At 39.5% G+C, this 102,173-nt stretch overlaps 6 protein-coding genes, 1 long non-coding RNA gene and 1 pseudogene across 7 annotated transcripts; 6 read left to right on the top strand and 2 right to left on the bottom strand.

Annotated features, from left to right (window-relative positions):
* Nucleotides 1-2,925: 2,925 nt before the first annotated feature.
* Nucleotides 2,926-3,582, bottom strand: LOC122643229. The gene has a single exon (XM_043836873.1). It carries the CDS (start codon nt 3,580-3,582, stop codon nt 2,926-2,928), a length of 657 nt encoding a protein of 218 aa, XP_043692808.1.
* A 2,886-nt stretch (nt 3,583-6,468) lies between these two features.
* On the bottom strand, nt 6,469-7,677 carry LOC122643230. The gene has a single exon (XM_043836874.1). The coding sequence runs from the start codon at nt 7,675-7,677 to the stop codon at nt 6,469-6,471; it is 1,209 nt and encodes a 402-aa protein (XP_043692809.1).
* A 1,656-nt stretch (nt 7,678-9,333) lies between these two features.
* On the top strand, nt 9,334-10,005 carry LOC122643232 (agamous-like MADS-box protein AGL62). Its single transcript, XM_043836875.1, has one exon. The coding sequence runs from the start codon at nt 9,334-9,336 to the stop codon at nt 10,003-10,005; it is 672 nt and encodes a 223-aa protein (XP_043692810.1).
* An 8,391-nt stretch (nt 10,006-18,396) lies between these two features.
* On the top strand, nt 18,397-18,897 carry LOC122643233 (probable calcium-binding protein CML41). The gene has a single exon (XM_043836876.1). It carries the CDS (start codon nt 18,397-18,399, stop codon nt 18,895-18,897), a length of 501 nt encoding a protein of 166 aa, XP_043692811.1.
* Nucleotides 18,898-32,679: 13,782 nt separating this feature from the next.
* Nucleotides 32,680-33,034, top strand: LOC122643154 (probable calcium-binding protein CML41). Its single transcript, XM_043836798.1, has one exon. The coding sequence runs from the start codon at nt 32,705-32,707 to the stop codon at nt 33,011-33,013; it is 309 nt and encodes a 102-aa protein (XP_043692733.1). The 5' UTR covers nt 32,680-32,704; the 3' UTR covers nt 33,014-33,034.
* Nucleotides 33,035-49,057: 16,023 nt separating this feature from the next.
* Nucleotides 49,058-58,863, top strand: LOC122643234 (annotated as a pseudogene).
* A 4,001-nt stretch (nt 58,864-62,864) lies between these two features.
* LOC122641831 lies at nt 62,865-83,746 on the top strand. The gene is made up of 3 exons (XR_006329969.1): nt 62,865-62,874; nt 76,560-76,569; nt 83,485-83,746. It is a non-coding gene; the product is annotated as an uncharacterized LOC122641831 (long non-coding RNA).
* A 15,498-nt stretch (nt 83,747-99,244) lies between these two features.
* Nucleotides 99,245-99,745, top strand: LOC122643235 (probable calcium-binding protein CML41). Its single transcript, XM_043836878.1, has one exon. It carries the CDS (start codon nt 99,245-99,247, stop codon nt 99,743-99,745), a length of 501 nt encoding a protein of 166 aa, XP_043692813.1.
* The last annotated feature ends 2,428 nt before the right edge of the window (nt 99,746-102,173 follow it).

Consider the following 102,173-nt stretch of genomic DNA (forward strand, 5'->3'; position numbering starts at 1 on the left):
CTAGGGCCACGACCATTACCGCGACCACACGGAAGGAGTGGGCAACCATGACCACTGTGTTGAGTCACATTAGTGGAAGCATGTGTAGAGGGATCTATCATAGCACGACGTGACTGAAGCAAATGCTTATGACTTACAAGTAGACCATGAAGTTCGGTGAAGGATATCAGATCAGAACGAGCCATCATAGTAGGAACCAGTGATTAATATTCATCACGTAGGGCGCGAAAGATGTGAATATTAAGATCTTCAGTGGGCAAGGGCTTGCCGGCAGCAACTAGTTCATCTGATAGAGACTTTGCACATTGGAGAAATTGGACAATGCTTTTATCATGTTTGTGTATGACGTTTTGCAGTGCAACATTGAGAGATAAAATTCAGGTAGTAAAAGCCAAGCTGTAGGCAGCATGACAGGCGTCCCATAACTCCTTGTTGGTGTTGTGACCAACTAAGGGTGGCCGTTAGGCTGCCCGTCTGACCCTTTCAACACCTTGTCAACCCATTTACACGTTACGGTCTTTAGATCTTTAGGACAGAGAAGGAGTTCCCACATCTCATTCTTGTTCAAGGCACTCCTCGCGCTTTTTCTCTAAGCTTATGTCAGGGGGCACTCAAGAAGACTAGGTTAGGTATGCAGCTTTTTCTCTTTTCCTGAACCCCTGACTGCTGCCCTGATCTTAGCAAATCCGAGAGCGCCCTTAGGTGAACTCTGCTCCTCTCACGAGAAGAGGGCTAAGGCTGAGGTACTCTTCAAGGGATATAGTATCCTCAGAAAGAGATGCGATCAAGAGACTCTTCACAAAGGCATCATGTTCACACCAGGTGGCGCCAAGAGTTGGATCTTAAGGGCGCGGCTTGTGACCAATTACATAATCATAGAGTCGTTGCCCAATGAGATAGGGCTCAATTTGAGTGTGCCAATAAACATAATTCTTAGATGATAATTTGAGGTGCAAAAAATGAGAGGCACCTGAGAGAGTGACGGGAGGAGCAGGAATGGCAGAAGCCGTGGGCATGGAGGAAGGAGGATCGGCCATGGACAGACGAGAGAGAGAGAGAGAGAGAGAGAGAGAGAGAGAGGAGAAAATAAAAATAAAAAAAATATTTTAGATGTGCTCATTGGAGCGTGTAGCTCTTTATACCATATTGAATGAATAACTTCTCTTATTCAATGGTAATCCGATTACATCAAGTATATATTGATAGGGTAGAGTTTTACAAGTAGAAGAGTCCTTGAGTACATAGAGTGTTATCACATGTGATATCAAGAGTCCTAAGTCAAATAGGTTGTTATCACATGTGATATGAAGATTATCGACAACTATCTTGTAGAAGGTCATCATCATCCCATCTTATCGTTGTCGATAGAGTTCCACTTTGAGTAGGAATGAATTAGGTGAGTGAATGTAGGAGATCGGCTAGATGTGGATAAGCACGGTTGATAAGAAGGTAGTTGAGCTGTTCCCACTGATGGCAATGGCGTAGATGGGTTAGTTCTCATTTTCTTTTGTTTCTCTGTATTCGTCTTGGTATGCCTAGACGTTAAATACTTGTTTAATCTTTTTCTTCTTAATATATCTTTGCTGACATTTAACAAAAAATACCTCAGCGTGCATGTGTACAATTCCGAACACAATTGTAACCACTAACTTTCTGCTAGTTGAGGGAAGGCCATTCATATTTGTGGAGAAAACAGTTTACAAAGAATTTTAAATACTACAGCTCCCTTGGCTCCGTTTGGTTGCAAGGGGAATCAGAGGAAAGAAAGTGAACATTTTTAAACCTAAAAATAGGACTTTGGTAATCATTATCCAAAATGATTGTATAAATTACTTAAAGGGAAAAAGAATGCAGCTCGGTTGTGTGGCCCCTGCGCTAGACACAGGAGCGCCCTAAATTACCACCCGCCCCCTATGAAACCAAAAATCCTATCTATGTTGATGCTCCTGTGTGGAGTCTCATTGGTCCCCACGCAGGTGCAAGAGTCATGCGACCTTGCAATGATCCCTTGCCGATTACTTAAATATCGATCTTATCATATTTCATAACGGTATTTTTTTAATGAAATTTTTATTTTAATTTTCAAATTCAAGGAATTCAAGGGATTGCGATTCAAAGTAAAGTGAGTTTTTATAACTAAATATGGAATGATTTGAAGTTAGTAATATAATCATGTGGGATTTTTTTTTTTTGCTAAAGATCAGCAATGTGTATTAAATATAGAAGAAAAACTTACAAGGATTGACTGAAAACTTCAAAAAAGATAATCCAGAGAACTAACGTGAACCCTTCGGCCTAGCCCTTAGGTAAACGTTAGAGCCAGGCGATCAAGTCAGTTACAAATTAGGTGAATCTATAGAAAGGCCGTTCAAGCGCTTCCCAATAGACAATCTGCCAGATAAATTACGGTGGAGCAGGCCAACAAGAGGTGTTTTTCCTTTTCGCCGCGTAGGTGGCAAGAGCATCCGCAGCCAAATTTGCTTCTCTATAGCAATGGGTCATACGCCACTGGATGGAGCCAAGAAAGTTAGAGGCTTTCCACCACTTATACATTAGGTTCCAAGGAATCTTATTAGAGAGAATTGAAGAGACAACTGCTTCCGAGTCGCACTCAATCCAAAGATTTCTTGCGCCCATTTCTCTAGCGGGGTCAACTCCTGTAAAGAAAGCCCCCAGTTCAGCCATGTAATTCGATCCCACACCCTGGTGCTCAGAGAAGCATCTTAACACAGCTCCCAAGTGATCATGAAGTACCCCTCCTCCTCCTATCGATCTAGGATTACCCAAGGAAGAGCCATCAATGTTCAATTTCCACCACCCAAGTGGTGGTTGCCTCCATCGCACTTCTACCATCCTTCTAACAGGTGGCCTTGAAATTGTCACCTTCAGCATACGTGCCAAGGTAAGATCATTCACTGTTTGCACCTACACCCCTTTCAGCCTTATGCAGTCCCCAACTTCCCCATAGCATAGCTTTGCCACTTCAGTAGGACTCAAGTTGTCATGGCATCGTCTATTGCGCTCCCACCAAATATTTTTGCAACAGATAATCAGTATAGCATCCCATGCCTTAGGTAGGGGAACAGTCTTGGCCTTTCTGTGCCACCATGAAAACAATAATTCAATGGTTGGGAAACCACTCCAGCTCTGATTGAAGACATATAGCACCGCCATCCAGATTTGACGTGAGAAGGCATAGTCAAGAAATAGATGCTTGATCGTTTCGCAGTCCATGTAGCATAGATCGCACCTTGAAGCTAGAGGAACTGCTTTGTGACATACCATGTGGTCGGTGGGAAGTACTCCATGCGCAGGCCTCCATCTGAATACAGCAGCGCGTGGATGAAGGTCACGGTTCCAAACAGTCGATACCCACTCAGGTGAGGGTGCCTTTATGCGCAGGGTCTCCCAAGCAGTCTTGACCGTGAAGCGGCCAGTGGTTGCAAGCTCCCAAAATCTCATATCCAGTCTGTTGTGACAAGTAATTCCACTGCCTTGAATCACCGTGAAGGCCCTTTGGAGTTCAGGTTCTTGGACTGCCGGCATATCCCAGCTACCTTCTTTCCAAAAGTCCGTCACCATTGCCGATAAATTGCGTGGAATGTGTAGGGGATAGACGAGGTCCTCAATGCTTTGGTTGTGAACCGACTTGTCATACCAAAAACTTACTGAATTTCCATTTCCAATCACCCATCTCTCTGCAAATCAAATAAAATCCCAAACTCTTCTTAGCCTAGGTAGAAGCGTGGAGGTATCAGCAGTCTTCTTGAGTGACCCATCTGCCTTCACTAGTCGACCTCTCAAAAAAGCTGCCAGGGTAGACTGATTTGTGTATATAGTCCAGGAGAGTTTAGCAATCAGGGCCAAATTTAAATCTCATAATCGAAGAATTCCGAGTCCACCTTCCTTCTTGGGCTTACACAGCCTATCCCATCAAATAGTGATGGCCCTAGAGCTGTCAGCCTCCCTTGACCAAATAAAGTAACGTATCCATCTCTCCATAACCTCTATAGTGCCCAATGGCCAGAGATATACAAAGAAGTTGTGGACTGGGATACTACCCATGATAGTACGAACCAGCTCAATCCTTCCGGCCATGGCAGAAGGCGTCCCTTCCAAGACGCAAGTCTTAGCTTGAACTGATCTACTAGAGGCTTAATCATGTCGCGTTTCACCCTGCCCTTCATCAATATAACTCCTAGGTACCTTGTTAGGAAGGTACACACTGGGATTTGGAGCACTGATAAAATTCTCCATCTTCTAGCAGCTGAGACACGACCAAAATAGACCTTGCTTTTAGCGAGGTTGATCACATGTCCTGAATAATCTCCATAGGCCTCCAGAAAGTGCTTGACACTCCTAACATTAGCCAGCTCTGCCTTCATAAAGATAAACAGGTCATCAGCATAAAAAAGGTGGGAGGGGGTTATCACCTGGCGTGGTCCTGCAAGAGCATTATGCCATCCTCTATGTCGCATGTCCTTCAACCCTCTGCATAGTACCTCTTCAGAGAGAATAAAGAGGAGAGGGGACAGTGGGTCACCTTGTCTCAATCCTCATTCCATCCCAAAAAAGCCGACCAGTCCACCATTAATCAAAATTGAGATCCGAGTTGATTGGAGTATTTGGTGCACCCAATGAATCCACAATTGTGAGAAACCAAAGGCACTGAGCACATCGAACAGAAAACTCCACTCAAGCGTGTCAAAAGCCTTTTGTATGTCCAGCTTCATACCCATTCCACCTCCCCTACATTTAACTTCCATTAGGTTTGTAAGCTCTGAAGCCACCCCAATATTTTCATAAATAACTCGGCCTTTCTGGAAAGCCCCTTACTCTGGAGATATCAGCTTGTGCAATATGGAGGGTAATCTAGTTGACATAATTTTAGGGATAATTTTAAAAAAGAAATTCCCCATGCAGAGAGGGCGGAACTGCCCACCCTTTTGGCGTTCTCAACCTTAGGGATCAAGCAGAGAAAGTTACAGTTCACCCCTTTAGTCACAATGCCTTCGCTAAAGAAACTCTGAATGCCTCGACACACGTCCCTACAAATGATGTCCCGACACACCCTAAAGAACGTACTAGGGTAACCATCCGGTCCAGGGGCATTAGCTGGGTCCAAGTCAAAAATAGCAGTTCTGATTTCGTCTTGCGAAGGGATCTAGACAGCATGACATTATCTTGATCTGTTACCAGGGTAGGGATCGCTGTCAGAAGAGCTGCATCTCTAATCCTCCCCCCACTCTTGAAGAAGCTCTCATAGTGAGCTACTAAATGATCATCAATCTCCTTAGGATCAATCAAGGCCGAGCCATCATCCCTTAATATTTCTCGAATGGTGTTCTTGGTGCACCTCATTCTAGTTGAGAGATGGAAATATTTAGAGCAGCGATCACCAAATTTCAACCATTTTTCTCTTGATTTTTCACCCCAAAGCCTCTCTTGTAGCTCAAGAGCTTGGTTATAATCAGGACGAGCCTGCACCTTTCTCTCAAATAATGCTTCAAAGAACCCTTCCGCATCTAATAGACCGTGTACCTGGTCAAGTTCAGCCTTAGAGCGGCTGATTTCATGATCAACGTGGGGGAAAGTCTCCCTAGCCCACTCCCTCAATGGTCCTTTAAGTCTTTTTAGTTTGGTATGAACCACAAAAATTGGAGAGCCCAATACCAGTTCCACCTGAGCTCTGCACCACTCTACAAAAATCCCCATGATCTACCCAAAACCTTTGCATGCGGAAAGGGATATTATTAGGCCGCGACACCGCTTCACTTCACACCACTAGAGGTGCATGATCAGAGGATCCACGAACTAAAACTCACTGAACCTACCTTGCATAGTGCAGATCCCAAATATCATTACAGAAACTTCGGTCAAGCACTACTTGCACATTCCCCACCCTCCTATTATTTATCCATGTGTACTTGTTGCCTATTGAGTGAATCAGAATCAGAGCTGCCGCCTCTAACATGGCTGCCAACTCCTCTACAGAGCCTATGTTGAAAATACCCGGGCCTCTTTTATCTCCTGCATAAAGGTAAGCATTGAAATCACCAATAACTAGCCAAGGGCAAGCCATACCTGCAATCGATGCCAGGTCAACCCATAGCTGGCTTCTAGCTGCCCTAAAACAGCTCGCATGAACCACTAAGATAATATTACTCAACCCATTTAATTCTACTCTCATGGAGATATGTTGCTCAGATTTCTTGATCACCACTGGCCGATGCAGTCCCATCTTCCATAGGCACCAAATATTGCCAGGGTCCTCTTCACGTTCATTTGAAATAAGGTCCGAGTACATCCCCAACGAAGTGATAAAACGACGAGGAAATCTCTCAGCACCAATCTTAGGCTCAGCCAAGCATAAAAAATCCGGATTATGTTCCTTCACTAAAGCTCGCAGATGTGCTCTAGCTTTACTGTTACCCGCCCCCCTGATGTTCCAAAAGAGGCAACGCATGTTCAGAACTCTTTAGAATTTTCCTGGCTCTGAGATACAACAGAGTTGGCTTCAAGTGCACCTTTCCCTCTACGTCGTGCGCCTATGATGATATTGCCCTGTTCAATATGTCTTTCCCTTACTTGGCACCTGCGTGGGGCCTCCAAGAAAAGTTCTGTTCCTTCACTTTTATCCTCTTGTGAATGATCTACATGAACTACCACAGCTGTCCTACCATTGTCGCGACATTCAATTTGAATAGGAGTGGGCCGGTTCACATCATGTGAAGCCTTAGCCTGGTCCAAAGAACTAGATCGGGGAGTAGAATCTACTCTCAAACTAATCCCATCTGAACCACCATGCACATCTGAACCACCATGCACGGTGGTCTCAACTACCACCGTGTTTGAACGTGATGCCGAAGTAGGCATGCTAGGTTGAACTCCCTGAAAATTCTCCTTCCCAGCTGCCAAAACCACAACAGTTTGCACCAAATCCGTAGCCTGCATCATTGTTTCCTTATTAGAGTCCAAAACCAACTTTGCTTCCCCCACCGCCCTGACCCCTGCCGGCGAGCTCCCTGAAACACCCTCGACTGCCGCCGATGATTCTCTAGGACGCCACTCCTGTTGGTGTGAAATGCACTGGCCTTGCCTCTCGTCATTAATGGCATCAGGCATGCCATCATCATGCTCCATCTCGCGGCTTCTGCAATGTTCCTCTCGATCCCCATACCGATGACATCGATGACATCGAGTTGACGGATCCTCAAACACAACTTTCTGCTTGAAGACATACATCTCCATGGACCCCTCCTGTTCCCGTTCAACATAAACTTCCTCGACCTGAGGCACAGAGTCATCTACATCCACACACACTCTCGCATAATGCCCAAAGTGCAAATTCTTAGTTCTTCTGTCAATGGCGATCGGCCTCCCCACCGCCTTTGCGATCAATAGAATAATATCCTCATGCCAGTATTCTTGCGGCAAGCCTGGAAAACGAATCCAGGTTAATCTGTTTGTGATAGCCTGATCATCAACCATGAAGTCTTTTCTCCACTGCTGGAACCTCAGGGTTTGTCCATCCACGCGAATAGGACTTCTTCTCCAGATGCATGTCATGTCCTCTGCGTTGTGAAATCTGAAGATAATGAATCCCTTGCTTAACGACTTCATTGAAACTCCTTCTTTCAAACCCCAGTTCCTCACTACATCTCGAACCTTGTCCATCGTGGTAAACCTAAAGTTCAGCCTTCCCAGGTGCGCGAACTTAAGCATGTTCAACTGTTCCACGTACGCAGCTTGGGGAATCTTGATCCTCGTGAGTAACCCATCTAGAACTGGGGCCGGCAGACTCTCAATCTCAGGTAGCAAAGGTCGTGTCACATTCGCATAAGACCTTGCAATCACCTATGCAACCTTAGGCTGATGCAGGAAAGTAGGAAAACCTAGGAAGCCCCCAATGTCAAACACAGCTGGTCCTGGGCATCCCCCAATCTCTCTCTGCCTGTCATGCAAAATGCTCCACCAATTGCAGCCATCCAAAAATTTCCCCCTTCAATCACGTCAATCATGTGGGGTAATGATTACAAAAATTCCTTTTTTAAGCTTAAAATTTCTCTTCCATTCCTATCTTGGCTAGGAGGGGTTTGAAATAGTAATATGATACCTGGAGAACTATGAGTTTTTGCAAGAATGAAATGTATAAACAAGTTTCGAGGAAACTGAATTAGCAACCAGATCGTCCTCAGCCAATTCCAGCCAAAATCAATCAATTTTTTGAATCGGGAAGTGAATCCAGCCGATTCCAATCCAATTCGACCGAAATCGGAGATAATCCAATTCCTCAAACAATGTGTGTACACATTGCACCAAATCAAAACTTCATCCTAAGGGTGTCAATTCAGTACCGAAACCATTTACGAAACCAGTACCGTACCATATTACCCCACCCTACGATATAGAATACAATTCGGTATGGTTTTGGTATGAGAAAATGGTATCGTACTCAGCACAAGATTGGCATGGAGGTTGATACCGGCGGTACATACCGATATCGTACCGAATTATGTAATACCGGTACCGTACCATATTATCGGCATATATTCTTATATATATACTAATTTATGTATAATAAATAATATATATAAGTATATAAGTATTAAATATATAAAACAGTTGCCAACCCAGAAGTCATATATCTATTAAAATAAATATAAGATAAAATCAAAAGTAAAAAACGTAAGAAAATCAAAGACTAAGAATAGTAGAAGAAAGGATTGTTGTTGAACTCTCAAGTCTCAACCCTAACCCTCATCAACAAAATGGTAAAAAAGTCAACGGATAGTCAAAAATTCGTATTCGATCCGCGTTTATATCCATTTAAGAGAACCCATATTTAAAAAGTCACTATCCGAAAAATATCTGAATCCGACCGAAAACTAATAGGATATCATCCGAATATGTCCAAATATAATCAGATACGAATGTGATAATGTCACTATCCAACCGAATTCGATCTGTTTACATCCTTAACAACAAATACTATTCCTCTTATTTTTCATAACACCACATCATATAAAAGGAAATTAATTTGAGCTTGGCTTTCGGATTTCAAGTCGACAATGGAGATCAAACTGGAGAAATAACATTGCACCCAGAAATCTAGATCTCATAAGATATTTGAATCTAAATTTTCCTAATTAGTGGCTAAAGCTTCAAAGATGGAAATAAGAGGATATAGAGGCAAGAATTTTAAATATTTGGATAGATTAAATGAAATTGGAGGAAAGAAAGGCCTATAAATCCACCTTCTTTAACCTCAATTCTGTGTCAATTGAGTCCAAAGAAGAACAGTTTCTCAATTTCTCTTATTTTTTCAGTGAGATGGCAGGGAAACGAAGCTTGGGTCGTCAGAAGATTGAGATCAAGAGGATCAATTGTGAGGCTTCTCGACAGGTTACCTTCTCCAAACGCCGGGCAGGCCTTTTCAAAAAAGCGAGTGAGCTCTGTACTCTGTGTGCTGCCGAGATAGCCATAATTGTCTTTTCTCTTGCAGGGAAGGTGTATTCCTTTGGCCACCCAAATGTGGGGTCCATCATTGAAAGGTTCCTCACTGTAAACAATCCGCCACAGGAAGCCGTTGTGTTGCCTCTTGTGGTTGCTCACCGTGCAGCCAGTGTTCGAGAGCTCAACCGAAAGTATACAGAGGTGCTCAACCGAAAGGAAACAGAGACGAAGCGAGCCGAGGCATTCAACCGATCGACCGCAGAAGCGAAGCAGAGCGAACCATGGTGGGAAGCACCCATTGAAAATATGAGATTGCTTGAGCTGCATCAGTTGCAAATTTGTATTGAGGAAATTAACCAGACTATGACGAAACGGGTTGAAGAGCTTTTGGCCAAAGCTGCTGTTACCTCCCCTTTCTTATCTATCAATCCAATGGGAATGGTGGATCATTTTCCAGCAACAAGAGCTACCCCAAATCCAAATAATGCTTCTTTAATCATCCCTCATGGACATGGTTATCGTCTTAGTCTTGGACGTGGTCTTTTCTGAACTACTCTTCTTCTTCTTCTTCTTATTCTTCTCTCTCTTTCTGTCTATCTGTATAGTTCCCTTATAGGTCATCTATGTAAACAAAGGATCGACTTATGAATAATATTGCATGGATTTTTAATCTCGAATCCTGATATATATGGACTCTTATCTCCAATGGCATGAGGACATGCATAACAAGGTTAGACCAGAGAGTGGTCTAAGAAGTAAGAACCCTCAATCCGGTCGGACCCTCGGCTGTAGCCTCATGCTAGAATCATGCCTAAGGAACTTTGTGTTGGCTTTATGTGTCCATCAAACCCGGTTTGGTACGGTTCAATCTGGTTTATTTTGTATTGAACTTTTATACATTTTGGTTTAATATCATCACATGCGATATAAACTTTTTTGAGTGTTATGTGTCCTTAAGTTTTACTTAAAATGGTAGTCACGACTAGGATTTGGGCTGGGCACCCTTATCATATGATGGTCACATTGGGTATGCCTAAACTTTTTGATGTCAGGGTACGAATGTGAGTGCACATAATGTTGTGCATTGGAGAAGAATCTACTTTGCCAATTACCTCATGTATTACTGCAAGATGTAGGATGGGATAGACATGTGATAGACATGTGTCACCGAGGCCCTGTACCTGAGAGGACCTTGTCACTGCGAAAAGTGACTGCATTCTTTGGATCATCAATGACTAAGATGCAACAGAGTCAAAGCCAATGTTCTGGGAATGCATGAGCATTTCGTGAGTGAGAGTGTTACTCAACATGGTCACCACTGTCCAATTGGGGAACAATATCAAAATAGAGATTGTCTGTGGATGGTCGGATCAGAATCTGGATCCAATGCCATTTTAGAAATGGTTCTTGTAAAACCTATTTTAGGCTAAAAGGTCGCAGTACGTACGCAAAAATAATTTGACAGTTCGTTCTTCCATTGATAACCATTGATTTAACTTATCCAATCACAGGCGTTGAACTATTTACCTGAAACCGGCTACAACCTGATCTCTCCCTCCTTCCCCAAAGATGACAGCCCAATTCCTACAGTCCCCTTCCCCACCTCCCTCTTCATCTCTCTCTCTCTCTCTCTCTCTCTCTCTCTCTCTCTCTCTCTCTCGTTTCTTACAGTGAACAACAAGGAAGCATTATGACTCTTCAGTGACATGAAAAGGAAGCAGATATCTTCTTCTATCTATACCTATAGATCGTTGATTTGTAATTTAAGAGAGTTGGGAAGTTGGGGTTGGCACAGATTTCTCTGTCTTTGCCAAGTTGCATAGCTTGAGGGAACCGAGAACAAATTGATTTCATGAGAAATGGTGCGAAAAGGAGACGATTTCTCATGAAATCAATCTATTGTGGTGACCTTCGGGCTACTACTCCTCCAAAAAAGTGATGTGATATTTTGAGCTTGTGCTCCGAAGCAGAGGTAGGTGGATGAAATGCAACTGAGTTCAGAGGCTACTGGCTCCTATCCTCTCCCATCCTACTATCAATCCATTAGTTATCTTTGGTTCAATTGAGAGTACAAGGACATCTTCTTCTTCACCCTTTATTGAGCAGCCCCAAGGCATACATCTACGAATCACAAACATTAATTTTAGAAAATTCAATCGAATGATAAATTGTTTTATTTGAAGGCTCTCTCAAAGTTCATCTGCCTCTTATTTGGCCAACCCCCCTTGTTAATGAGAAGGGGCAAATCAATCACTAGCTGTTGCTTTGTTGTCTGGTAGATAGCAATTAACATCTTCCCCTGTTTTCTCCTTTTCATCTATAAAACATCTTTACCCTAGTTAGATCATTATTGTGAAATGTAATGTGTTTCTCTGTTCAGTTTGGTTGTTCGATTTGATTTCAGGAACTCCGAATCGACAACGCTACCATCTATTGCAAGCAAGAATAGAATGCCATCTTTCCATCTTACTAAAATGGAAAAGAATCGACCAGCCACTTGAATTTGCCTGGGAGAGATGCAAATAAGTGGGATGGGAGGGGATGCAAAAGCATAAGGTGGGAGGGAATGCTGAGGCACAGAGCGGGCAGAGAGGTGTTTCTGGCTTTCTGCAAGGTTCATGGCTAAGGTAAGGAGGGAGATGTAGAGAGCTAGGGTTGGGAAGGGGGAGAGACAAAGAGAGAAGGCTGGGAGAGAGATGCAAATAGGTCGATGGGAGGAGAAGGGTTGCACACAGAGAGAGAGAGAGAGAGAGAGAGAGCACGAGGCTCTCACTGTAAGAGCCAAGAACCTGTCACTAAGTGAAACTTCATGAACGGTTGAGATCAACTTTATACCTAATCTATGATTACAGTATAAGAACGCAAGAATTAGTTGGCAGAATGTACGTACTGCCACCGGTCACCCTAAATTATATGTAGTTTTATTTGAAAATATTTTATCGTGTTTTGCGAGATCTGATAACGTACACAAATGCTCCCATATGGACATGTTCTATGGAATTGGGTTTGGCAGGACATGTGAACATGCCGTAGATTCCATAATGATGATGTTGATTAGTGGTGGGTTGGTACATAATAATTTATTATTATGTGAGGGTATAATTGGAATTTGCTAATTAATTAATTAATTATTTAATTTAGTTGATGTGGTGCTAATTATTATTTATCTATTAAATATAAAATAAATAATTAATTAAATATTTCCTATTAGATTCTGCTTCTTCACCAATTAGAAGCCCATCAGGTTTAAACAGGTTCAAGTCAATGTGGAGAGAGAGTGTCACTCTCACTGGGATTTCAAAGATAGGGTTTTGGAAACCCATATTATAAAAACACACCAAAAGGGGGGGGGGGAGGGGGCGAAAAAGGCTTGTACGTTTCTGGCTCCCTTCCCCCTTGGATGGTTTTGGCTCCCTTTCTCTCTCTCCTTCTTCTTGCTCTCTAGCTTTTGAGAGTTAGGGTTTTGGAAACCCATATCGATGCTTGAAGATTTGAAGAAGAAGATTTTGGATTGACTTGGAGAACCTTGGCCGCACCATTGGAGGTTCAAGTTTGTTTACCTAGTGTGCTCATTAGAGGAAGAACCACTATCTATTGGAGGAGCAACACTTGAGGCTCAACAGGTTAGTAAGTTCTTGTTAATTTCTCTTGTTTTTAATTATATGATAATCTAGGATGTGAAAGAAACCTGAATCAATCTCTTTATGTTGCGCATTCGGGTATGGGATGGATCCCTCTTTTCATGGGATGGAAAAGAGATGAGTTTTCTCTCTCTTATGGATCCCATAATTTTATGGGACAAGAAAGAGAAGGATTGGGTATTGGTTTTTCATACCAAACCCTAAATGGGTTACACCAGGGTTCCCATGGGCAACCGTGGGCAACCCTAAAATTTAATAGGCACCTGCGACCATGGGTTAACCCAGGAGGTATAAAACCCTAATTGTTTTATAATTGGTTTCCCAGGGAAATTAGGAGATGATCCCATGGACTGCTATTTGACTAACACTTTGCATGTGGTATGCCAAGAGCACAATCACTGACATTACTGACAAATTCGGTTAACAGTTCCCTTAGGATCTCCCGCCTAATGTAAGGAATACGCAACCCTAAAGGAGGGGAAGGACAAAGTAGCATAAGTAGAAGAAACGAAGGAGAAAGAAAAGGTCTTTGATTACTATTCTATAGGTTAAGATGCTGAAGCTTTAGAGCCAAGCTTTCCGGCCTAGTTAACTTCTGTTTTGCTCTGAGATCTAACTTAGGCATCAGAGAGTCCCCCCTAGAACCCATTCTAAGGCACTCACCTGCTCTGTCTTCTGGTTCTATTTGTGTAGGACGGAGCTGAATCATGAAGGGAAGATTTCAACAGCAACAGATTGGCACCTACTGTGGGGCTAGAAATTGGCTACGGAGCAATATTACCATCAAGTAGAAACGAAGGAAGGAAAACAATATTAACATCAAGGAATGTAGATCCTAGTTTGACGACCATCGACTTGCAACTGAATGCTCTGCCATCCGCAATCTCCCCCAACCACAGTGATAGTCGCCGTGAACATCCAAGAGAGGCACTTCCTCGCAATGAGGGAGTAGATCCCAATGCTCCGATCACCCAAAGTCAATTTGCTGCCATGGGAGAGAGACTGGAACTATTAATGAGGATAATGCTATAGAATGGTGAACAACAGAGACACAAGACTCACGATCCTCAACACCATCGCGACCAACTTCAAGTGGAGGGAAACAACAACTCAAATTCCAGCAGATATGGTGGAAACCAGTAAACCACCACCCCTCCCGCATGAGCAACCACATCTAGGAAATCAATCGGATCGAGCCAAGCATCTTCAACAACATCCTCATCCACAAGAACTACCTAGGAACAATCAACAACCGGGCAACCAAAAAGAGATCCTCCAACGTAGAATTCCAGGGATAGGAAATCAACACAACTTCGCTGAAAAAATAGAAGAACTACAAAAACAAATGAAAAGATCCGAAGGGACCAAGATCCCCAACCGAAGGGAGCTACTAATCTAAATTTCTCCAATGAGACAACACTCTCCGACAAAATAATGAGGGCTCCCCTTCCTCGAGGGTTCAAGATGGCCTCGATCGGAAGTTATGACAGAACCTTAGATCTAATGGAACACCTCAAAAATTTCAAGACCATGATGCTGCTCCATGGCACTCGAGAGATAATGCTAACCGAACCTTTAAGCTTTGATACCATGTTAAGTTTATGATATTAGACATAAACAATAGAAGAGAGTAAAGGAAGAAGAAGATCACAAGTTTTACATGGTTCAGGCCATAAGCCCTACATCCACGGATCCAAGGCCTACACAGCCATATATTTCATTATGATCGAATGAATTTTACATCAATTGGCACCCAAATATATAGAGGGTGAATGCACAATTACAGGAGGTAAGTATAGTAGGATATTTTAGGATATCACCAACAATTTTGGTGATCAAATCAGGAAACATATTTCGTAGAATATCTTAGATATAGGAGATAATTAGGGAAGCTTTATCACCAACGAATCTTGGTGGCCCGGTCATAGACCCGGTCCACCCTTATCTTCAATATACACGTTAACATCCCCCCGCAAGCGAAACTGGGGATCGTCCTCAGTGAGCTTGACCCGGAAAACTTCAAAACGTGAAACAACAATATGCTTGGTGCGGTGGTGACAGTTTTGCATTGAACCAGCGTTGCACAAAGCTGATGAGGAACATCAGTATTGCATAGAACCAACGTGTTTGGAGGCCATGATGAAGCCCTCAACCTGAGGCACGCCCCAATAAGGGACCTCAACTCAGGGCACGACTCAAGGACGGTAGGAACAAAACAGAAAGAGAGGGATAAAGTGAATAAGTTTCGTTTTGTGGCCCAAATGGGAACCAAAGAGAAGAAGATATGGTTAGGAGTGCTACAGTAGCACATCAATGAGCCAGGAATATGGGTACGGGTGAGATGGGAAAAGAAAATTAAAAAAAAAAAAAAAGAAGAGAGTAAAGTCCGTTTCAAACGTTGGGTTGGGTATCCGCGAGAGAGAGAGAGAGAGAGAGAGAGAGAGAGAGAGAGAGATATGTTGGATGGATTTTAGACTGGGATTAGAGGGAATTTAGGGGGGAAAAAAAAGAAAGAAAAAGAATTAAAGTCAATTTGGGTGGGATGGGCGGTTTCAGTGGGAGGGATTTTAGAGAAAAAAGACATAAATATATGTGAAAAGCAAAAAAAGGAAAAGGAGAAGAATGGCTAGATGGGTTGAGGAAACTAAAAGATAGAAAAAAATAAAAAACGTTGAACGTGGGTGGGGGATTAGAAAAGGAATAATGGAATTAAATAGGGAAGGGAAATTGAAATGGAATTTGCGGTGGGACTGACCGGGGTATTTGGGTAGGAGCAATTTGCGAACAATTGCAGTGGTGCGATGAAGACAGCGGCGACTGCAAAGGCAGAGGGCTGCAATTACAACCTCAGGCAAGATAGTGCGATCAAGACCAGAAACCAGCAGCAACAAGTGGAAGACAAAGATCGAAGAGGACCAAACCTTTAAGCTTTGATACCATGTTAAGTTTATGATATTAGACATAAACAATAGAAGAGAATAAAGGAAGAAGAAGAACACAAGTTTTACATGGTTCAGGCCATAAGCCCTACATCCACGGATCCAAGGCCTACACAGCCATATATTTCATTATGATCGAATGAATTTTACATCAATTGGCACCCAAATATATAGAGGGTGAATGCACAATTACAGGAGGTAAGTATAGTAGGATATTTTAGGATATCACCAACAATTTTGGTGATCAAATCAGGAAACATATTTCGTAGAATATCTTAGATATAGGAGATAATTAGGGAAGCTTTATCACCAACGAATCTTGGTGGCCCGGTTATAGACCCGGTCCACCCTTATCTTCAATATACACGTTAACATATACATATATTTATGTATTTAATAATTAAATAGACATGGTCTATATTGAATTAAGAACTGATGAAGAAGAATAAGATGCATCATGCCAGAACTCAGGAGGTTATGAAAGTGAGGTATCCTTTGATTTGCTCTACTATAATTTTAGCATATGCGTATCCATCGCCGTTCACCAGTGCAGTGATCGTTGGCGTCAACATCTGGTCCTTAACAACTGACACTAGCAGCCAACACCTCTGCATTTTGCTCTTCAGATACCTTGAAGATTCGAATTGGAACTGAGTTTAAACCCTACTCAAGCAATGGTAGGGGTATCGCCACCGGGGATTTCACGCCTCAAAGGTTGAAGATGAAGCTTGGAGATGGAAGATAGGGCAAGTCATTCTCCCTTTCCCTTGTTATTTTGGCTTTTTATCAAAAGGGTAAATGGGTCATCTCACAATGGTCAAGGGTTAATTTGGGTATTATAAAAAATCTAACTACGCCATGTCAGCACATAACAGACAGATGCTAACGGCAGGGGAGGAATTAGTAATTTTTCGAAAACTATAGGGGAATCGAATGTAAGGTGGGAAAAACAAGGGGAGGAATGTGTAATTAGGGCAAAGTATAGGGGAGGGGGACATAATTTTCCCTTTTTCTTATATCTAAGGTTGCTATTTGGTTTTGCAATATAGAGAGAATGACCAACTAACCATAGATACGTATCTAAAGCTTCTTTTCAATTCTTATAAACTTGATTGATTGATTAAAAAAAAATTCACTGTAATAATGGATCGAAGAAAGATTTGCCCAACAACAGCTGCAATAGATACATTGTGGATGGGAAGGCCAAAGTGACAGTGTGATTTTGACTATCTCTTCGTGAGTCTTATTTTTTTTCCCTTAATTTTTCATGTTGAACACGTAGTGCACATGGTAGTGTCTATGTGTTGGTTATCATTGTTGTCAACACAGTGCATGTGTGTTGTTTTTGTGAACACAGTGCATCTTGTTTTAGTACAGTGATAGTGGCAGTCCATGGTAGTTACAAAGGTCAGTCAATTACAGGCAACACTCTAGATGAGTTGTCAGACATCTAGCAGTGACTAGAAAGTGTTCCTAGCGTTCCTAGCAGCTCTGACTGTATTTACAATGGCAGTGACACCAATTACAGGAAACTGTAAAGTTTGGGCCGATTCTAAAGTCATTTAGCTAGTGAAACCCTACCAAGGGAAATTTTGTCATTTTAGGGTAGTTTGTCCGAATCTCTCCGGGTATAGGTTCCACTTTGTTAGGTTCAAGGTTGGGAGAGGCTCTCCAATCAAAATCAGGCCTCACACACCACCACACACCATTTCAAAATAAAGTATCATCCTCGTAGACTAAGCTAGCTCAAGTATGTCTATTCACAAATTCCTTTAAATTTCCTTAGACTCATAGGTATATATACTGCCACTGTCACGGCAGAAACAGTGGTTTATGCTTCTCTCCTAAGAATGGATGCAGTTAATTCTTCCATGTTTAGCGAGTAAATTTGGCATATAATGTTCTTTATTAATTAGTTTATGTTACAATGTTACCTATAATCAAAATTTTAGGAATGTGGATGCAAGAATGTTCATCATCACTCAAATCTGGGACCCAACCCATGCATACACCTTTGGGATTGTTGGGCGAATATGACAATAATTTGGGAACTTTTTTCAACAACCAGTCCTTTTTTAAGCTATGGATACTTATTCTTTCTCACACTAAAAATGATTTGTCTTTAAGCAACACTCCAATGAATGTTTATCTAGGCAAATATTCCAACAATTCAATAATATGGGAACTTTTAACCTAGACCAGTCCTTTTTAAGCACTAGAATCTGATTCTTTCTTTGGTACTTACCGTGAAGTCTCTATATAAGTCTCTTTGCATGTTCTTCCATTTCCATCACAGCAAAGAGCAAGAGGCAACAAGAAGCAACAAATACTACTCTCGACGTTCAATCCTAGCTACTCTAATGGCAACAGCTGTTGTTTCCAAGGCCACATTATCCAAATGCTTCTCCAACAAGAGCTTTGTGCTAAGTGTCCATCGCCTTCAGAATTCCAAAAAACAATCAAGAAATGATGAACTCCAACAAATATTTCGTTACTTGGATACTAATGGTAATGGGAAAATTGAAGGATCTGAACTCAGATCCTACCTGGCCTCCAAAAAGGAGTTCATGTCACCTGAGGAGGCTCAAGCTGTGACCAATGAACTCGTTGCAGCAGGCGGTGACAGTTTGACACTCAGCTTTGATGATTTTGCAATGTTGATGGAGCGTCAAGGTGGGGATGATGATCTGAAAAGAGGCTTTCAGATGTTCGCTGGGAAGACGTCTGGGTCCATTACATCAGAGGATTTGCAGAGGATATTCAAAATGTCAAATGAAGAGTGCAAGAGCATCATAAAGGCATTCGACCTCAACGGCGATGGTGTGATTGATTTCCCTGAGTTCCAGCAGATGATGGCTTAATCCGGTAACAGTGTTTGGACCTGTTCTATGTGCGTGTGTGTGTGGCAAATAAGCAGTTTACTAAAATAAAAATAATGGCCCTTCCCCTGTTTAGTTGTTTTGAAAGATGCAATGCAAGTGGGGGTTAGGCACTAGGACTGTAAGACCGGTGTGTACCACATAATTAATAATTATGAACAGGTTTGCTATGCACTGAGTATGAAGTTCAAGCTTGGTTATGTTCTTTTTTTTTTTTTTTTGTTTTAATTTATCGATATATCAAATTTACTGAGCAAGAAAAAGAATAATTACAACCAAAGGACAGCAGCCCTAGAGCATCTCAAGGGTATTCCTGAGACAAGAAGGGCACCCCTACCGAAGTCACAAATGGTTGTTGGAATTTGGAACATCCAATCCAACCAAGAATAGGAGTGTGGCTCTAACTAATAGCGGCATATTAAGAATAGGATTAGTCAATTCCCATGTGATGGATAATCCCCTTATGTAATTGAATCCTTGATTCCAGGTCGATTGGCGCAGACGTGAGTGTGGCTCGGTGGGCTTTTATCCATCGGACCATCCCTGACAATAGTGACGTGGTGTGACATCATGGGGTGGCTATATTTAGGTATATCAAAATTAAATCACAAAATTTACCTCCATTGAAAGAAAAAAAAAAAGAAAAAAAGGCACGTTATACGAAAAATGCCAAAAAAATGTAAAGTAATAAAATTATTTGACAGAAATGTCAATAAGAAAATCTTTCTTTTTTTCTTTGCCTTCTTGAAAAAGAAGATTTCAAGAAGAAAAAAAATAAAAAAATACAAGATATAATTTTGTATTTCGAGTTCCCTTTGCTTTTTTATTTTTCCAATCCACACTCAAATTTGCTTCTCCATCTTTGTCCAACTCATTGTTCCTCCCATAAATTTTTTTTTTAAAAAAAAAAGTGTAATCCAAAATCATTGAACAAGATTACACATGCCCGGACGAGTGGGCACCCCTTCTCAAGGGTATTCCTGAGAGAAGAACAAACACGTTTCTAACGGCACCCAGTTTGTAATTTCTTGTTATCCCTACAGACCTAGACTCCCTCTGGTTGGTTTGGCACTGCTCGCTTGAAAGCATGCCCGATGCTTGGTCAGTAGATCAAGTACTCATCATTGCATCGGTGCTTGATATGCACCTTCCACCCCTTCCATCCCCAACCAATGTACTCTCCTCCACATCAAAGGCTGACCCCCTTGGTGCCCATCCCTTGGCTGCCTAGTAGCGGGTCCCACTGAACCAAAAAAAAAAAATCTTCTTATACTTAAAGGTCGCTATTTGGTTTTGCAATATATAGATAATGATTAAGGGCCTGCATGATAACACGTTTGTTTCTCTATTTCTCTTTTTTTTTTTTTTTTTTTGGGAACAGAAAAATAAGAGAAATCTGTTTCTTAAGACCGGTTCATTTTTTGGTTCCTGGAAATGAACCGGAACAAAAAAGTTGCTAAGAAATAGGAAAAGAAAAAAGAAACTCCAATTTGTAGCTTCTCTGTCCCAAAAATAATAGGAATGATTCAACAATTGTAATTATTGTTGCTAATAGTTTTTTTGGATGAATACAAACTGTTAATAAAGAAAGCAAAGAAGATACAACAACTCAAATGGATCAAGAGGCCAAGCCTCAAACAAAAAACAACAAAGCAGCAAAAGGTTTAATAGAGCCTGATCTGAAGACCCCAAGAAATAGCAATATGATGATTCTTGAAGCAATCTAAGTCCGAAGCATGAAGATTGATCTTAGTTCTGACATCAAACTCAATGGCACTCTGAATCTACATATGAGACCGAGAAAAGGAGGTCCGTCTACGTTGATGATAAATAGTAGCACAAAAAATCATCTTTACAGCCCTATAACATATCGACTTTCCTTTAAACTCTTGTCTAATCCAACTCCACTCTCTGGCAAAGGAAGAGAGGGGCACATGAGAAGGGCAACACTTGCGAATAACTCCAGCCCAAATAGCCTTGGAATAAGGGCAATTAAAGAACAAAAGATCAATATTCTCCATATCATTCCAACAGAGACAACAATTGGGGATAGAGATGTTCCTGTGGGAAAGGAACTCCTGAGTGGGGAGGGAACTAGTGAGGGCACACCATGTAATGAAGCTATGTCTGGGGATGTGGTGAGTCAACCAAATCAAGTTCCACCAAGAAACAATGGTTCCTTTAGATCTAATAAGCTCCCACGCCGACGCTGAAGGGAACATCTTATTGGTAGAGGGGTTCCATTTAACAATATCACCGTTGCCGGAGGCCTTCTACCAATATGCTGAAGTTGCTCCAAGACAAATTAAAGATCTGAAGAAATTAAAGGACTGGGTCTCCAAGACCCATTATAGATGATCGAAGAGACAAGTGCCATCCTTTTAGCGCCGGTCATACTTAATTCTATCTCCAAACACTGAGAGAAGGACTCCACATGGGTGCCAATTGTCTAACCAAAGTCTTGTGGACATTCCATCATCAATCTTGAAAATTAACTATGTGATCTTGAACCAAATGTCTCAACTTTAGAATCTTTTTCCAAACCCAAAAAGCATCAGAACCGCATTTGACTGTCCAAATAGAGTCTTTCTTGAAGTATTTAAAATAAATCCACTGAGTTCATAAACCTTCTCTCTTTTTAACAATTTTCCAAAGAAGCGTAAGAAGACCCGCTTTATTTACATCTTTCACTCTCTTTAGACCTAGTCCTCCCTCCTTCTTTGGAAGGAAAACTGACGTCCAGCTGATGGTGTGAAGGAATTTATTATTGTCACTTCCCTTCCACAACAAGGCACACATGATGGACTCAATCATCCAAATCACATAGCCGGGAAGGCCATATATTCTAGTCCAATAAAGATATGAAGCCTGCATCATAGCTCGAACTATATCCAAACGGCCTGTGAATGAACGGGCTTTGCTCTTCCACAACTGAAGCCTTTTCTTGAGCCTATCCAAAATAGGAGAACAATGATGGAGAGAAAGCCTGGAATAAATCAAAGAGAGTTCAAGATAATGTTGCAAATAGTTTGTAAATAGAAATGGTTAAACTTTACCATTGCTAAATGCAACTATGACAGTCAGATTCAGAAATTGTCGAGATTAAAGTCATAGTTGAAAAACCGGGTTTTGATTTGGCCGAGTTTCCTGAGTCGAGTCAAAATTTTGGAAAACTTGGTCAACAGTCGAGTAAACTATGTTAGGGTAAAAAATGATGAGACTCAGTCATAAGTTATCAGACTCAGTATTTTTACCCGAGTCATGATAGACTTTGCGATTTTAGTCATTTAAAAAAAAAAGCCATAAAGCCGATTCACTTAGAAATTGAGTTGAGTAAAATAGTAAATTTGTGTTGTAAAACAGTAAAAAACCCTTAGCTCCTCGTCTCCCTTCTATTGTTCAATGGAATAAACTCAAAATGCATTGATATGTGATTACTTTTTTTTCCATAATTTTTCTATGTTTTTGTAATTTTTATTAATTTATTCATATTTATTGCATAAAAAATAAGAAAAAAAAAAAGTGAGTCACCATGATTGGGTTTGACAAGGCCGAGTCACCAAGGTTTTTTGAAAGGCGAGTTGAGTCAGAAAACCTGGTTTTCCAACTATGGATTAAACAGCCACAACACATTTCGAATGCACAAGTGAGGTGCACCGTCCAATGCACTTTAACAGTGCATTGGGTAGTGCAATGCACTTGAGAGGATAACAATGGTTCCTTTAGAAATATATATATATATATATATAAGGTGATGTTCTCTGCCTGGGAGTGTACGGGGGAGCAGGTTGCGCCGATACACATGGGGTGGGATACAACACCATTTCGATCATTCAGAGGCGAGGCGGTCATTTTGGTCCCCATGTGTCTTGGCACATCTTGCGTCCCAGCAGAGAAATATATATATATATATATATATATATATATATATATATATATATATATATATATATATATATATATATATATATATATGTGTGTGTGTGTGTGTGTGTGTGTGTGATACCCTAAAAATATTTTGAAAACTTATCAATGGAACATGCTAAGGTAAAAACAATTTATATTCTGAGGTGCATGTATGCGAGATTAGGTGATTTATGATTCTAGTTGGTTCACACAAAAGAACTTAAATGGTTTGAGCTTGAGTGATTCTATATGGATAAATGTCGAATGGTTGAGGACCAAGTCAATTATGGGTCAATTTATTGGTCAGTCTAACTCAAGTGTGAGTGGTTCAGCTATAGCAAAGTTTATTTTGGACCTTTGATATAGACTATGATTGAATAAATAAAGATATAGAGATAATGTCCAGGAAGTTTAAAGACTTATTTGGCCAGGTTTGCATATTACATCAGTAGTGCAAGAATAATAAGATTGATTTTGGTTTAGTTTAGTGATACAACGTTTTAACCAAGAACCAAGTTTTTTTTTTGCTAGAAGATCCTTGTGTTAAAGAAAAGGCAAAAGAGTCACAACTCCAAAAACAAGAAGAAACCGAAAGCAAAACACAAACACAGACTGGACCAGCCAGCCAGCTCCCCTAAATCATAACAAATCTATATCTAGGCAAGCCCATAGCATCACGAGCCAAATGATCTACAATATGACTAGGAAAGAGCAAGTTAGTAGAAGACACTCCGTTAATCGCCGCATGCTTTGCCAAATAGTCTGCGATAGTATTTGCTTCCCTAAAGCAATGCGAGATTTTCCAATTGCAGGAGTCAAGGAAAGGCTTGAGAGCCTACCATCTTTGGAGCGCAAACCACGGAATGTTTGAGTGTTGAATGGCCAACACCAAAGCTGCCGAATCATATTCAATCCAAAGGTCCATGAAGCCACTCTTCCAAGCAATTAAAAGCCCGTCTAACAGAGCCTCAAACTCCGCCACAAAGCTATTCGAAACCCGCAGGTATCTGCAGTAGGAATGCATGACTTGGGCTTGATGATTTTGAAACACACCCCCCACGCCTGCCCTTCCTGGGTTCCCGATCGAGCTGCCATCGATGTTGAGCTTGATCCACTGCCTAACCGGCCTATACCAAAAAACCTCCAAGACATCATGAGATTTGAACCAAGAACCAAGTTACCATGTTGGATATTATTTATATTGGTCAATAGATTTAGTTTGATCAAAGTTGAATTTTTGGAGTCTGATTTAGTAAATTGGTTAAATTTCTAAACATATTATCTTGACCAATAATTGATGGGCAGTCAGAGAGAGTGACTCAGATTTCGAGAAAACACCTATTTGCTTTGGATCACAAAGGGCAAGTCCTATATAACCATACTAATTCAATTGTGACGATTCTCTGGAGGAATCATGATATTCAAATGATTGTGGGAGAAAGAAGATGACATGCGATCCAAGTATCCGCAACTGTTTAGAGATCTTGATATGTAAATTTCGAGGACAAAATTTCTTTAAGGGGGATGGACTGTAATATCCCGCATTTATTCAGCGATCCAGGTAAGTTTAAATTTTGAGGACGAAATTTTGTTAAGGGGTGGAGAATTGTAATACCCTAATTTTGGACTAGGGGTAATTTGGTCTTTTTACTTAATATAGGATTGACGCAAGTTGAAGTGTAGGATCTTGGACTTGCTAGGGTGCACACATGATGGTAAGTAGTGTGCCCTAGTGTAACACCCTTAATTTGAATTATTCCTTACCTAAGTATAGAATTAGGGTTTTATTTATAACATATATAATTTGTTTTGGAAAATAGTTCATAGTTAGTAACCTAGCCTAGTGCTCAAACATTTAATTTAATTTGTTAGAGGTCTAAAGTTCTATTCTTTAGAAGTGCAATTAAACATTTTATTTCTTATAATTTTATAGGGCTTAAAAAGGGACTTCCACGATTTCTAGCCTGGGAGGTCTTTGAATTTTGTAAGAATTTAGTTAGGGAAAGTATTATGGATTGATAAGGAAAGGTGAGGTGGCAATTTCCAATTGGCTGAAAAACTCAATCTTGGAAAAAGAAAGTCTTTATAAAATAAAATCTCAACAAAAAAGGAATTTAGCTAAAATTAAACTACCTAATCTAAAATTTTAATTTAAAAAATCTTAAGTCAAGATTCCTTTTAAAATATTTTCATTAGAGGAAAAGTAAAGAGATCTACTTAGAGACTAAATAGAATTCTTCTCATCTCTTTCTTTTTTGTTAGGATTAAATCCCAATAACCAAATCTCAAACCCCATTCCCTTTATCATAAATTTGAGAGAGAAAGAGAGAGCAAGAGAGGAAAATTCGTGGACTATAGAGAGGAAGAGAAGAAGAAGAAGAGAAGAAGAAGAAGAAGAAGAAGAAGGAAGGAGAAGAAGAAGGAGAAGAAAAAGAAGGAAAGAGAAGAAGGAGATTCAGATTATATAGAATCAGCCATTTGACGTCCAATTTCGACCCTTTTGGAGTCAAATTGAGAAAATCTTATTTCACAATAAAACGTAGCCTCATTTCTTATTTTAGAAACCCAACTTGAATCAGCCCAAACGAATATCTAAGAAGAGAGATATCGCTGATTTATTGAAGGTAGGTCATTCTGTCAAAAAATCTGTGTTTCCCAAATCCTTGTTTAAGCAATACCTTGAAATTGATTTCATCATTACCTTACTCATGGGACTCCATTAAAGGGATTCTGAACTAGAAAAAGGTAGATTAACATCATTGAAGCATTGATTTGAGGTCACCTATAGAAACCCTAGTCGCTTCACACAATGTGAGTAGATCTTCAACCATTATACTTGATATTTTCCTTACATATAAAATTTATTTTGATACATTGTTTTAAATCTGAAATTTAGTTTTAGATTGAGATTTATCATGCCAAAAACATATTTCATTCATGTTTTTACTCAATTAAATTGTTCACACATGATTGCTTGCAAGGAATGATGATATCCTTATGATTTAATTCACATATGTGTGTGCAGAATTTTTAATAATGTCATGTTTATAGACTAATGAATCCAATGCTTATTTGTTGATAGTATGATGAAGGTCTTTGAATGATTCTTCATGATTATAACCTAATGCATGATGTTTGTGGATGATGCATAAAAATCTGATTTTGTTTTGGGTTTATCTTTTAATTTTCATTGATGTTATTGTTGGATATGTGATTGCGAAGATTTTGCCCAATCTTCCCTATTATTGTTCTTCACTTTATGCATTAATATGTTGATGAAAGTTACTGTTTTTAAACTTTATTTTCATTCTTTTCAATAATATGTGTTAGGGTGGAATTAGGGAGTCATGACCCTAAGTTTCGAACTTGGATGTATAGCCCTAAATTATAAGTAAATCCACGATTGTTATTTTGTTGTTTATCTTACCGACATTGGTGAATATGTTGGGGTAAAGATAAGTTGGCGAGTTTTTGAGCTACGGGTTTACCCTTATTGGAGCTATATGGACACTACTAGAAAGAGGGAGATGATAAAAAACTCTCCAGGAGGGCATTGCTGGTAAAACCTTAAGGGGCTTTGATTCGGTCTGGGGCAAGTTTGGTCACTAGTTTCTCTATTAGTTTCTTGATGTTGAGAGGGAACAGTGGTGTTGTAGTTGATCATAGCTGGAGTTCATACGCCGCTATCATGAGGGCCTTGACCAGTGTATGGTAACTAGTTCACACTAGTCCATTAGGGAGTGATGTGTTTGTTATTTTACATTCTTTGAAACTATCTTTTGTTGATTGTTGTCATATATACTTTTCATTATGGTAGTGGTGATAAGCAAATACGGTTATGATCATTTTATTTTGTTTTTTTTTTTCGGATCTAGATACACATATTATTGTATGTCTTTACATTTTGTATTACTTGTGCATGTTTTCACACCTGTATAGTTGTTGTGGATTTATTTGCTAATATTTTTCCGAAGCTTACCCTCACCGTTTTTCAGATGAACAACTTTATGAATGCGAACCTGGATGTGAGGATGTACTAGAGGAGGAGGTCCAAGAGGATGAAGCGTTTGGATTAGAAAAGGACGACTACTATTAGACACTTGACACTTCCTTTAAATTTTAGAAGAACTCATAGTTTGTTTGAGTTTAATTTAATTTTGGAGATTGTAACCTTTATTTAAGATTTTTAAGTTTAATTTAAAAGTTGTAATAACTTAGTTTGACTACCCTACTTTAGTTGAAGCCTTAATCTATACATTTTAGACTTATGTTTGTATTTTTGTTCTACTCCGGTTCATATCTCCTTAACATAAATGATCTTGTGGACCGTCAATGTCCCTAAACCGCTTGGGTGGTTTTGGAGGCGTTACAATGTGTGTGTCTGAGAGAGAGAGAGAGAGAGAGAGAGAGAGAGAGAGTAGAAGGGACGTAAGAGGAAGTCATGGGGAAGGAAAATAGCAACTGATAAATATTTGTTCATCCTGACAGTTTATTCAACAAGGCCTACTAAAATATATATGTTGAATCAAGATTCAGCCTAACTAAGTATATATAACACATAAACATGTTTTTGTGCATATTTCTTTCTAAAATTCAATTAAAACAAATTTATCATTACCATGTTCAGATCAAGAAAATAAGAACCAGTGAAATGCTATTTATCTTGTTGAAGATAAACAAATCAGATCATTCTTTAAATACTCCCATGTTACTTTTTGAGTATGGAATTTATAACTACTTTATATGTTTAAATAAAATTTCTGTGCAAGTTAATACAAGAACTTAGAAGCTACTAGTACAAGCATAACTAGATCTGTTTAAGAGAAGAAGAAGACAAATGTTTATACATATTCAATAGATGGGATTGATAGGGCTACAAAAATGGTAGACTACTATTATTTCCTCAACGGTGATAATTACTGCCCCTGTGTAGCATTAGTTTTGTAGTGCCATTTGATATGATTATCGTGACCCAATCACTATCCACTCACATATGCTTTTACATGACCATGATATTGTGTATTAAGAGTATCTCTTAGGTACCAGGGCAACTAGGTGTGGCAATAGGTCATGTCAGGACATCTTCGTGTTGTGTTGGAATCTCTTCACCCCTAATGAACAGGATATGATAAATGAGTCATGTTTGTGTCAACAAACAACAATATACTATATTCGTATGATCTTAATTTTTGGTAAATAGTTTGTCTTAGATCACATTAAATTCATCTCATACAAGCCATTTTGGGTAAAATTGAATTAAGATATCCTTACAAAATGACAAAAATAGTCTCTTTCGAGCCCAATGCACAAAAATAAATAAATTGAAACACCAAGTTATAACTTCATCCATGTTTAGGTATCATATAGCATATATACATAACTTCTTTAATTTTCTAGTTCTTTTATATTCAGAAGTTATAATACCCAACAAGTACAACACCACGTATCCTTAACCGTGTTGTGTCATGTATGTAGTTTGGCTATTCATATTTGAATTGACACCCAAGAGGCACTGAATCATATACTTCACTTGTACAATTTTGTTTGGTAGAGAAGAAGATTAGATTAGTTATTATTTGTTAATTTCCTCCCAAAACTTGTTTATTTGTAAATTAAGGATTTAACATACTTGTTTTTTGAGGTTCCACCCCATTGTAAGTCGATGTATAAACTAAACCTTGTATTTGTATGACTTTTGAATGTGGAATCAAGAATGCTCATCATCACTCAAATCTGGGACCCAATCCATGCATACACTTTTTACAACAACCAGTCCTTTTTAAGCTCTAGATACTTATTCTTTCTCACACTGAAAATGATTTGTCTTTAAGCAACACTCCCATGAATGTTTATATAGGCAAATATTCCAACAATTCAATATTGAGGAACTTTTAACCTAGACCAGTCCTTTTTAAACTCTAGAATCTGATTCTTTCTTTTTTACTTACCATGAAGTCTCCATCCTATCAAAGTCTCTATATAAGTCTCTTTGCATGCTCTTTCATTTCCATCACAGCAAAGAGCAACAGGCAACAAGAAAAGAAATACTACTCAACGTTCCTAGCTACTCTAATGGCAACTGCTATTGTTTCCAAGACAACATTATCCAAATGGTTCTCCAACAAGAGCTTCATGCTAAGTGTCCATCGCCTTCAGCATTCCAAAAAACAATCAAGAAATGATGAACTCCAACAAATATTTCGTCACTTGGATGCTGATGGTAAGAGAAACTATACAAAGAATACAAAAAACAAGAGAAGAAACAACTAAAGAAGTCTCACACGGACAGACCCATGAAAGGGAGACAAAGCCAACCAGACAACTACTCACTTAAGGATAAACAAACACAAATCTCATAGTGGATCGAGAAAGAAAGAACCAAAAAGATCTCATCAATGGTTCGACCATGAGACAACAATACCCTAATTTTGAACCAAGAAGCAATTTTTCCCAGAGTCGGTGGAGTATTGATACAGCTCACAGGGGTATTTTGGATATTTGGCACCTGTTCGATGTGTGCGTGGCAAATAAGTTTGCAAAAATAAAAATAATGAGGTTAGGCACTAGGAATGTAAGTCAAGTGTGAACCACATAATTAATAATTAAGAACAGGTTTGCTATGTACTAACTTTGAATCTCAAGCTTGGTAATGTCTTTTCTAATATCGGTAAATCTAATTTAATTATTGAGAAAGAAAAAGAGATCGATTTATTACAACCAAAGGACAGCAGCCCTATAACATCTCATGGGCATTCCCGAGAGAAGAAAGGCACCTCCAACACTAAAACGAACATACACGCTCCAAACATCGCCCAATTTGCTAATTAGTTGTTATCCCTTTAGACCAAGACTTGCTCTGGCAGTCTGGCATAGCTTGCTTAAAAGCATGCATGTGGCTTGTTCCGTGAATCAAGTATTCCTCATTGCATTGGTGTTTGGTATGCACCTTCCACGCTTTCCAACCCCACCCAATGTATTATTTGTTAGGATTTAAACACCAATCTGGTTAACCGAATGGGCAGCGGAATCAGATTGGATATTTACCTTTGCATTCAAGTTTGAGATCTCTTCTCATAACAAAAATTAAGCGGGACACATAGGATACCTGAGAACCATAAATGTAGTTCCTGCTTCAGATAATAGCTCTTCCATACTCGAGCAACAATGGGGTTGAAAGTTTTATTTTTCAAGCTTCAATCCAAAGCAAAACCAACATGAACGTTCAGTTGATATTCCCCAATTAAGGATAGTGGATTTCATATTGAGCATCTCTTTCGTTCACGATGCGATATCACGAATCCAACACACCAATATAGTCCACATGACATCAACCATTAGTGTACGAAAACCCATAATGAAACACCATAATGATACGATCTCTCAGGTCAAAGGACTGGTGATGGGTACGCATCTCTCCTTAATATGGCAGGTAGTAACACATGTGAGAATTTGTATTAGATTTTTTCTATATATAGAAATAATGTGTGGTTACATTTATGCTCTGAAAACAACTTTTCTAGTGACATACAATCTAACGACCATATGAACGGGATGTCCAGTCCTATTCTTAGTAGAGAACTATTTTGGGTGAAAACCCATGGAACAAACATATAAGTCCGTAAATAAATTCATGCAATAATTAATATTAAATTTATTTTTTTCAAAATAATCCAGGTTTGATGGACACACTCCAACATTCTCCCCCACGTCGGGCTTCTCCCTCGGTTTCCACCTGGCCCCTGGTTGTCCTCAAAGCATGACCACCAGAACCCCCTATAAAAAAAGTCGTCTTATCCCCAACAGTTACTATTTGCTTTTGTAATACAGAGAGAATGACCAACTAACCATACATATGTATCTCATGCAAGAAGCTAGTTTTATTCCATCTACCGATTTTTTATTTTATACATACATACATACATATTTATAAGAACAAAGTTTCTCGGCCGGGAGTGTAGCCTTTGCGCTAGCGCCATAGTGTCTTGTCTCTCTCCTCCTCCCTATAAATGACCTCCCTACTAAATAAAAATAAATTAAAATCCCCTTGTCAAATTATCCCGCCAAATAATTGGGTTGCCCGCCCATTGCTAAATGACTTAAATTGTAGCAATAATAAAAACTATTGCTATGTATACCTTTTCAGTGGGTTTTTTTATTACCATTGATATATTCTATTTTTTATTGAGAAAAAATTGTTTCAAACATTACTGCTATTACTTCTAATATTTTGATACTATTTATAGTCTTTATAATTATATCATAATTTTGGTTGTATTTTTTGCAATATTTGTCACAAATAATTAACTTGAACTCAATTTGTACTATTTACTGGATTTTTTATGTTTTAATTTTATTTTTTCTGATTGATTCAGGATCGATATTTAAGTTGATACCAAAAATATATATTTTTTCAATTTTATTATTTAAGGGATATTTTCTTTTCTTTTTTTTATTTTGAATGTTAATTCTGAACACATGGATGGGTACGTATACATATATTTAATAATTAAATAGACATGGTCTATATTACAAAAGTTATAGAAAACTGTTGCTTTATATGTTTTATTTTTTATTATTTTATAATCATCGCTTCACCATTATTATTGGTATAATAATTACTAATAATAAATTTTATTTCTTGGATTTCTATAGTATAGGCTGATCTTCCCAAATCTATCTGATTCCTACTAAATTGAGAAGTGTTTACCAAATTCATATATTACCGTGTATGACAGCTTTCGCCAAAAAAAATTTTGAATATTTATTTTAATTAAAAGTAATTGGTTGATTTACACATTTAGTTTCGATTACTATTACAAGTTTAGGGTTTAGGGTTTAGAGTACTAGTTAATAAGGTTATAGGCAGTCAATAATTTTTTTTTCTTTAAACTGCTTATAAGTTTCTTGCTCCTCTTACTCCTCCAACAGTTCACTCCACCTCCTCATGGCTCTTGTTTTACAAAAGCACACTAACCTTTATTGCCTCCATTTGTGCAATATTCACCGATCAATGGTGAATTATTTAGTTCTAGCTAACTAATTTATTACTTTTTTTTTATAAATTTGTTTACATTTTGAGGATTTTTTTTGGACATTTACTGTTTTTTACATATATAATGCAAGAAATATATCATTTTATGCAATAGTTTAAAAAAATTTACATTTTTATTTCCAATGTATATTTTTATATTGGTTTGGATTTTATTGTATTTTTATAAATTTATTATAATTTTGATTGCAATTTTTGTAATATTTCAGACAAAAATGTTTAATTATAGTACCTACCGCCACTAATTGTAGTACGTTTGGAATTTTTTATTGATAACAAAGGTTATTCAACAATGTAATTATTGTTGCTAATAGTTTGTAAATAGAAGCGATTAAACTTTACCATTGCTAAATACAACTATGATGGTCAGATTAAACAATTATCAGGGTTAAACAACCGCAAAATATTTTGTGGTAGATTTCCAAAATATTTTTCTTTTGGAAAATTACGTTCCACTCCCCTGTACTTTGCCCTAATTACACATTCCTCCCCTTGGTTTTTTCACCTTACATTTTGACCCCTTATGGCTAACAGTGTTAGGGTGCTGTTAGTTAATGGTTTGAAAAGATAATATTACCCTTTACTAACAAATTAAAACTGCATTTCCAATTCTACCCTTTCATCATCTGTAAAATTGTTTAGGGCTTCCAAGCTTCTCCAACGACAGCCACCTCCAAGCTTCTTCGGCGACAGCAACCTTCAAGCATCTCCGGCGACAGTCAACCTTCAAGAAATGATGAACTCCAACGAATATTTCGTTACTTGGATGCTGATGGTAATGGGAAAATCTCAGGATCTAAACTCAGATCCTACCTTGCCTCTAAAAGGGAGTTCATGTCACCTGAGGAAGCTCAAGGTGTGACCAATGAACTCGATGCAGCTAGCGGCGACAGTTTGATACTCAGCTTTGATGATTTTGCAATGTTGATGGAGCGTGAAGGTGGGGATGATGATCTGAAAAGAGGCTTTCAGATGTTCGCTGCGAAGAGTTCTGGGTCCATTACATTAGAGGGCTTGCAGAGGATATTTGGTCGCCTTGGAAACAAAATGTCGTATGAAGAGTGCAAGAGCATCATACAGGCATTCGACTGCAACGGCAATGGTGTGATTGATTTTGCCGAGTTCCAGCAGATGATGGCTTAATCGTATCAATGTTTGCACCTGTTCTATTGTTTGCAAAAATAAAAATAATGACGTTAGGCACTAGGACTGTAAGTCAGGTGTGAACCACATAATTAATAATTAAGAACAGGTTTGCTATTTAATGACTTTGAATCTCAAGCTCGGTAATGTCTTTTCTAATATCGGTAAATCTAATTTATTGAGAAAGAAAAAGAGATTGATTTATTACAAACAAAGGACAGCAGCCCTAGAACATCTCATGGGCATTCCCGAGAGAAGAAGGGCACCTCCAACACTAAAAAGAACATATGCGCTCCAAACAGTACACAATCTGCTAATTTGTTGTTATCCCTGCAGACCAAGACTTGCTCACATGTTTGTGGCTTGTTCAGTGAATCAAGTACTCCTCATTGCATTGGTGTTTGGCATGCACCTTCCACGCTTTCCAACCACACCCCATGTATTATTTGTTGGGATTTAAACACCAATCTGGTTACCTGAATGTGCAGCGGAATCGAATTGGATATTTACCCTTGCATTCAAGTTTGAGATCTCTTCTCATAACAAAAATCAAACGGGAAACATAGGATACCTGAGAACCATAAATGTAGTTCCTCCTTCGGATAATAGTTCTTCCATACTCGAGCAACAATGGGGATTGAAAGTTTTTTATTCTTCAAGCTTCAATCGAAAGCAAAGCCAACATGAACGTTCACTAACGAATTAGGGTTTCTAAAATCTTAACCGCACACCATCACTCAAAGGGAGCAAGAGAGAGGAGAGAGAAAAAGTTTGCCAAGGGGGATGCCAGAGAAATTCAACCAAGCCAGTGAGTGCCCCCGCCCCCTTTGTGGTGTGTTGTTATAACTCTCAACACCTTAGGATTGGGGTGGATTCCCTTATTCACTTTCCTAATGTGAAAAGGAAACTTGACTAGCTACCCAACTTGCTTCTAAAGAGGGAAGATGTAGAATCTAAAAGGGATTTTGTGTTCTCTTTAATTAGTCAATATTTTATTTAATAAAATACTATAATTAAATGGCCAACAACCTCTTTTATTTTTCCAATTAAATGGCATGCATAATTAAACTCTTTAATCTGCATATAAGATCCTCCACTAAACAATATCTCATGATGGACTATAGAGTATTTAATTAAATATTGTCAAACCCCAATCCATCATACAAGTCTTTAATTAGAGATCCTGTGTTCACAGTAGGATGACCAAAAATGCGTTTAAACATTGTTTAAAATAATATACTGATATACTTAATAAATTGAAAATAAATTTTGTAAACAATTTATAAGAATGCCACTGGATCTGCATTCCAGTCCAATTGATCATAGACATTCTTTCTACTTGATATTCCTCAATCAAAGGTAGTGGATTTCATATTGAGCATCTCTTTCATTCACGATGCGACATCACGAATCCAACACACCAATATATAGTCCACATGACATCAATCATTGGTGTACTAAAATCCGTAATGTAACACCGTAACGATACAATCTCTCGTGTCAAAGGACTGGTGATGGGTACGCATCTCTCCTTAATACGACAGCAAGAACACATGTGAGAATTTGTACCAAATTCTTTTCTATACGCACAAATAATGTGTGGTTACATTTATGCTCTGAAAACAACTTTTCTAGTGACATAAAATGTAACGACCATATGAACAAGATGTCCGGTCCTATTCCTAGTCGAGAACTATTTTGGGTGAAAATCCATGGAACAAACATACAAGTCCGTAAATAAATTCACGCAATAATCAATATTAAATTTATTTTTTCCAAAATAATCCAGGTTTGATGGACACACTCCAACATTCTTCCCAACGTTGGGCTTCTCCCTCAGTGTCCACCCCTGGCTGTCCCCGAAGCATGACCACCAGAACCCCCTATAAGAAAAGTCTTCTTACCCCAACAGTTACTATTTGCTTTTGTAATACTGAGAGAATGACCAACTAACCATACATATGTATCTCATGCGAGGAGCTAGTTTGATTCCATCTACCGATTTTTTATTTTATACATACATACATATCTATAGGAAGAAAGTTTCTCGACAGGGAGTGTAGCATTTGCGCCACCGCCATAGTGTCTTGTCTCTCTCCTCCTCCCTATAAATGACCTCCCTACTAAATAAAAATAAATTAAAATCCCCCCTGTCAAATTATCCCGCCAAATAATTGGGTTACCCTCTCATTGCTAAATGACTTAAATTATAGCAATAATAAAAACTACTGCTATGTATACCTTTTCGGTGGGTTTTTTTATTACCATTGATATATTCTATTTTTTATTGAGAAAATATTGTTTCAAACATTACTGCTATTACTTCTAATATTTTGATATTATTTATAGCCTTTTTACAATTATATCATAATTTTGGTTGTATTTTTTGCAATATTTGTCACAAATGATTATCTTTAACTTCACATGCTAAGTTTCATCCCTATCAAAGTAGTTCATGTGGCGAAATAGAAGTTTGAAAACCCAAGTTTTTTAACTGCACAATAGTGCTCAAAGGAACATATACGTATATGGAAATACATAGGGATGTGTTCCAATACATGAGACGAATATTTGATTGATTAAGCTAAAAAATTTGATAAATAGTAATATAAACCATGATCTATCTATCCAACGGTTAAAATAGCTACACCATCAATCCATGAAACAACATTTAAAAGGTTCCTACCGTGGGTTTGTAGGAACTATTTTCTCATTGAGTTGGACCACCAAAGTGTAGAGTTCCTTGTCCAAGTAATCCAATCAAGCATTTGGTAGATCTCACATCTTTCTCCAAGTGCATAAAACCCGTGCCCTCGTTTGGCCATAACATCTCTCCCAAAGCATTAAAAATTTCTATTACTCCCTTGCACTTGCACCTTATTTACTTAAACTCCCTTATCAGAAGTTTCACCTTTGATTCCCCCTAAAAAGTGAACTTTTACCTCTTTTTCTCTCCAGCTATATTCAAATGACTAAATTACCCCTCCTATCAACCTATTAATCAGTTCTCATCACCTGTCTTTCTCCCTCTTTATTTTAAATTTTTTTTCTTCTTCTCCTACCTCGTCCAAGAATGCAGCCACTCATCCAGATGGTTCAACCCCCTACTCCCAAGCGATACGGCTCTTTCTAATGAGATCATGAAGGCACCTCTGTTAGAATTTTAGTTCTAATAAAACTCTATATGGACATAATTAAATCCCTAAACCAGGCTAATTAGGGTTTTGGTCTAATAAAGTGGGGTCATTAAGTTATATTAGAAGTCTAATGTGGACTGGCTTAGTGTGGGCTAGATAGATTCCTATTGGGACTATGATGAGTCAGACCCTATAGGGATTACTGTATAAGGAGAGCTAGGTCCCCCCTCTACCCATCACAACTTATTATTCTCAATTACTATTGAGGAGTGCATTCTTGAAAGAGAGGGAGATATTCAGTGTTCGTCGTCCTTGCGCATTCGGTATTCTCATCAGGCCAGTTACTTTGGGAATAGAGGGGAAGCACCTAGATCTTTGTTCTTTATTTTCCGCTGCAATCATCATCACTATGGATGCGAAACAAGGTCAGTGGTTCTATCCCTATTTTCTGTTATTTATTTGATTGTGTTCTTGAACGCCCTATGGAGATCCTGGCTTTTGGGATTTTGTCCCTATTCGGATCAATTTAATCTAACATGTGGTATCAAAGCCTCCATAGATCTGTTCTTGAACCTATATGGATTCAAAATAATAGAACATAATAAGGGAATCAAAAATTTTTCGATCCGAATCAAGGTTTTTAGGGTTTTTTCCAGTTTTCCAAAAACCCGTACGGATACTGGCATTCTGCCGATTTCTTTAGCCGGCGAAAATAGAATCTGATCACATGGGGGCGGAGAACTCGAAAAATCAGAATTTTCGGTGGGTGGATCACCGTCGACGGCTGCCGGACGAGCTCCCACGCACCGGCGGCAGCCGCGGGTGATCTTCACTCGCCGGCAGAAGTTAAAAAAAATAAAAAAAAAAAGAATCTGGGTTTTGCTATCGTGCGCCTGATGCTATTTATAGGCGATGCTAACGTGTGCATCTCGGGTCCGGTCGACCCGGGTTCTAATCCGAAAACCCGACCCGCAAACCCGGTTACTGACCCATTTTGGGTTGACCCGAACCCAGTTGGACTGGGTCTGAACCGGTTCACTCGAACCGGGGGCTGAACCAAATTGATTTTGTTTGACTTTTTGGACCGGTTTGACCAGTACAGTCAATCAAATTTGGACCTAAACTTTGACCGGGCTTTCTGGGGGCTACAGGACTCTGTTTGGGGTCCCGTTTTTTGCGTTGGCTCTGTTTTTCTGTGCTCTACACAGTGGTGCCCTCTGTTTTGATCAGATATGAATATTTTAAATATTCTTGGTATTCTTTTAATGCATGCCCTTTATGTAATTTATCGATTCGTTCTATTGGGAACCGAACCAATTTCTGAATTGCTGGAATACCTACCTTGATGAACAATATTATTATTATTTTTGTGTTAATTTTAAGACAGTTAAAGCCCCTTGTCATAAAGTATAAAATAACACAATTTGCTTAAGGATGTAAGTAATTTTGGAATATCCCAAGAGAGGGTTCCATGGGTTCGACAGGATGCAGCCGCCAAAGCGACCTTCCTTGTTGGATTTGTGAAACACCGGTCTCATACAGCTGTGGGGTGTCCTTCAACTCTAATGTGTGGTCATACACCCAAAAGTGGTGGTCATGTATTGGTACTTGAAGGGGTACATATACAGTATGCATGTGAATAGGTTGACCCTAGAATTCTGCACACCCAAAGGTGGTGGATTTTGAAAGTTGAGCTGTATTCCCATGGCCACTGGTATGTGTAGGGATTTTTACAATTGCATATTGAGAATTCAGCCCAAAGGTGTTTTCACAATGATGTGTGTAAAATTCTCATTAGCTTATAAAGTTTTCAAGCTGTACTTGCATCATTTTAATTATTATACTGTTCATTGTTTAAAATTTCAGTCACCTTCTCTGTCAATAATAACATGGTTACTATTGAGCTCCTCACTGGGTCAAACTTTAAGAAGTGGAAAGAGGACATTATGTTTGCTATGGAAATGGCAGATGTGAACACGTCCCTTGTTATGGATACACCAATGGAACTAACTGCTGATAGTACTGAGGATGAAAAGTCTGTGCATGTTGCATGGAAAAAGAGTAATCGACTCAGTATACTTTCCATAAAGAGGTCGATACCGGAATACCTAAAAAGTGGTCTGCCTGAGAAATGTACTGCCAGGGAATTACTAGATGCAATGTCCAAGAGATACAAAGCTTCATCGAATGCTGAGATTGGGACACTTCTGCAAGGGTTATTTAATATGGAGTATGATGGTTCTGGGGGTGTTAGGGATTACATTATTAGGATGGTTGATTACCAAACTAAACTCAAGGCCTTAGAGATTCCTCTTCCAGATGCCCTAATTGTCCATCAAGCCTTAAATACCCTACCTTCTGAATTTGGCATCATAAAAACCAACTACATTTCCCAAGATGGAGTCTGGAGCATTAATGACCTAATTTCTAGGGTTGTGTCTGAGGAAGAGAAACTGAAGAAAGAGAAAAAGCCTACTGCCCTGTTTACTTCCAAAGCCCATAAGAGTAAAAAGTCTAAAAATCATACTCATAAGTCTGCCAATAAATAGTCCGATCAGACTAACAATTTGGGACCCAAGAAAGACTCTTTGAAGAAAGAGAGTGATCGCTGCTTCTTTTGCAAGAAGAAGGGTCACATGAAGAAGGACTGCGACAAATACAAGGCTTGGTTACTCAAGCCCAAGCAGCCATCAGGTAATGATTCTTTGGCTTTTGTTTGTGAATCCAATCTATCAGAAGCCCCATCCAGTTCTTGGTGGCTAGATAGCGGTGCAACTAACCATGTTGCTTTTACTATACAAGGGTTCATAAACAGGAGGAGGCCAAACAAGGATGAATCAAGGCTGGTCGTAGGAAATGATGGACATTCTGACGTAGAGTTCGTGGGAGATGTCATTTTATTATTAGATTCTGGTTTTAAATTGACATTAAAGGACACTTTTTATATACTGTCCTTTAGGCGGAATTTAATTTTGGTTTCAGTTTTGGACATTAGTGGTTTCTATTTTGAAATAAAAAATACTATGGTTAATTTATTTTTTAATTCAACTAAAGTTGGTTCCTGCTTTATGTCCAACGGATTGTACAGATTGTGTTTGTCTCCCACTGATATCTACGTCTCCTGTAATGTTGAAAGTGTTGTTTCTAAAAGACCCTTACCTAAAGAACGGTCTTTCACATTGTGGCATAAGAGGCTAGGTCATATTTCTAAGGCAAGAGTGGAAAGGCTGATAAAGTCTGACATCCTGCCTACTCTCGAAAGTGATCTAGAAACTTGTGTAGACTGTTGTAAGGGAAAGATGACCAAAATAAAGAAGAAAACTGCAGTCCGTAGTTCTGACCTGTTAGAGGTCATTCACACTGACATCAGTGGTCCCTATTCAGCCACATTGTGTAAAAAATTTTATTTCATCACTTTTACAGACGACTATTCCCGATATGGATACCTGTACTTAATTAAAGAAAAGTCTGAATCTCTTGACAAGTTCAAGATTTTTAGGACTGAAGTTGAGAAACAGTTAGGGAAAGTTATTAAAATTGTTAGATCTGATCGTGGGGGTGAGTATTATGGCAGACATGGCGATGCTGGACAGCTTAAGGGCTCGTTTGCCAAATACCTTGAGGACTCTGGAATAGTTAGTCAGTTTACTATGCCAGGAAGTCCTGAACAAAATAGGGTCGCTGAAAGGCGTAACCGTACCCTTATGGACATGGTGAGAAGTATGGTTAGTAGGACAAATTTACCTAAGTTCTTATGGGGTGAAGCCTTGAAAACTGCTCTTTACATGTTTAACCGTGTACCTACTAAAGCCGCTCCTCTTACACCTTTTGAGTTGTGGACCGGCCGTAAACCCAGTTTAAACCATCTTAGAGTTTGGGGGTGCCCTGCAGAAGTGAAGTTGTATAATCCGATTTTAAACAAGTTGGATCCCAAGACTACTCGTTGCTACTTTGTCAGCTACCCAGATCATTCGAAGGGATATAAATTTTATAATCCCTGCGGAGGCACTAGGATTGTGGAGTCACAGACAGCGAAGTTTCTGGAATTTGATGTGGCCGAAAAGAATGACTGTTCTCAAACTGTTCAAGATAGTCACATGGTTGGTACATCGGTACCTATTCTTCTACCTATTCAGACTGATGTGGGGCATACTGTGCCATTGATTACACCTGCTGGAGTTCAGGAGCCTGATATTGATACCGTCCCCGACATTCATGTAGCACCTGATGAGATTCCTCTTATTCAGGATGTGGTTGAGGATCCTATCATTGATACAATTCCAGCTGAGATTCCTCAGATTTAGGTTGAGGCAGTAGTGGCACCATTACGGAGATCCACTAGGGAGAGAAGGTCAGCTATATCACCTATCTATGAGGTCTATTTGGGAGAACATGACTATGACATTGGTTGTGTGGTCGATCCAGTTACTTATTCAGGCACTGTTTCTAGTCCTCAGTCAGATTTGTGGATAGATGCGATGAGAGATGAAATGCAATCGATGAAACATAATGATGTTTGGGAGCTTGTTGATTTACCTAAAGGTTGTAAGCCCATTGGTTGCAAATGGGTGTATAAAACCAAAAGAGATTCCAAAGGAAAAGTTGAGAGGTTTAAAGCCAGACTGGTAGCCAAGGGATTCACTCAGAGAGAGGGAGTAGACTACAATGGGACCTTTTCTCCAGTCTCCTCGAAGGATTCCTTCAGGGTGATCATGGCATTGGTAGCTCATTTTGATATGGAGCTGCGTCAAATGGATGTTAAAACCGCCTTTCTCAATGGCAATCTTGATGAGGAAGTATATATGGTTTAGCCTGAGGGTTTTGCAGTGGATGATTCAGATCATCTTGTGTGTAGACTCAAGAAGTCTATCTACGGTCTCAAACAAGCTTCTAGGCAGTGGTATCTAAAATTTGACAGTGTTGTGACTTCGTTTGGTTTTATGGAAAACAAAGTGGATCAGTGTATATATCACAAGGTCAGTGGGAGCAAATTCTATTTTCTCATTCTGTATGTGGATGACATCCTGTTTGCAAGTAGTGACCTAGGGATGTTGCATAATACAAAGCAACTTTTATCTAGGGAATTTGACATGAAGGACCTTGGTGAGGCCTCTTCTGTTCTTGGGATTGAGATCCATAGGGATCGTTCTCGCCGTTTATTAAGTCTTTCTCAGAGGGCTTATGTTGATCGTGTTCTGGAGAGGTTCAGTATGCTGGATTGCAAACCTGGGAATGTTCCTATTCTCAAGGGTGACAAACTGAGTTCGACACAGTGCCCGAAAAATAAAGCTGAGAGGGATGAAATGAAGAAGGTGTCTTATGCTAGCGCACTTGGTAGTATCATGTATGCTCAGGTCTATACCAGATCGGATATTGCTTTTGTAACGGGACTTCTTGGCAGGTATCAGTCAAATCCTGGTCTTGGTCACTGGGTTGCTACCAAGAAAGTATTGAGGTACTTGAAGGGGACAAGAGATTATATGCTGACTTACAGACACGTTCCTGAACTCAAGCTAGTGGGGTATACAGACTCTGACTTTGCTGGCTGTGAGGATGACAGGAAATCCATATCAGGTTATGTTTTCTTGATGGCAGGAGGGGCAGTATCATGGAAGAGTAAAAAGCAGACATTGGTGACCACTTTGACTATGCAGGCAGAGTTTGTAGCATGCTATGGGGCTGCTACTCAGGCTATTTGGCTCAGAACTCATAAAGGAGTTGACTATTGTAGATTTTGTAGATAGACCCATCCAGATATACTGTGATAACAGCTCTGCTGTGTTAGTTATAAACAACAATAAAGGACTTAGAGGGTCTAAACACATGGAGGTCAAGTATTTGACCATAAAAGAGAGAGTAAAGGAAGGTGACATTATAGTGAAGCATATTAGTACAGATGATATGGTTGCAGATCCCCTAACCAAAGGTCTTCACCCTTGTGTTTTTGAGAGACATGTCATGGGCATGGGCTTAGTTGCATCATGGGATGTGGTTGGTTAGTGGGAGTTTGTTTTATTTTGCTTCATTGTAATTTAAAGTTTCTTTTCATCTGTATTTTTACCTTATGGTAAACTTTGATTTATATATATATCAGGTGTCATTGCATGCAGTTTCTTTTAAACACATGAGTGTTTTATTTATTGACATGATGTATATATTTCTGATTTTAAAGTCTTAAGGAATGTGTTAACCTTAAGCAAGGCTGGGGCATTAAGTTGTTAGCCTAAAGGTATGTCTTGTAACACATAAAGTATAACTCGAGTTATTTCTGATGAGACATACAGATTCGTTAGAATCACAAAGTTTATTTCTCTAGTGAGCCTGTGCCACTTAAAGAAGAGAAATTTTGGACTGATAAACGAATAATACATAAGGAATCACTACTTGAGTATTATCTCGTTGTCACACTATCACCTTGTATCTATGCTAGTAGAGTTGAGGGCTCTCGTGACCATGGAAGGCTCTGTGTCGCTTGATTATAGATGCAGTTACCGCCATGATTCGGTGTCTAAAACTCTATGGGATAGGATTGACTTTCTAATATAACCTCTAGACTAATTTATTTTAAAAATTGTGCACATAAAGTTTTCTTAAAGAGTTGTTAGCCTGTGATTTGTTTTGGTCAAAACTATTTTTAAATCCTTTTAAAAATAAGGAATTTAATGTAAGTCCAAGTGGGAGAATGTTAGAATTTTAGTTCTAATAAAACTCTATATGGACATAATTAAATCCCTAAACCAGGCTAATTAGGGTTTTGGTCTAATAAAGTGGGGTCATTAAGTTATATTAGAAGTCTAATGTGGACTGGCTTAGTGTGGGCCAGATAGATTCCTATTGGGACTGTGATGAGTCAGACCCTATAGGGATTACTATATAAGGAGAGCTAGGTCCCCCCTCTACCCATCACAACTTATTATTCTCAATTACTATTTAAGGAGTGCATTCTTGAAAGAGAGGGAGATATTCAGTGTTCGTCGTCCCTGCGCATTCGGTATTCTCATCAGGCCAGTTACTTTGGGAATAGAGGGGAAGCACCTAGATCTTTGTTCTTTATTTTCCACTGCAATCATCATCACTATGGATGCGAAACAAGGTCAGTGGTTCTATCCCTATTTTCTGTTATTTATGTGATTGTGTTCTTGAACGCCCTATGGAGATCCTGGCTTTTGGGATTTTGTCCCTATTCGGATCAATTTAATCTAACAACTTCTTCCCCACACATTTAAGATGCTGACCTTTGAAAAGTATGACGACACCACGGACCCTCTGCATCACTTGGAGAGCTTCAAGTCCATGATGATTCTCTATGGGGCCCATGACGCCATCATGTGTCGAGAATTCTCAGCTACTTTGAAGAAAGGCAAGAGAGTTTGGTTCTCCTGCCTCAAGTTGAAATTTATCAAAAACCTCCAGGAACTCAGTGAGTCCTTCGTCAACAACTTCCTGAGCAACAAAAGTCATAGGAAAACTTCGGTTAACCTGATGACCATAAAGCAGTGCAACAGCAAGCCTCTCCTTGGTGGTATCGATGATGAAAACTCTTGTTCTTCCTATTAAAGAAGCCGCCCTACAACCTCCCTGACCTACTAGCTATCAGTGAGAAATACATCAATGCGTTTGAGACTGGCTGCACAAAAATATATCGAAGGAAGTGAACCGGACAAGAACAAATCTAGACTAGAGAAATCCGAGCTGGTTTGAGCAAAAAACAATGCTCTGACCGAAGCTCAGGTTGGTTGAAAAGCCCTGCCAAGGTGTTTGACAAGTACACTTCCTTCACCAACAAAAGATTTGACATATTGATGTAGATCAAGAACAAGGACTATGTCAAGTGGCCAAGCAAGATGGGCTCACACTTGGGGAGACAAGATCAGAGAAAGTACTACTGGTTCCACTGGGATCACATGCATGACACTAACGACTACAAGCACCTCAAGGGAGATATTTTTTTGGTGCAACCTCAAGGTTCAAGGGAGAGCTTGATCCAAAGAGGTTACCTTGACCCATACATTGACAAAGACATTCAGGATGCGATTAGGGATGTAAATTAATAGTCGAAATCCATTTCCGTATCCGTGTTCATATCCGTTTAGTACTATCCAAATCCGTCCGAAAGCTAAATGGATACAGATACGGATAGGCTATAGCTATCCAAAATGCTATATTTACATATAAACGTATAAAATATTTGATTTGTATTCGTATCCGTATCCATATCTGTTTAACACTATCCCAATCCGTCCAAAAGTTAATCGGTTCCGAATGTGAATATAACACTATCCGAATCGAATTCGATCCGTTTACATCCCTAGATGCGACCTGATCTGAGCGACGTGCGGAAAGAGAACATAATTGAAGAAGAGACTGAGGTCCAGAAAGAAATGTCCTGACCCACAGAAAAGGACACAATGGCCATGCAGATTGTGATACTCCAACTGGGGTGATTGCCACAATTAGAGGTGGACCAACCGCTAGGGCAACTCTTCCTCCTCTAGGAAAGGCTACACTCGAAGTTTCAATAGCACGGAATGGCCAAGCAAAAAAGCCAAGACGGGATAGGTGATATCCTTCTCCAATGAAGACCTCAAGGACAACAATGTGCCACACGATGATGCTATCATCATAGCATTAAAGATCACAAACTTCGAGGTGGAAAGGATGGTCGACAATGGGAGCTTGGCCACCACTCTCTTCTGCGATGTGTATGAGAAAACGAAGCTGGGAAAAGATAGGTTAAAAGAGCTGGATTCGCCGCTGTATGGGTTCATGGGAACACTAGTCAATGTCGAAGGGTTAAAAGAACTGCCCGTAACTGCAGGAATTGAACCATGTCAATCCATGATCATGGTCGTCAACATCTCTTGCACATATGACACAATCTTAGGCAGGGCAGTGTGAGGACAAATGACGTCATGGCGGGGGATCGTCATGTGTCCTCCACCTCATTTTTTTATGGGGAAAAAAATGAGGTGAATTGAATGTAGGAGTCGCCACCTGGAGGAGGGTTCAGGACCCATAATTTAAATTGACTCTCTTGCAATGCCCATAGGGGACTGATCGGTCCATTGGTTTGGGTACATGTCATATTACGGTATGGCGAAAGTGGAGTCTAGAATGCAAGGAAAGGTAAGCAAACATACTTGAAAGCTTAGCTGCATGGTAAGGGTTAGTATACAGGGAAGTAAAACAATGAAATAAAGACAAAGAAAAGCCTAAATGCATGACAAGCATGTGGTGAGATTTATGACAAGTAGAGATGGATGGAGATACTAGCATGTACATGTGCATGTTGAAATTGTGGAGGAAGATGCATGAATGGTAGAAAGGGGGGGGGGGGGAATGAGGACATTAGCGAAGGAGGAAACATGGTGTAGAATATTTGACAAGAAAATATAGTATATGAAAAGCATGTAAGCATACCATAGGCTGAGAAAATACAACAAATATTATAATGAGAGAAATTAGGATGAGTCTTAGTCTACAGGGGACGGGGATCATACATTAAAGGTAAAGGAAGAAACAACAACAAGAGTGTAAGTGATCACCATCTGGAGAGATGGGATCACATGCCTCTAAAGATGCAAAATAAGTATGAAAACGATGAAATCAACAAAACATACGTACAAGAGAAAATGGTCTTACCTATTTGGAAGATGTTCTAACTAAAAGAGATGGAGGCTTCCCTTTGTGACTCAGGAGGTTGATATGTAGAGATAGTATCACCAGTGGTTGGATTTTCTTGTCTCTTTTTGGACAACACTTCATCCCCAAGCACCAAAATCACTAAGTACTGTTGACTCTAAGCTATGAACTTGAATCTTGAGATCCAATGACCAAGTAGGGACTCAAGAGCAATGGCAATTGAGCAACGGGGTGAGGATCAAGCAAGGACCAAAGACCAATTGTTCGTGCACTCAAAAATTCATGCAAGGATCATAGATTTGATCTGGATCATTGGTGAAGTATGGAGAGAGGTGTCTTTGCATTGACGATGAGTATTTGGTTAAAGTTATGACCAATAGAGTATGGGCAAGTTGTTTATTGCCAAAGTTGAGGTTTCTTAGAGCCTAAGACAACCAATATTTGGATCCAAGTTGCAAAAATTGAGCTTGGTCGCGAATGGAAATGAAATCGGAGCTAAACATGCTAAATTTGGGTGTCTATGATTTTCATAGGATCAACATTGAAGTTGGGTCAAGTCGACATCGTGGAGGGGTATGGCCGACATCAAGCTGATATCGACGAACAGAGATCGACATCGAGCTGATATCGATGAACAAGGGTTGACATCAATGAAGGTATGGTTGAGTGTTGGTAAGAAATGTCTGAATGTCGAGGGTATATATATATTCAAAGAGTTCAGTTCGACATTCACATGGGTGAGGTCGATGTCAACTCAGGGCTTTTAAGTGTCGACCTTGGGTTCGAATGTCTATTTTGGATGTTTGGGCTAGTTTTGTGCTTGGTCAGGTTGGTTCCAAAGAGGACTGGGTCAGGTCTAGCCCTTCAGGGATGATTTGGAGTATCCAGGGGCTCTTGTTTTGGCTCTGAAGAAAGTTTATGGGGTTTTCCCTCTTAGGGATATTGTGAGTGAACGTTCTGTGAACGAATTGGGGAAGTTCACACTTGCGCTACATCTATAGATACGTTAACTCTACGCCTTGAAGGATGCTCATCTTCATCTCGAGAAGCCTCTGGATGGAATGACAAAATGAGGTGTCTATAGAATGCCCCTCTTTGATTAAGATTATGAAACAATTGAAGGTCAAAGAAGTGATTCCTGAATACTTCGAATCATCAAGAGTTTGAATGAAATCTTACAAGTTCTTTGCTCAGGGGCACTAGAGCGCGAGGGGTGATGGAAACATTCCTACATAACGGCTCCAATAGATGAACATAGGGATGCCAGGGCAGCCATTTTGTTGGCTATGCTAGCTAGTGTGGATACCGAGACCTGTGGATGCGGGTCTTCATCCACCTTGCAAGCGGGATCCGCTTGATTCGGGGTCCCTTAGTGACATGGGGTTTGGGATCATGATATATACATAGTAAAAATAAATGGAGTTGCCACCTAGGATTCGGGCCTAGGACCCAATGGGGTAGCCCCATCCAGGATGAATGGATAGGGCTATATGATTCCATATGGTTTGGTCAGAGAGTCTAGGTAAGTGGACAAATAATGAGAGTAGGAAGGTATTAGCACACCCCATCTCGCCCAGTCAAACCAGTCTTTCTACTAGATGCTTGATTTTATATATTTTTCCATAATGATATTTCTTATACCAACATGTGAGACTAATTTATGATGCATCAAATATGTAAAAATGAACTAAATATGATACTTGTCAAAAATGGTAATGCGCATGTTAAAATAATTTAAGTTACTTTAATCTATGGAAATGAGATAAAGTACTTTATAGAAAATAAAACAAAACATTGCTTTTTGTAAATAAGGCTTACTATTTACACTAATGCAAGCTACTTTAATTGTCTATATCATGCCAACATGATAAAAATGAGAAAGACATAAACCTCATGTGAAATTAACTAAGTAAAAAGAAACACTACAAATATGAAATATGATGATGTCGCACGGATCAAGTGGAGACGGAAGACTGGCTTGCCTCTCTTTCGTTAAATAGAGTAACAACTATGTAAGATAGCTGTGGGTTACTCGGACTTCAGGCAAAGTGACAGCTGTTATCACTCAAATCTCGGGCAGAGTAATGGCGTCTCTGGGGATTTCTCAAGACTATCGCTTGTTACTCGGACAGAGTGATGATGCTACATGACCATAATAAGGATACCATGGGGAATGTAATGAAAGAGGGTGAAAAAATGAGAGGTGAAATAGGAGGGAGGCTCAAATATCAAAGTAGGACATGGGATATAGATGGGAGGGTCGCTATAAAGCATGCACACACACACACACACATTCAAAAAATGGTCATTTTTTGGGGGGGGTTTTATTTTGTAAATCCAACTACCAACTACAGGTGAGGGATCTAGTATTCGACCGTGTCCAATTGTCATCATCATTGTGGATGGCTGGCAATTTTCAGCGTCTACACTAATATATACAAGGATGCTTAAAGAGGTCCCAATATTGCAGGTTTCTTAGGAGCGAAGCCAGCTCCATTCTTAATAAGTAACTACCATGGACGGTTATATTTTGAAGATTCTTTGTTTTTTTCCTCTTGATTAAAATGGAAATTAAACTGTCTTTCGTGGTACCATACATATATATATGTTACCATACACACTCCAGGTGACACCATAGATGGATCGTATAGGCAATTACTATGTTTCTGATCATATCATACCCAAAAGAAATTAAAAACAATATCATATCATATCTCCTATTACATTCCTAAAGAGCACCACAGTTATCCCTAAACAATGTTCATGCAGCACAGTAATCTTAGATTTTAGCTTAACAGACATTCCGCTTCCTTTTCCCAAACACCACATCATATAAAAGGAAATAAATATATATATTTTTTTTTATCAAAAAGGAAATAAATATGAACTTGGTTTTCGGATTTCAAGTCCAAAATGGTGTTCAAACTGGAGAAAGGAATTTGCCAACCAAGAAAACTAAATCTCATGATGATAACATTTTTTAATCTAAATTTTCCTAATTTGTGGCTAAATCTCTTAAGTTTGTTACCAAAAGTAAAAATTATAAAAAAATAAAGTTTCAAAAAAGGAAATAAGATGAAATAGAGGCAAAAATTTTAATATATTCGGACAGCTTTGAGAGATATTGAAGGAAAGAAGACCTATAAATTGAGTCCAAAGAAACAACAATTTCTCTATTATCTCTTTCTTTCCCTTGATGGGTGGTGAAGCAATCTTTTTTTAGTGTTTCTCTTATTGTTTCAGTGAGATGGCAAGGAAACCAAGCATGGGTCGGCAGAAGATTGAGATCAAGAGGATCAATTGTGAATTTTCTTGACAGGTCACTTTCTCTAAACGCCGAGCAGGACTCTTCAAGAAGGCTAGTGAGCTCTGTACTCTCTGCGGTGCTGAGATATGTTGGACAAGTGTGTGTCCATCAAACCCGGTTCGGTCCGGTTCAACCCGGTTCACCTTTGTATTGGACATTTATACATTTTAGTTTAATATTGTCACATGCGATATAAACTTTTTGAGCATTATGTGTCCATAAGTTATACTTAAAATGGTAGTCACGACTAGGGTTTGGGCTGGGCACCCTTATCATATGGTCGTCGCATTGGGTATGCCTAGACATGTGATGTCAGGGTACGAATGCGAGTGCTCACATGTTTGATGTGTGCATTGGCGAAGAATCTTCTTTGTCGATTCCCTCATGTATTACTACCAGATGTAGGAAGGGATAGACATGTGTCACCGACACCCTGTACCTGAGGGAACCCTGTCACTGTAAAGTGTGATCGCATTCTTTGGTTCATCAATGACTAAGACTCAAGCGAGTCAAAGCCGGTGTTCTGGGAATGCGTGAACACTTTGTGAGTGAAGGAGTTATCCAACACGGTCACCACTGCCCGATTGGGGAACACCAAGATAGAGACTGTCTGTGCATGGTCGGATCAGAATCTAGATCCAGTACCGTTTTGGAAATGGTTTTGCAAAATTTATTTTCATAAAATGATACATTATTTATAGTTATTTCAAATAAAGTGTTTTATCGAGTTTTGCGAGACCCGATCGGATGCACAGACACTCTTATATGGACATGTACTATGGATTGGGGTTTGGCAGTACATGTGTACATGCCCTAGATTCCATAATGATGGTGTTGATTAGTGGGGGGGTTGTATATGATAAATTGTTATCATATAGGGAGTTATTTAGAATTTGCTAATTTAATTGGCTCTTTATTTAATTAATGGATTTGGTGCTAATTGTAATTATCCATTAATAATTAAATAAAGAATCTAATTAATACTTTCCCTATTAGATTCTGCTTCTTCACTGTGTAGCACTTTGAGTTTAAACAGAATCGCCAGATCGAGAGAGAGAGAGTCGACTCTCACTAGGGCTCTATTAAATCTATCTAGGATTTAATTAAACCCTATTATTATAAATAGGGGACCAAAAATACGCAGAAGAGAAGCTCTCCACGTTTTTGGAGCAGACACTCTCTCTCCTTCGTTTTTGATTTCTCTCTCTCCCTCTTGTGATCTCTCTTCTTCTTCTTGCTTCTCTCACCTGTGTTTGAGAGTTAGGGTTTGTGAAACTCTAGATCTGTGCTGAGGAGTTTGAGGGCATCTGGGATTGGCGTGTAGAACCTTGGTAGCACCATTGGAGGTTCAGATCTGTTTGCTTGGAGCGCTCATTGGAGGAAGAACCACTGTCTATTGGAGGAGCAACACTTGAGGCTCACCAAGTTAGCAGTTCTTTATTAATTCCTTCTGTTCATTGATTATTAATATTTATGGGATGCGAAAGAAACTCGAATCGATTATTTTCCGCTGCGCATTCGAGTATGGGATGGATCCCTCTTGCCATGTGATGGACTAGAGACGAGTTTCTCCGTCCCTATTGTGATAATTAATTTTATGGAATGCAATAGGGAAGGAGAAACCCTAATAGGGATGCACTAGGGTTCCCATGGGCGACCATGGGAAACCCTAAAATAAAAATGGGGCACCCATGGGACACCATGGGCTAACCCAGGGCGTGCAAAACCCTAAAGATAAATATCTTGGTCTCCCTAGGGAACCATGGTTTGATCCTTGGACCGTTGTTTGGCCAATAGTGTGGTATCAGAGCCACCTTTTCCACCCATGAATATTAGATAATTAATGGTTAATATGATTATCATGAGTGGGATGCAAGTTGGAACATGGGTGGTTAGGATATGGTTGTTGTAACAACCTTCCCATGTGCACATGGGTAGTTACAAGGTTGTTAGTGTAACAACCTACCCAAGTGATGATGGATTTGGTTTGTTTTGTTTATTCCAAGTATTGAAGCATGTATCCAATTAGGTTGTGATTACTAATTTTTATTTTAAAATTTTTTAATCATGTTCTATATGTGGGGGGGGAGCGCACGCTGCCAAGCCTCTGTGCATGCCCTTCCCCATGAACCTGCCCTTGTGCGCATCCCCTTGTGGGCTGCTGCCTGCGGGCAGCAACCTTGCGGGCCTGCAGGCTGCTGTCTGTGGGCTTTAGCCTATGGGCAGCAGGCCTGCGGCCTACAGCCCAAGGCTGCTGTCCGTGGGCCCTGTGCCTATGGGCTGCGCAGGGAGTGCCTGCAGCCTGCGCAAGTGGGCTGCATGCACCCCCTTGTTTTCCCTCCAGTTTAAAAAAAAAAAAAAAAAAAAAAAAAAAAAACAGATTTTTCAAAACAGAATTTTATTATTTTGTTTTGTTTTTGGAGGATGATGATGGGTGAAGAGATTCCTTCTTTACCCACTTGAAATTAAAATGCGATTTTAATTTTATGGACTTGGATACATGATATCACATGCGATGTGGTAGTTCAATAATTGAAGGAATCCATGTTTTAATTTCTGGTTCACTTGCTTTAATGCCCATGCATGAAATTATATTATGATGTGATTATGGGAATGGCATTCTAATAAATGGATGGATTGTTTATGTATGTGATACATGGGGTTATGGGTGGATGTGATGCTTCTCTCTCTTTCTCTCTCTCCCCCTTTCTTTTTTATAAACAAATGTACTCCACCCCATGGGCAACCCAAATGGTGGGTTGGTTTCTCCATGCGGGGTTTCTTTATTATTATGGAAAGGAAAGTGTATAGAATTTTTCTAGGTTTCCATTGTAATTTTAGAGGAGTTAGGACTTCCAGGGCATGTAGATGGTGATCCACATGTGGTGCTCAAAGCTTATGGAGATGCAAGTCACCTACTTTGAAGACATGATCGGACAGAGGAGATGATCGAGGCGTGGCATCCATGGCATGATAAATGCACCCAAAGTTATTAGTTTTATTTTTATTGGGAGGGTTCTTTAATTGCTTCTGATAAAAATGCCGCCATCCCATAATCACTTTTAATTAATGTTGATTAATTATGTTGTTTAAATCTATCCATGTATGTGAGAGTTAATTAATCCCTCTTTATTCACAATACATGTATGATATGGACTAGTCTTAATCGGTAGACATGTCCATGGCCTCCTATTGAAGATAAATATAGAAAATGTGTGACATGACCCTGCATAAGCCGACAGGACATTGCCAGGACCTCTGTCACGCATTTATCTATATTTACCTCCATCTAGATACGTTAGGGTATGGATAGTGAGAGGGCACTGCGACAGTGGGCCATCTTTCATGATTCCATGATTCTAACTAATGCGATAGGTAAGTACATGACTTGGGTGTATGTCAACCGATAGGATCTGGACATGACACCTAGGTGGCCGAAAATATTAGAAGCCCATGAGGCGGACAGCTTAGTCCACACTACCATGGTGTGTATAATGACTCCCGACAGGGTAAGTTATACATGCAAGGGTTGTAGGTATCCAATTCATCTTTTGGGTTATGAGGGAAACCCAAATCATGAAAGACCATTGATGTGTGTGTGCTCAATTTATTATTTTCAATGGTCATTAATTAGCATGTGGTTATTTACTTGTGCATGTATAGATTAGTATATGATGGCTGCCGTTAATTCCAACCTGTTAACACTCATTAGCGAATACAAACTTAATGGTACAAACTATATCGATTGGTACCAGAGCATTAAGTTGCTCCTGACTGCTAAAGGACTGTACACAGTTCTAGATGAACAAGTTCCTCCTCAACCCGACCCGAACGATTTTGAGGCAAATGAAGAGATGCAAGGGTTCCTCATGAGGGATTCCAAGGCATCACTCTATATCCTAGGATAGTTGGAAAAATCAGTTGTAGACTCAGTCAAGGATATACGCACTGCTAGGGGTAAAATGGATAAGCTTGCTGAATTGTTCAACAGGCAGTTGACACACGCACATTCTGATGCGGTGAGTCAAATCCATAACTCCAAGATGTCTCAGGGGACTCCAGTGATGGATCATGTAATGAAAATGATCAATCTATTTGAAAAATTGGAATCCATGGGAACTAATTTCAGCCTACGATATAAGACTGATGCGATCTTAGCGTCACTCACTTCTGCCTACGCACCTTTTAGGATGTCCTACAAGATGTCCGAGAAGGAGATGGAGCTCACCGAGCTTGCTAATGCACTGGTAGAGGCTGAAGCGTCCTTGAAAAAGGACAAGGCTGAGGTCAATACAACTGAGGTAAAGCCTTCTTCAAATGGGAAGAAGAAGAAAAAGGAAAGTAAGGGCAAGACCCTGAAAGCCAAGGGTGGGAAGTCTGGCAATAAAGGCAAAGGCAAGTGCTTCTATTGCAAGAAGGAGGGTCACTGGAAAAGAAACTATCGTGCTTACTTGGCAACTTTGAAAGACAAGAAGCCAGATGAAACAGAGGCTGCTAAAGAAGGTACATGTAATGTTCACGTTCTTTATGAGTCTAATTTGTCTTTTGAACCGACCAATTCTTGGTTGGTGGATAGTGGATCCACTGTTCACATTTGCAATGATTTGCAGGGGTTCAAGGAGACAAGGAACCTGGAAAGAAATGAAGTGCGTCTTCGAATGGGCACTGGAGCTGAGACCATGGAGTTGGCTGTGGGAACTTTTATTTTAAATTTTAGTTCTGCTAGTTTAGTTTTAAAGGATTGCTATTATGTACCCTCTTTCAAGAGGAAGATAATTTCAGTTTCAAAACTTGTTTTGGACAGATATAGTTTTTCCTTTAATTCTAAATTGATTATTCGTTTTAATAATTCCTTTGTGGCATCCGGATATATGCAAAGTAGTTTGTATTTTCTAGATTGCCCTATTAGAACGAATGTTGTTTCAAATGTTGATTTGAAACAGAAAGCAGCTCCAGTGAACTCAACATATCTATGGCATCTAAGATTGGGTCACATTAATATGGACCGAATTAGTAGATTGGTGAGGGATGGGTCCTTAGAGAGTCTGAGGGTGGAACCATTCCCCACCTGTGAGTCATGCCTTCAGGGCAAAATGACCAAGAAATCCTTTAGCAATAAAGGTGCTAGAGCCACAGATATGTTGGAGTTGATACACACTGACGTGTGTGGACCCATAAACATACAAGCAAGATATGGGTATGAGTACTTTATCATGTTCACTGATGATTACTCTAGATATGGTTACATATACTTGATACGTAGGAAATTGGAAGCCTTTAATAAATTCAAAGAATTCCAAGCCGAGGTCGAAAGATAGCTCAAAAAACGCGTCAAGTCCTTACGATCAGATCGTGGAGGGGAGTATCTATCGGATGAGTTTAAAGAACATCTCATATCCCAAGGGATAGTTAGTCAACTAACTAATCCAGGCACACCATAACAAAATGGTGTATCCGAATGACGTAATCGGACCCTATTGGATATGGTCAGGACGATGCTCACTTATAGTGAGCTGCCTCTTTCTTTCTGGGGGTACGCTTTAGAGACGACGATATATATCTTGAATAGGGTTCCATCTAAGTCTGTAGCCAAGACACCCTTTGAGTTGTGGAAAGGGCAAAAGCCCAGTATTCAACACCTTAGGGTATGGGGTTGCATAGCACATGTGCGAAAGCAACAGACAGACAAGTTAGAATCCAGGACTTCGAGATGCTATTTCTTAGGCTACCCCAAAGGCACGATAGGCTATTATTTCTATGACCCAATTGATCAAAAGGTCATTGTAAGTAAACATGTCACATTTTTGGAGGAAGAAATGATGACCCAGAGGTCTGAACTAGTAGTCATAAAAGAGCTATCAGATGGCTCAGAAACGTCACTTCCAGAAGTGAGACCAACTTACATACCCGCTGAAATACCAACACCTGAGGAACCTCAACGCAGTGGGAGGACTGTTAGACCACCCACCAGGCTAACTCTTCTAACCGAAGAGGAAACAGTGGAAGAGTTCCACATGGTATCGGTTGAATCGGATGATGATCCGATGACATACTCTGAGGCTCTAAAGGATGTTGATGCCACTAGGTGGCTGGAAGCAATGCGCTCTGAAATCGATTCGATGCATTCCAACAAGGTCTGGACTCTAGTCGATCCACCACTTGGCGTCAAGCCGATTGGATGTAAATGGATCTTCAAGAGGAAGAAGGGCGCAGATGGAAAGGTCGAGAGATTCAAAGCGAGACTGGTGGCAAAGGGTTATACCCAGAAAGAGGGTATAGACTATAAGGAAACCTTTTCACCAGTAGCAATGATGAAATCCATCAGGATTTTATTGGCTATCGCAGCACACTTTGATTATGAGATCTGGTAGATGGATGTGTAGACTGCATTTCTAAATGGGTTCCTTCAAGAGGAAATCTACATGGAACAGCCAGAGGGGTTCTCTTCCTTGGAGGAAGAAAGAAAGGTGTGCAAATTGCAGAGGTCCATTTATGGGCTGAAGCAGGCTTCCAGGAGCTGGAACATCAGGTTTGATCAATCAATCAAATCATTTGGTTTTGATCAAAACATGGATGAACCATGCGTTTATAAGATCAGTGGGAGGGCAGTATGTTTTCTTGTTTTATACATAGATGACATATTGCTGATTGGTAACGATGTAGGATTCCTTTCATCAGTAAAACAGTGGTTATCCATAATGTTTTCGATGAAAGACTTTGGTGAAGCTGGCTATATCCTTGGGATCAAACTCGTAAGAGATCGCCAGAAAAGGATGCTAGGCTTGTCACAGGCTACCTATATAGACAAAGTCTTGGCCAGATTTAGTATGGAGAACTCCAAGAGGGGAAGTGTTCCCTTCAGACATGGAGTCAGTCTTTCCAGATCTCAATGTCCTTAGTCTCAGACAGACATTGAAAAGATGAAGAGGATTCCCTATGCCTCAGCAGTAGGGAGTCTTATGTACGCCATGTTGTGTACGAGGCCGGATATTTGCTATGCAGTAGGCATGGTAAGTTGTTATCAAGCTAACCCTGGACGCGAGCATTGGAGTGCTGTTAAGAATGTCCTCAAGTACTTGAGAAGGACTAAGGAATAATTCTTGGTTTTTGGATCTGATCAGTTGTCAGTATTGGGATACACAGATTCAAATTTCCAAACTGACAAGGATGACAGAAAATCCACGTCCGGGATGGTATATCTAATGGGTGGAGGTACCATTGTGTGGCGGAGTGCGAAACAAAAGTCTACACCGATTCTACTACCGAACGGGAATACCTTGCGGCTGTGATGCAAGAAAAGAAGGTGTTTGGCTGAGAAAATTCCTATCAGATTTGGAGGTAGTCCCTAATCTTGTCAAGGGCTCTATTCCCCTGTTATGTGACAACAGAGGGGCCATTGCATAAGCTAAGGAGCCTAGGGCTCATCAGAGGAACAAGCACGTGCAGCGGAAGTATCACCTCATCAGATAGATTATCCAGCAGGGTGACGTGAGTATCTCCAAAGTGGACACAACTGAAAATGTGTCTGATGCCATGACAAAGGGTTTGTCACCAGGAGTGTTTGAGAAACACATAGAGGGCATGGGTTTAAAATGTATGGGGAATTGGCTTTGATGTACAAGTGGGAGATTATTGGACAAGTGTGTGTCCATCAAACCCGGTTCGGTCCGATTCAACCCGGTTCACCTTTGTATTGAACATTTATACATTTTATTTTAATATTGTCACATGCGATATAAACTTTTTGAGCATTATGTGTCCGTAACTTATACTTAAAATGGTAGTCACAACTAGGATTTGGGCTGGGCACCCTTATCATATGGTCGTCGCATTGGGTATGCCTAGACATGTGATGTCAGGGTACGAATGCGAGTGCTCACATGTTTGATGTGTGCATTGGCGAAGAATCTACTTTGTCGATTCCCTCATGTATTACTGCCATATGTAGGAAGGGATAGACATGTGTCACCGACACCGCACTGAGGGAACTCCTCACTTGCAAAGTGTGATCGCATTCTTTGGTTCATCAATGACTGAGACTCAAGCGAGTCAAAGTCGGTGTTCTGGGAATGCGTGAACACTTTGAGAGTGAAGGAGTTATCCAACACGGTCACCACTGCCCGATTGGGGAACACCAAGATAGAGACTGTCTGTGCATGGTCGGATCAGAATCTGGATCCAGCACGTTTTGGAAATGGTTTTGCAAAATTTATTTTACATAAAATGATACATTATTTATAGTTATTTCAAATAAAGTGTTTTATCGAGTTTTGCGGGACCTGATCGGATGCACAGACGCTCTTATATGGACATGTACTATGGATTGGGGTTTGGCAGTACATGTGTACATGCCCTAGATTCCATAATGATGGTGTTGATTAGTGGGGGGGGTTGTATATGATAAATTGTTATCATATAGGGAGTTATTTGGAATTTGCTAATATAATTGGCTCTTTATTTAATTAATGGATTTGGTGCTAATTGTAATTATCCATTAATAATTAAATAAAGAATCTAATTAATACTTTCCCTATTAGATTCTGCTTCTTCACCTGTGTAGCACTTTGAGTTTAAACAGAACTGCCAGACTGAGAGAGAGAGAGTCAGACTCTCACTAGGGCTCTATTAAATCTATCTAGGATTTAATTAAACCCTATTATTATAAATAGGGGACCAAAAATACGCAGAAGAGAAGCTCTCCACGTTTTTGGAGCAGACACTCTCTCTCCTACATTTTTGGTTTCTCTCTCTCCCTCTTGTGATCTCTCTTCTTCTTCTTGCTTCTCTCACCTGTGTTTGAGAGTTAGGGTTTGTGAAACCCTAGATCTGTGCTGAGGAGTTTGAGGGCATCTGGGATTGGCGTGTAGAACCTTGGTAGCACCATTGGAGGTTCAGATCTGTTTGCTTGGAGCGCTCATTGGAGGAAGAACCACTGTCTATTGGAGGAGCAACACTTGAGGCTCACCAGGTTAGCAGTTCTTTATTAATTCCTTCTGTTCATTGATTATTAATATTTATGGGATGCGAAAGAAACTTGAATCGATTATTTTCCGCTGCGCATGCGAGTATGGGATGGATCCCTCTTGCCATGTGATGGACTAGAGACGAGTTTCTCCGTTCCTATTGTGATAATTAATTTTATGGAATGCAATAGGGAAGGAGAAACCCTAATAGGGATGCACCAAGGTTCCCATGGGCGACCATGGGAAACCCTAAAATAAAAATGGGGCACCCATGGGACACCATGGGCTAACCCAGGGCGTGCAAAACCCTAAAGATAAATATCTTGGTCTCCCTAGGGAACCATGGTTTGATCCCTGGACCGTTGTTTGGCCAACAAGATAGCCATTCTTGTCTTCTCACCTGCAGGTAAGGTCTTCTCCTTCTGCCACCCTAGTGTGGAATCCATCGTTGATAGGTTCCTTAATGAAAACAATTTGCCACCGGAAACCGCTGCATTGCCTCTTGTGGAGGCTTTCCGTGGAGCTAGTGTTTGCGAGCTCAACCAACAGTACACACAAGTGCTCAACCTAATGGAAATCGAGAAGAAGCGAGCTGAGACACTCTACCAATCGACCCCAGAAGCAAAGCAGGGTGAGCCCTGGTGGGAAGCACCCATTGAAAATATGGGATTGCATGAGCTTCAGAAGTTGATGATTTTTATGGAGGAACTTAAGAAGAATATGAAGAAACGTGTTGATGCTTCTTCAATCATCCCTTATGGAGATGGTTATGGTTTTAGTATTGGACGTGGTCTTATCTGAATTACTCTTCTTCTTCTTTCAATGTGTATAAGGGAAGTAGTTTTCTGTCTAGTAGTGTGGCCTACGCCAGAACTCTTATGTATCTATCTCTCTCCTCCTCAAAACAAGGGGGTATCGGTGTCTTTTCATATGGGGAGGAAGCGATAGACTCATGAGAAGTTGCGTTGGCTATACTCCCGGACAGAGTTCTTTTTCCCAATAATTTATGGATTTTTTCAGTTTTTTTTTTATTGAAATAAATGGAGAAATAATGATTGAAATTGACAAAAAATGGGCGTTCCTTGGCGAACGATTAAAAGAAGAATCCAGATTTAAATTAATTCATACCAATTAAGTTAATATAAAATGTATGTGCTTGGGTTGGCCTCGATACCGATTCTCTTAATAGTTCCTTGTTTTTTATTAGAATTATTGAATGAATAACTTCTCTTGTTCAATGGTAATCCAATTACATTAGGTATATATATATTTGGTGAAGCCTGATCTTAGTCCAAAAAGTGCAGTGGGAAATCTTCAGAGGGCCATTTCGGCCTCAAAATGCATCCGGATGGCCTTAAAGGTGCATACATTAATGCCAAAGACAATGAATCCTACAGAGCTCGTCGAAATCTTTGATTTGATATGTATATCAGCATAGTTAGGTTCAGGTGCGACCCTAATCGAGTGGGTCTTTTGGGCTTCTAAGGGCATTTATGTACTTGTTTGGGTTAGGGCTTTTCTATATAGTGTCCTTATCTGGTTGAGAGATGTAAGTGAGATCTGAGGATTTGTAACTTGCTTCAGAGAAATAGTGGAAACCAGTTCTGTTGTTGGCCGTAGATGTAGCCTACCTTCTTGGGGGTGAAACCACATAAAATCCCTGTGTTGTGTGTTTGTTCTTCTCTTCTTTTTCGTTTTCAAGAGAGTCCTTGAGTACATAGAGTGTTATCACATGTGATACAAGGAGTCCTGGATTATTATCACATGTGATAGTCCTGAATCAAATAGGTTGTTATCACATGTGATATAAAGATTATCGCTGACTATCATGTAGGAGGTGATCACCATCCAATCTTATCTCTATCGATAAATTTTCACTTTGAGTTGCACTTAGAGTAGAAATAAGTAGGTGAGTGACTGTAAAAGATCGGGTTAGTTGACTTTGTAGGAGAATGGCTAGATGTGGATAAGCACGGTTGATAGGTATTGCTAGGGCCACGACCATTACCGCGACCACACGGAAGGAGTGGGCAACCATGACCACTGTGTTGAGTCACATTAGTGGAAGCATGTGTAGAGGGATCTATCATAGCACGACGTGATGAAGCAAATGCTTATGACTTACAAGTAGACCATGAAGTTCGGTGAAGGATATCGGATCGGAACGAGCCATCATAGTAGGAACCGGTGATTGATATTCATCACGTAGGGCGCGAAAGATGTGAATATTAAGATCTTGAGTGGGCAAGGGCTTGCCGGCAGCAACTAGTTCATCTGATAGAGACTTTGCACATTGGAGAAATTGGACAATGCTTTCATCATGTTTGTGTATGACGTTTTGCGAGTGCAACATTGAGAGATAAAATTCAGGTAGTAAAAGCCAAGCTGTAGGCAGCATGACAAAGCGCCCCATAACTCCTTGTTGGTGTTGTGACCAACTAAGGGTGGCCGTTAGGCTGCCCGTCCGACCCTTTCAACACCTTGTCAACCCATTTACACGTTACGGTCTTTAGATCTTTAGGACAGAGAAGGAGTTCCCACATCTCATTCTTGTTCAAGGCACTCCTTGCGCTTTTTCTCTAAGCTTATGTCAGGGGGCGCTCAAGAAGACTAGGTTAGGTACACAGCTTTTTCTCTTTTCCTGAACCCCTGACTGCTGCCCTGATCTTAGCAAATCCGAGAGCGCCCTTAGGTGAACTCTGCTCCTCTCACGAGAAGAGAGCTAAGGCTGAGGTACTCTTCAAGGGATATAGTATCCTCAGAAAGAGATACGATCAAGAGACTCTTCACAAAGGCATCATGTTCATACCAGGTGGCGCCAAGAGTTGGATCTTAAGGGCGCGGCTTGTGACCAAGTACATAATCATAGAGTCGTTGCCCAATGAGATAGGGCTCAATTTGAGTGTGCCAATAAACATAATTCTTAGATGATAATTTGAGGTGCAAAAAATGAGAGGCACCTGAGAGAGTGACGGGAGGAGCAAGAATGGCAGAAGCCGTGGGCATGGAGGAAGGAGGATCGGCCATGGACAGACGAGAGAGAGAGAGAGAGAGAGAGAGAGAGAGAGAGAGGAGAAAATAAAAATAAAAAAAATATTTTAGATGTGCTCATTGGAGCGTGTAGCTCTTTATACCATATTGAATGAATAACTTCTCTTATTCAATGGTAATCCGATTACATCAAGTATATATTGATAGGGTAGAGTTTTACAAGTAGAAGAGTCCTTGAGTACATAGAGTGTTATCACATGTGATATCAAGAGTCCTAAGTCAAATAGGTTGTTATCACATGTGATATGAAGATTATCGACAACTATCTTGTAGAAGGTCATCATCATCCCATCTTATCGTTGTCGATAGAGTTCCACTTTGAGTAGGAATGAATTAGGTGAGTGAATGTAGGAGATCGGCTAGATGTGGATAAGCACGGTTGATAAGAAGGTAGTTGAGCTGTTCCCACTGATGGCAATGGCGTAGATGGGTTAGTTCTCATTTTCTTTTGTTTCTCTGTATTCGTCTTGGTATGCCTAGACGTTAAATACTTGTTTTATCTTTTTCTTCTTAATATATCTTTGCTGACATTTAACAAAAAATACCTCAGCGTGCATGTGTACAATTCCGAACACAATTGTAACCACTAACTTTCTGCTAGTTGAGGGAAGGCCATTCATATTTGTGGAGAAAATAGTTTACAAAGAATTTTAAATACTACAGCTCCCTTGGCTCCGTTTGGTTGCAAGGGGAATTAGAGGAAAGAAAGTGAACATTTTTAAACCTAAAAATAGAACTTTGGTAATCATTATCCAAAATGATTGTATAAATTACTTAAAGGGAAAAAGAATGCAGCTCGGTTGTGTGGCCCCTGCGCTAGACACAGGAGCGCCCTAAATTACCACCCGCCCCCTATGAAACCAAAAATCCTATCTATGTTGATGCTCCTGTGTGGAGTCTCATTGGTCCCCACGCAGGTGCAAGAGTCATGCGACCTTATAATGATCCCTTGCCGATTACTTAAATATCGATCTTATCATATTTCATAACGGTATTTTTTTAATGAAATTTTTATTTTAATTTTCAAATTCAAGGAATTCAAGGGATTGCGATTCAAAGTAAAGTGAGTTTTTATAACTAAATATGGAATGATTTGAAGTTAGTAATATATTCATGTGGGGTTTTTTTTTTGCTAAAGATCAGCAATGTGTATTAAATATAGAAGAAAAACTTACAAGGATTGACTGAAAACTTCAAAAAAGATAATCCAGAGAACTAACGTGAACCCTTCGCCCTAGTCCTTAGGTAACTGTTAGAGCCAGGCGATCAAATCAGTTACAAATTAGGTGAATCTATAGAAAGGCCGTTCAAGCGCTTCCCAATAGACAATCTGCCAGATAAATTAGGGTGGAGCAGGCCAACAAGAGGTGTTTTTCCTTTTCGCCGCGTAGGTGGCAAGAGCATCCGCAGCCGAATTTGCTTCTCTATAGCAATGGGTCATACGCCACTGGATGGAGCCAAGAAAGTTCGAGGCTTTCCACCACTTATACATTAGGTTCCAAGGAATCTTATTAGAGAGAATTGAAGAGACAACTGCTTCCGAGTCACACTCAATCCAAAGATTTCTTGCGCCCATTTCTCTAGCGGGGTCTACTCCTGTAAAGAAAGCCCCCAGTTCAGCCATGTAATTCGATCCCACACCCTGGTGCTCAGAGAAGCATCTTAACACAGCTCCCAAGTAATCATGAAGTACCCCTCCTCCTCCTATCGATCTAGGATTACCCAAGGAAGAGCCATCAATGTTCAATTTCCACCACCCAAGTGGTGGTTGCCTCCATCACACTTCTACCATCCTTCTAACAGGTGGCCTTGAAATTGTCACCTTCAGCATACGTGCCAAGGTAAGATCATTCACTATTTGCACCTACACCCCTTTCACCCTTATGCAGTCCCCAACTTCCCCATAGCATAGCTTTGCCACTTCAGTAGGAGTTCTTCTCAAGTTGTCATGGCATCGTCTATTGCGCTCCCACCAAATATTTTTGCAACAGATAATTAGTATAGCATCCCATGCCTTAGGTAGGGGAACAGTCTTGGCCTTTCTGCGCCACCATGAAAATAATAATTCAATGGTTGGGAAACCACTCCAGCTCTAATTGAAGACATATAGCACCGCCATCCAGATTTGACGTGAGAAGGCATAGTCAAGAAATAGATGCTTGATCGTTTCGCAGTCCATGTAGCATAGATCGCACCTTGAAGCTAGAGGAACTGCTTTGTGACATACCATGTGGTCGGTGGGAAGTACTCCATGCGCAGGCCTCCATCCGAATACAGCAGCACGTGGATGAAGGTCACGGTTCCAAATAGTCGATACCCACTCAGGTATGGGCGCCTTTATGCGTAGGGTCTCCCAAGCAGTCTTGACCGTGAAGCGGCCAGTGGTTGCAAGCTCCCAAAATCTCATATCCAGTCTATTGTGACAAGTAATTCCACTACCTTGAATCACCGTGAAGGCCCTTTGGAGTTCAGGTTCTTGGACTGCCGGCATATCCCAGCTACCTTCTTTCCAAAAGTCCGTCACCATTGCCGATAAATTGCGTGGAATGTGTAGGGGATAGACGAGATCCTCAATGCTTTGGTTGTGAACCCACTTGTCATACCAAAAACTTACTGAATTTCCATTTCCAATCACCCATCTCTCTGCAAATCGAATAAAATCCCAAACTCTTCTTAGCCTAGGTAGAAGCGTGGAGGTATCAGCAGTCTTCTTGAGTGACCCATCTGCCTTCACTAGTCGACCTCTCAAAAAAGCTGCCAGGGTAGACTGATCTGTGTATATAGTCTAGGAGAGTTTAGCAATCAGGGCCAAATTTAAATCTCATAATCGAAGAATTCCGAGTCCACCTTCCTTCTTGGGCTTACACAGCCTATCCCATCAAATAGTGATGGCCCTAGAGCTGTCAGCCTCCCTTGACCAAATAAAGTTACGTATCCATCTCTCCATAACCTCTATAGTGCCCAATGGCCAGAGATATACAGAGAAGTTGTCGACTGGGATACTACCCATGATAGTACAAACTAGCTCAATCCTTTCGGCCATGGCAGAAGGCATCCCTTCCAAGACGCAAGTCTTAGCTTGAACTGATCTACTAGAGGCTTAATCATGTCGTGTTTCACCCTGCCCTTCATCAATATAACTCCTAGGTACCTTGTTAGGAAGGTACACACTGGGATTTGGAGCACTGATAAAATTCTCCATCTTCTAGCAGCTGAGACACGACCAAAATAGACCTTGCTTTTAGCGAGGTTGATCACATGTCCTGAATAATCTCCATAGGCCTCCAGAAAGTGCTTGACACTCCTAACATTAGCCAGCTCTGCCTTCATAAAGATAAACAGGTCATCAGCATAAAAAAGGTGGGAGGGGGTTATCACCTGGCGTGGTCCTGCAAGAGCATTATGCCATCCTCTATGTCGCATGTCCTTCAACCCTCTGCATAGTACCTCTTCAGAGAGAATAAAGAGGAGAGGGGATAGTGGGTCACCTTGTCTCAATCCTCATTCCATCCCAAAAAAGCCGACCAGTCCACCATTAATCAAAATTGAGATCCGAGTTGATTGGAGTATTTGGTGCACCCAATGAATCCACAATTGTGAGAAACCAAAGGCACTGAGCACATCGAACAGAAAACTCCACTCAAGCGTGTCAAAAGCCTTTTGTATGTCCAGCTTCATACCCATTCCACCTCCCCTACATTTAACTTCCATTAGGTTTGTAAGCTCTGAAGCCACCCCAATATTTTCATAAATAACTCCGCCTTTCTGGAAAGCCCCTTGCTCTGGAGATATCAGCTTGTGCAATATGGAGGGTAATCTAGTTGACATAATTTTAGGGATAATTTTAAAAAAGAAATTCCCCATGCAGAGAGGGCGGAACTGCCCACCCTTTTGGCATTCTCAACCTTAGGGATCAAGCAGAGAAAGTTACAGTTCACCCCTTTAGTCACAATGCCTTCGCTAAAGAAACTCTGAATGCCTCAACACACGTCCCTACAAATGATGTCCCGACACACCCTAAAGAACGTACTAGGTTAACCATCCGGTCCAGGGGCATTAGCTGGGTCCAAGTCAAAAATAGTAGTTCGATTTCGTCTTGCGAAGGGATCTAGACAGCATGACATTATCTTGATCTTACCGGGTAGGGATCGCGGAAGAGCTGCATCTCTAATCCTCCCCCACTCTTGAAGAAGCTCTCATAGTGAGCTACTAAATGATCACCAATCTCCTTAGGATCAATCAAGGCCGAGCCATCATCCCTTAATATTTCTCGAATGGTGTTCTTGGTGCGCCTCATTCTAGTTGAGAGATGGAAATATTTAGAGTAGCGATCACCAAATTTCAACCATTTTTCTCTTGATTTTTCACCCCAAAGCCTCTCCTGTAGCTCAAGAGCTTGGTTATAATCAGGACGAGCCTGCACCTTTCTCTCAAATAATGCTTCAGAGAACCCTTCCGCATCTAATAGACCTTGTACCTGGTCAAGTTCAGCCTTAGAGCGGCTGATTTCATGATCAACGTGGGGGAAAGTCTCCCTAGCCCACTCCCTCAACGGTCCTTTAAGTCTTTTTAGTTTGGTATGAACCACAAAAATTAGAGAGCCCAATACCAGTTCCACCTGAGCTCTGCACCACTCTACAAAAATCCCCATGATCTACCCAAAACCTTTGCATGCGGAAAGGGATATTATTAGGCCGCGACACCGCTTCACTACACACCACCAGAGGTGCATGATCAGAGGATCCACGAACTAAAACTCACTGAACCTACCTTGCATAGTGCAGATCACAGAAACTTTGGTCAAGCACTACTTGCACATTCCCCACCCTCCTATTATTTATCCATGTGTACTTGTTGCCTATTGAGTGAATCAGAATCAGAGCTGCCGCCTCTAACATGGCTGCGAACTCCTCTACAGAGCCTATGTTGAAAATACCCGGGCCTCTTTTATCTCCTGCATAAAGGTAAGCATTGAAATCACCAATAACTAGCCAAGGGCAAGCCATACCTGCAATCGATGCCAGGTCAACCCATAGCTGGCTTCTAGCTGCCCTAAAACAGCTCGCATGAACCACTAAGATAATATTACTCAACCCATTTAATTCTACTCTCATGGAGATATGTTGCTCAGATTTCTTGATCACCACTGGCCGATGCAGTCCCATCTTCCATAGGCACCAAATATTGCCAGGGTCCTCTTCACGTTCATTTGAAATAAGGTCCGAGTACATCCCCAACGAAGTGATAAAACGACGAGCACCAATCTTAGGCTCAGCCAAGCATAAAAAATCCGGATTATGTTCCTTCACTAAAGCTCGCAGATGTGCTCTAGCTTTACTCTTACCCGCCCCCCTGATGTTCCAAAAGAGGCAACGCATGTTCAGAACTCTTTAGAATTTTCCTGGTGCTGAGATACAACACCACGTTGTTGAGCGAGGCTTCTAGCAACAGAGTTGGCTTCAAGTGCACCTTTCCCTCTACGTCGTGCGCCTGTGATGATATTGCCTTGTTCAATATGCCTTTCCCTTACTTGGCGCCTGTGTGGGGCCTCCAAGAAAAGTTCTGTTCCTTCGCTTTTATCCTCTTGTGAATGATCTACATGAACTACCACAGCTGTCCTACCATTGTCGCGACATTCAATTTGAATAGGAGTGGGCCGGTTCACATCATGTGAAGCCTCAGCCTGGTCCAAAGAACTAGATCGGGGAGTAGAATCTACTCTCAAACTAATCCCATCTGAACCACCATGCACATGTGATAATGGTGTCTCAACTACCACCGTGTTTGAACGTGATGCCGAAGAAGTAGGCATGCTAGGTTGAACTCCCTGTAAATTCTCCTTCCCAGCTGCCAAAACCACAACAGTTTGCACCAAATCCGTAGCCTGCATCATTGTTTCCTTATTAGAGTCCAAAACCAACTTTGCTTCCCCCACCGCCCTGACCCCTGCCGGCGAGCTCCCTGAAACACCCTCGACTGCAGCCGATGATTCTCTAGGACGCCACTCCTGTCGGTGTGAAATGCACTGGCCTTGCCTCTCGTCATTAATGGCATCAGGCATGCCATCATCATGCTCCATCTCGCGGCTTCTGCAATGTTCCTCTCGATCCCCATACCGATGACATCGAGTTGGCGGATCCTCAAACACAACTTTCTGCTTGAAGACATACATCTCCATGGACCCCTCCTGTTCCTGTTCAACATAAACTTCCTCGACCTGAGGCACAGAGTCATCTACATCCACACACACTCTCGCATAATGCCCAAAGTGCAAATTCTTAGTTCTTCTGTCAATGGCGATCGGCCTCCCCACCACCTTTGCGATCAATAGAATAATATCCTCATGCCAGTATTCTTGCGGCAAGCCTGGAAAACGAATCCAGGTTAATCTGTTTGTGATAGCCTGATCATCAACCATGAAGTCTTTTCTCCACTGCTGGAACCTCAGGGTTTGTCCATCCACGCGAATAGGACTTCTTCTCCAGATGCATGTCATGTCCTCTGCATTGTGAAATCTGAAGATAATGAATCCCTTGCTTAACGACTTCATTGAAACTCCTTCTTTCAAACCCCAGTTCCTCACTACATCTTGAACCTTGTCCATCGTGGTAAACCTAAAGTTCAGCCTTCCCAGGAGCGTGAACTTAAGCATGTTCAACTGTTCCACGTACGCAGCTTGGGGAATCTTGATCCTCGTGAGTAACCCATCTAGAACTGGGGCCGGCAGACTCTCAATCTCAGGTAGCAAAGGTCGTGTCACATTCGCATAAGACCTTGCAATCACCTCTGCAACCTTAGGCTGATGCAGCAAAGTAGGAAAACCTAGGAAGCCCCCAATGTCAAACACAGCTGGTCCTGGGCATCCCCCAATCTCTCTCTGCCTGTCATGCAAAATGCTCCACCAATTGCAGCCATCCAAAAATTCTCCCCTTCAATCACGTCAATCATGTGGGGTAATGATTACAAAAATTACTTTTTAAGCTTAAAATTTCTCTTCCATTCCTATCTTGGCTAGGAGGGGTTTGAAATAGTAATATGATACCTGGAGAACTATGAGTTTTTGCAAGAATGAAATGTATAAACAAGTTTCGAGGAAACTGAATTAGCAACCAGATCGTCCTCAGCCAATTCCAGCCAAAATCAATCAATTTTTTGAATCGGGAAGTGAATCCAGCCGATTCCAATCCAATTCGACCGAAATCGGAGATAATCCAATTCCTCAAACAATGTGTGTACACGTTGCACCAAATCAAAACTTCATCCTAAGGGTGTCAATTCAGTACCGAAACCATTTACGAAACCAGTACCGTACCATATTACCCTACCATACGATATAGAATACAATTTGGTATGGTTTTGGTATGAGAAAATGGTATCGTACTCAGCACAAGATTGGCATGGAGGTTGATACCGGCGGTACATACCGATATCGTACCGAATTATGTAATACCGGTACCGTACCATATTATCGGCATATATTCTTATATATATACTAATTTATGTATAATAAATAATATATATAAGTATATAAGTATTAAATATATAAAATAGTTGCCAACCCAGAAGTCATATATCTATTAAAATAAATATAAGATAAAATCAAAAGTAAAAAACGTAAGAAAATCAAAGACTAAGAATAGTAGAAGAAAGGATTGTTGTTGAACTCTCAAGTCTCAACCCTAACCCTCATCAACAAAATGGTAAAAAAGTCAACTGATAGTCAAAAATTCGTATTCGATCCGCGTTTATATCCATTTAAGAGAACCCATATTTAAAAAGTCACTATCCGAAAAATATCTGAATCCGACCGAAAACTAATAGGATATCATCCGAATATGTCCAAATATAATCAGATACGAATGTGATAATGTCACTATCCAACCGAATTCGATCTGTTTACATCCTTAACAACAAATACTATTCCTCTTATTTTTCATAACACCACATCATATAAAAGGAAATTAATTTGAGCTTGGCTTTCGGATTTCAAGTCGACAATGGAGATCAAACTGGAGAAATAACATTGCACCCAGAAATCTAGATCTCATAAGATATTTGAATCTAAATTTTCCTAATTAGTGGCTAAAGCTTCAGAGATGGAAATAAGAGGATATAGAGGCAAGAATTTTAAATATTTGGACAGATTAAATGAAATTGGAGGAAAGAAAGGCCTATAAATCCACCTTCTTTAACCTCAATTCTGTGTCAATTGAGTCCAAAGAAGAACAGTTTCTCAATTTCTCTTATTTTTTCAGTGAGATGGCAGGGAAACGAAGCTTGGGTCGTCAGAAGATTGAGATCAAGAGGATCAATTGTGAGGCTTCTCGACAGGTTACCTTCTCCAAACGCCGGGCAGGCCTTTTCAAAAAAGCGAGTGAGCTCTGTACTCTGTGTGCTGCCGAGATAGCCATAATTGTCTTTTCTCTTGCAGGGAAGGTGTATTCCTTTGGCCACCCAAATGTGGGGTCCATCATTGAAAGGTTCCTCACTGTAAACAATCCGCCACAGGAAGCCGTTGTGTTGCCTCTTGTGGTTGCTCACCGTGCAGCCAGTGTTCGAGAGCTCAACCGAAAGTATACAGAGGTGCTCAACCGAAAGGAAACAGAGACGAAGCGAGCCGAGGCATTCAACCGATCGACCGCAGAAGCGAAGCAGAGCGAACCATGGTGGGAAGCACCCATTGAAAATATGAGATTGCTTGAGCTGCATCAGTTGCAAATTTGTATTGAGGAAATTAACCAGACTATGACGAAACGGGTTGAAGAGCTTTTGGCCAAAGCTGCTGTTACCTCCCCTTTCTTATCTATCAATCCAATGGGAATGGTGGATCATTTTGCAGCAACAAGAGCTACCCCAAATCCAAATAATGCTTCTTTAATCATCCCTCATGGACATGGTTATCGTCTTAGTCTTGGACGTGGTCTTTTCTGAACTACTCTTCTTCTTCTTCTTCTTATTCTTCTCTCTCTTTCTGTCTATCTGTATAGTTCCCTTATAGGTCATCTATGTAAACAAAGGATCGACTTATGAATAATATTGCATGGATTTTTAATCTCGAATCCTGATATATATGGACTCTTATCTCCAATGGCATGAGGACATGCATAACAAGGTTGGACCAGAGAGTGGTCTAAGAAGTAAGAACCCTCAATCCGGTCGGACCCTCGACTGTAGCCTCATGCTAGAATCATGCCTAAGGAACTTTGTGTTGGCTTTATGTGTCCATCAAACCCGGTTTGGTATGGTTCAATCTGGTTTATTTTGTATTGAACTTTTATACATTTTGGTTTAATATCATCACATGCGATATAAACTTTTTTGAGTGTTATGTGTCCTTAAGTTTTACTTAAAATGGTAGTCACGACTAGGGTTTGGGCTGGGCACCCTTATCATATGATGGTCACATTGGGTATGCCTAAACTTGTTGATGTCAGGGTACGAATGTGAGTGCACATAATGTTGTGCATTGGAGAAGAATCTACTTTGCAAATTACCTCATGTATTACTGCAAGATGTAGGATGGGATAGACATGTGATAGACATGTGTCACCGAGGCCCTGTACCTGAGAGGACCTTGTCACTGCAAAAAGTGACTGCATTCTTTGGATCATCAATGACTAAGATGCAACAGAGTCAAAGCCGATGTTCTGGGAATGCATGAGCATTTCGTGAGTGAGAGTGTTACTCAACATGGTCACCACTGCCCAATTGGGGAACAATATCAAAATAGAGATTGTCTGTGGATGGTCGGATCAGAATCTGGATCCAATGCCGTTTTAGAAATGGTTCTTGTAAAACCTATTTTAGGCTAAAAGGTCGCCAGTACGTACACAAAAATAATTTGACAGTTCGTTCTTCCATTGATAACCATTGATTTAACTTATCCAATCACAGGCGTTGAACTATTTACCTGAGACCGGCTACAACCTGATCTCTCCCTCCTTCCCCAAAGACGACAGCCCAATTCCTACAGTCCCCTTCCCCACCTCCCTCTTCATCTCTCTCTCTCTCTCGTTTCTTACAGTGAACAACAAAGAAGCATTATGACTCTTCAGTGACATGAAAAGGAAGCAGATATCTTCTTCTATCTATACCTATAGATCGTTGATTTGTAATTTAAGAGAGTTGGGAAGTTGGGGTTGGCACAGATTTCTCTGTCTTTGCCAAGTTGCATAGCTTGCGGGAACCGAGAACAAATTGATTTCATGAGAAATGGTGCGAAAAGGAGACGATTTCTCATGAAATCAATCTATTGTGGTGACCTTCGGGCTACTACTCCTCCAAAAAAGTGATGTGATATTTTGAGCTTGTGCTCCGAAGCAGAGGTAGGTGGATGAAATGCAACTGAGTTCAGAGGCTACTGGCTCCTATCCTCTCCAATCCTACTATCAATCCATTAGTTATCTTTGGTTCAATTGAGAGTACAAGGACATCTTCTTCTTCACCCTTTATTGAGCAGCCCCAAGGCATACATCTACGAATCACAAACATTAATTTTAGAAAATTCAATCGAATGATAAATTGTTTTATTTGAAGGCTCTCTCAAAGTTCATCTGCCTCTTATTTGGCCAACCTCCCTTGTTAATGAGAAGGGGCAAATCAATCACTAGCTGTTGCTTTGTTGTCTGGTAGATAGCAATTAACATCTTCCCCTGTTTTCTCCTTTTCATCTATAAAACATCTTTACCCTAGTTAGATCATTATTGTGAAATGTAATGTGTTTCTCTGTTCAGTTTGGTTGTTCGATTTGATTTTAGGAACTCCGAATCGACAACGCTACCATCTATTGCAAGCAAGAATAGAATGCCATCTTTCCATCTTACTAAAATGGAAAAGAATCAACCAGCCACTTGAATTTGCCTGGGAGAGATGCAAATAAGTGGGATGGGAGGGGATGCAAAAGCATAAGGTGGGAGGGAATGCTGAGGCACAGAGCGGGCAGAGAGGTGTTTCTGGCTTTCTGCAAGGTTCATGGCTAAGGTAAGGAGGGAGATGTAGAGAGCTAGGGTTGGGAAGGGGGAGAGACAAAGAGAGAAGGCTGGGAGAGAGATGCAAATAGGTCGATGGGAAGAGAAGGGTTGCACACACACAGAGAGAGAGAGAGAGAGAGAGAGAGAGAGAGAGAGAGAGAGATAGCACGAGGCTCTCACTATAAGAGCCAAGAACCTGTCACTAAGTGAAACTTCATGAACGGCTAAGATCAACTTTATACCTAATCTATGATTACAGTATAAGAACGCAAGAATTAGTTGGCAGAATGTACGTACTGCCACCGGTCACCCTAAATTATATGTAGTTTTATTTGAAAATATTTTATCATGTTTTGCGAGATCTGATCATGTACACAAATGCTCCCATATGGACATGTTCTATGGAATTGGGTTTGGCAGGACATGTGTACATGCCGTAGATTCCATAATGATGATGTTGATTAGTGGTGGGTTGGTACATAATAATTTATTATTATGTGAGGGTATAATTGGAATTTGCTAATTAATTAATTAATTATTTAATTTAGTTGATGTGGTGCTAATTATTATTTATCTATTAAATATAAAATAAATAATTAATTAAATATTTCCTATTAGATTTTGCTTCTTCACCAATTAGAAGCCCATCAGGTTTAAACAGGTTCAAGTCAATGTGGAGAGAGAGTGTCACTCTCACTGGGATTTCAAAGATAGGGTTTTGGAAACCCATATTATAAAAACACACCAAAAGGAGGGGGGGAGGGGGCGAAAAAGGCTTGTACGTTTCTGGCTCCCTTCCCCCTTGGATGGTTTTGGCTCCCTTTCTCTCTCTCCTTCTTCTTGCTCTCTAGCTTTTGAGAGTTAGGGTTTTGGAAACCCATATCGATGCTTGAAGATTTGAAGAAGAAGATTTTGGATTGACTTGGAGAACCTTGGCAGCACCATTGGAGGTTCAAGTTTGTTTACCTAGTGTGCTCATTAGAGGAATAACCACTATCTATTGGAGGAGCAACACTTGAGGCTCAACAGGTTAGTAAGTTCTTGTTAATTTCTCTTGTTTTTAATTATATGATAATCATAGGATGCGAAAGAAACCCGAATCAATCTCTTTACGTTGCGCATTCGGGTATGGGATGGATCCCTCTTTTCATGGGATGGAAAAGAGATGAGTTTTCTGTCTCTTATGGATCCCATAATTTTATGGGATAAGAAAGAGAAGGATTGGGTATTGGTTTTTCCTACCAAACCCTAAATGGGTTACACCAGGGTTCCCATGGGCAACTGTGGGCAACCCTAAAATTTAATAGGGCACCTACGACCATGGGTTAACCCAGGAGGTATAAAACCCTAATTGTTTTATAATTGGTTTCCCAGGGAAATTAGGAGATGATCCCATGGACTGCTATTTGACTAACACTTTGCATGTGGTATGCCAAGAGCACAATCACTGACATTACTGACAAATGTCCCCCAACCACAGTGATAGTCGCCGTGAACATCCAAGAGAGGCACTTCCTCGTAATGAGGGAGTAGATCCCAATGCTCCGATCACCCAAAGTCAATTTGCTGCCATGGGAGAGAGACTGGAACTATTAATGAGGATAATGCTATAGAATGGTGAACAATAGAGACACAAGACTCACGATCCTCAACACCATCGCGACCAACTTCAAGTGGAGGGAAACAACAACTCAAATTCCAGCAGATATGGTGGAAACCAGTAAACCACCACCCCTCCCGCATGAGCAACCACATCTAGGAAATCAATCGGATCGAGCCAAGCATCTTCAACAGCATCCTCATCCACAAGTACTACCTAGGAACAATCAACAACCGGGCAACCAAAAAGAGATCCTCCAACGTAGAATTCCAGTGATAGGAAATCAACACAACTTCGCTGAAAAAATAGAAGAACTACAAAAACAAATGAAAAGATCCAAAGGGACCAAGATCCCCAACCGAAGGGAGCTACTAATCTAAATTTCTCCAATGAGACAACACTCTCCGACAAAATAATGAGGGCTCCCCTTCCTCGAGGGTTCAAGATGGGCTCGATCGGAAGTTACGACAGAACCTTAGATCTAATGGAACACCTCAAAAATTTCAAGACCATGATGCTGCTCCATGGCACTCGAGATCCAATTATGTGAAGAGCCTTCCCTGTCACACTCACCTTTAGAGCCAGAGCCTGGTTCGACCGTCTAAAACCAAGGTCAGTGAATAACTTTACTGAGTTGGGAAATATTTTCATTGGCAATTATACGAAAAATATTGCAAGCTTATCAACAATTCAGCAACGGAAAGGAGAATCCCTTCGCTCTTACTTGATGTGCTTCAACAAAGAAGACATGGAAGTGGAGAACCTTCCCTATAACAAAGCTAAATGCTCTAAAGGAAAGTGTCAGGAATACTCTACTACTATATCCATTGTAAAGAAAAGTCCAAAAACTATGGATGACTTCATGGTGTGCTGTGATAAATACATCAGGTGGAAGAAGCTCTAGCTACTACCAATGAACAGGAAGCTGGCCAGGACTCCAAAAGGAGAGATCCTGATGATAGGGAAACAAGGTCTGACTACAGGAAGAAGTACCAACCTAATCCAAGTTTGAGCCAGTATGGGAATTCCCCTCGAGTAGAGAGATTCATCACACTCAATCGTAGGAGATCAAAGATTTTAATGCAGATAGAAGGAACCAACCTCCTTTGACAACCCGAGAGGATACAAATGGATCCAGCCAAAAGGGATGGATCGATGTCTCTACCACGACCGTGACACAGATGACTACTATCACTTAAGGGCCGAGATAGAAAGATTGATCCAAAGATGCTATCGAAGGGATTTCATCGCCAATCCCAACCTCCAACAAGATAGGCTGATCAATAGAATACCCGAAAGACTCAATCAACGGGGTCAACTGGGTTGAAGAGATAATCCACGATCCAACAGGGAATATAACCAAAGGAGAGACATGCAAAGGGAACATTGAAAAGGAGGTCATGAACAAGAGAGGCATAGGGACAATAGAGAGAGAGAGAGAGAGAGAGAGAGAGAGAGAGAGACAAGGTAATAGAAAGGGTCCAAGAAGCCCCCAGCAAGGGTGATAACCACAATAAATGGAGGTCCAATAGCAAGTAGGAGACCCAACAATTATAAGAAGGCATATGCGAGGAGAAATAGGAGGGAGGCTCAAATATCAAAGTAAGACATGAGAAATAGGAGGGAGGATCAAATATCAAAGTAGGACATTGGAAATAGGAGGGAGAGTCAGTATAGAGCACAAACACACACACACACACAAATGGTCATATTGGGGTTGTTTTTTGTTTTTTTTTTTTTTTTTTTTTTGTAAATCCAACTACAGGTGAGGCCTTGAGTATTCGTATGTGTCTAGTTATCATCATCGCCATGGGTGGGTGGGTTGGTGGCAATTTTTAGCATCTATACTAATATATCCAAGGATGCTTAAAGAGGTCCCAATATTTGGAAGATAACTTTTTTTTTTTTTCTCCCTCTTAATTAGAATGGAAATTAAACTGTCTTATGTGATACCATATATATCTGTTACCATACACAGTCCGGTGATGGATCGCCTAGGTAGTTACTATGTTTCTGATCAAATCATACCTAAAAGAAAGTAAAAACAATATCATTGCATATATCCTATTACATTCCTAAAGAGCACCATAGTTATTCCCAAACAAGGTTCATGCATTGTTGACAAATCCAAAACTAGAAGAGTAATAAGTTCGTGATCTAGTGAACCTTGCGCGAAAAAATTGGACGACCCGAATTTTATCCGAATAAATTCGTCACGAAAGAAAAAAAAAAACCATTTATGGATAATGCCCTGCTGCAAGTACGTGCAAATGAACGTACATTTGAGATGTGACAACCTGTCCTATTTGTTTTCATAAATACCCCCTCCTCCACTTGTAAATGGCAAAAATCGGACAGGTGATTTACCTCTCACATATATGTGCACCTAGGGCTGCAACAGGTCGGGTTGGGCCAGGTTTTACAAAACCCTAGCCCAATCCTGAGTCACCATAGCTGGGCCCAAACCCAGCCCGACCCTTACTCAGGGCCTAAAAAATCCAACCCTGACCCACCCTCAGGGTCGGGCCGGGCTGAACCTGATTGGCCCTGATCACGGGGAGGGCGACGGAAATGCATGGGCTGGAATGGACCGGGGAGAAAATTATCAATTTCACGTAAAATAAAACTATAATAAAATGTATTATATCACTTATTTTCTTCATATATAATATATTATATAACAAAAAGTATGTGGGTGACGTTCAAAGTTTATAATATATATATTATATCAATATATATTTTATAGTATAACTTAAAACAAGGTTGGACCAAGCCGAGCCAGGCTTAGCCCAAGCCCTCAGCCCTAACCCAACCCAACCCTAACTCTGGGCTAGAAATTTTCAGCCCTGACCCACCCTTAGGGCCAAATATCTCAGCCCAGACCTTGTTCGGGCTCAGGTGGGCTAGGGCGGGTTCGTGCCGATAGGGCCATACTTGCACCCGTATGTACACCTGCATGTACATGCAAAGGAACCGAACTCACTGCTGCCTCATCGAGCATGGGTTTTCACAGTTTAACAGTTAACCATTGAAGGTTTAGGCGAGTAATCTCAGATTTTACCTTAACAGATATTCCCCTTCCTTTTCCATAACACCACATCATATAGAAGGAAATAAATATAATTTATTTTTTGGTAAAAAGGGAAATAAATATGAGCTTGGTTTTCGGATTTCAAGTCGAGAATGGCAACAAACTGGAGAAATAAGATTGCCAACCAAGAAAACAAGATCTCATAAAAATTTTGAATCTAAATTTTGCTAATTAGTGGCTAAATCTCTTATGTTTGTTACCAAAACTAAAAATTATAAAAAAAAGTAAAGTTTCAAAGAAGGAAATAAGATGAAATATATTCGGACAGCTTCGAGAGATTAAATTTATATTGAAGGAAACACTGAACCTCTGGATATCTCTTCTTGATGGGAGGAGGTGCAGTTTCATGGAAAAGTGTCAAGCAGACCATTATTGCTTCATCCACCATGCAGGTAGAGTTTGTGGCATTGTTTGAGGCGACTAAGCAGGCGGTATGGCTGAGAAATTTCATTACAGAACTGAGGGTTGTTGACTCCATCTCCAAACGTTTGTAGCTCTAGTGTGACAACAACTTTACAGTCATTTTCTCAAAGAACAACAAGAAGTCCAACAGCTCATTGCACATTGAAATAAAGTATCTTCTGGTCAGGGAGAAAGTGACTGAGGGAGGAGTTGATGTTGTACACATTCCTACTGAGAAGATGGTGGTTGATCTTCTCACCAAGGCTCTTTCAGTGGGAGTTTTCAGGGGTCATATTACTTGTATAGGATTAGCAGAGTCCTTTGATATGCTTGTTTAGTGGGAGTCTGTTTTCTCTTATGCTTGTTCAGTGGGAGTCTGTTTGCCCTTGGCTATTATTTAAGCTCTTTTATTTAACCAGTGGTTTTGTATTCTTTTGCCGTCTTAATACATTTACTAGTTATGGTTCATTACTTATTCTTATATGACATGTCTTACAAAATGGCGGTTAGCCATAGGCGGTATTTAGCCAAGGATTTCAAAAATGACAATTAGGCGGTATTTAGCCGAAGTTTTAAAATTGGCGGTTAAGCCATAGGCGGTAAGCCAAAGTATGGTGTTGACTCGAAGTTCATGGCGGTTTAGACCAAGTATGAGTCAATATCAAAGTGTACTACCTGTGAGGATGTTCAAGGTAGAGGACCTACGAGAAAATGAGCATTTACTTGCTGATCATTTGTTATGCTCTTGATTTCCTTGTTGTTACATATACCCAAAGAGGTTCGAGTTAATAGATCATTTGTGGCTGTGATGACAGAAAGTTGTATGCCGTATGTCGAGGCATATCTTCTGCTGTCGTTCGACACAAGTGAGTATTAATAGAACCAAAGTAATTTTGAGTGAAATTGGGACTCTGGCCAATTCCAATACAGATACGTGTATTAATTTTGCCCAAGTGGGAGATTATTGGGTTATTGGGCTTTATTAATATATATTATCTTCATTGGGCCCATATGGTATTATTTCACTCCAGGATAAGTCAGGGGTATAACTGACCTTACACATTGTGGGAGTGTGATTAGGGTCAGGGAGAATATTATATATTCAACCCTAAAGTCCCCATAGCCGTCACTTGCTAATTTTGAATTCCAACTCACAGGAGAGCAAAAGTGAAAGGTTGGGGAAGGCTAAGGGGAAGGAAAAGCTTGGGGATCGACTTCAGTTATCAACCAAAAAGGTATGTCTTGTTCTCCCTTAATTATTGATGCTCTCCAAATCTATATGGACATTTGATTGAATGATTGGGGATGTCAAATCTCTACATCTCTTCCATGAGTTGTCTTTCCCAAATGTTACTTGTCAAGCAAAGAAAAAACTGAATACAAAAAATGCTCTGAATAGGTCATTGCTAAATGACTTAAATTGTAGCAATAATAAAAACTATTGCTATGCATACCTTTTCGGTGGGTTTTTTATTACCATTGATATATTCTATTTTTTATTGAGAAAAAATTGTTTCAAACATTACTGCTATTACTTCTAATATTTTGATACTATTTATAGCCTTTATAATTATATCATAATTTTGGTTGTATTTTTTGCAATATTTGCCATAAATAATTATCTTTAACTCAATTTGTACTATTTACTGGATTTTTTATGTTTTAATTTTATTTTTTCCGATTGATTCACGATCGATATTTGAGTTGATACCAAAAATATTTTTTTTCAATTTTATTATTTAAGGAATATTTTCTTTTCTTTTTTTATTTTGATTGTTAATTCTGAACATATGGATGGGTACGTATACAAATATTTATATATTTAATAATTAAATAGACATGGTCTATATTACAACAGTTATAGAAAACTGTTGCTTTATATGTTTTATTTTTTATTATTTTATAATCATCACTTCACCATTATTACTGGTATAATAATTACTAATAATAAATTTTATTTCTTGGATTTCTATAGTATAGGCTGATTCTTCCCAAATCTATCTGATTCCTACTAAATTGAGAAGTGTTTACCAAATTCATATATTACCGTGTTTGAAAGCTTTTGCCAAAAAAAAATATTTATTTTAACTAAAAGTAATTGGTTGATATACACATTTAGTTTCGATTACTATTACAAGTTTAGGGTTTAGGGTTTAGAGTACTAGTTAATAAGGTTATAGGCAGGCAATAATTTTTTTTTCTCTTTAAACTGCTTATAAGTTTCTTGCTCCTCTTACTCCTCCAACAGTTCACTCCACCTCCTCACGGCTCTTGTTTTACAAAAGCACACTAACCTTTATTGGCTCCTTTTGTGCAATATTCACCAATCAATGGTGAATTATTTAGTTCTAGCTAACTAATTTATTACTTTTTTTTTTATAAATTTGTTTACATTTTGAGGATTTTTTTTGGACATTTACTGTTTTTAACATATATTATGTAAGAAATATATCATTTTATGCAATAGTTTAAAAAAATTTACATTTTTATTTCCAATGTATATTTTTGTATTGGTTTGGATTTTATTATATTTTTAATATTTTGTATTTTTATAAATTTATTATAATTTTGATTGCAATTTTTCAGGCAAAAACGTTTAATTATAGTACCTACCGCCACTAATTGTAGTACGTTTGGAATTTTTTATTGATAACAAAGGTTGTTCAATAGATGTAATTATTGTTGCTAATAGTTTGTAAATAGAAGTGATTAACTTTACCATTGCTAAATACAACTATGACGGTCAGATTAAACAATTATCAGGGTTAAACAATCGCAAAATATTTTGTGGTAGATTTCCAAAATATTTTTCTTAGGGAGAATTACGTCCCCCTCCCCAGTACGTTGCCCTAATTACACGTTCCTCCCCTTGGTTTTTCCACCTTACATTTTGAACCTTTATGGCTGACGGTGTTAGGGTGCTGTTAGTTAATGGTTTGAAAAGACAATATTACCCTTTACTAACAAATTAAAACTGCATTTCCAATTCTACCCTTTCATCATCTCTAAAATCGATTAGGGATTCCAAGCTTCTCCAACGACAGCCACCTCCAAGCTTCTTCGGCGACAACAACCTTCAAGCATCTTCGACGACAGTCACCTCCATTGCCTGAGTTTTGGGAGGGGCAAGGGTCATATTGCTTTCCTGTACAGGAAATAAAATCGCAGACTTTGCCTCCATCAACCATGGAGGATACACATCAAACCAAATTAAAACAGACCTTATGAATTATGAAATTCCAATGGAGCTGGTTTGGGCAATATTCTATGCACACACACAGAGGGTCCAATACTCCATATTCTTGTTTCCTTAATTGGCTCAATCTTTGCAAAAAGTATATTTCCCTTGAATAAATTTCTCTACAATTCCTGACTTCCTATACACCAATGAACAACTGAACCTATCGACCTAAAAACTGATTCATTTAAAAGGAACCCAAAAGAACGAGACAGAAAAGCCCAAAAGAGGAAGAAGAAGAGGAGGAATTAAGAACTGTAGAAGAAGAAGAAGATGCATCATGCCAGAACTCAGGAGGTTATGAGCGTGAGGTATCCTTTGATTTTCTGTACTATAATTTTGGCATCTGCGTATCCATCGCCGTTCACCAGTGCAGTGATAGTTGGCGTCAACATCTGGTCCTTAACAACTGACACTAGCAGCCAACACCTCTACATTTTGCTCTTTAAACACTCTGAAGATTTGAATTGGAACTGAGTTTAAACCCTAGAATTTGACAAATTTTCGAGATTTGGTTGAATATTATTGATCTTGAAGTAAATTGGATTTTCTGAAAGTGAAAAGGGTTTGCTCATTTTTTGCAAGTCTTGCAAGGTTTGATTTGAATCTTAATTGGAACTGAGTTTAAACCCAAAAAAGAATTTGACATTGTGTCTTTATTTTTTAGAGTTTCGATTTACTACGATTTACGACTGATTACGATGATTCAGAGCCGATTTAGAAATACTGGTGAGTTTTCATACCACAGTAGCTGGTGAATTTTCCATCAATGTAGCGATTTTCAGCCATCAGTTTACTATGGTCCGTGATCCTCAATAGCGATTCCAATTCCTCTGCTACTTCCCTGTTGCATCGCCTCTCTCTTTCTCTCTCTCTCTAAAGTTCCTAGTTTTTAGTTTTTTCTATAATCTACTAATCTTCTCTATATTCGCTTCTCAAAAAAGCGGAGTTATGATATGTAGGGCCTCCAGGGTTTCTAAGATATCAATCATTTCATGGAAGTTGCAAAAAGGTGTTGCAGGAGGAGAAGAAGAAGAAGAAAAAAAAAAGATGGGAAGGGTAAAAGGGTCAATTTACATGGACCAAACTCAGGCAATGGTAGGGGTATCGTCGCCGGGGATTTCACGGCTCAAAGGTTGAAGATGAAGTTTGGAAATGGTAGATAGGGCAAGTCATTCTCCCTTGTTATTTTGGCTTTTTATCAAAAGGGTAAATGGGTCATCTCACAATCCAAGGGTTAATTTGGGTATTATAAAAAATCTAACTACGCCACGTCAGCACATAACAAACAGATGCTAATGGCAAAGGGGGAATTAGTAATTTTTCGAAAACTATAGGGGAATCGAATGTAAGGTGGGAAAAACAAGGGGAGGAACGTGTAATTAGGGCAAAGTACAGCGGAGGGGGACATAATTTTTCCTTTTTCTTATATCTAAGGTTGCTATTTGGTTTTGCAATATAGAGAGAATGACCAACTAACCATAGATACGTATCTAACGCTTCTTTTCAATTCTTATAAACTTGATTGATTGATTAAAAAAAAATTCATTGTAATAATGGATCGAAGAAAGATTTGCCCAACAGCAGGTGCAATAGCTACATTGTGGATGGGAAGGCAAAAGTGACATAGTGATTTTGACTATCTCTTTGTGTGTTCTTGTTTTTTTTTTTCCGTTAACTTTTCAAGTTGAACATGCAGTGCACATGGTAGTGTTTATGTGTTGGTTGTCATTGTTGTCAACACAATGCATGTGTGTTGTTTTTGTGAACACAGTGCATCTTGTTTCAGTACAGTGATAGTGGCAGTCCATGGTAGTTACAAAGGACAGTCAAGTTCAAGCAACACTCTAGATGAGTTGTCAGACATCTAGCAGTGCAGGCAGTGACTAGAAAGTCTTCCTAGCATTCCTAGCAGTTCTGATTGTATTTACACTGGCAGTGACACAGGAAACTGTAAAGTTTGGGCCGATTCTAAAGTCATTTAGCTAGTGAAACCCAACCAAGGGAAATTTTGTCATTTTAGGGTAGTTTTTCCGAATCTCTCCGGGTAGAGGTTCCACTTTGTTAGGTTCAAGGTTAGGAGAGGCTCTCCAATCAAAATCAGGCCTCACACACCACCACACACCATTTCTTTTTTTTTGCTAAAGGATAATTGTATTAAGAGAACCAACAGAAATACAAAAGGAACTAAATCCAGGCACTAGCACCGAATCTCAAACAACCACTAAGGAAGGTGGCAGAAAACAAGGATGTACCCCCACATTACTGAAATCTAAATCTCGGCAAACCCATGGCATCATGAGCCAGCTGATCTTCAATGTATCTTGGGAGGGCACTGTTGGAAACCGATTCCCCAGTCTTTTAAGCTGCCCGACCACACACCATTTCAAAATAAAGTATCATCGTCGTAGACTAAGCTAGCTCAAGTATCTCTATTCACAAATTCCTTTAAATTTCCTTAACTTATATCTCACTAGGTACACTTATTGTTATCATTATATAATCATAGACTCATAGGTATACTGCCACTATCTCAGCAGAAACAGTGGTTTATGCTTCTCTCCTAAGCATGGATGCAGTTAATTCTTCCATGTTTAGTGAGTAAATTAGGCATATAATGTTCTTTATTAATTAGTTTATGTTACAGTGTTACCTATAATCAAAATTCTAGGGATGTCGATGCAAGAATGTTAATCATCACTCAAATCTGGGGCCCAACCCATGCATACACCTTTGGGATTGTTGGGCGAATATGACAATAATTGGGAACTTTTTACAACAACCAGTCCTTTTTTAAGCTCTGGATACTTATTCTTTCTCACACTAAATATGATTTGTCTTTAAGCAACACTCCAATGAATGTTTATCTAGGCAAATATTCCAACAATTCAATAATATGGGAACTTTTATCCTAGACCAGTCCTTTTTAAGCTCTAGAATCTGATTCTTTCTTTTGTACTTACCGTGAAGTCTCTATATAAGTCTCTTTGCATGTTCTTCCATTTCCATCACAGCAAAGAGCAAGAGGCAACAAGAAGCAACAAAGACTACTCTCGACGTTCGATCCTAGCTACTCTAATGGCAACTGCTGTTGTTTCCAAGGCCACATTATCCAAATGCTTCTCCAACAAGAGCTTCGTGCTAAGTGTCCATCGCCTTCAGAATTCCAAAAAACAATCAAGAAATGATGAACTCCAACAAATATTTCGTTACTTGGATACTAATGGTAATGGGAAAATTGAAGGATCTGAACTCAGATCCTACCTTGCCTCCAAAAAGGAGTTCATGTCACCTGAGGAGGCTCAAGCTGTGACCAATGAACTCGTTGCAGCAGGCGGCGACAGTTTGACACTCAGCTTTGATGATTTTGCAATGTTGATGGAGCGTCAAGGTGGGGATGATGATCTGAAAAGAGGCTTTCAGATGTTCGCTGGGAAGAGGTCTGGGTCCATTACATCAGAGGATTTGCAGAGGATATTCAAAATGTCAAATGAAGAGTGCAAGAGCATCATAAAGGCATTCGACCTCAACGGCGATGGTGTGATTGATTTCCCTGAGTTCCAGCAGATGATGGCTTAATCCGGTATCAGTGTTTGGACCTGTTCTATGTGCGTGTGTGTGTGGCAAATAAGCAGTTTACTAAAATAAAAATAATGGCCTTTCCCCTGTTTAGTTGTTTTGAAAGATGCAATGCAAGTGGGGGTTAGGCACTAGGACTGTAAGACCGGTGTGTACCACATAATTAATAATTATGAACAGGTTTGCTATGTACTGAGTATGAAGTTCAAGCTTGGTTATGTTCTTTTTTCTTTTTTTTTTGTTTTAATTTATCGATATATCAAATTTACTGAGAAAGAAAAAGAATAATTACAACCAAAGGACAGCAGCCCTAGAGCATCTCAAGGGTATTCCTGAGACAAGAAGGGCACCCCTATTTGATGGGGATTCTATTGGGTGCATTGCCAAGCTGGCTTTTTGTTCAACTATTACTCATATTTGGAAAGAGAGGAACTTCCATATATTCCGGAATAGGACAAGGCCGATGGCCTCCCTCATATCTGATATCCATGCAGATGTTGAAGATCGGTGTAAAACTGTCATCCCGAAAGGTAAGAAATCTCCAAGAAATTTATTCCTTGTCAAGAAGTGGGGGATCCATTCATTTTCGGTGGTGAGATGATTTTGTCCTTTTGTTTGTATTTTTGGTCCAGTTTTTGTTATTGGTCTAGGCTTCAGGAGTGGCCTATGGGAAAATTCCTATTGTTTTCTTTGGGTTGGGGCCTTCCTGGGGTTCTGATCTTTGAATCTCTCTTAGGCTGCCTTTTTAGGTTGTAATTGTTTTTTTTTTTTTTTTTGGAATAAATTGATTTTACCTATCAAAAAAAAAAAAGAAGGGCACCCCTACCAAAGTCACAAATGGTTGTTGGAATTTGGAACATCCAATCCAACCAAGAATAGGAGTGTGGCTGTAACTAATAGCGGCATATTAAGAATGGGATTAGTCAATCCCCATGTGATGGATAATCTCCTTATGTAACTGAATCCTTGATTTTGGGTCGATTGGCGTAGACGTGAGTGTGGCCCAGTGGGCTTTTATCCATCGGACCATCCCTGACAATAGTGACGTGGTGTGACATCATTGGGTGGCTATATTTAGGTATATCAACATTAAATCACAAAATTTACCTCCATTGACAGAAAAAAAAAAAAAAAAAAAAAAAAGACGCGTTATACGAAAAATGCCAAAAAAATGTAAAGTAATAAAATTATTTGACAGAGATGTCAATAAGAAAATCTTTCTTTTTTTTCTTTGCCTTCTTGAAAAAGAAGATTTCAAGAAGAAAAAAAATAAAAAAATACAAGATATAATTTTGTATTTCGAGATCCCTTTGCTTTTTTATTTTTCCAATCCACACTCAAATTTGCTTCTCCATCTTTGTCCAACTCATTGTTCCTCCCATAAATTTAAAAAAAAAAAAAAAAAAAAGTGTAATCCAAAATCACTGAACAAGATTACACATTCCTGGACGAGTGGGCACCCCTTCTCAAGGGTATTCCTGAGAGAAGAACAAACACGTTTCTAACGGCACCCAGCTTGTAATTTCTTGTTATCCCTACAGACCTAGACTCCCTCTGGTTGGTTTGGCACTGCTCGCTTGAAAGCATGCCCGATGCTTGGTCAGTAGATCAAGTACTCCTCATTGCATTGGTGCTTGATATGCACCTTCCACCCCTTCCATCCCCAACCCATGTACTCTCCCCCACATCAAAGGCTGACCCCCTTGGTGCCCATCCCTTGGCTGCCTAGTAGCGGGTCCCACTGAACCAAAAAAAAAAATCTTCTTATACTTAAAGGTCGCTATTTGGTTTTTCAATATATAGATAATGATTAAGGGCCTGCAGGATAACACTTTTGTTTCTCTATTTCTCTTTATTTTTTTTTTTTCTTGGGAATAAAAAAATAAGAGAAATCTGTTTCTTAAGACCGGTTCATTTTTTGGTTCCTGGAAATGAACCGGAACAAAAAAGTTGCTAAGAAATAGGAAAAGAAAAAAGAAACTCCAATTTGTAACTTCTCTGTCCCAAAAATAATAGGAATGATTCAACAATTGTAATTATTGTTGCTAATAGTTTTTTTTGATGAATACAAACTGTTAATAAAGAAAGCAAAGAAGATACAACAACTCAAATGGATCAAGAGGCCAAGCCTCAAACAAAAAACAACAAAGCAGAAAAAGGCTTAATAGAGCCTGATCTGAAGACCCCAAGAAGTAGCAATATGATGATTCTTGAAGCAATCTAAGTCCGAAGCATGAAGATTGATCTTAGTTCTGACATCAAACTCAATGGCACTCCGAATCTACATATGAGACCGAGAAAAGGAGGTCCGTCTATGTTTGTTTCTCTCCCACCAAAGATGATAAATAGTAGCACAAAAAATCATCTTTACAGCCCTATTACATATCGACTTTCCTTTAAACTCTTGTCTAATCCAACTCCACTCTCTGGCAAAGGAAGAGAGAGGCACATGAGAAGGGCAACACTTGCGAATAACTCCAGCCCAAATAGCCTTGGAATAAGGGCAATTAAAGAACAAAAGATCAATATTCTCCATATCATTCCAACAGAGACAACAATTGGGATAGAGATGTTCCTGTGGGAAAGGAACTCCTGAGTGGGGAGGGAACTAGTGAGGGCACACCATGTAATGAAGCTATGTCTAGGGATGTGGTGAGTAAACCAAATCAAGTTCCACCAAGGAACAATGGTTCCTTTAGATCTAATAAGCTCCAACGCCGACGCTGAAGGGAACATCTTATTGGTAGAGGGGTTCCATTTAACAATATCCCCGTTGCCGGAGGCCTTCTACCAATATGCTGAAGTTGCTCCAAGACAAATTAAAGATCTGAAGAAATTAAAGGACTGGGTCTCCAAGACCCATTATAGATGATCGAAGAGACAAGTGCCATCCTTTTAGAGCCGGTCATACTTAATTCTATCTCCAAACACTGAGAGAAGGACTCCACATGGGTGCCAATTGTCTAACCAAAGTCTTGTGGACATTCCATCATCAATCTGGAAAATTTACTATGTGATCTTGAACCAAATATCTCAACTTTAGAATCTTTTTCCAAACCCAAAAAGCATCAGAACCACATTGGACTGTCCAAATAGAGTCTTTCTTGAAGTATTTAAAATAAATCCACTGAGTTCATAAACCTTCTCTCTTTTTAACAATTTTCCAAAGAAGCGTAAGAAGACCCGCTTTATTTACATCTTTCACTCTCTTTAGACCTAGTCCTCCCTCCTTCTTTGGAAGGAAAACTGAGGTCCAGCTGACGGTGTGAAGGAATTTATTATTGTCACTTCCCTTCCACAACAAGGCACACATGATGGACTCAATCATCCAAATCACATAGCCGGGAAGGCCATATATTCTAGTCTAATAAAGATATGAAGCCTGCATCATAGCTCGAACAAAATCCAAACGGCCTACGAATGAAAGGACTTTGCTCTTCCACAACTGAAGCCTTTTCTTGAGCCTATCCAAAATAGGAGAACAATGATGGAGAGAAAGCCTGGAATAAATCAAAGAGAGTTCAAGATAATGTTGCAAATAGTTTGTAAATAGAAATGGTTAAACTTCACCATTGCTAAATGCAACTATGACAGTCAGATTCAGAAACTGTCAAGATTAAAGTCATAGTTGAAAAACCGGGTTTTGATTTGGCCGAGTTTCCTGAGTCGAGTCAAAATTTTGGAAAACTTGGTCAAGAGTCGAGTAAACTATGTTAGGGTAAAAAATGATGAGACTCGGTCATAAGTTATCAGACTCATTCATTGGAGGAAAAGTAAAGAGATCTAGTTAGAGACTAAATAGAATTCTTCTCATCTCTTTATTTTTTGTTAGGATTAAATCCCAATAACCAAATCTCAAACCCCATTCCCTTTATCATATATTTGAGAGAGAGATAGAGAGCAAGAGAGGAAAATTCTTGGACTATAGAGAGGAAGAGAAGAAGAAGAAGAGAAGAAGAAGAAGAAGAAGAAGAAGAAGAAGAGAAGAAGAAGAAGAAAAAGAAGGAAGGAGAAGAAGGAGATTCAGACTGTATAGAATCAGCCATTTGACATCGAATTTTGACCCTTTTGGAGCCAAATTGAGAAAATCTAATTTCACAAAAAAACATAGCCTCATCTCTTATTTTAGAAACCCAACTTGAATCAGCCCAAACGAATATCTAAGAAGAGAGATAACGCTGATTTATTGAAGGTAGGTTATTCTGTCAAAAAATCTGTGTTTCTCCAATCCGAGTTTAAGCAATACCTTGAAGTTGATTTCATCATTACCTTACTCATGGGACTCCATTAAAGGGATTCTAAACTAGGAAAAGGTAGATTAACATCATTGAAGCATTGATTTGAGGTCACCTATAGAAACTCTAGTCGCTTCCCACAATATGAGTAGATCTTCAACCATTATACTTGATATTTTTCTTACATATAAAATTTATTTTGAAACATTATTTTAAATCTGAAATTTAGTTTTAGATTGAGATTAATCATGCCAAAAACATATTTCATTCATGCTTTTACTCAATTAAATTGTTCACACATAATTGCTTGCAAGGAATGATGATATCCTTATGATTTAATTCACATTTGTGTGTGCAGAATTTTTAATAATGTCATATTTATAGACTAATAAATCCAATGCTTATTTGTTGATAGTATGATGAAGGTCTATGAATGATTCTTCATGATTATAACATAATGCATGATGTTTGTAGATGATGCATAAAAATCTGATTTTATTTTAGGTTTACCTTTTAATTTTCATTGATGTTATTGTTGGATATGTGATTGTGAAGATTTTGCCCAATCTTCCCTATTATTGTTCTTCACTTTATGCATTGATATGTTGAAGAAAGTTACTGTTTTAAAACTTTATTTTCATTCTTTTCAATAGTATGTGTTAGGGTGGAATTGGGGAGTCATGACCCTAAGTTCCGAACTTGGATGTATAGCCTTAAATTATAAGCAAATCCATGATTGTCATTTTGTTGTTTATCTTACCGACATTGGTGAATATGTTGGGGTAAGGATAAGTTGGTGAGTTTTTGAGCTACGGGTTTACCCTTATTGGAGCTATATGGACACTACTAGAAAGAGGGAGATGATAAAAAACTCTCTGGGAGGGCATTGCTGGTAAAACCTTACGGGACTTTGATTCGGTCTGGGGCAAGTTTGGTCACTAGTTTCTCCATTAGTTTCTTGATGTTGAGAGGGAACAGTGGTGTTGTAGTTGATCATAGCTGGAGTTCATACGCCGCCATCATGAGGGCCTTGACCAGTGTATGGTAATTACTTCACACTAGTCCATTAGGGAGTGATGTGTTTGTTATTTTACGTTCTTTTAAAATATCTTTTGTTGATTGTTGTCATATATACTTTTCATTATGATAGTGGTGATAACCAAATACGGTTATGATCATTTTGTTTTATTTTTTTTTTCCGGATCTATATTATATACATATTATTGTATGTCTTTACATTTTGTATTATTTGTGCATGTTTTCCCATCTGTATAGTTGTTGTGGATTTATTTGCTAAGATTTTTTCGAAGCTTACCCTCACCGTTTTTCAGATGAACAACTTTATGACTGCGAACCTGGATGTGAGGATGTACTAGAGGAGGAGGTCCAAGAGGACGAAGCGTTTGGATTAGAAAAGGACGACTACTATTAGAAACTTGACCCTTCCTATAAATTTTAGAAGAACTCATAGTTTGTTTGAGTTTAATTTAATTTTGGAGATTGTAACCTTTATTTAAGATTTTTAAGTTTAATTTAAAAGTTGTAATAGCTTAGTTTGACTACCCTACTTTAGTTGAAGTCTTAATCTATATATTTTAGACTTATGTTTGTGTTTTGGTTCTACTCCGATTCATATCTCGTTGACATAAATGATCTTGTGGACCGTCAATGTCCCTAAACCGCTTGGGTGGTTTTGGAGGCGTTACAATGTGTGTGTGTGTGTATGTGAGAGAGAGAGAGAGAGAGAGAGAGAGAGTAGAAGGGACGTAAGAGGAAGTCATGGGGAAGGAAAATAGCAAATGATAAATATTTGTTCATCCTGACAGTTCATTCAACAAGACCTACTAAAATATATATGTTGAATCAAGATTTAGCCTAACCAAGTATATATGACACATAAACACGTTTTTGTGCATATTTCTTTCTAAAATTCAATTAAAATAAATTTATCATTACCATCTTCAGATCAAGAAAATAAGAACCAATGAAATGCTATTTATCTTGTTGAAGATAAACAAATCAGATCATTCTTTAAATACACCCATGTTACTTTTTGAGTATGGAATTTATAACTACTTTATATGTTTAAATAAAATTTATGTGCAAGTTAATACAAGAACTCAGAAGCTGCAAGTACAAGCATAACTGGATCTGTTTAAGAGAAGAAGAAGACAAATGTTTATACATATTCAATAGATGGGATTGATAGGGCTACCAAAATGGTAGACTTCTATTATTTCCTCATCGGTGATAATTATTGCCCCTGTGTAGCATTAGTTTTGTAGTGCCATTTGATATGATTATGGTGACCCAATCGCTATCCACTCACATATGCTTTTACATGACCATGATATTGTATATTAAGAGTATCTCTTAGGTACCAGGGCAACTAGGTGTGGCAATAGGTCATGTCAGGACATCTTTGTGTTGTGTTGGAATCTCTTCATCCCTAATGAACAGGATATGATAAACGAGTCATGTTTGTGTCAACAAACAACAATATACTATATTCGTATGATCTTAATTTTTGGTAAATAGTTTGTCTTAGATCACATTAAATTCATCTCATACAAGCCGTTTTGGGTAAAATTGAATTAAGATATCCTTACAAAATGACAAAAATAGTCTCTTTCGAGCCCAATGCACAAAAATAAATAAATTGAAACACCAAGTTATAACTTCATCCATGTTTAGGTATCATATAACATATATACATAACTTATTTAATTTTCTAGTTCTTTTATATTCAGAACTTATAATACCCAACTAGTACAACACCACGTATCCTTAACCGTGTTGTGTCATGTATGTAGTTTGGCTATTCATATTTGAAATTGACACCCAAGTGGCACTGAATCATATGCTTCATTTGTACAATTTTGTTTGGTAGAGAAGAAGATTAGATTAGTTATTATTTGTTAATTTCCTCCCAAAACCTGTTTATTTGTAAATTAAGGATTTTACATACTTGTTTTTTGAGGTTCCACCCCATTGTAAGTCGATGTATAAACTAAACCTTGTATTTGTATGACTTTTGAATGTGGAATCAAGAATGCTCATCATCACTCAAATCTGGGACCCAACCCATGCATACACTTTTTACAACAACCAGTCCTTTTTAAGCTCTGGATACTTATTCTTTCTCACACTGAAAATGATTTGTCTTTAAGCAACACTCCCATGAATGTTTATTTAGGCAAATATTCCAACAATTCAATATTGAGGAACTTTTAACCTAGACCAGTCCTTTATAAACTCTAGAATCTGATTCTTTCTTTTTTACTTACCATGAAGTCTCCATGCTATCAAAGTCTCTATATAAGTCTCTTTGCATGCTCTTTCATTTCCATCACAGCAAAGAGAAACAGGCAAGAAGAAAAAAAATACTACTCAACGTTCCTAGCTACTCTAATGGCAACTGCTATTGTTTCCAAGACAACATTATCCAAATGGTTCTCCAACAAGAGCTTCGTGCTAAGTGTCCATCGCCTTCAGCATTCCAAAAAACAATCAAGATATGATGAACTCCAACAAATATTTCGTCACTTGGATGCTGATGGTAATGGGAAAATCGAAGGATCTAAACCCAAATCCTACCTTGCCTCCAAAAGGGAGTTCATGTCACCGAGGAGGCTCAAGGTGTGACCAATGAACTCGATGCAGCAGGCGGCGACAGTTTGATGCTCAGCTTTGATGATTTTGCAATGTTGATGGAGCGTCAAGGTGGGGATGATGATCTGAAAAGAGGGTTTCAGATGTTCGTTACGAAGAGTTCTGGGTCCATTACATCAGAGGGCTTGCAGAGGATATTCGGTCGCCTTGGAAACAAAATGTCAAATGAAGAGTGCAAGAGCATCATACAGGCATTCGACCGCAACGGCAATGGTGTGATTGATTTTGCTGAGTTCCAGCAGATGATGGCTTAATCCGATATCAATGTTTGCACCTGTTCTATGTGTGTCTGTGTGACAAATCAGTTCACAAAAATAAAAATAATGGCCTTTCCCCTGTTTTAGTCAGAAAGCTGCAATGCAAGTGGGGTTAGGAACTAGGTTTGTAAGTCAGGTGTCTACCACATAATTAATAATTAAGAACAGGTTTGCTATGTACTGACTATGAAGCTCAAGCTTGGTGATGTCTGTGCTTTTTATTTATTATTATTCGAGTAAATCAATTATATTCCAAAAGAAAAAGATAAATATTTACAAAAGAAGGACAGCAGCCCTAGAGCATGCCAAGGGCATTCTTGAGTGAAGAAGGGCACCTCCACAACTAAGAAGAACAAACACGCTCCAAACAGCACTCAGCTTGTAATTTCTTTTTATCCCTATAGACCTAGACTTGCTCTGGCGGTTTGGCACTGCTCACTTGAAAGCATGCCAGAGGGAGATTATGCCAGTCACAAAAGTCAGTGGAGTATTTTTTGTTTTTTTTGATAGGTAATATCGCTTTATTGAAAAAAAAAAACAGAGAAATTATACAAAGAATACAAAAAACAAGAGAAGAAACAACTAAAAAAGTCTCACACAGACAGACCCATGAAAGGGAGACAGCCAACAAGACAACTACTCACTTAAGGATAAACAAACACAAATCTCATAGTGGATCGAGAAAGAAAGAACCAAAAAGATCTCATCAATGGTTCGACCATGAGACAAGAATACCCTAATTTTGAACCAAGAAGCAAATTTTCCCAGAGTCGGTGGAGTATTGATACAGCTCACAAGCGTATTTTGGATATTTGACACCTGTTCGATGTGTGCGTGGCAAATAGGTTTAATTTGCAAAAACAAAAATAATGAGGTTAGGCACTAGGAATGTAAGTCAGGTGTGAACCACATAATTAATAATTAAGAATAGGTTTGCTATGTACTGACTTTGAATCTCAAGCTCCGTAATGTCTTTTCTGGTAAATCTAATTTAATTATTGAGAAAGAAAAAGAGATCGATTTATTACAACCAAAGGACAGCAGCCCTATAACATCTCATGGGCATTCCCGAGAGAAGAAGGGCACCTCCAACACTAAAAAGAACATACGCGCTCCAAACAGCGCCCAATTTGCTAATTAGTTGTTATCCCTACAGACCAAGACTTCCTCTGGCGGTCTGGCATAGTTTGCTTAAAAGCATGCCTGTGGCTTGTTTAGTGAATCAAGTACTCCTCATTGCATTGGTGTTTGGTATGCACCTTCCACGCTTTCCAACCCCACCCAATGTATTATTTGTTAGGATTTAAACACCAATCTTGTTAACCGAATGTGCAACGGAATCGGATTGGATATTTACCTTTGCATTCAAGTTTGAGATCTCTTCTCATAACAAAAATTAAATGGGAAACATATGATACCTGAGAACCATAAATGTTGTTCCTCCAATTCAGATAATAGTTCTTCCATACTCGAGCAACAATGGGGATTGAAAGTTGTTTTATTTTTCAAGCTTCAATCCAAAGCAAAGCCAACATGAACGTTCACTTGATATTCCCTAATTAAGGATAGTGGATTTCATATTGAGCATCTCTTTCATTCACGATGCTATATATATCACGAATCCAACACATCAATATATAGTCCACATGACATCAACCGTTGGTGTACCAAAACGCGTAATATAACACCGTAACGATACAATCTCCCAGGTTAAAGGATTGGTGATGGGTACGCATCTCTCCTAAATACGATAGGCAGTAACACATGTGAGAATTTGTATTAGATTCTTTTCTATACCTAGAAATAATGTGTGGTTACATTTATGCTCTGAAAACTACTTTTATAGTGACATACAACCTAACGACCATATGAACAGGTCCTATTCCCAGTAGAGAACTATTTTGAGTGAAAACCCGTGGAACAACCATATAAGTCCGTAAATAAATTCATCCAATAATCAATATTAAATTTGTTTTTTTCAAAATAATCCAGGTTTGATGGACACACTCCAACATTCTCCCCCACATCGGGCTTCTCCCTCGGTGTCCACCCCCTGGCTGTCCTCGAAGCATGACCACTAGAACCCCCTATAAAAAAAGTCGTCTTATTGATGCAGGCCCGAATACTATCGCAAATGAGGTGGAGACGACCCACAATCATCCCAAGGCCATTAGGCGGTCTGCACAGATTCAAGCTCGTAAAGGAGGCGATGGTCCAGCTAAGCCAATCAAGCCTACACGTATAGAACACCAGCACTAGTAGTACGTTATTAGTAGTTGTTTTGAGTTTTGGTGATGAGCTGTTTTAGAGATCAAGTAGGAAGTTGTTATTTCTTTATTTTAATAGGAGTTTAGAAGTTTAGAGTTTGTTCTTTACTAGGTGTCCTTAGTTAGGAATAACACCTCCACGTTATTAGCTTTTGAGTTTGAATAGTATTTTAATTTCAAAGGGTTTTAATTGAGGCTATTTAAAAGCCAACGTATTTGGCTGTAGGGAATAATTTTTGGATAATAAAAAGAAACGTTCTTCTTTGTGAGGATTTTTAGAACCTAGCAGAATTCTTGTTTACCAAAGAAACCACGGTGAGTTTCTCCTTCGATCTTGAAGAATTGAGGGTTCTTTTGGATCGATTCCATCAGTTATTCTTTTGGTGTGCTCGGTTAGTTGCTCTCCTGATCCGTATCTTTCAACCAAGCTGCATTACTTATCCCCAATAGTTACTATTTGCTTTTGTAATAAAAATAGAATGACCAACTAACCATACATATATATCTCATGCGAGGAGCTAGTTTGATTTCATCTACCGATTTTTTATTTTATACATACATACATATCTATAAGAAGAAAGTTTCTTGGCCGGGAGTGTAGCCTGTGCGCTAGCGCCATAGTGTCTTGTCTCTCTCCTCCTCCGTATAAATGACCTCCCTACTAAATAAAAATAAACTAAAATCCCCCTGTCAAATTATCCCACCAAATAATTGGTTGCCCGCCCATTGCTAAATGACTTAAATTGTAGCAATAATAAAAACTACTGCTATCTATACCTTTTCAGCAGGTTTTTTATTTCCATTGATATATTTTATTTTTATTGAGAAAAAATTGTTTCAAACATTACTGCTATTACTTCTAATATTTTAATACTAATTATAGCCTTTATAATTATGTCATAATTTTGGTTGTATTTTTTGCAATATTTGTCACAAATAATTATCTTTAACTCAATTATTTGTACTATTTACTGGATTTTTTGGGTTTTAATTTTATTTTTTCCGATTGATTAACGATCGATATTTGAGTTGATACAAAAAATCTATATTTTTTTCAATTTTATTATTTAAGGTATATTTTCTTTTCTTTTTTTATACTTTGATTGTTAATTTTGAACATATGGATGGGTACGTATATGTTAAGTTTATGATATTAGACATAAAAAATGGAAGAGAGTAAAGGAAGAAGAAGAACACAAGTTTTACATGGTTCAGGCCATAAGCCCTACATCCACGGATCCAAGGCCTACACAGCCATATATTTCATTATGATCGAATAAATTTTACATCAATTGGCACCCAAATATAAAGAGGGTGAATGCACAATTACAGGAGGTAAGTATAGTAGGATATTTTAGGATATCACCAACAATTTTGGTGATCAAATCAGGAAACATATTTCGTAGAATATCTTAGATATAGGAGATAATTAGGGAAGCTTTATCACCAATGAATCTTGGTGGCCCGGTCATAGACCCGGTCCACCCTTATCTCCAATATACACGTTAACATCCCCCCGCAAGTGAAACTGGGGATCGTCCTCAGTGAGCTTGACCCGGAAAACTTCAAAACGTGAAACAACAATATGCTTGGTGCGGTGGTGACAGTTTTGCATTGAACCAGCGTTGCACAAAGCTGATGAGGAACATCAGTATTGCATAGAACCAACGAGTTTGGAAGCCATGATGAAGCCCTCAACCTGAGGCACGCCCCAATAAGGGACCTCAACTCAGGGCACGACTCAAGGACGGCAGGAACAAAACACAAAGAGAGGGATAAAGTGAATAAGTTTCGTTTTGTGGCCCAAATGGGAACCAAAGAGAAGAAGATATGGTTAGGAGTGCTACAGTAGCACATCAATGAGCCAGGAATATGGGTACGGGTGAGATGGGAAAAGAAAATTAAAAAAAAAAAAAAAGAAGAGAGTAAAGTCGGTTTCAAACGTTGGGTTGGGTATCCGCGAGAGAGAGAGAGATATGTTGGATGGATTTTAGACTGGGATTAGAGGGAATTTAGGGTGGAAAAAAAAAAGAAAGAAAAAGAATTAAAGTCAATTTGGGTGGGATGGGCGGTTTCAGTGGGAGGGATTTTAGAGAGAAAAGACATAAATATATGTGAAAAGCAAAAAAAGGAAAAGGAGAAGAATGGGCAGATGGGTTGAGCAACTAAAAGATAGAAAAAAATAAAAAATGATGAACGTGGGTGGGGGATTAGAAAAGGAATAATGGAATTAAATAGGGAAGGGAAATTGGAATGGAATTTGCGGTGGGACTGACCGGGGTATTTGGGTAGGAGCAATTTGCGAACAATTGCAGTGGTGCGATGAAGACAGCGGCGACTGCAAAGGCAGAGGGCTGCAATTACAACCTCAGGCAGGATAGTGCGATCAAGACCAGAAACCAGCAGCAACAAGTGGAAGACAAAGATCGAAGAAGACCGAACCTTTAAGCTTTGATACCATGTTAAGTTTATGATATTAGACATAAACAATGGAAGAGAGTACAGGAAGAAGAAGAACACAAGTTTTACATGGTTCAGGCCATAAGCCCTACATCCACGGATCCAAGGCCTACACAGCCATATATTTCATTATGATCGAATGAATTTTACATCAATTGGCACCCAAATATATAGGGGGTGAATGCACAATTACAGGAGGTAAGTATAGTAGGATATTTTAGGATATCACCAACAATTTTGGTGATCAAATCAGGAAACATATTTCGTAGAATATCTTAGATATAGGAGATAATTAGGGAAGCTTTATCACCAACGAATCTTGGTGGCTCGGTTATAGACCCGGTCCACCCTTATCTTCAATATACACGTTAACATATACATATATTTATGTATTTAATAATTAAATAGACATGGTCTATATTGAATTAAGAACTGATGAAGAAGAATAAGATGCATCATGCCAAAACTCAGGAGGTTATGAAAGTGAGGTATCCTTTGATTTGCTCTACTATAATTTTAGCATCTGCGTATCCATCGCCGTTCACCAGTGCAGTGATCGTTGGCGTCAACATCTGGTCCTTAACAACTGACACTAGCAGCCAACATCTCTGCATTTTGCTCTTCAAACACCTTGAAAATTCGAATTGGAACTGAGTTTAAACCCTACTCAGGCAATGGTAGGGGTATCGTCGCCGGGGATTTCACGCCTCAAAGGTTGAAGATGAAGCTTGGAGATGGAAGATAGGGCAAGTCATTCTCCCTTTCCCTTGTTATTTTGGCTTTTTATCAAAAGGGTAAATGGGTCATCTCACAATGGTCAAGGGTTAATTTGGATATTATAAAAAATCTAACTACGCCATGTCAGCACATAATAGACAGATGCTAACGGCAGGGGAGGAATTAGTAATTTTTCGAAAACTATAGGGGAATCGAATGTAAGGTGGGAAAAACAAGGGGAGGAATGTGTAATTAGGGCAAAGTATAGGGGAGGGGGACATAATTTTCCCTTTTTCTTATATCTAAGGTTGCTATTTGGTTTTGCAATATAGAGAGAATGACCAACTAACCATAGATACGTATCTAAAGCTTCTTTTCAATTCTTATAAACTTGATTGATTGATTAAAAAAAAATTCACTGTAATAATGGATCGAAGAAAGATTTGCCCAACAACAGCTGCAATAGATACATTGTGGATGGGAAGGCCAAAGTGACAGTGTGATTTTGACTATCTCTTCGTGAGTCTTATTTTTTTTCCCTTAATTTTTCATGTTGAACACGTAGTGCACATGGTAGTGTCTATGTGTTGGTTATCATTGTTGTCAACACAGTGCATGTGTGTTGTTTTTGTGAACACAGTGCATCTTGTTTTAATACAGTGATAGTGGCAGTCCATGGTAGTTACAAAGGTCAATCAAGTACAGGCAACACTCTAGATGAGTTGTCAGACATCTAGCAGTGACTAGAAAGTGTTCCTAGCGTTCCTAGCAGCTCTGACTGTATTTACAATGGCAGTGACACCAATTACAGGAAACTGTAAAGTTTGAGCCGATTCTAAAGTCATTTAGCTAGTGAAACCCTACCAAGGGAAATTTTGTCATTTTAGGGTAGTTTGTCCGAATCTCTCCGGGTAGAGGTTCCACTTTGTTAGGTTCAAGGTTGGGAGAGGCTCTCCAATCAAAATCAGGCCTCACACACCACCACACACCATTTCAAAATAAAGTATCATCCTTGTAGACTAAGCTAGCTCAAGTATCTCTATTCACAAATTCCTTTAAATTTCCTTAGACTCATAGGTATATATACTGCCACTATCACGGCAGAAACAGTGGTTTATGCTTCTCTCCTAAGCATGGATGCAGTTAATTCTTCCATGTTTAGCGAGTAAATTTGGCATATAATGTTCTTTATTAATTAGTTTATGTTACAGTGTTACCTATAATCAAAATTTTAGGAATGTGGATGCAAGAATGTTCATCATCACTCAAATCTGGGACCCAACCCATGCATACACCTTTGGGATTGTTGGGCGAATATGACAATAATTTGGGAACTTTTTACAACAACCAGTCCTTTTTTAAGCTCTGGATACTTATTCTTTCTCACGCTAAAAATGATTTGTCTTTAAGCAACACTCCAATGAATGTTTATCTAGGCAAATATTCCAACAATTCAATAATATGGGAACTTTTAACCTAGACCAGTCCTTTTTAAGCACTAGAATCTGATTCTTTCTTTTGTACTTACCGTGAAGTCTCTATATAATTCTCTTTGCATGTTCTTCCATTTCCATCACAGCAAAGAGCAAGAGGCAACAAGAAGCAACAAATACTACTCTCGACGTTCAATCCTAGCTACTCTAATGGCAACAGCTGTTGTTTCCAAGGCCACATTATCCAAATGCTTCTCCAACAAGAGCTTTGTGCTAAGTGTCCATCGCCTTCAGAATTCCAAAAAACAATCAAGAAATGATGAACTCCAACAAATATTTCGTTACTTGGATACTAATGGTAATGGGAAAATTGAAGGATCTGAACTCAGATCCTACCTTGCCTCCAAAAAGGAGTTCATGTCACCTGAGGAGGCTCAAGCTGTGACCAATGAACTCGTTGCAGCAGGCGGCGACAGTTTGACGCTCAGCTTTGATGATTTTGCAATGTTGATGGAGCGTCAAGGTGGGGATGATGATCTGAAAAGAAGCTTTCAGATGTTCGCTGGGAAGACGTCTGGGTCCATTACATCAGAGGATTTGCAGAGGATATTCAAAATGTCAAATGAAGAGTGCAAGAGCATCATAAAGGCATTCGACCTCAACGGCGATGGTGTGATTGATTTCCCTGAGTTCCAGCAGATGATGGCTTAATCCGGTAACAGTGTTTGGACCTGTTCTATGTGCATGTGTGTGTGGCAAATAAGCAGTTTACTAAAATAAAAATAATGGCCTTTCCCCTGTTTAGTTGTTTTGAAAGATGCAATGCAAGTGGGGGTTAGGCACTAGGACTGTAAGACCGGTGTGTACCACATAATTAATAATTATGAACAGGTTTGCTATGCACTGAGTATGAAGTTCAAGCTTGGTTATGTTCTTTTTTTTTTTTTTTTTGTTTTAATTTATCGATATATCAAATTTACTGAGCAAGAAAAAGAATAATTACAACCAAAGGACAGCAGCCCTAGAGCATCTCAAGGGTATTCCTGAGACAAGAAGGGCACCCCTACCGAAGTCACAAATGGTTGTTGGAATTTGGAACATCCAATCCAACCAAGAATAGGAGTGTGGCTCTAACTAATAGCGGCATATTAAGAATAGGATTAGTCAATCCCCATGTGATGGATAATCCCCTTATGTAATTGAATCCTTGATTCTGGGTCGATTGGCACAGACGTGAGTGTGGCTCGGGGGGCTTTTATCCATCGGACCATCCCTGACAATAGTGACGTGGTGTGACATCATTGGGTGGCTATATTTAGGTATATCAACATTAAATCACAAAATTTACCTCCATTGTAAGAGAAAAAAAAAAAAAAAAAAAAAAAGGCACGTTATACAAAAAATGCCAAAAAAATGTAAAGTAATAAAATTATTTGACAGAAATGTGAATAAGAAAATCTTTCTTTTTTTCTTTGCCTTCTTGAAAAAGAAGATTTCAAGAAGAAAAAAAATACAAGATATAATTTTGTATTTCGAGTTCCCTTTGCTTTTTTATTTTTCCAATCCACACTCAAATTTGCTTCTCCATCTTTGTCCAACTCATTGTTCTCCCACAAATTTTTTTTTTTAAAAAAAATAGTGTAATCCAAAATCATTGAACAAGAATACACATGCCCGGACGAGTGGGCACCCCTTCTCAAGGGTATTCCTGAGAGAAGAACAAACACGTTTCTAACGGCACCCAGCTTGTAATTTCTTGTTATCCCTACAGACCTAGACTCCCTCTGGTTGGTTTGGCACTGCTCGCTTGAAAGCATGCCCGATGCTTGGTCAGTAGATCAAGTACTCATCATTGCATCGGTGCTTGATATGCACCTTCCACCCCTTCCATCCCCAACCCATGTACTCTCCCCCACATCAAAGGCTGACCCCCTTGGTGCCCATCCCTTGGCTGCCTAGTAGCGGGTCCCACTGAACCAAAAAAAAAAATCTTCTTATACTTAAAGGTTGCTATTTGGTTTTGCAATATATAGATAATGATTAAGGGCCTGCATGATAACACGTTTGTTTCTCTATTTCTCTTTATTTTTTTTTTTCTTGGGAACAAAAAAATAAGAGAAATCTGTTTCTTAAGACCGGTTCATTTTTTGGTTCCTGGAAATGAACCGGAACAAAAAAGTTGCTAAGAAATAGGAAAAGAAAAAAGAAACTCCAATTTGTAGCTTCTCTGTCCCAAAAATAATAGGAATGATTCAACAATTGTAATTATTGTTGCTAATAGTTTTTTTGGATGAAATCAAACTGTTAATAAAGAAAGCAAAGAAGATACAACAACTCAAATGGATCAACAGGCCAAGCCTCAAACAAAAAACAACAGAGCAGCAAAAGGCTTAATAGAGCCTGATCTGAAGACCCCAAGAAGTAGCAATATGATGATTCTTGAAGCAATCTAAGTCCGAAGCATGAAGATTGATCTTAGTTCTGACATCAAACTCAATGGGACTCTGAATCTACATATGAGACCGAGAAAAGGAGGTCCGTCTACGTTGATGATAAATAGTAGCACAAAAAATCATCTTTACAGCCCTATTACATATCGACTTTCCTTTAAACTCTTGTCTAATCCAACTCCACTCTCTGGCAAAGGAAGAGAGGGGCACATGAGAAGGGGCAACACTTGCGAATAACTCCAGCCCAAATAGCCTTGGAATAAGGGCAATTAAAGAACAAAAGATCAATATTCTCCATATCATTCCAACAAAGACAACAATTGGGGATAGAGATGTTCCTGTGGGAAAGGAACTCCTGAGTGGGGAGGGAACTAGTGAGGGCACACCATGTAATGAAGCTATGTCTGGGGATGTGGTGAGTAAACCAAATCAAGTTCCACCAAGAAACAATGGTTCCTTTAGATCTAATAAGCTCCCACGCCTACGCGGAAGGGAACATCTTATTGGTAGAGGGGTTCCATTTAACAATATCACCGTTGCCGGAGGCCTTCTACCAATATGCTGAAGTTGCTCCAAGACAAATTAAAGATCTGAAGAAATTAAAGGACTGGGTCTCCAAGACCCATTATAGATGATCGAAGAGACAAGTGCCATCCTTTTAGCGCCGGTCATACTTAATTCTATCTCCA

This window comes from Telopea speciosissima, chromosome 10, assembly GCF_018873765.1.
Source record: "Telopea speciosissima isolate NSW1024214 ecotype Mountain lineage chromosome 10, Tspe_v1, whole genome shotgun sequence".
NCBI classification, from domain to species: domain Eukaryota; kingdom Viridiplantae; phylum Streptophyta; class Magnoliopsida; order Proteales; family Proteaceae; genus Telopea; species Telopea speciosissima.

Excerpts from the sequence above, each read along its gene's own strand:
- LOC122643229 (XM_043836873.1), bottom strand. The coding sequence starts at position 3,582 with ATGGTGACGGACTTTTGGAAAGAAGGTAGCTGGGATATGCCGGCAGTC.
- LOC122643230 (XM_043836874.1), bottom strand. The coding sequence starts at position 7,677 with ATGGACAAGGTTCGAGATGTAGTGAGGAACTGGGGTTTGAAAGAAGGA.
- LOC122643232 (XM_043836875.1), top strand. The coding sequence starts at position 9,334 with ATGGCAGGGAAACGAAGCTTGGGTCGTCAGAAGATTGAGATCAAGAGG.
- LOC122643233 (XM_043836876.1), top strand. The coding sequence starts at position 18,397 with ATGGCAACAGCTGTTGTTTCCAAGGCCACATTATCCAAATGCTTCTCC.
- LOC122643154 (XM_043836798.1), top strand. The coding sequence starts at position 32,705 with ATGTCACCTGAGGAAGCTCAAGGTGTGACCAATGAACTCGATGCAGCT.
- LOC122643235 (XM_043836878.1), top strand. The coding sequence starts at position 99,245 with ATGGCAACAGCTGTTGTTTCCAAGGCCACATTATCCAAATGCTTCTCC.